This window comes from Solanum verrucosum, unplaced genomic scaffold (genome assembly GCF_900185275.1).
Source record: "Solanum verrucosum unplaced genomic scaffold, falcon-dt-bn FXZP01000170.1, whole genome shotgun sequence".
Classification (NCBI taxonomy): Eukaryota; Viridiplantae; Streptophyta; class Magnoliopsida; order Solanales; family Solanaceae; genus Solanum; species Solanum verrucosum.
This window is the reverse complement of record NW_026020395.1, coordinates 872,511-1,015,303: the sequence shown is the minus strand read 5'-3', so window position 1 is coordinate 1,015,303 and position 142,793 is coordinate 872,511. Positions and strand designations below refer to the sequence as shown.

At 32.2% G+C, this 142,793-nt stretch overlaps 14 protein-coding genes, 2 long non-coding RNA genes and 2 pseudogenes across 25 annotated transcripts; 8 read left to right on the top strand and 10 right to left on the bottom strand.

Moving 5' to 3' along the window:
- The first annotated feature begins 16,030 nt into the window (after nt 1-16,030).
- Nucleotides 16,031-18,284, top strand: LOC125839306 (9-cis-epoxycarotenoid dioxygenase NCED1, chloroplastic). The gene has a single exon (XM_049518296.1). It carries the CDS (start codon nt 16,177-16,179, stop codon nt 17,989-17,991), a length of 1,815 nt encoding a protein of 604 aa, XP_049374253.1. The 5' UTR covers nt 16,031-16,176; the 3' UTR covers nt 17,992-18,284.
- Nucleotides 18,285-34,309: 16,025 nt separating this feature from the next.
- On the bottom strand, nt 34,310-37,335 carry LOC125839340 (uncharacterized). The gene is made up of 2 exons (XR_007443673.1): nt 37,141-37,335; nt 34,310-34,594 (listed from the first exon to the last, which is right to left on the bottom strand). It is a non-coding gene; the product is annotated as an uncharacterized LOC125839340 (long non-coding RNA).
- Nucleotides 37,336-38,232: 897 nt separating this feature from the next.
- On the bottom strand, nt 38,233-44,142 carry LOC125839311 (bystin). Its single transcript, XM_049518301.1, has 12 exons — nt 43,958-44,142; nt 43,654-43,863; nt 43,064-43,199; nt 42,822-42,870; nt 42,411-42,738; nt 41,561-41,640; nt 40,586-40,633; nt 40,018-40,164; nt 39,344-39,416; nt 39,178-39,253; nt 38,616-38,720; nt 38,233-38,514 (listed from the first exon to the last, which is right to left on the bottom strand). The coding sequence occupies exons 1-11, from the start codon at nt 44,075-44,077 to the stop codon at nt 38,641-38,643; spliced, it is 1,347 nt and encodes a 448-aa protein (XP_049374258.1). The 5' UTR covers nt 44,078-44,142; the 3' UTR covers nt 38,233-38,514; nt 38,616-38,640.
- A 1,457-nt stretch (nt 44,143-45,599) lies between these two features.
- Nucleotides 45,600-50,794, bottom strand: LOC125839314 (glycolate oxidase 1). Of its 2 annotated transcripts, none has more exons than XM_049518306.1 (12): nt 50,417-50,794; nt 49,325-49,506; nt 49,106-49,230; nt 48,675-48,721; nt 47,849-47,926; nt 47,637-47,761; nt 47,458-47,524; nt 47,300-47,362; nt 46,880-46,949; nt 46,678-46,778; nt 46,455-46,559; nt 45,600-45,971 (listed from the first exon to the last, which is right to left on the bottom strand). In XM_049518306.1, exons 2-12 carry the CDS (start codon nt 49,462-49,464, stop codon nt 45,777-45,779), a joined length of 1,116 nt encoding a protein of 371 aa, XP_049374263.1. In that variant the 5' UTR covers nt 49,465-49,506; nt 50,417-50,794; the 3' UTR covers nt 45,600-45,776. The 2 variants fall into 2 exon arrangements, with proteins under 2 accessions (XP_049374263.1, XP_049374262.1); XM_049518305.1 differs by having other exon boundaries at nt 49,325-49,500; nt 50,417-50,704.
- Nucleotides 50,795-55,148: 4,354 nt separating this feature from the next.
- On the top strand, nt 55,149-60,653 carry LOC125839315 (probable sugar phosphate/phosphate translocator At3g14410). The gene is made up of 7 exons (XM_049518307.1): nt 55,149-55,376; nt 57,363-57,470; nt 57,549-57,583; nt 58,311-58,423; nt 58,640-58,901; nt 59,007-59,275; nt 60,115-60,653. The coding sequence occupies exons 1-7, from the start codon at nt 55,275-55,277 to the stop codon at nt 60,231-60,233; spliced, it is 1,008 nt and encodes a 335-aa protein (XP_049374264.1). The 5' UTR covers nt 55,149-55,274; the 3' UTR covers nt 60,234-60,653.
- Nucleotides 60,654-62,574: 1,921 nt separating this feature from the next.
- LOC125839304 (ubiquitin carboxyl-terminal hydrolase 25) lies at nt 62,575-74,547 on the top strand. 2 transcript variants are annotated; one of them, XM_049518294.1, is made up of 9 exons: nt 62,575-62,986; nt 63,491-63,977; nt 64,085-64,160; nt 64,240-64,332; nt 66,794-66,880; nt 67,213-68,105; nt 68,736-68,861; nt 73,890-74,025; nt 74,103-74,547. In XM_049518294.1, the coding sequence occupies exons 1-8, from the start codon at nt 62,809-62,811 to the stop codon at nt 74,008-74,010; spliced, it is 2,061 nt and encodes a 686-aa protein (XP_049374251.1). In that variant the 5' UTR covers nt 62,575-62,808; the 3' UTR covers nt 74,011-74,025; nt 74,103-74,547. The 2 variants fall into 2 exon arrangements, with proteins under 2 accessions (XP_049374251.1, XP_049374250.1); XM_049518293.1 differs by having other exon boundaries at nt 73,890-74,547.
- Nucleotides 74,548-75,009: 462 nt separating this feature from the next.
- Nucleotides 75,010-76,172, top strand: LOC125839329 (probable glutathione S-transferase parA; annotated as a pseudogene).
- An 892-nt stretch (nt 76,173-77,064) lies between these two features.
- Nucleotides 77,065-78,890, top strand: LOC125839325 (probable glutathione S-transferase). The gene is made up of 2 exons (XM_049518323.1): nt 77,065-77,402; nt 78,335-78,890. The coding sequence occupies exons 1-2, from the start codon at nt 77,085-77,087 to the stop codon at nt 78,677-78,679; spliced, it is 663 nt and encodes a 220-aa protein (XP_049374280.1). The 5' UTR covers nt 77,065-77,084; the 3' UTR covers nt 78,680-78,890.
- A 9,356-nt stretch (nt 78,891-88,246) lies between these two features.
- Nucleotides 88,247-89,788, top strand: LOC125839328 (probable glutathione S-transferase). Its single transcript, XM_049518327.1, has 2 exons — nt 88,247-88,619; nt 89,121-89,788. Exons 1-2 carry the CDS (start codon nt 88,305-88,307, stop codon nt 89,463-89,465), a joined length of 660 nt encoding a protein of 219 aa, XP_049374284.1. The 5' UTR covers nt 88,247-88,304; the 3' UTR covers nt 89,466-89,788.
- A 127-nt stretch (nt 89,789-89,915) lies between these two features.
- On the bottom strand, nt 89,916-97,746 carry LOC125839324 (probable glutathione S-transferase). Of its 2 annotated transcripts, XM_049518322.1 has the most exons (3): nt 97,663-97,746; nt 90,566-90,799; nt 89,916-90,448 (listed from the first exon to the last, which is right to left on the bottom strand). In XM_049518322.1, exons 1-3 carry the CDS (start codon nt 97,744-97,746, stop codon nt 90,104-90,106), a joined length of 663 nt encoding a protein of 220 aa, XP_049374279.1. In that variant the 3' UTR covers nt 89,916-90,103. The 2 variants fall into 2 exon arrangements, with proteins under 2 accessions (XP_049374279.1, XP_049374277.1); XM_049518320.1 differs by lacking the exon at nt 97,663-97,746 and having other exon boundaries at nt 90,566-90,928.
- Nucleotides 92,566-94,176, bottom strand: LOC125839327 (probable glutathione S-transferase). Its single transcript, XM_049518326.1, has 2 exons — nt 93,846-94,176; nt 92,566-92,985 (listed from the first exon to the last, which is right to left on the bottom strand). Exons 1-2 carry the CDS (start codon nt 94,161-94,163, stop codon nt 92,641-92,643), a joined length of 663 nt encoding a protein of 220 aa, XP_049374283.1. The 5' UTR covers nt 94,164-94,176; the 3' UTR covers nt 92,566-92,640.
- Nucleotides 93,891-107,876, top strand: LOC125839337 (uncharacterized). Of its 2 annotated transcripts, none has more exons than XR_007443670.1 (2): nt 93,891-94,036; nt 103,613-103,687. It is a non-coding gene; the product is annotated as an uncharacterized LOC125839337 (long non-coding RNA). The 2 variants fall into 2 exon arrangements; XR_007443669.1 differs by lacking the exon at nt 103,613-103,687 and adding an exon at nt 107,728-107,876 and having other exon boundaries at nt 93,925-94,036.
- On the bottom strand, nt 99,942-111,010 carry LOC125839323 (probable glutathione S-transferase). Of its 3 annotated transcripts, XM_049518318.1 has the most exons (3): nt 110,695-111,007; nt 101,241-101,268; nt 99,942-100,367 (listed from the first exon to the last, which is right to left on the bottom strand). In XM_049518318.1, the coding sequence occupies exons 1-3, from the start codon at nt 110,982-110,984 to the stop codon at nt 100,023-100,025; spliced, it is 663 nt and encodes a 220-aa protein (XP_049374275.1). In that variant the 5' UTR covers nt 110,985-111,007; the 3' UTR covers nt 99,942-100,022. The 3 variants fall into 3 exon arrangements, with proteins under 3 accessions (XP_049374275.1, XP_049374274.1, XP_049374276.1); XM_049518317.1 differs by lacking the exon at nt 110,695-111,007 and having other exon boundaries at nt 101,241-101,564; XM_049518319.1 differs by lacking the exons at nt 99,942-100,367; nt 101,241-101,268 and adding an exon at nt 109,307-109,819 and having other exon boundaries at nt 110,667-111,010.
- Nucleotides 102,970-127,222, bottom strand: LOC125839326 (probable glutathione S-transferase). 2 transcript variants are annotated; one of them, XM_049518325.1, is made up of 4 exons: nt 127,212-127,222; nt 107,840-107,873; nt 103,422-103,724; nt 102,970-103,332 (listed from the first exon to the last, which is right to left on the bottom strand). In XM_049518325.1, exons 2-4 carry the CDS (start codon nt 107,852-107,854, stop codon nt 102,988-102,990), a joined length of 663 nt encoding a protein of 220 aa, XP_049374282.1. In that variant the 5' UTR covers nt 107,855-107,873; nt 127,212-127,222; the 3' UTR covers nt 102,970-102,987. The 2 variants fall into 2 exon arrangements, with proteins under 2 accessions (XP_049374282.1, XP_049374281.1); XM_049518324.1 differs by lacking the exon at nt 127,212-127,222 and having other exon boundaries at nt 103,422-103,449; nt 107,565-107,854.
- Nucleotides 118,985-121,957, bottom strand: LOC125839335 (probable glutathione S-transferase; annotated as a pseudogene). The gene is made up of 2 exons (XR_007443668.1): nt 121,572-121,957; nt 118,985-119,327 (listed from the first exon to the last, which is right to left on the bottom strand). The product of XR_007443668.1 is annotated as a probable glutathione S-transferase (transcript).
- On the bottom strand, nt 122,934-123,811 carry LOC125839331 (uncharacterized). The gene has a single exon (XM_049518328.1). It carries the CDS (start codon nt 123,718-123,720, stop codon nt 123,079-123,081), a length of 642 nt encoding a protein of 213 aa, XP_049374285.1. The 5' UTR covers nt 123,721-123,811; the 3' UTR covers nt 122,934-123,078.
- Nucleotides 127,223-133,229: 6,007 nt separating the features above from the next.
- Nucleotides 133,230-137,901, top strand: LOC125839299 (leucine-rich repeat receptor-like serine/threonine-protein kinase At1g17230). 2 transcript variants are annotated; one of them, XM_049518287.1, is made up of 4 exons: nt 133,230-135,894; nt 135,988-136,634; nt 136,729-137,112; nt 137,736-137,901. In XM_049518287.1, the coding sequence occupies exons 1-4, from the start codon at nt 133,688-133,690 to the stop codon at nt 137,744-137,746; spliced, it is 3,249 nt and encodes a 1,082-aa protein (XP_049374244.1). In that variant the 5' UTR covers nt 133,230-133,687; the 3' UTR covers nt 137,747-137,901. The 2 variants fall into 2 exon arrangements, with proteins under 2 accessions (XP_049374244.1, XP_049374243.1); XM_049518286.1 differs by having other exon boundaries at nt 133,230-136,634.
- Nucleotides 137,902-140,239: 2,338 nt separating this feature from the next.
- LOC125839309 (serine/threonine-protein kinase WAG1) lies at nt 140,240-141,729 on the bottom strand. The gene has a single exon (XM_049518298.1). The coding sequence runs from the start codon at nt 141,722-141,724 to the stop codon at nt 140,279-140,281; it is 1,446 nt and encodes a 481-aa protein (XP_049374255.1). The 5' UTR covers nt 141,725-141,729; the 3' UTR covers nt 140,240-140,278.
- Nucleotides 141,730-142,793: the final 1,064 nt, after the last annotated feature.

Here is a 142,793-nt window from a genome sequence, read left to right as displayed (position 1 = left end):
TTTTTACTAAGAGATTCAAAGTGTTTGAGATTAGAACTTGAAACGCCAAGATTATTTTTTACGTGACATGATAACATGTCACATCAGAAATAGTATATAGTAAATATTTTTATTGTCAAAGATAAACTTCACTTTAAAAGCATTGCTATAATAATGTGCACAACAATATGGAGTCTTTTCTGAAAAAGGAAAAAAAATAATCTTATCTTTCGTGCCCCAATTCATCATATAATTGTTGTGCAAGTTATCTCAATTCCCATGGTACACACTTGTCCCTAAAACCTAGCAAGTTGATATATCAAGAACCTATAAATTGTGTGCATTACATATATGATATAAGGTCCTTTTATTCTCCCACTACTTAAAGTAACATTTGACTTCTATGGATAAATAATACTCCCTCCGTTTCACAAAGAATGACCTCATTTCCTTTTTAGTCAGTTTCAAAAAGAATGACCTCTTTCCTTTTTTGGTAACATTTTACTTTTTGTTTTCCACATGGCATGTTTAAGACCACAAGATTAAGGGCAATTTTGTACATTTGACATAACTTTAATTTAGGACCACAAGATTCAAAAATCTTCTTTATTTACTTAAACTCCATGCCAAGTCAAACCAGGTCATTCTTTGTGAAACGGAGGGAATATGATTTTTCGATAAAGAATATTCAACTAATCACTCTTCAGATGCGGTAATTTTGCCTCCGAAGATATAGCTCACTTTTAATGTTTCAAATTTGAACGACAAACTCTTGAATAGGGGCAGAGCTAATGAATTAGTTACGGATTTTGCTCAATTCAATAACTTTAGTTAAAACTCTGAATTTATAGTAAGAAATTTATTAAATGTATAAATTATTAATTTAAAATTTAATAACTTAAAAGAATTAGAATTATAACTCTTAAACTTTAAATTTTGGCTCCGTGTTTGGTATTGAAAAGGTTATAAGTGCTCAACCCTTTGTATGTTACTCCCTTAGATTCCTTTTAAGTGTCTTTCTAACCTTTTAAAAATAAACTAAAATAAGTGACATTTAAAAAAATAATCAAGAATACACTATTAAACTCTTCTTTTTCCAACTTACCTTGTTGTGTGAACAACTTTCTAAAAGGTCTTTCAACTACTCTTTACATATTCAAGGAGTAGGAGATTATATATTTTCTCAAGACAAAGAGAAATGGTATAATGTAGTACTCAAATGACCCCTTTAATTAATATGATTAACTAAACTTTTTAATGGTGTGTCACACCCTAAAAAGGCACTTGAATACTCCCAACATGATAGCACAAATAATAATAAACATTTTTATTTGTATACAAGATAGAATCTTTTTAGTGTTTAGTCCCATCAATATTGAAGAGGGGAAGCAATTGCATGTTCAAATTTGTTGCAATTTGTGGCTGAGGGCATAAAACATAAAGTATTTTTCTTGTGGACAAGTGTAATTTAGAGGTTCAACCAAGTGTTCCCAATATGACTAGAAAAGCATAAATTGGATATTCTCTTCTTGCAATTTTTTTTTTTTGATAATGTTAACTTAATCCTAATTAATTAACACTTTAATTCACTCCACCAAAAAGTCCAATTAATAATTTAGCATATACATAGAAGTGGAAAAGGGTTGAAAAGTTTATTATTATTTTAATATAGACCCAACATATCATGATATCTCATGCCTTTTCCTACTTTTTAATGCATCATTCATTATGCAAACAAAAAAAAAAGTGTATATGCCGTCGTTATAATGTTCATTTACATTTGTTTTTGATAAAATAAAGTATATATACTTTCATCACTTTTGCAATTATTTTATAATTTCCCCATTTGCTTCTCCTATTTTTCTTTTAGGAAGTCTCAAAATAGTAAATCTATAAAGTGTTGAAATATTTGCTTTTAATTATTTACTATTAAACTTTAAATTGTGTAGGCCAAGGACTTTAAGTTCATTGAATTGTTGAGCATGAGCAAACATATTACACTCCAATTCAATTATATCGCTTACTTTCACTTTTTAGTTGGTTCAAAAGGAAAAGATCCTTAATTTATCCTTCATGACGCTCCTGTGTGTTTAAAACTATAAAAAAAAAAATTAAAAAAAATTACATGTTCCAATTCAAGGAAAAGATCCTCACTCTTAACAAAAGGAACATAAGGAACAACGAGTTCTCTCTTACCTCGTCAGGTGAGTATGTCTTCCCTTAATTAGTCTTGACCACATCTTCCCCTAGTGGAGTTCAGTGTGTGATTCATATTCTAATCCAACTCAATACGATAATACAATGAGATTCAAAAATTCTCTTTATATTCCTAAATTTCATGTCTACCCTATCCAATTATAGAGTGGTGGTGGGGGTGTGAGTCCTTAGATATTTTAGAATTAAAAAAATTATGACAATATATTGATTTTATAAAATAATGTCAATTAATATTCCTATGTTTGTTTGAATTAGAAAAAATGTTGGGAAAGACTCATTCAAAGTCAGCTAGTACACTGGGTAAAACCCAACATGTGTGGGTCAAATACCTACCAATAAATTATGGGGCCCAAGACACTTAACCGACAAACAGAAGACCTGTCTATAAAAGCCCACTTAGGCCCACCAAAAGATGGTAAGTTTCATTTTCATGCTATTTATAACTCTAAACTTTGTATATTCATCGTCAATTTAATTAAAGAGCCATCATTTTGTCACCATGCATTTATTTGTTTGTATTTTTATTTTTATTTTTTTGAATGAGTTATATTCCATTATAGTCCAACCCTCTTGGCATTTGGCAAATGGCAATACCAACAACTTGCACAAAATTGTTTTGAAATTTGCAACCTTCAACTTACTTTCCACTCCAAAAAAATCAATTCTATATAAGAATTTTGTCTATTATAAGTCAACTTCAAAATGAATCTGTTAGGTAAAAAGAATGGTGTGACATGTGGCGCGCTAATGCGATTCGATGTATTTAGTGCCTCCTCAAATAATTTAAAAATAAATGTGCGATACGACAGAAAACCTTATTTACTAATAAAAAATTAGCTCAAGCCGCGAAACAATACCCTTTAAATGAGTTGGGGAAGGGGTGGTGGTTTTGTATAGTAACAACTAAGGTTGTGAATCGGTCGTCTATATATGTCTTAATAGTGTTTGGCTCCCTATCTAATTTTTGGGCAAATTCTACCAACATACCATCAATTTTTATTTTTTTTGAAGATTCTTGTTGAACCTTTCCACCTAAGTTATATCGATTTGCAAGTGATTATACAAGAGAAAATCAAAATCTTAATGAGATCATTAGTCGCTACAAGGCTCACATGGTAGCTAAAGAGTAAAGACAATAACCAACAATAGGATATAAACTATGTTGAAACATTTAGCATCAAGAATGATTAGGTGTGTTTTGTTTGATAAGGAAAAAAAACTTACCATTGACTCTCAAAAGCTTGAGGAACAACTAAAAAAATTAGGTTAAAACTAGATTAATGCAAACTCGTCTATTAGAACATAACGTGAAGCTGACTACAACAAATCAAAAGGTTATTAAAGATAATTGATCACACTCAAAGGCTCGAGGAACAATTCAAAAAATTAGGTTAACACTAGATAACATGCAAATTCACCAATCAAAACATAACGTGAGACTTACTACAACATATCGAGAGGTTATAAATTTTAGAATTTTAAGTGAGTGGACTAAGGTACGTATGAAATAGGAATAAGTAGGAAATCCAAATGTCAAGTTGTGATAATATGGGGGTGTCCACGTAAGACACTCTCTATTCTAGACATGTCATGACGTGGCCAACTTGATATGTTCCTTTCTTTTTGGGAATTGCCGTCTGTTAGTTTTCTTTTTCTTTATATAATATTCTACCATAACAATCATTTTGCTTCCAATTATTTTCATTTCATTTCACACTTTATTTTAGTCTTTTCACCAAAATAATAATTAATAATAATAAAGAAGAAAAAAAGCAAAAAAAAAGTGTCTAATTTATTACTCGTGGCTTGCATGTAGAGGACCAGCAATGTGTTTCTCTACAATAAGAGTATTCATTTAACCTAATTAGTAATTATTGTTTTTAGTCTTTAAAAATTAAAACTACGTGCTTTTAAGATACTTCTTTCGACCATTGTACACAATTTGCCTTTCCACTATTAGACTCTTATGACCAAATCCTAATTCTAGAAAAATTAGGAGTTGACATAAGATATTTTATGCGTTTTATATTTTACTAGTGATGGATCAAAAGATTCAACACTCAAACAAAGGTTTTTTCCATCACAAATTAATTGAAAGTTTGTGTTATGAAACATGTCACTTATTTCGTAGTGAATCAACTCAGTGAGAAAATGTATGATGAAAAATAAATTCTCACTGAAATACGTACTGCGAAGTTTACTGATTTGTTCGTGTGAAAATGCTACTATTACTTCTTTTTTCTCATATTCAATCAAAATTTTGTGGAAATAGCTACTGACCATTTTCCAGTGAAAAAATTCAATGGGAAAATAGTGACTTTTTTTTTTGTGTTGAGACCATTGAGTTTCATCTAGATAAGATAAATACAAGATTTAAATCTAACAAAAAGAATTTATTAAATATTTGACGAAAATCAAAACTATTAATTTTTGACTAGTTTAAAGGATTAAATTTGTTCAAAGCAAACTTTACAAATTATTTTAAACTTACCTCCAAACATAAGGGACCATTTTTTGTCATTTTAAACTAGTGGAAGAGTGCCACCAGATAGGGATATAACGTCGATGCTAGTATGGGGAAGGGGTTATGTATTCCGACTTAATCAATAGCCCATTTCATGCATTTCTTTCCCTTTTTTAATTGATCATAACATATTTTTCATCATTTCTTGAACTTTACTATACCCATTTAAAATATTCGTGACAATTTTATATTGGTTTGTCATGATAAATGAACGTTAAGTCTAAGTCAATCACAAAAAATAGTAAGTATTGTTAAGACCATATAGAAAGAATCCAAATGACTTAGCTCTCAGCCCCACGTACGTCTAGAACTGCCAATTGGAGGTTGAACAATAAAACATGAGGATCTAATGTTACAGTAACGGACAAAGTACGAAAATATCTATTTTGATACTTCTATTTATAAAATAGCCAAGGTTTACAAGTTCTAAGCCATCTAGAGTTAACCTCATAAGATATATGAGTCTGAAGTTGAAATTTTTTAAAGTGTCATGTTTGAAGTTGAGCTCCGCCGTGCCAAAGCTTATCACATCTAAAGTTTGGAGAAAGATCAAATGTAGATCCGAAGAAGAAGAAGAAGATGAAATGGCAATAATAGTCGGAAATTTAGTCTGAAGTATGTTAAAATTGGCTAAATTTTAAATTACTTTTTTAATGTACGATATCTTTTAAATCATGGTGTCATAGGCAGCTACATAGTGTCATTTCTATTACAATTACATTAACATACCTGACTTTACTAGCATATAAAAAAAATGGACTCGTACCAAACTCAACTACCTAACGAGGTAAATAATCCAATGTGAAATACTTAACACCATCTGATTCATTGATAATGAAATGATATTGTTTTGGATTAACATTACCTAATATGTTTTAACAAGAAAGAATCCAATGAAAATTACTTAAGTTAATTTATGGTGATTTGGTTAAATAATTGATCATCAATCAATATCACATGAGAGTAATTGTTATAAAGTTGTGAACAAATTTTCTTTTGACTTATCTATAAGACAAAAGGGCTATTTTTATGAATTTGTCCTTAGCCTTGTCATTATTTAGCTATACCAACAAATGCTTGAATTAAGAAAAGACCCCACATTCTTGGCTCAAATATCCAATTGCCTTTCACTAGCACCCTTGATTATTTATGCCTCCATGTGCCCTTCCTATATAATCCTCTTTAAAATGGGTCCACTTTTAAGGTGTGGGGAAATGGATTGAAGGCACTATCTCTTATGAGTTTACTATATTTTTTTTTTGCGTGTAGATAAAGTTATGTAGGGAAAAAGAATTGTCATAATTCTTTGGAGTATGGCTTTATACTGCTTTCACATTGGTTTACCATAAAAGCATTATCATGTCAACTCTGGCTAAAAAAGTAATGGCTTTGACCCTCTTTAATACATGAACAATGTGAATAATCAATGTGCATCTATTGTCTTAGGGTGTGTTAGGTATCGGAGAGATTTTTCAGAAAAATATTTTTTATTTTTTTTCACATTTATTTATAGAAAAACTACTTTGTTATCTTCACTGAATAGAGGTAAGACCGTGTACGCATGTACCAACGTTTTCAGAATTCGTTTGTGAGATTATATAAGGTATGTTGTTGTTGATTTGTCAAATTATTTTGAAAAATATTTTCTTTAATTAAACAAATTGTTGAAAATTGAGGAATTTTTCAACCCCCGATCCTTAACCCTCCCATCTCTCGCAACCTCGAAACTCCCCACCCTATTCCACTCTCATAGTGTCACTACAGAAAAATCAGGTAAATGTGTACATTAACAAAGAGTGCTAAAATCTTTGCCGATATTAGTTATTGTCGTTGGATTTATGTCGCTATAGGTTTTAGAGACATTTACAAAGAGTGTTAATCGCTAAAATTACATATTTAGCGACAATAAAGCTATTGCAGTTAATTAATTGCTGCTAAAGATCATTTTTGATGTAGTATATTGTGCTTGATTACATATAAATATTTTTGAGATAATATTTTTTTACTTGCTCACCAAACATTGAAAAAAAAAAGAAAAAAATGGCATTTTCTTTCCTACCAGACACACCTAATTTAATTTTAATTCCTTGAAGCATGTAGCCTGCCTTTTTGCTTTTAAAACAGCTTCATTAATGCTCTATTCTAGTAATTTATTTATTATTTTAAATAAAAATATTTGTTGTTTTGGTTCAGGTTCTTTTCTTGCAGTTGGTAGTTTTTTCAGGTAAAGTCGGTTGCCTTAATTTGCACATGTATACTTTACTTATTGTCCAATATCACGGCAAATATAAAATTATTAGGAAATCACAAGTAGCACTATTATATTTTCAAAAATCACCAAATTAAAACTAAAATTTTACACATCCATTTATTTTATTAAGTTAAAGATTTGTTCTGTCGATTTGTGATTTGGAGGTATCACAACTTGTAATTAACAAAAGATTATGAAGTGATAATCGAGTTCATTCGAATCCCTTGGTAGTAGGAGCACTTTACAATATTCTTAAATTTTTGAAGTTGATTGGTGCAAGTTGAGCTTATTTTATTCTTCATTTTAAGGAAATGTAGTTTTTTTTTGGGGGGAGGGGTGGGCCGGATGGGTGTGGGGTTAACTAAATATATTCTCTCTGTCTCAATTTACGTGACATCGTTTGTCTTGACACGATGTTTAAGAAAAAGAAGGAAAGATTTTTGAAATTTGTGATCTAAAACAATCCTTAGATGTTTGTGTGGTTGAAAAAAATCATTTCATTAAGTGTAAACTGAGTATTTTAAAGTTAAATTATTTTCTAATTATAGTAAGGTGACATTCTTTTTGGGACAGATTAAAAAGAAAAGGGTGCCACATAAAATGAGCGAAGAGAGTATAATATTTGTAATCCACTAACTCAACTTGTTCAGAGTTGTCTCGCGTAAAGTGGTCCATACAAGTATATGTACAATATGTCGTACGAGTTGATTGAGCCTGATAATTTTATTTTAAACACGATATATATACATTTTAAAAGTCTACTGAACGTGTACAAATATCAAATACTGAAATGATTACTCAATCAATGAGTTTACTGACATCTGCAATCTATATAGTTCAAATCTTAAATCTGTCTGTATTTTTTATCATTTTCAAGATTCGAATCTGAGACGTGTGAAGATGAATTGAGATAATGTGAGCAGGTGGAGAGAGATGGTAATTGATAATGAGGATGCATGTGGAGAGCATGCCTCTGCAACATGTAAAGAGGATGGGAAGATCTACATTAAAAGAAGCACAACTTGCTCTTTGTCATATTGCCAATGATCATCTAATTAAATTTCCAAATTAAGAAAAGCCACTTTCTTTAATATCTTTATCACTTTGTTGTTTTCACCTTTAAGTCAAACACAAATATCTTGGCATCCTATATACTGGGATTTTTCACCTTTTTTTTCCTCTCATAAAACTTGCCCAATAGTCAAGTGGCATTTGAGCATCTCAACTCAAATACTTTTAGATATTTAATGGAGTACTTCTCGGTACATATATAAGATTTGAACAAAAGCTATTAGTTTTCGTGAATTCGTACTTCAGATTCTGTATCTGTCACAATAGTTCACGATCCAACTATTAGCTAATTCAACATAATTTACTATTTTTTTGCCTGAATTTCATATCTGCCTTAAGAAACTTATTTAAATTGTACAAATTATTAAGAATTCAATAACTCCAAAAGATTAAAATCTTGGATTCATATATTTCAAATTGTGAATTTACTTCGATTTTGAATTTTTATAAAATATTATAAACAATCTGTAGATGTAACTTAAACTCGTTACTACATTAGTACTTCAATTAGTAATCAATCTCATAGCAATTCTCTTAAGCATAGTGCAAATTCAAGATTTTAAATTTATGTGCTTCTACTTTGACATTAAATTAATATATAATAATATAAGGTCTACGCCTTTACGCAAAATTATTAGGTTCTTGTAAATCCATAAACTTTTGAAATATGTCTCTGGTAGCTGTGACTCCCTGTGCACTATTTTGATCTTCTGACTTCTGGCCCCTAATCATCAATTTAGTTAAACATTCATAGAAGCATGTTCACTTATTATAAATCATGAAAATTAAATATCAAGTGGTCCATATAGCAATATGTCGATGTCATATTTGCATTAATGTCGTGCCATATTTGCATCTTTCAAAAACATATAGGACCAGATAGCAAAATCATTAATAATAGTCCATGTCACAATTAATCCCTTAATTAAAGTACGGAAAATGTTGACGCCTATGTCACAATATATCACACGTACAAATATTTTGTTCTAATCTTGATATACAAAGTTAAGTAGGATTTATTATTAATTTTAGAGGTAATTGATATTTCGTAAAATTAATCAAAATATGTATAAAGTGATTTAAAATCCATGATTCGCAATTATTATTGAGTTTAGACTGACGGCCAAGATTGTTGTTATCATTATTGAACACGTATATAAGTTAAGAATGTTGAGTTTAATGTATTTATTGGTGCACAAGGATCATTATCTATCAAAAATCAGCCGTTTAATATGTCTTTTTAGTATATGGTCACTACATAATATATTTTTTAATATTATACGCCTACTCTTTTTTTTTGTGGGGTTTGGAGTCATTCATGACATGTAGGGGACTAATACCTGTCAATCAAATAAATCAATTATTAAATATGCAAAAAAAGGTATGACTGTTAACCTATTATTTGAAATCAATTAATTAAAATAATCATTTTAACGGTAAAATCAGTGATCTCTTCAACTCTATAAGTCCAAGCAAAAAGAATCTTCAACTGCAATCCAATTAAAATAATCAAAAGAAATTAGTTGCGGCCATAATATTTTTTTATAATATAAAGTTTCCCCCTAATACTTTTGTTTAAGAGTGCAAATCTTAATACAAAAGATAACGTATTGATAATTATAAATTTAGATGGACCTAACCATCACTTACTACATTCGAGAAGTTAATAGTAGTTTCTCTCTTTTTCTTTTTCTTTTTTATTTTTTTTATTTCTTAATGTCAACTTTTTTTTCTTTGTAAATTTTTCATAGGATATCATATATACCATCAAAATATTCTGTCCATTGTTCATTTTAGGTAGAGATTTTAGGTTGTGTTTGGTATGTATGAGAATGTTTTCTTAGTTAGTGAGTTTTTCACTTACTTTTTTTTTATTTTTGGCTGATACAAAAATTAAGTTAAAAGTATTCATATGTAATCTAGTAAATATCACGACTCATGAGGCCTGGTAGAGTGGATTAAGGAGGCGGGATTTGGTGGTGGCAAGCATGGGTTTTGAGTGAATAGAAAAAGACAATAAATTTGGAATATCACTTACGAAACTTATTTTTCCTACTTTAATTAGTAAAGTCAGTTTCCTCATTCTTAAAAACATTTAAAGAGAAAATATCATTCAAACACACACCCTAAGGCACGATTTTCGCAAGAGTGCATTGGTTTTATATGGTATGTAGATTCAATGTTTCGTGGGAGGATATTCTTTTTAGTAGCATAACGTTCATTGATCACTCTTCAATTTTGCCTATGGAAAATAATCATCTTCAGAGATAGATTCGGAATTTAATTACGAGTTCAACTTTTTAAGATTCTTAGTATTGAATTTCATATATTTTTGACGTTATAAATTCATCTTTACTTTTTATTACAATTTTAATAAATTTAATAAAAAATTATATTTCACGTCGAAGGTAATAAATTCAATTGGATATGTACCTATAACTTTTTATAGTCTTTAAAATTCATTGGTCAAACTCCATATGACCATTGTGAAAGTTTCACAATAATTTATTTTTTCAATTACAATAGTTAGAAAATGGCTATTTGTAAATTTTACTCAATATATTTTGTACTCATCTAAATTTGATTTTTTTTTTATATGCAGATGAGCCAAAAAGGTAGATGTGGGTGCAGTTTGACCTACTGTATGATTCTATTCTTCTCGTGGGCATTAATTAAATTTAATTAAATTTAATTATATGAACCACTTCTTGATATTCATTTCAGTCTTATTGGATAGGCAGCACTAATTAATTAACAAAATTTCTTGCTAATGGAACATTTTTCAGGTGTACTAAACTAGAAAATTCCTACACCAAAGGGGGTGACATTGTTTAATAGAAGAAGGGATAAGAGACTTAATTAAACAATTAAGAAGATAAACTTAAGACCACCATTAATTGCCATTAATCACCATGCACCTTCATCCATTTTCATTTCAACTTTTTCTCAAGATATTATTATTATTTTCATTTCCTAATTTGTCTTTTTGGTTGTATGTAGCAAGAACTTAATTTATTAAAATTGTGATCGAACTTCACTTCTTTTGGATCTTGCTTCTATTCTTTTTCATTTCTTTTTTTGGGAGAAAGGAAAAGAAAATCGCAAAACAGAATAACTTATCTCGAAGGTAAATCATGCATATAGAGGTAAAATGATAAATACTAATTATAGTATATCTTCACTTTTATTTGATATTCTGAGTCAGAAATGTTAATAATTTTAACTGTTTTTATCATAAGATATTCGATTTTCTGACCATTTATATCTCTCATATTTAAACTAAGTGCTCAATTATATATGATTGAGATGCATGAGCTTACCTCATATTCACTTTTCAATAACTTAAAAGCTTAATTTAACTTGCTAAACTTCCCACTTGACAATATACAAGTGAAAAAATATACTATATTTTTTTCAAGATGTCCATCTTCTACATGATGTCAAGTATTTACATGGACATAAATTATCCTCCAACACTATGAAGTGAAGTAAGTACATTTTTTTTAATAACTCACAAAAAGCTTACATCATTCATTTGGGACATAACAATAAAAATGAAATGATTTATCTTGCCTTTATTTCTATTAATAGTAAAATGTAGACATTTTTTAATCAAAAGGGTGAAGATTTGTAACATACATTGTACACACACCTTATTAAAAATTGTATGAAAAAAAAACATTGTTATTGGTGAATGTGAGAGTCCACCAAAAGTATTAAAAATGGATGAAAAAAGAAGAATAAAGAAATGATAGGGGGGCTAATTGGATAGAAGAGAAACGTGTGGGACATATATTGATAGGGACATAGATTTAGGTTAAGTGGAGAAATTAAACCCGACACGTGGTTAAGAAGTGACCCTTGTTAATTGGGTCGAACGCGGGTTTTAAGCCGAGTGGGAATGGACCAATTAGAACGCACCCAAATATAACACATTTCACTTTAACCGAAAGTTGCCTTCGCTTGGCCCATTTAGGGAAACTTGGTCTAACACTCTAAGTTTCACCCCCCCCCCCCCCCCCTTCTTCCCTCCCCCCACTCCCGAATTGAAAAAATTTATTCGCACTCAATATTAATATTAGATAAATATATATAATACATGATCAGATTTCTGAATAACAATCATATTTCATTATAACAATCAAGTTTTATTTGGACGAATATACATTACTGAAAAATTACTATTTTTTTCATTGAAAATTTTCAATGAGAGAGGTTCAGTGGCAATTTCTATAGAATTTTGATTGAATTAGTGAGAAAAGATTCAATAAAAAAAATAATGTTTTCATTTACCTTTTTTTTTTAAGCAAGAACTCTTAATCGTTCGTATCCCATACCTATGGGCTACTTCACTGAGATGATGGTCGGAGTTTACAAGCTGCTTTGATAGAAGCAGGTTAAGAAAGATAGCTGAAAGTGCTAGCATAAGGAAGAGATTCTATGGATGGAAAGAGGCCCTTCCTTGCTTTCAAGGTGCCTGGCCTGCTACTGCTTCGGATGGATATAGAAAAGTTAGAAAGTTTTTCAGTATTTTTCAATGAGCTGGTTGGGGAAATGGATGGGAAAGTCATGTTTTATGATATGAATTTCTCATTGATACGCGATAAGATTTTTTTTTTTTGTTTTTGGTAGTGCAAATTTTATGTTATGCCGTATTATATGTCTTTTGTAATAACATTTTACTAGAACAATCAAGTTTTTTTTTTGCACGACTTTCATGTTTATGTCATATTATGTGCTTCTATAATATCATTTTGCTAATATCAACAAAAAAAAACATTAAGATAAATGAGGTTGTTATGAAGAAGTTCGATTGTTATATATTTTCACACTAAATCTATCACTTATTTATAGATAAAGATAAGATATAGGTGGTATATATTTTTACTTTATTTGTGAGTTTTATAATTAAACGCAAATATCTCTATCTACTATATTATTTTTATCATAATTTGATGTAAATATTCAGTATAAATGATATTTCGTTAACCAACAAGAATAGGAAATTTTGCTTTATTTGTGATTTTTATAACTAAGTTATCTTGTTTAATGTAAATATTGATTACAAATGATATTTCGTCATTAAGTTCTAAAAGGAAGCAGAATAAACACAACGTAACTTTTGTCTAATTTATATCCAAACCAAACTTAACTACCTTAGTAGTGCTTTTTCCATTTTCTGAAACTCTTTTCTTTTTTCATTTGATATCTCGTAATTTTATTGGAATCTGATGAACTCTAGATTCATGCATTTCAGAATTCATTCTGTGGGATAACGCTCTCAACAATAATTTTTTATTTATTTTCAGAAACTTGAATCTCTAACCTCTAATTAATAAGTAAAAGAATCTCGAACATCTCACCGTAATAATCGATATTGGTCAACTTTTCTTTTCGCATCAAATGTTTATCTTTGACCACGAAGTTTGTTCAAGAAAATAATAATGTTAATGCCTTTTATCTTTTTCTTTTCCTTCTATTTGTTAATCTTTCGGTGTTAAATTTCTTTGATACTCCCTATTTTACCATAAACTTTTGACTTGTTTGAAAAGACTTGTAACTTTTTGCAGCTCTCTAGCATATAATTATGGATTAGATATACTTAGAGAAAATAATCAAAATGGTCCTTCATATATGCGGGTTGAATTATTTTGGTCCTTAATATATGCAAAATGGGTATTGTTTTGGTCCTCAACCCTAAAGTTAACTGTCCTCTGTTAAAAATTAACGACCCCTTCCTTTGCTCTGCCCCTTTCTTTTTATCTCTCAATTGCATCCTCTTCCTAAAATAGATTTAAATTCAACACTCACTGAAATACTTGGATGAGAATTTCAATGGTACTTGTTTGAGCAACTTGTTTCGTTTTATGATAATGAATTCCATTTTCTGATAATGGTATGAATGGCAATATTTTTAGAAACTTTAATTGAATTAAAAAAAAAAAGAGTTATCCATTTGAGGATGATTCATAGGATAAAATTAGTAAGATAATAAATTAGAGCAGTAGTAGATCCAAGCTTAAAGATGGATACGCCCACAAAAAAATTATCCATTATTCTAATACTATTAATTTACAATCTACTTATAGTCGCTTTTTAATGAATTAGATGATTTTTGGATTGAATGAGGCCAGTTAATTAATTCTACGAAACATGAAATCAGCATGTCTGTGCCCTTTCACTGAATTCGTGATTCAATTTGACCCACAAGGTAGAAGTTGCTTAAGAGAAGAAGAAAGGAATATTTTTTTTTTGGTTGCAAAAATTATGAATGTGTTTGAATAAGCTTCATATAGATAGGGTGGACTATGATCCTCTTATTGAGGAAGAACATACACTGAAGAAGAAGAACTAGAAAAGGGGCGGGCCAAGCAAACAGAAGAGAGATGACTTGGGAGGTGGGCCGTTAGTTTTTAACAGATAAATATTAAATTTAAGTGTTGGGATCAAAGTAATACCCATCTTGCATACATTGAGGACTATTTCTATCAAGTGAAGTATATTAAGGATAAAATTAATTCAATCTCCATACATGAAGGACCATTTTGATCATTTTCTCGATATACTTACATTAAACTAAATATTTAAACTATAAACTCTTATCATATTCAATATAATTTCTTCTTCTTTTAGTGTTGAAACTTGAGAGTTGAAGAACAAGAATATTCCTCTAGTCAACTTTTGATTTTTGAGGAAAATTATTATTATTATTATATATACAAAATAGATCTAAATAAAAACTAGAAAATTCACAAAAAGGGATCAAATATTTAAAAAATTCAAACAACAAATATGATGTAAGAGAAATATGTATGTGTCTCAAAGAAAATTAGTAATCAATAGGTTATATACTTCACACATCTACTATAGTACTATCGTTAATACAAATGAGCTTGACAAGTCCTTTCTATGTATTAGCGGTGGAGATACTCTTTTATAAACGAGTATAATTGAACATCGTTGATTGTTCTATTGATAAAATTCATATATATATGAAACTTCATTTTCTAAGGGAGAGTGGACTAAAGTTGTTGCTTTAAAAAAAATACAATGTAGACATTATTTTAGAATAAAAAGTTTTAAATTTTGCAACGTTTAATTAAACCCTGAACTCAAAAATATATACAAAATCTTGCTTACAGAATTAAATATAATTTTCAAATTTCTTACTATTGATTTGTAGGAAAGAAGAAAATAAAAGCAAACATTTACAACATAAGATCATACTCCCTCAATCCCTCTAGTTCATATTGAGTGGATTGTTCAAGACTTTTTTTTATAGTTCAAAATAATTCAATTTTTTAAGGTTCAGAGAATTATTGAAACTTTTTTCTATATTTATCCTTCTTCTTATTGGAGTTCTTAACTATTTTAAATTTACTATGAGAATAATTTGAAAATAATAAGAAGGATAACGATGAAAAATAACCTTTAATTTGTCCTTAGATACCTTTTTTTAAGGAATGCGTCATACCCCCAAATCCCCAACAATTCACTTAATTTGAATTAAAGGAAGTACTAATTAGGATAGAGCCTCTTTCACCTCATCAATTTTTCTACTCTTTTCAATATGAGTTGTGATGAAATGATTGAGACTTATCCAGCCTTAATTAAAGCTCTCAATTTAAGCTTTGAATATGAAAAAGAAAAATCTATTCAAAACGCCACCTTCAGAAATGAATCTTATAATGCGTGAATAATAGACGTTGGAGATCAACCATAAACATAGAGAGTTAGGTAGTATTGTCAAAAAAATTTCATAACAAAAAATGTAGGGACTCCCACCCCGTCTCCCCACACCCACATGGGTCATTTGTTGTATTAGTAGTAATGTAGTAGTACTAATAAAGAGTTTAATCCTCCAAATTTGCATTTTTCACATATCCAACACGTGGTCTTCTCTTACATGTTAGAAGTGGACCATAATTCCACACTCTCCCCCACTCTATATATAAAAATCTCCCCCTTTCTCTCTTCTATAAACCAAATCAACTCACCTCAAAAGGAAATCACAACATAACTCTTCTCATTTCCCACCTCTTTTCTCTCTACAAAATTTCTCAACATTTTCCCCTCTCTCACAACACCAAATTGTACTACTACTACTACACAAAAACATCAAAAATAGGTAGCTATGGCCACTACTACTTCACATGCTACAAATACATGGATTAAGCCTAAGTTGTCAATGCCATCATCAAAAGAGTTTGGTTTTGCATCAAACTCTATTTCTCTACTCAAAAATCAACATAATAGACAAAGTCTCAACATTAATTCCTCTCTTCAAGCTCCACCTATTCTTCATTTTCCTAAACAATCTTCAAATTATCAAACACCAAAAACTAGTACAATTTCACACCCAAAACAAGAAAACAACAACTCTTCTTCTTCTATTTCTAAGTGGAATTTAGTGCAGAAAGCAGCAGCAATGGCTTTAGATGCTGTAGAAGGTGCTTTAACAAAACACGAACTCGAGCACCCTTTGCCGAAAACAGCCGACCCACGAGTCCAGATTTCTGGGAATTTCGCTCCGGTACCGGAAAACCCAGTTTGTCAATCTCTTCCGGTCACCGGAAAAATACCCAAATGTGTTCAAGGCGTTTACGTTCGAAACGGAGCTAACCCTCTTTTCGAACCAACCGCCGGACACCATTTCTTCGACGGCGACGGTATGGTTCACGCCGTTCAATTCAAAAATGGGTCAGCTAGTTACGCTTGCCGGTTCACTGAAACAGAGAGGCTTGTTCAAGAAAAAGCTTTGGGTCGCCCTGTTTTCCCTAAAGCCATTGGTGAATTACATGGTCACTCTGGAATTGCAAGGCTTATGCTGTTTTACGCTCGTGGGCTCTTCGGACTTATTGATCACAGTAGAGGAACTGGAGTTGCAAACGCCGGTTTAGTCTATTTCAATAACCGATTACTTGCTATGTCTGAAGATGATTTGCCTTACCATGTAAAGGTAACACCCACCGGCGATCTTAAAACAGAGGGTCGATTCGATTTCGATGGCCAGCTAAAATCCACCATGATAGCTCACCCAAAGCTCGACCCAGTTTCCGGTGAGCTATTTGCTCTTAGCTACGATGTGATTCAGAAGCCATACCTCAAGTATTTCAGATTTTCAAAAAATGGGGAAAAATCAAATGATGTTGAAATCCCAGTTGAAGACCCTACAATGATGCATGATTTCGCAATTACTGAGAAATTCGTCATCATTCCTGATCAACAAGTCGTTTTCAAGATGTCTGAAATGATCCGTGGAGGTTCACCGGTGGTTTACGACAAGAACAAAGTGTCCCGATTTGGGATTCTGGATAAGTACGCGAAAGATGGGTCTGATTTGAAATGGGTTGAAGTTCCTGATTGTTTCTGTTTCCATCTCTGGAATGCTTGGGAAGAACCAGAAACAGATGAAATCGTTGTAATTGGTTCATGTATGACACCACCAGACTCCATTTTCAATGAATGTGATGAAGGACTAAAAAGCGTTTTATCCGAAATTCGTCTCAATTTGAAAACAGGGAAATCAACAAGAAAAGCCATAATCGAAAACCCGGATGAACAAGTGAATTTAGAAGCTGGAATGGTGAACAGAAACAAACTTGGAAGGAAAACACAGTATGCTTATTTGGCTATTGCTGAACCATGGCCAAAAGTTTCTGGTTTTGCAAAAGTAGACCTGTTTACAGGTGAAGTTGAGAAATTCATTTATGGTGACAACAAATATGGTGGGGAGCCTCTTTTTTTACCAAGAGACCCAAACAGCAAGGAGGAAGACGATGGTTATATTTTAGCTTTCGTTCATGATGAGAAAGAATGGAAATCAGAGCTTCAAATTGTTAATGCAATGACTTTAAAGTTAGAGGCAACAGTGAAACTTCCATCAAGAGTTCCTTATGGTTTTCATGGAACTTTCATAAATGCGAATGATTTGGCAAATCAGGCATGATTGTAGCTATTACTGAGGAGATTTACCAGAGGGATGGTTTAGAATATACGTCCCCGGAATATCCTCTTTAATGGAGTTCGTTTCTTTGATTATTTTTACTTTCTTTTTTTGTTTATAGTGTGAGAGATTTTCAGAGGACCAGTTAGTAGCTTGGATGTAGTTAGAAAATTGGAGCTCAGCTGGTTTTTCTGGTTATTCTTTCACATTTGATTGTGCATGAGAGAGTATATATACCTTATTATAGGAATACTATACAATGTTCCTGTAACTCTCTGTTTTCTTGTATATGAAAATCATGGCTTATACTATTTCCACCCTTTCTTTGAGTTTCTTTAGTTTTAAATTTGGTGTTCACCATTGATGTTTGACACTCAGACTAATCATTGTGTGTGTTTCTCTGATTTCTAATCTGGTGTTCGATACTCATGTTGGTAGTCAACTAATGATTGTTTGTGGTTTTTTTATTTCTAATATGGTGTTCAATACTGATATTGGCACGGCTGATCTTTATTTGTGTCTTCTTGGGTTCTAATATGGTATTTAATAATGGTGTTGGCTCTTGATTGATTTTTGTTTTTAATTTGGTGTTCAATATTAGTGTTGACGCTCAATTAATCTTTGTTTGTATCTTCTTGATTTCTAATTTAGTGTTGGAACTCTGACTAATTATTATTTGTGTTCTCTTGATTTTTTAGTTGATGGTCAATATTAATGTTGGCACTCGACTAATCTTTGTTTGTGTTTATTTGGTTTTTAATTTGGTATTGACGCTCGAATAATTTTTGTTTGTGTTTCTTTGGTTTTTAATTTAGTGCTCAATACTGGTATTGACACTCGACTAATATTTATTTGTGTTTTCTTGGTTTCAAATATGGTGTTCAATACTAGTGTTTGCACTCGACTAAATCTAATTTTTGTTTATATTTCTTCGATTTTTAATTTGGTGTTCAATATTAGTGTTGACACTCTACTATTTTTTTTTGTGTCTGATTGATTTTGATTTCTAATCTGGTATTCACGACTGGTGTGGTACTCGACTAATCTTTTGTATGCATTTTTTGGCTTTTAATTTAGTGTTTAGGCCTGGTGTTGGCACTCGACTAATCTTTATTTGTTCGGCACTTGACTAATCTGAATTGACATGGCAAAACTTTTCTTTCAAAAGTAAAGTATTATCTATAAATAAAATAAAATAACATTTCCGACTTATATTCAAAACTTTTAATTAAAAATAAAAAAATATTGATAGTTCTTACCACTCTAAAATTACATATACATTTTTTTCGGGGAATATAGGAAGGGAAAAAAACGAAACAATCTTTGTCCTTGACCAATATGTACAAATACCATGAATTTGACGTGTATATAGCGATAATTTAAATAATTTCTACTCTATTTGGACAGAATCAATAGTTTTGCTTGTATTTATTTGAAAATTGTATTGGATAGATATAAATAATTTATCAAAAATTAATAATTAATTTTTATTTTTTTTTGTAATTTAAAATATTAAATCTAGGTGATCTAATACTTGCACAAAAGTTTTCTTCTATACTAGATGAAAAGTGATACACTGTGAAAAAGGTGAGAGTTGGTCATTTTTTATTATTATATGCTGACATGAACGTATCTATTTTCAAACATCTAAAGATATGAGTTCATATTTGTATTTATATTAAAAAATTAAAAATATTTATAAGTTTTTATTTGTGAACCTAGTTATTATTTTACTTTAACTTGAAATTACTACAGAAAACAAAAATGCATATACTTCAAAATCTGATTTAGCCTCTCAAGATAGCCAGAATTAAAGTGAAAGAAGAAAGAGATATAAACATGTAACAGACACCTTAGATAAGAAGCTCCACGTCAACGAAACGCAATAGATGTTTGATGTAGAAGTAAGCAGACCTTACACACTAGTGTTTTAACGTTTTACAAGTCAAGAATCAGAACTGACAATATTACTAATGGGCTAAGTTATATAGATGATATCAGAGCTGTAATATAAGAGAGTTGTTGGGTATATAAATAAATAGACATTACATAATAATAACAACACATTTTAAGATTTTACGAGTTTTATACACAAAATAAATAATATCAGAAACGAACTTGATCTTACAAAACTATGTTCTATTGCATCAATCACTGAGATAAAAGGTCTGCAGATAATTGGAAGCTAATCAGTTATCCCTAATAGGCGAAAGACGTTTATGTCATTATCTTCCTAATTTTCATGCAAATTGTAATAAGTTAATTGTGGCACTCTCTTATTGGTAACTTTTGCAAATATTTTTTTAGAAACTTAGCCAATCAAAACGTGCAACATAGCAGTACACCTTTTGGGACTAGAAATTATATTAATTTTTTCATCTTCTATATTATCCATCTTATATTCAAAATTCACTGATACTGCTAATTTGAGCACGCATTGCATAAAACAAATTTCTGAAAAAAATCTAATATTATTTCACGATACAATTCGCAACGATGTAATGAAAGTAAAAGGATCCATATTGATAGTGATAAAATGTCCTCAGTAATTGGCTTATTTGCCAAGTAGAGTCTAATTAAAACGAAAAAGGCTTTGTATCAAGAAATTTTTTAATTTTGAAGCTTGAAATCAAAACCTTTAATTTGAATCGCCTTACGTAAAATTATGTTACTCTTGTTCCAAAGAAAATTCAGATAGTTTTGGAAATTCTTGTAAGCTTTAACATGTCCTACAAAAACACAAGATATTTTACCTTTTCCCTATTTTAATTAATATATACTCATAAAGCAATCTATTTGATTATAATGCACATGATCAAGGATTGACAAGTACTATTTTGAAGAAAAACAAAAGAAGATTATGACCTACTATATTTAGTGTGATTTTATAAATGAAATCTGAAAAGAATAAGATATACAAATATCTTACAATCTCTACATTTGTAGGAGTACAGTTAAGATACAAATAGAAAAGTACTAACATCAAACAGTAAAGATAATCAACGTACACGAAATAACAGTAATCATAAGATTGGAAGATAAAAGATAATCTATAGTTTATTATATAAAATTCTCAATCATGTTGGAGTAGGATAGATATTTTAGATTTAGACCGCAGCAATTGTGATTTGGTATACGTGAGCTCTTTTCATTGGTTGAGGGGAATTTTTATGAACTTTTTGTCCAATAAAGGTTTTTAATTGGTTTGTGAGTCAAATCATTTTTAGTTTTAAAAAATTCTATCTTAGCTCCAATTATTTAGTGGTCAATGTTTCCCATTTTTGTATATCATCCATGTGGTTATATAAGTAACTATCTGCTATATTTAATATTGAAGTGATCTTGTTTATGAATCTTTAAAGAAACTCAAGAGCAGATTTGCTTTATAGGAGTTTTATATATAATAACAATAGCAATAATGTAGCCACGACAAATAAAGTCTAAAAAGGATAAGGAAACTATATGTAAAGTTACAGATATTACCTCTATTTTCATGTTGTAGAAAGTATATAGTAGTGAAGCCACCCTTAGCTAATTTGTCGGAAAATTATATTACGCCTTTCGTTACGTCAAAATTTTAGTCTTTTATTTATATACTATGTTGACTCTCCTTATTTTTGTTGTGTATCTATTTTTTTCTATTTTGATACTCCTCAGTAAAAAATTAACTTACCGACAGATAAAAAGGTTGTTTTCGATAAGTTTGCTTCTCATTAATGATAAAAATTGAAGAAAAAAAGTGTTGACAGTAGAAATAATAGTGATAACAAAGTAAATTTGTTTTAATAAGAAAAATAAATTAAAATTAAAAACAAAAAAAAAAAAACAAAAAGGACCACTCATGAGATTATTATTGTTGAAGTCTCGAAGATGAAAGGTGCGGTATACAATTAAAGAAGTTAGGTACTAATCCTTGACCATTATCATCCAAATAGGATTGAATTTGAATTAATTAGATTTATTTGTTCATGTCAGTCATTGATTGAGTAAATTACGGCATAAAGATATAAAATAATACAATAAATAATCATTTCTTTGGTCCTCGTAGATCATCAACACTACCAATAAATAATTTAAATTAAAGTTTTCATGTATGTGTGCGGATCGTGAAGTATAAAAATGTGAATGCGTACTTGAAAAGGACGGTATATATAAATAATCGTGCATATTTTTTGGACATTAAAAAAAAAAAAAGAGTAAGAAACTTATAAAGATATTTCAAATTCAAGTTCTTGATAATGAAAAGGCTTTATAAAGATGTCGTTTTAAAAAATGAATCTGCAATATGTGAATTTAATTTAGTCATATCGTAATGTAAGTACTGAACACAAGTGGGAAAAAATAAAAAATAAATAGTATACTTTGAAGATGGCAAATGAACTCTACCCAACTTTTAGCTTCATTATAATACTTATTTTTTCTTTTAGTAAGATTAAAGTTATGTACGATCATATTATGTGTATATCATCGAAGGTTGTAACATGATGTATATGAACTTTTCACACTTAATCATATGTCTTAAATTTAATTTTGAGAAAGAAAAGTATTGACATATAATACTTTTTTATTTAATAAAATTCATTTAAAATCGAACCTAAATCGATCAATCGAATCGAGAAAAGGCTATTGGGTTATCGGTAATGGGTTTGATTATTATTTCTTTTTTACTATTGGATTATCGGTTCTTAACAGTTTGAGTTTTTTTAAAACGGGTTATTCGGTAACCCGATAGTAAATTAATAAATTATATTTATACCATTTGGTATATGAAGTCTTTGACTTAGGGTTTAGTTTCATACTTTTATTTCTGATTCTCTTAAATGCTCGCTTATTCTAACAATTTGTCAGTGTTTGCTTTTGAGCAAGATGTAATCTGTTAGTTCACATGCATGGTTCATTTGATTGGTCACATTGTTTCTAAGAGATTTTCAATGTTTTTTTTTTTTGTTTGTCAGTTCTTAACGGTTAAATCAATAATCGATAACCGAACTAATAACAATAGTAACCGATAAGTCAATAGCTTAATGATTTTATAACAATTTAGCATAACTGATAACCTATAAGTTAAACCAATAAACTTCAAAATCGAACTGAATTGATCAATAGATAACCCTAGTTGAGATAGATTATCATTTTGATGATCAACTTATCAATTAGTGGCTCCTATAGATATTTATCGTACTTGTATTATAAGTAATTCGATTGGACAAATATATTTACGCCATCAATTTTTATTTGTCCACAAATATATTATAGCAGCTTTAATTTGTTTTGAAAGTCTTCATGCAACTTGGTCAAATAGTTATTTGTATATTTTCTATACTCCTTTAATTATTTTTCTCCACATAATAACACCACTATTGAAAATGAAATGCTTTCTTTTGATAACCACAAAACATATCTTCTTGAATATTCTCAAATGTTAAAAACATTTTCTTTTAAATTCACACCATCTTTTTTAATTTTCAAATCAAGAAAATTTAATGAGTTATTTTTTGTGAAAACGAAAGATATATAGTAATTATGTAAAATTTAAATATACGTCGCTTTGTCGTTAGTCAAAGGCTGAACTCAACAGTTTTAATTCAGATTTTCTATTTATTTTAAATTATTAATTGAATATGTATAAATTATGACGTAATTTAAAACTTAAAAGAATTAGAATCTCAAACCATGCAATATTTGTATTATAATTTTATACCATAATTTTGATATGATTTTACACGAAATTCAACTAGGATTCTAACACATGGATTATCAATCCTCGGATAGAATGCCTAAGAGAAAAACTATAATCCTTGATTTCTTTTTCACTATTTGATTATAAAATAAGGATATATAAAGTCAAATAAAATTTTGATCGACGTACAAACAGAAATTCCATTTTCAATGCAATAAAACAAACATTCCTCAAAAATATCTTTGTACTAAATAATGTATTGACAATTAATTATAATATTATAATTCTTGAATTATAATCCTAATTTTATTTTATTTACGAATATTCAAATGATCACTCGATATTCACTAAACTTTGAGTTAGAGAAAAGTTGTTAGAAAAGACAAAGTCACATGTGTGTCTCTTTCCATTTTCAACTTGATTATGGGCAATTGCAAGTCCCTCTCATCAATAAAGATCGTGATAGAATGATAAAGCTTCTTCTAACATTTAATCAATCTCGAATATAAAATTTAAGAATAAATATTTTTATTAGAATTTTTTTTTCTTAAATAAGTTTTACACGGTATAAATTCAAATTTAAATTAATTAAAATTTCAATGCGACATTATACCGAAGACAGAATCGAAATTCTATGAAAAGTAAAACAAAAACAAAAACAAAATTGAAGTCCATTTCTTCTATGGGGAATTTACGATTATTCCATAACTCAAAAAAGCAGCCATTATTTATCTGCCACATATACTATGTTTGAATAAATAAAATAAAACAAAACATTAATTGAAACTTGAAAGTAACGAAAACTTGCAAAATGGCGGCGCCTAATATAAATTATTATAATGTGAATAATGTTCTTTAAAAAGAAGCAACTATTTGGTGGAAATATTTTCCTAAATTAACCAATTTTTCTTTTTCTCCATCGGCGTATTTTAATTTGTAACCATATAAACTCATGGAAATTCTTGTAAACTGAGTTAACATATTACGTATAAAACACTAATTACAAAAAGTTAGGTTTTAGTCAGCAGAGTTGTTTTATTCTTATCATAATCTTGATTCCAATCTAGATGATTAGTGGATTATGTGAAAATCGTGAATTAATTAAACCTTTTTCCGAAGTAGATATGAACTTAACTTTTAAGAATTTGTTCGGAAGATTTTTGAAAGACCATTTTAATCAAAAATATGACAAGTCATACGATAGGAAATTTAAGAAGAAGAAAAGACTAATTAACACATTCTTTACTGTCCCACAAAGATCTCAACGTACTTGTGCAAGACGTGAAGATCTTTGTATTGTATGATCGATGTTTAGTCTTAATTTGAGTAGTACTGTTATTATAAAAAAAAACGAAAATTTTGTAATTTTCAAATTTGTCTCTTAAAAAAGCAAAGTACGATGAAAGTTATAAGCTATGTTTGAGGGGGGTGTGGGGGTGGGGTGGGGTGGAAGGGAGTTATATATTGTCTATCGTTGGTCTCTATGGTAGAATCAGTTGGGAGACTGAGAGCCGTTGATTTATCCTGTGGCTCCTTTTCATTTTGTGAAACATGAAATTTTAATAATTCATTTTGCGAGGACTATATCCACCATGCACTAATTTTTTTTCACATTCTTATTAAATAGTTAGGTTACATTAACATAAATGTTGATATAATGATAATTAAACTTGTATACGTACACAAAAATTGAACCTTTATAAATATAATAGCACTAATTTTTTTCACACTTTTATTACATAGTTAGGTTACATTTATATAAATGTTGATATAATGATAATTAAACTTGTATACGTACACAAAAATTGAACCTTTATAAATATAATATCATTATTCTAAAATGCATGCTCAAAATTACTCTTTCTAAAAAAAAATTAAAAATGTTTTAGTGGAAAATGATGATATAGTTTCAATTGTTTGTTGGGATTTGATTTAAGAAATTCTCATTGGGTTATTAAACTAGAGAAAGATTATTCTTCTACATAGGAGACAAAAAGACAAAATTATTTATTTTATAATAAAAAGAAGACATCATTTTGCACTCTCAATAATATTGTCACCTTCGACAAGGGATTAATTTATTTGTTTATAATATTGCATTGTTATTACTTATAATTAGTACCTTATAAATAGGCATTCCAATAAGTTAAGTGTTTAGGTTTGCCTCCCATTATGAGTAATTACTAATTAGTCTATAATGATATATCAACTAATGTTGCTTTCAGATTCACACTCACGCCCTCTTTAATTTAATTTTAAAACTTGATTAAATTTATTATATTGGACCACTTTGGGAAATAAATGTTAATAACAATAGTGTTTCCATTGTTGAAGAAATAATAATTCAAGTTCAACATAGTATTAATTAAGTATTTGGCCTTGTCATTATGTTGGATCATTAATTCTAACCAAGGATTTTAATTAATCACCCCCCTCTTGAAGAAGAAAAAACTTGGTCAAACTTAATATTTACATCATTCTAATCAATACGTGTCATATATTTCACTTCAATCCAATAACATAAATTAGTGTAAATTAGAGCCAATTTCATAGTTTGAATTTATGAATTAGAGTTTAAAATGCTATCACAAAATTCATTTATTTTACTAGGTTTGAAGATCTATTAATTTATAATTCTATTTAGTGAATTTTCAAATTAACATTCTAATAAAGAAAGATACTAAATTCAAATAAATTCTGTGAGACATTTTATTTTTAGAAAATTTTCAAATCAACGATCTAAGTCAAATTAAGTTATTGAACTTAGATGAACTCATAATTCGAATATTAAATCTGCTCATGGTGTTGACATTGAGTATATATAAAATTTTCACCAAACCCCCCACCCCCACCCCCTGGGCCAAAAAACGCAACAAATTAAAAAAGGGGTAAGATAAAGAAGATGGAGAAAGAAACAGCATGAATTATTAGGTGGGTCCTAAAAATAATAAGCAGAGTTTTGTGGCCAAAGAGGAAGGCAGGTGTCTATTGATCCATAGTAGATGCCCAAAATGTCTGGAGTATTAAGCTCATGATTGGTCAATACACACCTATTATTTACCCACTGGATATACAACATTACATACATATGATGTGCTATATATAATTTTGCTATTATAAAATAAAAAAGGGACATCCCGCAGGTATGCACAAAACATCTCATGTTAGTAAAGTCAAGAGAAAGGTACGTCGTGTTTCATATAGTGTGATGTAGATAGCCTACTCTAATGCAAGAATCAATTACTGCTTTCACAACTTGAATTCATGACTTATAAGTTAGACAAAGACAATTTTATCGTTGCTCTAATTAACTTCCCTTCAATTTTGGCATTAAAATATGTGGAGAGACTCTTTATAATATAACAAAAATGTCATTAGCTTTGGCTTCTAAAAGTACTATACTAAATGGAGCATGACGGATATCATGATGTGTTTTTCACATATAAACAAATTAACAAAAGTTTTTGGTCTTAGCTCAACTAATATATATATATATATATATATATCATGTGAATGTCTAATATGAGAGCTGCACGATATAAAGTAGACAAGAACGTTCATATATACCAATCAGAATGGCAAAGTCGAAAATTTCGTTACAGTTTTTCAAAATTTAATATATATGTATATATAGTAATATAGTTTTTCATATACATATCATAATGTTTCGACATAAGATATCTAACGATTACTTACTATAATTTGTAGCATATACTATTAAGTATTAACTTTTTCATATGCTTAAAATAGAGTACGTAGGATTAGGATTATATTAAGCAATTTAAAGATATATATATTTTTTGTAAAGTGCATGGTTAGTTGATGGGGAGTTAACTTTCTAATGATGTAAGATGTATAATTATTACTATAATATAGTCCTACTCCTACGTACTCTCCTAGTCTCAGTCGTGGATGTAACTCTTTGGTTACGAGTTCATCCGAATCTAATTTTTTTGATGTAGAACATAAATATATTTATAAAAATCCGTCTAAATTTCACAAATTATACTCCCTCCATCCCAAATTACATGCCACATTTTTTTCCCCGGAAGACTAACTATGTAAACTTTGACAAAGGTTTTAAGATATATTTTTACATCATATTAATATGGAAAGAATCACATCTTATAATATTATTCATGTAGTTGTCAGATACCTAAAGTTTAGTTTTAAAATATTAAATTAATTTTTAGTCAAATTTATAAGCTCCAATCCAAAGATCAATTAAGTTGACTTTCGAGAAGTGAAGAATGACAAGTATTTTGAAACGTCGAAAGTATTAGATATGAATCAAAGACCTCTAATATTGTACAGTAAGGTTTCTGCGCAAAAAAATTGAAATATCAAATTGACCAAGTTTAAATCTCAAATCCGCTTCTATCGATCATAATATGCTTACTTTTCATCCTTTTGACCGGACTAATATAGGATTATATTCATCCTTAATTTTATCCGGACTAACTTTAATGATGATATGAATATAATAAGTATAATAATACCTTCCTATTCACAAATGCTAATTCCAATTTCCACCAATGTTTAGGTTTACCATCACATTAGACAATTAATATACTAGGGGTGGCAATTTCAGCCCATATAAGTGAAATGAAACCATTTTGCCCATATATTAAATGGATCACTCATATTTTCTTTCTTTTTATACCTTCTTAAATGGGTTAATATGATCTTCAACCTATTTAAGCTCATACAAATATGGACAAAATGGATTAACATGAGAATCCATATCCAGCCCATATAAGTGAAATGAAATTAAAAAAAAAAATTGTTTTTGGAAAACAAAAATTTAGGGATCGGTTGGTGGAAGGTGGGGTGTGGGGGAGGGGTAAAATTCTTTTTTGTTTTTGGAAAACAAAAATATTTAGGGGCCAGTTGGTGGAAGGTGGGGGTTCCCCCGAATGGGGGCAAATATTTATTTTTTTTGAAAAAATAGAATTTTTTTTTGTTTTTGGAAAACAAAAAAAAATTAGGAGTAGGTTGGTGGAAGGTGTGTGGGGGGGGGGGGGGAGGCGGGAGAGGGGGTAATTTTTTTTTGTTTTTGGAAAACAAAAAATTTAGGGGTCGGTTGGTGGAAGGTGGAGGGGGTAAATTTTTTTATTTTTTTTTGAAAAAACATAATTTTTTTTTATTTTTGAAAAACAAAAAAAATTAGGGGTAGATTGGTGGAAGGTGTGGGGGGGGGGGGGGGAGGGGAGGGGGTAAATTTTTTTTTTTTAAAAAAAAAAACTGATTTTTTTTGTTTTTGGAAAACAAAAAAATTTAGGGGTCGGTTGATGGAAGGTGGGGAGTGTCCGGGGGAGGGGGCAAATTTTTATTTTTTATTTTTGGAAAACAAAAGAAAATTAGGGGTAGGTTGGTGGAAGGTGGGGGGGGACCTCGGGGGCTAGGGGTGCCCGGGGGAGGGGGTAATTTTTTTTTTTTGAAAAACAGATTTTTTTAAATGGGTTAGAACCATTTTATCCGAATCATATTTGACCAAATCCATATTTGCCCATATTCTATTTGGGTGGATTGTAATCCAAACCATTTTTGCTCAATTCATATTTGATCCATCCAAATCCGATTCAATCCAATCATTTGTCACCCCTATAATATACTAGTACAGTAGTACATAGCTGATTAAGTTGAATTAGTTTTTCTTCTTAATACTTACTGGTATTTAAATTGGTTCTCTGGGGCTGTGGCATTATCTAACATTTTAAATAAAAAGGGGTAGCATTTTTATTTATTTTTGCTTTATAACTAGATTTCCACCTTGTTATTACGCAGATAATAAAATTTATTCAGTCTATGCTTGTGCCCATTGTCCACTAACAAATTAATAAAATGCACATTTTTAGAAGTAGTACACATGTCGACATTCTAAGGTTTAATCAAAACAAATTCATTGGATTAAGACAATTTGATAGGAGTACAACATGATTAATGAATCCTAAAAGGCTAAAACTGAATGAAATATGTATATAGTCACTATCATTTTATTGGTAGTGTAACCTATGGTCTGGTAGAAGCCTTAGTGTGTGGATATGACGAGGGAGGTCCACACGCAAAATGAATTGTTACAAGTGAGGCTGGCTTGAGCGGTCAAACATCTTCGTTATCAATCGATGTTATCAATCGATAAGTTAAAGGTTCGAGCCACACTGAAAGTTAAGTGAGAACATTATTAATATACTAGGTGATTCCTTTTCATTTGCTTAAGTTTAAGTGAGCAGAATTATTTGATACTTGTGCTAGTGACAAGTTGGACTCAATAAAGGGTAGCTTAATGCACAAAATAATCTGAGTTCATTAAAGTGCAATCAAGGACAGCACAATCGCACACCGAAGGACGTGATACATAGAGTTAGGAGCCTATACCCTGATGCAAGTATTAATACCTGATTTTACAGCTCAAACTTGTGACCTCGATTACATGAAGACGACTTTACAGTTGCTTCTAAGCTCTCCTTCGCAAGTTGACTCAATTATTTTTCAATAAAAAAAAAGTTGGTAGCTAAAAAGGTTCTCATTTCCCCTTAACATGCTAAGTTTTGGTGTCTATTTCATCATCTCTCATTGCTTCTATACCAAAAATAGAAATGCTCATGTTATTTTATTTTATTCTAATATCTTAAAGTATGCAAAAGCAAGCATCATCATTGCTTCTTCAATTCTAGAATTGTCTAAAAGTGCATCATCATAGCCAAATTTCAGGGATTTTGTCTGTAAATTCCCAGCCAACAGATTCTTGCAATGCACAAATCCTGCATTTGCTACTGAACTGAAGTCACCAAAAGCAAGTTTTTCTTTTTCTCCAGTTTTTACAGCTCACATATCCAGTTTTTTTACAGCTCACAAAGTTTGAAACAACTGCAATCTATACAAAAACCTAGAATCTTCAAACATGTGCTTGTGTCATACTTCCAACAAGAAATTCCTGATTTTGCACATATCCTTTGACTCGGAAACTTCGCGACGCTTCTAGAAGTTCCAGAACTTTCCCAGGGTTTCTTATGAATAATACTAGTAACTGACTTCATTAAGCTAGATAAATCACTACTGACATCATATTGGCTTCTCAAGTTCCAAAAGGACCAAGTCTTCTAGTCAATTAAAGGAAACAAACAATGTTAAAACTAAGTTTGCCTGTTGGGGATACCTAGTACAACACATGGAAAAATCAAGGAGAGAGTTATAGAGCAAAACTAGTAATCAGATAAAAAAGCACCTTTTCATGAAGATACTATCAGATTGCTCTCTGTATCATAATTCTCTAACACCCACATAATACAGATTCTAATATGGCCCACAAGAAGCCATTTCCACTTTTTACTAACAAAGTTCCAAGAACATCAAAATGCTAAAAGTAAAAGATAGCACAACTTGGATTTTGTGGGGAAAAAAAAGGAGTTTATTAAAGGCATATTCAGCTGAAAACAATTGAACAAACAAACCAATATCTCCTCAAAAAGCTGCAGAAGATTAAGTCAAGGGACCAATTTTCAATAACATGTCAACACCAATGAGAAAGGGTCCCCAAAGGAACCAATGGTGACATAGATTTTGATACAAATCTTGAAGAAAAAACTTTTGAGTGTCCTTTTCAGTAAAGAGGCTATTGATTTGTGTCATCTTGTTACTGGTCCAACCCACATAACATCAACTTTTGGGGATACCCTCTTTGCAATAATGCTTGACATCATTGCATGCCTCACCCACATGACTGCCAACACTCAAAATCCTGAACAAAAATTCAATTATAGGAAGGGGAAAAATGATCTGTTTGAACCACCTACCTTACACAGCTTAAATAACAGATATAATATGTTGCAAGGAAGCAAAACTAAGTCTTTGGTGCTGTCTATGTTTTATATGAGATGACATGTGCATTGCACATGTGTAAATCTGGATAGCCCACATTTAGAAGATAATGTTAAATAGGGAAATAAAAGCTTGGACGTGGCATCTAACAAACCAGAGATATGCCTGTTTCATTTGATAAATGAAGCCAAAAATGGAAAAAGAATATCACAAACCATGACCCATAAGATATAATAAACAATATAGATAGGATTTCAGATAAGAGACCTCATAATTGCTGGATGCTTCTTTATAGTTTGTTAAGACTACTTAGTGTATACTCTTAATAACTTGAAGACAAAATGACTGTCATATTTGTTTCCACCTAAATAAAATTATTTTAGGCTCAAAAGGCATGGTTTTGATGTCTTTTTGCTTATGATAGACTAAAACCAAGGCAACTGCTTTGACTCAACTCGAATGGAGATTCTCAATTTCCAAACAACATAATTTTTATTTTCTTATGGGAAAAGGTAGAAGTACCTCCCTAGACTATGATCCAAATCCCAGAGACACACCTTAACTAAACTAAGGTCCTATTACCCCCTGAACTCATTTTTTTGTAATTTTGTACACCTTTTTGGCTTACGTGGCATCCAAATATATCCCACGCGCCTCAACTGCGTGGAGTCACGGGGTGTGTCACATAAGCCAAAAGGTGTACAATACTATATATAAAATGAGTTAGGGGGTAATAGAATCTTAGTTTAGTTAAGGTGTGTCTCTGGAATTTCGGTCATAGTCTAGGGGTTACTTGTGCCTTCTCCCTTTTCTTATTACTATCGTATTTATCTTCATGAATGTCTTGATGAAATTGTATTAATCTGCACAATAGTACCTAGTCCCCCAAAACTTACTTTCCAACTTTCTTCTTTAAAACTATCTAGAACTAACGACGAAAACGTTGGTAAGAATTTTCAAGATTCTGCTAATTAAATTACTAAACACAAGCAATTTAACAAATCAAATATTTATAAACCTTAGGCTAATGCAAATGCAGAATTTCTGTTGAACTCCTCGATTCAACTATCATTCTGATGCCCAACACAATGAGGAGTCTTTCTGAATTCTTAGAAGTCTAGCACCTTCCTTAAAAGATAAAGCAAACAAATCAAAACTTTCACCATTCTTTTATTATCCTGTAATGAGATATCCACTAGACCTAACACCTAACACGTGCAGTTTGTGACTTGGATAACATCAATAGACCATTTTTATTCCTCACTAGAAGAAAGCTACAAAGACAGCAATAAGCAACATCACAAAACTCAATAATCAGAAATAGAAAGAGACACAATAACTATTCAGCCACTCCAAGATTGTGTATCTTTAATGTTGTATTTCCTTTTCCATAACTACTTTGATTTGTTGTTCTAGCGCCGAGGGTCTTTCGGAAATAGCCTCTCTACCTCCACAAGGTAGGGGTAACGTTTGCATACACTCTACGCACCCCAGCCTCCACTTGTGCGATTACATTTGGTATGTTATTGTTGTTGTTACTCCAAGATTGTATATTAAAACATTTGAGAGAACCACATCATTAAAATTTGGCGGGAAGCATGCTACTTACAGAGGTTTTAAATTCACAAACTTAAAATTGTTAGATGAGATGGTAAAACATCAAATATAAAATTGTTAGAATGAGATTTTCAATATTAGCCTACGAAACAATCCCGGTAAACATATGGTATTTGGGCCTTACTCACAACCCAAACGCCAGCGCATGAGGAGGATTGTCCAAGTCCATATAAGCAGGCTATCATACAAACTCCAACCACATCTTCCCACCCAAGCCCAATGCCCTGGGCCAACTCTTCCAACTGGAGAGTGGACAATATAACATTGGGCCCCAAACATGGAACGACCTAGCTCTTATACCATGTAAACATACGACACTTGGGTCTAACTCAACCTCAAAAGCTAGCTAATTAGGGAAAAATTATCTAAATTCATAAAAGCAGATCACTAGTTCATTACCCAACCAATTTGGCGTGAAAGAAATTTAAAATTTGGCTTATTATAGCAAAAATAGTGACCAAAGAACTACTACGGTTACTTACTCTGAGAAAGAAAACAAAGATCACTGCATGGCTGATGCCAGAAGCAAGGAGACTGCTGAAATAAACAGAATGCAGAATCAGGTCATCTGCGTTTTTCTTTCTTACTCTTTTTATTTAAATCTTTGGATGCATCAAAAAACAGAGAGAAGGGGTGTGAGAGGGAGAGTGAAAGGGGTCTGGCTGGAAACATAAATTGAAAAAAGAAAAAAAAAGTTCAAAGGAATTGAATGCATGATATAAGCAACAGATTAACCCCTTTACAAGCATACTGGAATCCATCTGTGTTAAGTGGTTAGCTTTCTATAATTATGTATTATATCTTTGTATAGAGTAATTCTTTTCCACAAAACTGATTAGATTAACCCCCTTTGGTACAAGGTGGGTTAACCTTGATGGCTATATTATATGATATAAGCCAAACATATCATCTCCGACATCACAAATGTTCTAGTATCACTTTTTCATCAGAAAATAGAAGAACCCACAGCAGAAACAAATCCAAAAACTTTAAAGCACCAGTGGAGCATGTCGAAATGAATAAAAAAGAAATACTTTTTGAGAATGTATGAAACATATTCAATATAACACCCCACCATACTGCCAACCCGAAGCGAAGCAGCTATGAAAATAAGTCCTAGTTGTACAACTATAGATATAAGTTGTACTACTAGACCTGTTTTCATGTATATCTAAACTATTTGTGAAAAAATAAGCAATGATGTGCATATAATTTGATGTATAACACCTATTATATCTGTCAAACAAAATACAACATATAGTTTGTTAAATATAGGAGCTAGGACAAATCAAATTTAAGAACATTACACTTTGAGCATTTCATGCCTCTAATGAAAACAAAGGCAATATTCAGGTCCTGAGGCAATGCAAAGAACAGAATGGCGCCTACCACACTTCAGGCAAGGTGCGGCACACAAGCGATCAATAAGTGCACACTTCAAGTAAGGAATAAAACAAGAATTTAGAATCCAAGAGAAAAAGAAATATCCTGCAAGAGTAAAAGAGATGTACTCTTGAGACTACAACCAAAAAACACAACAACAGAGAATAAATGACATGAGAAGATCATCAACTATCAGGGTTGGACGAAGCACAAGAAACAGTGGTCTTCATGGTTACTCTATCTTCTTTTTTAAAAAACAAAAAATAAAAACGTTCGGCAAATAAGTTTGACTGCCCGTATCTTTTATTTCCTCTATTTCCTTTCAGTTCTCTTTTGGGAAAAAGCAAGAATGATATTTTTTCTGCTCAGGCTCTGAGTTTTGTCTATGGTCTGTCATTTTGTTTCTTCTTGGAGAAAGGAGAAGTCTTCTGTTTATATTTTAGAGAAAGGGTCATAATTGCCTCTCTACTATTGAAAAGGTTTAATATTGTCATATGTTATGCTATCAATCTATATATGCCCCTAACTCAATAGCTTGGTCACTGTTGTGATGCGATGGATGCTAAGCTGAAAAATGTTTAAGGGGAGAGTCAGTTTGCATTTTTGTTAGTTTGTTAGAGTCAGTAAGAGGAATATCCAGCAGGGACATCTCAATGGAAAGCATTGAAATCCATATCTGAACCCCATTTTAGCTCTTTTTTTGCTCCTCTAAACTTCTTCCTTATTTCTAATAACTTTTCATTCCTTCTAGATTTATTTTCCTTCTTCTAATAGCTGGTTAGTTGTGCAAACCATAACATTTTGAATCAGAGGTTTGTACAATTGAAATTATCTTTCAATTGCAATGGCAGGAAACCATAATTCCAGAGGGATCGTAAAACCCTTCATTTACATAAGTGAAATTCATATTTCATTAGAGATTAATTCCTAGGATATTATTCCTAGAACTTTTATGGATGTGCATTAAGTAGCCAAGTTGCATGAGGAATGTATCATTGCTATAAGCATCCTACAACTCTTACAAATGTGTATGAAGTAGCCAAGTAGTATGAAATCCATCAATCCGATAAGCACAATTCTACTCCATAATCTAGCTTCTTTCCAATAAATAGCCTGAAACCAAGCACCTAACACAGAACCCCACAGCCATCCCAAGCCATCTAGTCTTCCATCGACAAACCTTTCAACTCTCTGTTACCTCACATACAATCTAATATGTAAACAGAGGCTAAAAGTACTTTCCGGGACATTGATACATGCCCAAACACCTCGACATTATTTGTGGAAATGAAGGCGGATATAGAAGAGAATGTTGGGAAGGATGATGGCAAGTCAGTTAAAGAGGAGCAGGGTGAAGATCAAGAGGAAACGTCGTTGAATGAAGTCTATGACGTCAAATTTCCGTCTGACCATCAAAATTTAAATCCGCTAAGATGTACTATGGCAGATGATCATAGAACCAGCGGCGAAGACACATAGAGAGAGAGAATGAGTGTGTGTGTGTGAATAGAAACAATATGCTATTTCAGAATCCAACCACTTCAATAAACTTGGGACATGAGGTAAAGCTTTAGAATTCCCACAACCTGATATCCAGACAATAGGCCGACACTACTTATGCAAATCACAGGACTTTATGCCATCAGCTACAATCAAACTTATAAGGAATATGTCAAGTGGATCTCATTTTCAACTTCACAATGCTAAAGGTTAACATCATCTTACCCCTTCAGGGTGGCCCAGTGGTTTGGGCTTGGGACTTCCATGTTGGAGGTCTCAAGTTCGAAACCCCTTGACAGCGAAACCAAGGGGTGTGCCTTCTGGGTCGAGCTCATCGCACCGGGCTTGCCTAGTGCGGGTTACCTCTCCTATGTGGTTTGCGAGCTATTGCATAGGAGTGGGGGTTTTACCCTGTGCGCACCCAAAGGATAGCGGCTGCGGGTTTCCCTTGTCATAAAAAAAAATGGTTAACATCATCTTGGGTTGAATTCATGGATCGGGTTGACCTCTATTCCCCGTTCATTAGACACGTGACCAAACCAAGTGTCATTCTGGTGATGATAGGGAAGAATCAAGGGGAAGTACTGCTAAAGGAATTTCACCAATGTTTTACTCGAGTGTTCTCCATTACAATAAAGCTGCACAGTAGAGTCCCCTAAAGTGACCTTTCTCCTACAACATTTCATGATACCTAAAAAGTTTATCTACACTTCGAAAAAGAATTAGTCGGCTAATTTCTAAAGCTCCCGTTTGGCCATAAATTATTAAATTAAAACTTGAAACTTCAAAAATTGAGTTTTTGAAATTGTGCTTGGACATGCATTCTACTCCGAAAAAATTTGAAGTTTGTCTGTAGAAGTCCCAAATACTAGTCTTTGAACATCAAATTTTCCAAAATCTAATCAAATTTCGTGACCAAACATATATCTGAAAATGAATTTTAAAAACTACTCCCAAAATCTATGGTTAACTAGCTTAGAGATAGTTAAAGGAATTTCCAGCAGGAGCATATCAGCAATAATAAAATTCCCATTTTAGCTTCTTTTAATTGCTTCCTTAGTTCTTCTAGTAGTAATCACATCAATAACGAATCCAAATTGTTTCATAAATTCATCCATAACATTAAACTAATGAGATCAAAATAGAATTACCATGGAGGATTCCGTTTCTGCTGATTAAGAAGAACTACTACTCCGGAACAATAGCATCACTTATCCATCAATACTCCACCACTGTAAACACCTTAACTGGATCTCTTTCGCTACTTTCATTGCAGACACAGAAGGCGCGCTATTCAATTGGCTGTGTGAATTGTGATCGAACAAATCCCGGCGATTTCAACTTTTTTTGGGGCCAGGGCCAGAAATGATTTTCTTCGAGATTAATGCCATGAGGCCCAATAGTTGGCCGATTCATGCGATATATTCTCCATCAAAATAATAACGAATGAAAGAAGTGTTAAATGGTCAAAAAATTTGATTAGAATTTGACCAGAAAATTTAAAAAAAAACTATAATATATTTTTTAGATACTGATCTTTTTTCTATTTTTTAGTTAAAAGGTATTAAAATTAAAAGGGTAAAAATATTTTAAAAGGTAAAATAACATAGATAAAATATCATTCTGGTCAAAAAGATTTTTCCTAACGGATAATATATATGTTTTGTATATTAAAATAATGAGTATACAGAATTTTTGTATATACATTACCTTTACCTTTATTGCTTTTTAGATATCAAAACTCACTCTAATGTCTATGAATAATAAAAATTTGACCATCAAAATGCAACAAAAGAGTGTCTATACAAGAAGTTTATATTTCATAAATTATGCTACGTAAGTATTTATCAAATATGATTATAACTCCAATTTTTGTAGAAAGTATACTAATTATCAAAAAAAAAAGTGAATTTCATTATTATAGAAGGAATATTTTTTGTTTAATTAAATATCAGACAGAAATACTTGATTGTGCAAATCAATTGGACCAGACCTCCACAAGTGGGATTTGAGGAGTGGATTATACGCTAACATTAGCCTTACCTTTGTGGGAGATTAATACTAGGCATATTCTATTTATTTTTGTTTTTTCATTCATCTATACCTTGGTGGGTAAAAGTAAGTATCCATATTTGTGCAAAGATAATAGATAAACAATGTTGCACAAACTAAGAACAAAGAACATAATTAAAGAAAAAAACGAAAAATTCATTCACCACAGAAACGTAAAATTGACTATGGAGTCATAGTAAAATCTAACCCCATGTATCATTGATACACTAAACTTCGAAAAACCACGGCAGTTACAACTTTTAGGTTCGTCGTTGCATAAACCTGCTTAGGCATATGCCCATGAAGACGGAACCAAAAAATATAAATATCACGAAAGAATATATTGCAAAATCTCTAGTTCAACTCCAACGGCCCACACATGCACGCATGCTCATCGATCTCGTCACACAGCTCGATCTCTATTCCATATTGAAACCTAAATCTGCTAGTATACCATCCATCACATACTGCATCTGACGGGAAAAAAGAACTTTTTAGTCTGCAGAATTGGCTTGGAGCTTCGCGCGTATATAAATACACCTAGAAACTTCATTTACATAAGCGAATATCTTACCACGTATAGAGGTTGCTGAGAAAATCTAGTCCTCCTCCATAGGAACATCGGGGATATCAAACCTATCTTCTTCAATTGCTTTATTGATCACAGAAAGAGGACTTGGTAATACAGAGTTAAGAAAATATATTTTCCAATTATGCAGCAGAAAAAATATTAATAGGAACATCCAACAAGTAACTTTAGCAACATGAATAAATCATAGCTACATCTACTATTTTATTTCAGTCATTAGAGAACAACAGGAAATAAACAAGTTAAAAATTATCCATCTTGCAAAAAGCAACTAACTTCAACGATACACAAAACTTACAAACAGATGACTGTTATTGTGCATGACAACCTATCCCATCAATGCAGATATGCACACACACACAGGAATAGCAGAATTTAAGCATATGAACTGTCACGGAAGATTTAAAGATTTTTTGTTTCATCAGCAGTTTTTAAAACATTAAGAACCCCACTATATTATGGCAATAGCAGGAAACGGTATAAATAGACCAAATTAAGCTCAAGCAGATATGTAACAGAAAGATTTAAACCATCAATGAGAGGATATCAATTAACATTGCATCATCCTCCTTTTCCCCACGACTTCTGCTCTTTTCGATTTCCCTCAATATGTCTGGTGTAATCTGCATTTGAAAGCACAAACATAACTTGAATTTGCTTACATCAACAGAAAACAGAACAGCAGCAATGAAAAATAAAATACAAAAGCATACCAATCTATGTCTTTGCCTTTCAACAAGTGCTCTTATGTTAGCTTTATCCTCCTTCCTCATCTCAGTTTTGTACCTGTAACAATATTTGTCCACATAGTATAAGCAATATTCAGAACTCTGCAAAAGCTATCATGTTATTGGACAAATTGACAAGAATGTAAAAAGGAAAGACCCCATAATGCAAAGGCAATATCAAGGTTACCATTGAAGCGCTATTAAAAGAAAAGAACATAACATCACCTAACTAAGTAACAACACTTGTCTACCTAAAAATGTACTTAGAAAGGCAGTGTCAGTCATACAGCATAGTGAAGTAGACATTAGGAATTAACAAGAATCGTTACATCATGTTCCTTAATATAAAAGAAATTGTTGTTAATCATCATTTTGCATTCCCATTCTGTCAATAAATTTGTAATTATATATTCAAATAAGAATTTTAATCCACATGGACACTAAAAAGAATTTAAAGCATGTATGATTACTTGAGAGAAAAGATGATCAGTAGAAGGCGAGACGTCAATGAGGCTAATGTGTAGCTTATCAATTGGGTTAAGTATAAGAAGTAATCTTGAAGCTTTTATCATTCAAAATAAGAAAATAACATTCGAGCTTAATTACCATTTTGACATAAAGAGGAAGAAACACCACAAGAATGAAAGGGTGAAACTAACCTCTGCACAAATACAAGAAGTGACAGGTGCCAGATCACAGGCATGACTCTTGTTTCATCAAAGAAATTCATGAAGTGTGCTACCATGGCATCAAGTACACGATAGGGCAAAGCATATTTCTTCTCAATCAGTAACTTGATGAAATAACTGCAGCAAAAAGAAAGAAAAAAATGATCAGACTAGTTGTAGCGGAAAAAAATAATCTGCATAACGCAGCATGACTTGCATGATTGAACATATTCTGATGCTTAAAAATTCCAGCTGTATAGTTTAGCTCCCATTGATCTCAATAAAAGCAACTATTTCCTGTAGGTCCATTCCTAAAAACTAAATACAGAACTTTTCCCCCCAAGAATGCAGACTGATGTAAACTAATGCTACTTTACATTAACCAGGATAAATAATTAAATATCCTAGTATACAGTTCAAAAGAATGCAGACTGATGTAAACTAATGCTACTTCACATTAACCAGGATAAATATCCTAGTATACAGTTTTTTACTGGCACTTGAATCATGGGTAAACTAAAAGGAAAAAGTTCAAAAGAAAGCACAACATGTAGAATACCTTGTTGTGCCACAATACTCCATCTCTGCAAGTTTCAGCAGCGCTACACTGCATACCAGAACGATTAAAAGTTAAAGACTTCTCAAAGAATGAGATATTACAGTGACAGTAGAAATACCTTGATAATAACTGTCTTTATTTGCAAAAGATGAGGAAGTTGCAACAAGAATAAGTTATAGAAATAGAGTACTCTTCCTGTTTCTAATCTTGTCCTAAGCTAAAATTTCCAGTAAAAAATGTGAAGTTTGGTTATTGAGCTACTGACTACTCTTAGTGTATCTATCCTTTTGGAACTAAAACCCAACAATTTAATAGTATTTATATCCTACTTAACATGTGTTTGCTCTTATTTCCTTCTTTTGAAGACATGAAGTCAAATTACTACAAAATCCAGTCAAATTATACGCCCTAAAGTGGGATGAAGGCTGTACACAATTTGCAAATGGTTTTTTCATATTCACTGCAGGCTTGTTTTAAACCAAAGAGGCAGATTTTAACCATGATATAGCAAAGTATACATAGTTTACTAAGCTAGCAGTTCCCATATAAGCAATTTGTAGGTGTAGGTACTCCAATTATTAGAATGAAGGGATGACAGTATTAGGGACGTGCAGAAACTTGTAACAGATTTCAGTTCACTGCATAAATTTCTAGCATCTTGCTTGAGCTCTTTATTAGTATTTTAATTGAATTTCAGATTCTAGTACATTGAACCGAATGCATTTCTTCCAGAGCACTTGTGACACCAATGATCATAAAATAAACAGGTAAGAGAAGTTACCACATAACTTTGTCAACCATATAAATAGTGTAGGGTGAGAATCATTAGAGAAATTCTCATGGTTCTCACAAAAATATAGAAAGACCATCAGCAGAACTAAGAGAATCTCACGGTACAAATATGATGACATCTTCTTTTAAAGCCCTAAAAATGCATGTCACTGCTACCACTATAAATATTTCCAGCAACCATACCTAGCATGAAGATGCGGAATGGAGACCTTCTCAATAACACTCCCAAAGATCACAGCCTCCCTCAAGGTGCATGTCCTTGACTGGATCAGAAAATAGACATTTCAGAAAGCAGGATACGCATCATACACATATACAAAGAGATGATACAGAAGATAGAACTATATTAAATCTGTGTGTCCTGACAATGTGAAAGTACATAAGAGTATCCGAGAAAACTGATCTCAACACAGGATGGCCGTGTGTTGCTAATAGATTAGAAAGGCACATAACAACACTTTCTTTTCTTTTCTTTTTTCTCATTGAGAATTCATGCATAATGAAACTTTCCAACAACAAAAGAAAAAGAGTCAGATAGTACATAAATTGTTTGAAACCCAGACCCCCCAAAAAAGGAAAGGAAGAAAAAAAGAGGCAGCACACAATTGTAATATCTCATTGTAAGCAAGGCTTTGAAACACATAGGCAACTTTTGACTACATTTATCCACTTACTAGCTTTTGGTTAACTAAAATATACAAGAAGAATGTCAGATTCTCGAGTAACTCCTGCTTAACAACAAAATTCTCAGCATGCATGTAACACCAGATTTCACCAAGTTTTGTTGCACAGCTGTAACAAAATACCCGTAAAGTAGAGAAGCAGATAAACAGAAAACCCATAACCCACTTTTCAATATCCCTGAGTCACGGCCTATATTTTGCTGTAAAGCAAGTCATTTAAACAATCAGTAGGCAATCAAGACAATATAGCTAATCAAATCATTGTTAGTTTCTACGAAAGAAGTTGTAAACTTTGGACATAAATGCAATTCTCCAATCATATAAAGAATTTTTTCACCATGGTTTTATACCTCACACAAAGGAAACAAGATTCCCTTATTGAAGGCAGCAGGCTTATAAAGAGATTTCTTCAAGGATTGATACAGAGCAAAATGCAATCTCTTATTCTTGCGAATATCATCTCTAACTCGTGGGAGCAAGACCAACTTGTAGAAGCGTTCTGCCTTCTTGACACCCAAATTTGAAGCAAATATTCTTGTGGCTTGGTACATTGCATTTGGTGACCATTTCTCAGGTTCTGTTAAATATAGAACATCTTCCCAATATTGCAATGAAGGAATATGTTTGAACGCTTTTGGCATCTTGCCTGAATTGTATTTGCTAAGATGCTTGCCAACACTGCAAAACAACCACCGCCAGTCAGCCAAGCTAAGCTTGCAGATAAAGAACTGATAAAATAAGGACCAGGAGAGTAAACATACCCTTTGTATAACTCAATGATTGATTCATCCAATTTAGGCATTGGTTGCACTGCAACAAACAAACATAAATCAGTTCTCATAGTTAAATAGCTTTTATTATTATTATTTTGGATAAAGGACATTGTCAAATTGCTGAAAAGAAGTTTGATAACGAATGTAATTAAAGCTTGGGTTGCTCAAGAACAATCACAAGTCAAATATTGGTGATAGTTGTTTCCTGTTCTGAAATGACAGAATAAAACCTGAAGAAACTTGTGCATTTTGTTCTTTGCTCTTTTCGATAAGGATTTGGCCCAATGTGCGTTCAGGGCGATTTTGTGTAGAATAAAAAGCCTCCAATAGCTTCTCATCCTCCAATAGCAACTTGTCAACCTCATCCTGTGTTGAGGCGCAGAAAAAAATAAGTCACTAACTGTTGTGAACTGATACCATGAGAAACTGGGAAAAGAAGTGACCCGTTTCTACTTCTTGAAAATTGAATTTTTTTTTCTTGGTAGATATCAGTTAAGATCCAATTTTTATTGTATTAAACAGATAAAATGCTCCTGTTGTAGCTAGAAAAGGTCCAGTCATAACCAACGTCAATGAAAATCAACTAATCAAATAACTAGCCCTCAAACCAAAATCAGTTGAGGTAGGCTTTATAAATCATCTATATCCATCTGCTCTATATGGGAAGCCTCTATGTTTCAGTTATAGGAAGTTCGTGAAGCTCATACAGACTAAACAGTTCCATATCAATGAAACACAACAAAAAGTTCAAGCAATTGTATAGTTACTGCATCAATCAACCTTCCTAGCAGCCACTAAGCTAGTTTCACAAAGAGGTTACCTCCAAATCACCAAATTGACTTTGAGTCTCCTGAAACCCACTAAAATTATCAAGGTCATCGTCATCCTCCTCCTCAACAGCTCTAGTTGCAACATCCTCTGGAAAAACTATAGCATTGGGATTTCTCTCTCGTGTCTCCTCCTCATCTACTTCCTTCTGCTGAAGTAACGCCTCCTTCAATATCTTCGAGCTAATGCTAGACGATATAACCTGTAACAACAAACAAATCCACAATTAGTTCTTAAGTTTATTCAAAAAATTTCTTAACTACTGATTTCAGCCGAAATCGTTTAGTGTGATTTGCCTGTTGTTGCTGCTGGTGAGATTTAGGAGCTTTTGAGCGTTTCTTCAAAGAAGCTTTAGATTTGGAATCATCGTCAAGGAAGGGTTCTGGATTTGTGAGGCGTTCTCGTTTCTTCCCCATTTTTGCTTTTGCTTAAACCTCTGTAGCTCTCTGGGTTTTTAGGGCTACACTAATTTGCGCCAACGTCTAATAATCTATTATATATGATGTCTTTTTTCTTTTTTTTTTCTCCACAAAATAAGTTTTTTTTACTAACTTAAAAGGATTACTGAAACCAAAAATATTACTGTGGTTTTAAAATATAGAGCTTGTTTGAGTTAGTTGATTAAAAATAGAGGTAAGTTATATATTTAGTTGGTCGGTAAAAACAAATTTATACTAATTAAACATAATATATATATATATATATATATATATATATATTATATTTTGATGATTATTATTAAACATCAAATTAGTATTAAAAGTGAAAATAAACAGTCTTAGATGTTAAAATTGATAATACTCCTAACTAGTTAATGTGTTACAAAGATGTTAATTAACATTTTTTTTTTGTTAAAGCAAGGAAAATATTGTTATACACTTATACTCCCTTTATTCCAAAAAGTTTTAGCAAAAAAAGTGTCTAGCAACTGGAATATCGTTATACCCTATCATCTCAAATTAATGATTGATTTAGGCAATAATTAATATGTAATTATTTTTAACTTTACCTTTATACTCCCTTCGTCTCAAAATAAGTATTATTTTAGCTCTAACTTTAGTAAATGACACCTTGCATATTGTTTTCAACTATACCTTTGTACTCTCTTCATTCCAAAATAAGAGTCGTTTTAGCTATTTTCATGCCATTAAGAAAAACAATAAATATTGAGAAGAATAAGTTCTTTAATCCAAAGTTAGGCAGCTCTGTTATAATATGTTACTTGTTAGGAACAATTACTGGATAGATGTTATTATTCGTTAGACCATAGATTTTGAAGTTGAAACTTGAAAATTTGAGTTATGAATTGTGTTTGGACATGCATTTTATTTGGGAAAAAATTGGAGTTTTGTGAGTGAAAATGAATTTTCTCCTAAATACTGGTCTAAGGCAGTTAAATCATAAACTTTCAAAGTTAAACTGAGGATACTGCTTTGTAACAAGCAGACTGAGTTGGCTTCTTTGGTATGATTACCTACAACAACAAACAAACAAACAAAAAAAAGGAACTGTACAAGCCATGGCTTCTATAGTATCATCTTCAAAATGTTGTATTGTTTGTGTGCGCCACACATAATTAAATCAACCAACATGAACTCCAAACTAGTTATCATTATTGGAATTTGGCAACAACCTCTCTATCTCGGACTTCGAGATAGGGGTAAGGTATGTGTACACTCTATTCTCCCTAGACTCCACTTGTGGGATTACACTGAGTATGTTGTTGTAACGAGTAATTCACCATAATCCTGATCCTTTATCTGAATTAAGCATTGATTTTAAAGATGCAGATCTACTAGTTTGTTCCAACTAAGAACAACTCATGCCACAAACAAGAGAAGTTCTACCTCTGCTATGTATTGAACTATTGAATAATATTGAGCAGAGAACTTTATGGGCAAAGCTCGACGATATGATGATATATAGAAATAGAGGATGTACAATGGAGGCATCACTTGCCATTTATCAGAATATATCAGTTTTTCAATACCATGAAAAGCTTAACATAATCGCAAACTCATTAAACAGAAACGAGTATCCAAATCAAATTATAAGCTTCTGAGACAGTGAAGCAATATTGCTTTGATGAAATAATATGAAACTTCAGGTACATTTTCACAACCTTGGGGCTGGAAGAGCAGCACGTGGGGTGTCCCAGTCAGTGACGATGTGGTTCCGAGTGATCTCCTTTATTGAGCGACAGCCACTCAATGCCATAGTTAGCTCAAACTCATCGCGCAACATTTGCAGCACTTTTTTGACTCCAGCTTCTCCTTCAGCAGCCAATGAGAAAACTACTGGCCTTCCAATCTGTTAAGGACAATACAGAATGTCAATGTTTGAAGACGAAAAGGAAACATGGCATAATATGTAACTGTGTGCTTAGCCAACAATGAACTGGTTTTGGAATGTGTTAAGATTGTCCCATTTCCCATTTACCCATGGAACTTGTTCTCCAATATTTTACCAGCTGTTATTTATCATTCACTGATTATGTAGGTATAAATTATAATGCCTACTTTTCGTGGTTCTCGAAAGTGCAAGGGACTTCTATTAACTTTGAATTTCCCAATATAGCGGCCTAAAAGGGAAGATACTAAACTTGCTTTGGACTGAGGCGTAATTATTGTATTACTACGACTATTAGGGAGATTTAAAATCACTTTCAGATTGTTGACCATTCTCAAGGCAGATTTTGGAAAAAGGCGCTACTTGGTCTACTGGTGAGTAGATAAAGATAAAAGATTGAGCTATGTGCCACCAATCTAGGTCCAATCAGTATATGGTACTTACAAAAATGCCTGAAGCTCCAAGTGCCAAAGCTTTAAAGACATCTGTTCCACGGCGGACACCTCCATCCAAGAATACAGGGATCCTGCCTTGTGCACCTTTCACAACCTGGAACAACAGCATGAACGGAGAAAATAAGGATGTGTGTAGAAGCTCCCAACAGAAGGCAAAGAACAGGTAACAGGAACAACAAAAGAACAAGTACTGTTAGAAACAAGTCATGTACCTCTTCAAGAGCCGAGATTGTTGCAGGGACATAATCGAGCTGGCGAGCACCATGGTTTGACACAATGATACCAGCTGCTCCAGCCTGAACTGCAAGCCTAGCTGCAAATCCAAGATGGTAAATTGTTTCAGCATTAATGCATGAACATAATAGGACTGAATAATAAAAGAGGGTAGATTATTTAGAGTATTGAATCATATACCATCCTCAGCCGTAAGTACACCCTTCACCAAGATTGGCATTGAAGTGATAGTCTGGAGCCACTGAACATCCTGTTCAAGTCCAGAAAGAAATCCTTGACATAAGATTTTTTTTTCTCGAGATTCATTTTTAAGCACAGAATGTCCATCACAGTTTCAAATGCAATGCAAGTACATCAAATCTTTTTTTGTCATGTCAAATTGAGTTTCAAGTTTCAATCCTAACCTCAGTGCACTTGAACACTGACAAACTGAAGTTCTTTTCCTCATTGGCCAAAAAATATATGTGTATTTCATATCTTTAGTGTTTCTACCAATTTGAGATTAAAGAATAGTTCTTGGCCTACTGAATTCTTAAGAAATGATGGAAAGGGGGAATAAAACATGGAATATGTAGGATGACCCGAGGAAAGGTAATATACCTTCCAGCTCAAAGTGCGATCAATTTGACCAGCAACATACGAAGCTAATCCAGAGTCATTAGCCTGCAACAAGAAGACAATTTAAGATTATACATAAATAGATTCTTACAAGAACTTGATGCAGCACAGATCAGAGAAATATCTATTCGTCTACTCACTTGGTCCATCTTGCCAAGGTCCAATCCTTCAAAGTTCTTCAATGTCAAAAATGGTGGCAACACGAATCTGCAAGGCGATGAAGATAAAATTAACTTGTACAGCTTCATATATTAAGCTCCTTATCTGGTTGAAAAGGCAACACAACCTAATAGAGTGACAGTAATATTAGGATATCTACCTGTTCTTAATATCAGCTTCTCTACGTCCGAGCCTTGGGGTATCAACAGTGAGGGCTATAGCCTTGAAACCTGCCCTTTCAGCTCTCCTCACAAGTTGAGCAACAACATTTCTGTCCTTGTAGACCTGAATATATGAGAAGATAGATACAGTTTAGGCATAATATGGTGTGTGTACATTTCTCATAAATTTTAAGAGTAAGTTCATGCTCACATAAAGCTGGAAGAAACGGATTCCAGGTCCTGTTGAAGCAACCTCCTCAACGCTGGAAGTGGCCCAAGATGACAATGTCTGAAAGACAAATTTGTGTTGCGTTAGCAAAGTGAAAAACACCGCGCTCTAAGTCAAATACAAGTACTTTAGATCCTAACAGCTGGCTTCAAGTGTCTTCTGAGGAACCAGTAAATAGTTGTCCTAATACGTAATCCTTCTCCCTCCCGGTATAGTAATTACAGTAACAAACAACAACTAAAGCTTGAATTAGCTGCACTGAAGAGGCAGAAATCATACATGAAATCTAAGGGTGCAAAGATATACTCCCTTTTCATTGAAATGTCTTTTCTGTTCATGAATACTCTAAATACCAAGAAGTCTAACCCCGTTTAAATTTATTAATAATGAACAACAAATTCCAAGGTTTCTAATCACAAGAAGAGAACCAAATGAAAATATAAAAGAACTTGTTTTCTGAGGATTGACCGCACACATTAAATAAATAAATGCAGGGGAAGCAAAATGATGTTGCCTGATTATGTGATCACTTCCAGAAACTTAAAGCTTCATTTATTGCAATTATAACATAATTATATGCAAGGTATGAAGTGCAAAGCCAAAGTTGACTCAACTGCATCAATTGTACTATGCATTTCAAAAGAAGATTTAAAGTCACTAACCATTGGCTGAAATGATATTCGTATTATCGAGACTCCTAAATTACTTTATCGACATTATGTAACATCAGGTATGAGTCCATCATATTTGCAATCCATAGGCATTATTATAAAATTAGAGTTACTATTGACAACCAAGTGAGACTAACCATGATTGTGCCTGCTGCTGATGCTGCTCTTGCTGTAGCATACTCCCCTGCATAAAGCAACCAAGTAATCAGACTTCCGAAACACCTTAGAGTTTTTCCACATAAATAATACTCGAGCCTTCAAAAAAGATGTTTTGTACTACACGTAAAACTATTGCCATCTGAACTCTAGAATCACTTCTAATAATCAATAGTTAAACTGTTAAACCAAATGTGACCAACAACTTTCTCAAGTAGACAGAGCTCAAAGCCTCTCAAATATGCATGGATGAAAATTCACAAATCTTCAGTTTAATTGCAACAGTCCATTAACATATTACTTATGTCCTTTGAGGTTAGTTGCGATAACATGACATAAATTCATAGTTACACCCAACGAGTCCAGATAGTAAGATTATACATTTTAAAACTTGTATGAGTGCAAGGTATACCTTCAGGATGTGCCATTTTCTGAAAGGCTGTTGGTGCAATCATGATAGGCATTGAAATCTTGAATCCTAGCACTGTGGTGGTCATGTCAATTTTGCTCACATCAATGAGAATACGGGGCCTAAACCTGTATCGGTTGCAAAAGAACAGAATATACATGTGAATATAACCCCAAGAGTCATATTTTATGTAGTTCAGGTCTCAGAGCTAGAGCTACTTACAGAATTCTTGAGAAGGCGTTTCTGTTCTCAGCCAGAGTCCACTGGTCCTCAGCTCCCGAGGCATAGTAGTCATAAGCCATCTTTGGCAACTTTTTCTTGGCGATCTCCTGATACTCCGTAACATTGGTTACTTCCTCCATCTTTAGCAGTAATTTCACGCTCCCCCTCCAAAATTCCTGACGCTACACAAAATTAGCACTGTTGACAAGCCTTATTGAAGATACATATTACTGTTAAATCATATGACAGCAACCAAGGAAAATATTTTACTCAAAGAAACTTCATCTACATCATTTTCTAGTATTTGGTTGGGTATAAATTAAGTACCATATAGTTCTTCAAGAAAATGTTTTCGTCATACCATATACGCCTTAATTAGTGAAGATAAAGAAGTATGCATCAAACATGTGAAAAAAAACTTAGATAAACAACAGGTTCTCTATGAGACTGAATGACTTCTACCTATAATGTCTAAAAAGTTAGTTAAAGCAAGTGATATGAAGTAATTAGAGCTGGAATCGATACTTAAAAAGAAGATGACTTCCACCTATAAGTGAAGGAAGTCATCGAACCCCTTTGATGGAAAACAGTTTCCTCCGTCAATCAAACGACAAAAAATGACTTCATCATGTAAAATATTTTCCAGGATAAAGTTTTCATCATGATTAGTGAAGAAGCAGTATGCATCATAGATGTAAAAGCAACAATAGCTTCTCTATGAGACTGAATGATACAAGAAACTTAACATGTTTGATAAAAACAAAAAAAGACAGCTCGGTGCACAAAGCATCCCAAGTTAACCTAACCTAATACAAGCATAGTAGCTACTTTCACAACTCGAACCTGTGACCTATAGGTCACATGGAGATAACATGTTTGATCAAGAAACAATAAACAAGAAGGCAAATGAAGAAACTAAGCTTGGCAGAAACAGAACAAACCCCATGGCAGATGAATCAAAAAAGTAGAAAAACATCAGACATGCATGCAGTAAACAGAGAACTAACATCTAATAAGACTCCATCAAACAAGATTCTTGAAAGTAAATTAAAACTAAAAAAAAAAAAAGAGTAAGGGAAGTTTAGAACAGACCTTGGACTCCCAAGCTGTGTTGAGAACACTTTGTGCTTAGTGAAAACCAGTGAACAACTTGCTACTAAAATAGTAGAAAAAAGAAAACAATAATAATACTGACAAAAATGGGGCAAGAAATTAATTAAATAGGAATTAAGAAAAAGACAAAAAATGTATGGGGTGGATGAATAGAGAAGCACAAATTTGAGGATCAGTTTTTGGAGGTGAATATTTTAAACCACATCCGATTAGGGGTATGCAAATGTGTGGCTCTCTATCACATAACCTTCTTCTGTGTTACACAATTTCCCTTCACTATCATCCCCACAATAATATCCAAAAGATCATTCATATAAGCTCAATTAAGGTAAAGTTATCTTCGTATGACCTATATATGTCCATAAATCTTTTAATTTTATTATAAAATCATCCGAATAACACCCTGCCACTTGTCAATACAAAAAAAAAAACAGAGGGTTATATGAAGATAAGGGAAGATGAGAACTGAGAGTCACTGTCTTCTACCGAAATAGATACTGCTAAAAGTCGAAATATTCGATCAATATAAATGATTTCAAGTGTTAATAATTAAATTTAATATATTTAATATCAAAATAATTAGCAAAAGTTATAAGTTCGACCGAACTTAAAATTTTTATATGGGCAACTTCATGTGAGAATACATTGAGATGCGTGCAGAAAGAATACACGTGAACTTGAGTACCTTTAAAGGCTCTATTTTTTTGTTAAATTGCCACAACTATAAAAAGTCATGTTGGTTAGGCAGTTGAGTAGTAGAGTAATATGTCATGTTGCGTTTGTCAAATGGGAAAGAGTTTTAACTTTTGTGATGTACAGTTTTTTAACAATTAAAATGGCCTGTAAAATTAAATAACAATCTAATTGTACAGTAAAACAGGTCAACGGGTCGATGATTGGTGCTGTTTATCGAGGCGTGTACTTAATTTTTACAAAAAGTATAAATTTATGTATAAAATTTACTAAAATCGTATATATCATATATATAAAAGAGAACTCTAGGCCCGTTTACATGGCGCCACTGCAAACAAGAATTCCCTTTGAATTTATTTATTTCCTAAACTAGCCTTTCCTTTCATGAATAGTTATGACTTTTACGAAAAATTGTAACTTTTATGAAAAGTTGTAACTTTTACGAAAAGTTGTGACTTTTATGAAGAGTTATAACTTTTATGAAAAGTTGTGACATTTCTGAAGGGTTGTATTCCAAAGAGTTGTGACATTTCCGATAAGACACAATAAACATTTGTTCACAGTACCCTTTATTGTTTATAAATAGAGGGATTTCCTGCCACTATTATTTGTAAGTTTTTTCCGCTATAGGGTAGTCGAATTCAAATACATGAATTAAGCTTCTTATGAAGTTTGTTTCATTCCTCAAAGTTTTCTTCCTTCTATTTCATGAAGCTTAATATTTACTATAAGTCATAGTGATTCATGTAACTATGACAATTTCTTTTTGCTATTTTGGTGACTTTTTTTAAACTATGTTAAAAATTTCAACAAGGATGATTAAAAATTGATTTTCTCTTTGTCCTTTTCTACATGTTTCTTCATATAAACAAAGAAAATTGATTTTAATTGCAACGCGACATTACTACTCTTGCACCTCTCAGTCCAAAACTCATAACGCTACTGAAATTGTTGAATTCATTACATTTGATTCTTTAATAAACAAAATTTTTATTTTTGCCACTATTATTTGTAGGTTTTTTTCGCTATTGGGGAGTCGAATTCAAATACATTATTCAAGCTTCTTATGAAGTGTGTTTCATTCCTCAAAGTTTTCTTCCTCATATTTCATGAAACTTAATCTTTTACTGTAAGTCGTAGTGATTCATGTATATTGCAATTTCTTTTTGCTATTTTGATGACTTTTTTTTAACTCTGTTAAAAATGATTGAAAATTTATCTTCGCTTTTGTCCCTTTCTAAAGGTTTCTTCATATACTTTTTGGGAAAATTGCTTGTGGGTTGTGCTATATTTGATAGCACACAACAACAAATATGTGATAACTAATACGGAACCAATGATGAAGTTTGTTAAAAGAACCAAACAGATCGTCTCTTGCTTGCCAGAGTTAGTATATTATTTTAATTATTTTTTCTTAGGTACAAACATTTTGTACGTCATTGCACTCTTCCTAGAATATTAGCATAGAGACAATTAGTCCACTACTTTTATCGCAAGTTAACTAATTTGTCATATTTCTTCGTCTCTTCTTTTTGGGCATAATAAGAGATCAAGATTTCTTGAAACTAACAAATGTCCAAAATACACTATAACAAAAAAAATAATTATTGGCAATAAATATGCACATTAACGAAGAGTGCTAGAGCCTTTACCGACATTAATCAATTGTCATTACATTCAATGTTGCTATAGACTTTAGGGACATATATATAGAGTGCCAATTGCCTATGAAATTCATATTTAGTGACAATTAAGCTATTAATTGCCGTAAAAGCTAACTTTTTGTTGTAGTGATAACTCTTTCTTTTGATTAAGTTTTTTATATATATATATATATAATGAAGTAATAACTCTTTCTTTTTAGCTTCTTTCAAATTAATTTGTCAAATGTAAACTTGGATACGGCTCAACAGACTATCTTTTTGAAATATATGTCGAGCAACATACCTTTTTCTTCTTGATTGTTAGGAAAGTAAGGTCGTCTTTATTATTATTTGTGGATATTTGTGAGTTCAAGTGCTCACAAAATTATGCTGTAAGATTTTAATTTGTTATGTGTCAAAATTTTGATTTAGAATATCCAGTTGTTAATAGTTCCATTCAGATGTCACATATTGTTTGGTTATAATTGCATTAATTCTTTGTAACTGCATACTATAATCATAACAATAACTATGGTTCAATTCCAAATAAGTTGGGGCCGGTGATATGAAACTTAAGCAATAGTAATGACTATTTGAGATAATGAGGAAAAACATTTATGATACTAACAATTTTAGTGTCATTTTTAATATACATGATACAATATACTATAATAAAAAAGTGAATGATGGAGGTTCATAAGAAAGGAGCCGAATTTTTTTCATTTGAATTTAGTTATTATGTTCTTGACAGTATAGTGTATGTATCGAAAATACGAATGTTACCGAATGATCATATGTAAACTTAATAAAATAGTTCAATCCCGTGCAAAGCACGAGTAATTTACCTAGTTATAATAAATAGTAGGTCTATTATATCCATAATCTTACTTAGAGTTTAATCATAAATTTTGAAAATTTATCTTTAAATGTCCAAACTCAACTTCAGATTTCAAAACTCAAATTTTTAAGTTTTTACTTCAAAATCTATGGTCAAACAGAAGCTTAAAACATTATTTGGCTCAATTCTAGAAACCGTAAAAGTTCTTATTCATAGAATTTGAATTCAAAATTCACATTTATGACTTTTCTCAATTAAGAATAAGATCAAACAACTAATAGGTATGAAACACCCACCTTAGCATATACTAGTACTTAAGAGTCTTGAAAATCGAGTAAGTTATTCAAGGGCTTAAGTGTGGTTTAAGAACACGCAAATTGAGATTATTAAAATATGTGATTTGTATAATATAATAACTTGCTCAATTTATCTGAATAAGACAAGAGGATAACAAATTATTGAATTGAAATAAAATAATAAATTAAGTAAATAAAAAGAGTCTATGGTCTGATATTATATTATTGATATTAATCAGGATAATGAGTAACAAAGCTTAAGAAGTAATATATATGTTGTTGGTGAAACAATAATGATTCCACGGTTTACACTGAATGAAAGATAATTTATAGCCAAATTCTAGGAAACACTGTCTACGAAATTTGCCTCCACAATGACTCTTGTTTGCTCACATCTATATCAGTTACATAACAGATGGGGAAGATTGTGAATCTTCCAAAAATGATTGAGCTTCGCTCTTATCTTATTCAGTTGCAGCCTAAAAGTTTTTCTTGTGATTCCGAAGCTAGGTGGGCTTACAATGCGATTTTTGGCTCAAATGTCCAAGACCCAAAGAGTTTCTCTTTAAATGTGATCGCCTTCTCCGTAATAAGAGAGATACTTGGTACCTATTCTTGTTGAATTAGATCTGACATACATAGTAAATACAATAACCCAAATAATTTCAATATTGTTTACTGTTAAACAAACAAATATCTTGGTATATTTTGGGAAAAATTCAGAAATTAGGATAATTTAAAGCCGGGTCATCCAACATAGTAATAGTTTAGATAATAACTAAATATAACGAAAATTTCTGAAATTTACTCTATATTAGTAATACAGTCATTTCTGAAATTTCGTAATACATCATTGTTTCAATAATTCACTTTATATCAGTGATATAACAAATACAAAATAAATGGTTATATCATAGCGAATTGTTCTATTATCGATACAAAATAAATTACAAAACTTATTATATCAATGATACAAAATGAATTTCAATAACTCTTATTATGTTTGAAAATTTCTTTAAATTCTCACTATGTTTGGTAAATATAATGTACTCTTAAATTTAGCTCCTTAGGTACTTACGCTTATTTTTTAATCTAATTTGTAAAAAAGAAAAATGCAACTAGAAGGAAAGTAACCGAGAATGGCGCAGTCGGTAATAGGATCATCAAAAAGAGAACTGGGAAAAGAAGCAACCAAAACCAAATCCATCAAGTCAGGCGCGCTAAAAGTCTGAACACTACACTCCTCCCCTATTCTCCTCTGACTTTCTCGTCACACTTTTTAACCATTCCACTCCACCAATCTATCAGTTCTTAAACTTTTCTTCAAATAATCTAACATTCCCATTGCAGTGTGTGAGGTTTCAGAAATGGCGGATCCGCAGAGAAAATGGGTGACCGACGATGTGTTAACATACTCATATCTTCTCCTCTACATTGCACTCTCTAGTGGCCAGATCTTCTTCAACAAGGTCGCTTCTTATTCCTTATAATTCACCACGTAAATTTGCCTATAATTTAATGTGCTTATTGTATGTGTGTGTGTTTTTTTTTTTTTTTTGATTCACTGTCTATATTGCATTGATCTTCTGACTTTTTGGATCCTGGAGTAATGTTTTCTACCTTGGATCTATGGCGACTTTAGCTACTGCTGTCAAAAGTTTCATAAGATATGTGTTTATAGTACTAATTTTGCATTCATAATAACATGAGAGTATTGGCAGTCACTCAGCGGAGCCATGATTTGAAACTTATGAGTTCATGATTTTAGTCCTTTTGAGTTACTGTCTTCTAGATAGATAATTTGTACACAGGCAAATGCAAGGTTTGAACCAAAATGCTGTATGTCAGTTGAATCCGCTTTCTACACTCTAGCTCCTCCCCTGTGCAGTGGTACTTTGCGTCCATTTAGTTAAAATCGCGGATCTGTTTTTGACAGTTGGAAGAAATGTCTCTTGCTATGAGTGATATACACGTAGTATACATTGTTGCAAGGTTGTGAAATTACGCCCTAAGGGTAGTGTCGACGTTTATAGGCCAATTGCACTTCAACCGGTCCTTAACTCTGGTTTCATTTCTGTATTTTTTTTTATTGTTATAGAGGATAAGCAGGGAAATCAAGTAATCAAGTAAATGAACTAGTTCTTAGACATTTGAAGTCACAAAGGTGGAGTTTAATGATATAGAACTTCATATTCCTTTCATGGGAAGCAGTAGTACCATATGTCTTATCAATTCATCAATTTGTTTGTTCCAAGTGTATTGTTTTTGAAAACATTTTATTCCTTTAACCGGAAACTTAAGGTTGCATTCTGTTTCTAATCAGTCTAAAGTCTCTTTTACCAGTTTAAACTTTAAAGAAGTTACTGAAGTTTAAACACTGGAAATATTCTTATCTTCTAGCATTGCTTTTATGCGCTGCTGACATCTATATTTTGTTCATTTTACAACTTAGTTGAGAATTCATTCTAGAAATTGTTAAGTGAACATATAGAAGTGTCACTCAATATACATAAGGACCGATGTATTAGATAGATTACGGAAACTCTAAAGTAAGTATTATTGCCATAGATGACTTTCAGTTTCTTTTAGCCAGTATTGAGGTGTACTAGTGCCTCGAAACAGGTTTGTGGTCAATGGATGTAAATGAGTTTCTTTTTCTGGTATAAAGTCTCGACTGAGCTTATATGGAATTGTTATGCTGGTTGAACAAGTTTTTGATGCTCTCTTCACATATATGAGACCCAAATCAAACTGATAAAAAGGTTGTAAAAAAGAGCAGATACAAATGTGTAAGCTACTTCACAGTACTGAACCTTTTGTGCATATTAAAATTCATTTTGTTTTTGGTTGCTGTATCGATAGTTTTCCTTTTTTCCGTATATCCATGTCCTGTCCCTTACTGTTTTCCTTTGCAAATGTTCCCTTCCACGTCAGTGTATGATGGGGACACTGGAATGAACTAGGGTTGCATGTTATAATGGCCTATCGATCATGATCGTATAAGTTCCTTAATTGTGATCTATCATGTATTCAGTTAGATTTGATCTGTAAGTTTTTATTCTAATAGTCCTGGAACTTAGATCATTGTCCTTTTTTCTTTTATATCCGTGTCTATCATTAGATAATTTCACCATAGCTCCGATACTTGAATTTTGAGAACCTGCAACATCTTAGTCAATTAACTGCCTATAAAATAATTTTCTGTTAGTGTGAGAGAGAGAGGTTGGGATTTTCTTTGGAACTGCGGCCAGTGACCACAATACTTTATTTGATCATGGCTTTCTGCATCTTTGCTTTTTCATGGAGAGAAGACAAGATAAAGATGTGTCATCCTTTATCTAGCCCTATTATAAGTCAACTTTAGTTAACAATTGCAGCCTTTAAGACTAGTTCACATCTCTGACATATTGTAGCTCCTTTACGGTTTATCTGACTTATAGTGATGTGTGTTGCAGTGGGTTTTGTCTTCAAAAGAAATAAACTTTCCCTATCCCCTTGGATTGACTCTGCTTCACATGGTCTTCTCCTCAATTCTATGTTTTATGCTTACCAAGGTTCTCAAGGTAAGGAATATTCCCTTTTGTTTTTTAATGGTTTCATGAATGCCACCTTATAGTGCTAATTTAGAGGATTTCATGCAGATAATGAAAGTTGAGGAAGGGATGACTCTAGATATGTGAGTATTCAAGCGAAAGAGTTTCATGTCAAATATATGTCTTATTATGGATATTGGTTGGCTTCTATCAGAGGAATTATTTTCTTTCCTGACATTGTACTTAAGCTCATTTGGTCCTTTGTTCCCAAGTTATATGTCCACGTTTCTTTTTCTTTTTTCGATGTGATAACGGTTTTCACTTTTGTATGAAAAGAATTATACCATGTATCTTACCTCACGAGAAATTACACATCAATCTGCCTTTTTTATCCTAAAAAAAAAACTATTCCTTTTCATCAACTCTTAATAAAAATGAAATTCAATTTGTCGCCTCCACGTGTTCTTATAGAGTTGTTACATATTTAAATTCTGATCTTATAAATGTGCCAACTGAATTGTAACTAAAATGGAGTAATCAAATAAGCTAAAAAAGGAGTTCAGTATGCTGATGTAATTACCAAAAGTTTTTACCAAATAATGAGAGAAACAAAAGTTAATGTTGAACTTTCTACTTACCTATTTGTGTGAACTTGACCACGAAGTTGAAGAAACTTTCAGTTTGGGCTTCTCATTATCTTTTTTGCCTGCATTCTAATTCATCCATGTAAGACAACTATTTGCTCTTGTTATTGTTTTTCTTCTCCTTCTTGTTGTTCTTTTTTTTTTGTGGTTATCTTTTGTCAGTTTTTCTCTTCCAATTGTTTTTAAAATTGTCATTCATTCAACATATTGTGGTGTTAATATGCAGATACATTAGTTCAGTCATACCAATTGGTGCAATGTTTGCAATGACACTTTGGCTTGGAAACACTGCCTACCTCTATATTTCTGTTTCGTTTGCTCAGATGTTGAAAGCAATCAGTAAGTAGTACTTTTTGAGCTGTCTTACAAATTGTAGACTGTAGAAGGTAAAAGTAAATACAGCTTTAGGATAGAAATATATTCACAGGGGAACTGTCATGCAGCACTTCATGCTTGATAGACAGCTTTAGAGGCTCGGCTGGTGACCACCTGCTCAAGTACTTTTTTAATTTGTGCCAAGGGCATCATCTCTCTCTCTTTTGGTTTCTTCTGCAGTGCCAGTAGCAGTTTTCATTCTGGGTGTTGCAGCCGGACTCGAAATGATGAGCTGCAGAATGCTTCTCATAATGTCAATAATCAGTTTGGGTGTACTTGTGGCTTCTTATGGGGAAATAGATATTAACTGGGTAGGTGTTGTCTATCAAATGGGAGGTGTTGTTGGAGAAGCTTTGAGGCTTATATTTATGGAGATTCTGGTGAAACGAAAAGGCCTGAAGCTCAATCCCATATCTGTGATGTACTATGTTAGCCCATGCAGGTATGTATTTTTATAGTCTAAAAGCTTGACGTGTTGATAATTTTATTTTGTCTGTTTCAACACTATAAATTCTCTATTTGATTGGAATCTTCTTGACAAATGCAGTGCTCTTTGTCTTTTAATTCCATGGATCTTTTTGGAGAAACCTAAGATGGATGAACAGAGGACATGGAACTTTCAACCTCTTATTCTAACCCTAAATTCTCTGTGTACCTTTGCCTTGAATCTGTCAGTTTTTCTGGTGATTCAACATACAAGTGCCCTGACAATTCGTGTTGCTGGAGTTGTCAAAGATTGGGTGGTTGTGCTGTTATCTGCACTACTTTTTGCTGATACGAAATTGACACTGATTAACCTTTTTGGTTATGCTATTGGTAGCTTTTCTAACCTCCTTCTCGAAATTCTTCTCCTAACCCTCTTGTGTCGCTGCAGAGATATTACTCTTTTTTTTTTTTTACCACCGAGACATTATTTTAACTATTTGAAGTGCATTACAGTCATGTTCAATGTTCTCCTGTGCTGAGTTCCACTATTCTCATGCAGTCAAATTTATAGGATCAATCTATAAAAAGATTAGATCAGTGAATGCATTTTTGTTTAGGTTCCCGGGATTATCTGCCTTTTTATTGTGATGAGAAATAGTGTGTCAAAGGTGGTCCCCAGACGATGGATCAATCCCTTATATTGAAAAGCCTGCTTTAAATCTTCATCTCTTCTTGCTTTGGTTCAATTTAACTTCTGGCAGCTGCATAATCCTTCTGATGTATATCTGTGGGTTTATGCAAGCTTAAGAGCTTTTGAGAATGGACTCTACCAACTACCATAACTGCAAATATCAACGCTGCTGCTAGTCCATAGAGAATATCTAAGATTTCTTTTGATCTTGTGCAATTGTTTTTTTTTTCTTTTCAGAATTTGTATTAGATTGGACTGACATAATCATCACTTCTAGTTAGTGATTCTTTGAAGACAGATGCCAACTAAGGGTTATGGATCTTAGTTGTACATCATTTTGTAACTTGGAGGGTGATAAGTGTAATGCTGAACTAAACTTCATGTTGATTGGGACGGTTTTTTTGATTATTTCTCATGCTAGTGAGCCTAAACATAAGTTTCTGCCTATTGTGTTTATATGTGTGGTAAGAAGTATGAAGATTCATGGTACTACTTCATGAGCTCTTAATAACATATGAAGTTGTGGTGCTCTGTGCAGCTATTGCAGGTGTAGCAGCATATAACAATCACAAGCTAAAAAAGGGTACTTCCCAAGCAAGTTCAGACGAGTCTGAACCCACTGTACCTTTAATACAATCTTCAAATTCCAACAAGTAGATGTATGTGAAGAACAACCTCTCAATTTATCCTGAGGTCCTGTATGTAAATGATGGGAATTGTTCAAGTTCTTGTATGCTCTTATTTGGGGATGGGATTCCACACCCTGGCTCAAGATTTTGCTTATGAGAAGCCATAGTGAAACACAGTGATATTTGACTCGAAAGCTTGCTTGTAGATGCAACCTTTTCTGATTGCTGCTGCTTTTGAATTTGGAGGATTTTTGTGATACATGTGATGATAGAAACAAAAAAAGTTATACTTGTATGATGTAGAGAGTTCGGACCTTGTTCTGGACGAAAATAGGCTGGACTGACATCAAAACATGCTGACAGTTAACATACTACAATGTATTGCGAGACATTTTGAATTTCAGCAGTTTTTGGCTGAAATTCTTTTATATACAAGGCTGTTGTGCAATTGAGTTCTATTCTTCTTCTGTATTATGTTGTGCTCTGTAAATCAGAGTATGCGACAATGTTTTCAATGCCTAAGTAGGATATTTCAGAATGATATAACTTATATATAGAAATTGTGAGTTCATGTTGGTAAAATGAGATTTGCAGGATTGCATTGCTCGGCTACTGCCTACTGATAAGTGGAAGATCCCATGGGCCTGGCTGTATCCACCAGTAGTTTGATGGAACTTCTCGACACATAGGACTCTGAAGGGTTGACAGGTGATGAATAATTGAAAATATGTAGCTCAGATTGTGCATTAACATGGGATTTGCTTGATATTTTCTATTGAATTTATGTTGATATCAAATCATTCACTCTTCTGACAGATCTCTTCCGTCGAAATTTTGTTTCAAATTTCCTTCACTAATTTTTCTGTATTTTCTTTTCTCATAAGTTGTTGGTTTGTCTGATTTCCAGATCATCTTGTACTAGATCTAGTTGTTTCTTATGCAGATACTTTTAACTTCAATTAATTTTTGTTTGGTACTCATATGTGAGCGGTGCAATAGGTAGATCTTAGTCACTGATGTAAACTCATTAAGGTGAAATCATTTGTCCATGAAAGATAAGATATAATGTTTATACTGATCTGATACTCATGTGGACAAATAAATCTTATAGCTTTCTTAATCAAAGATCTTAATTATGGTTATAGAAAAATCTTCTTGTAAGCGCTGCAGTGTGTGAATTTAGATTAGTTGAGTTTCAATACGAGTTAAAAAAATTTCTGACAGCTTATTGATTTAAGTGGTGCTCACTTCTTCTTTGTATAGGACAAGGGCCAATTAAAGGTCGAGATAGTACACTTGACACGAGATCAATCATCAAATGAGATTATTTTTAGTGTTGACCTTGACTTTGGTTCAAAGTGCCACTCCTGGCATAGAAAAACTTTTTGTTAAGTAACAAAGAGGATAAGGCTTGGTTTGCCTAGTTGTCTCCTCCCGAATATATTCGTCATATATTTGGAATTTCTTTATTTTCTCTTCTTTTTTAAAAGAGCATATAACAAAGTATTACCCATGGTTAGTGGTGGATCAAAATTTTGAGAAAATATTTTTTTGGAACAAGTTCAATGAATATACTTGAAATGCCATTTAACTTGGAAATAAGTAAATTTTTTTTATGTTCAAACGCTCCCAAGTTTGGTGAACAAATATGAAAAATGGCCATATATAATGGGGTTATTTGCATGAATCTCCTTATTTTAGGGTAGTGTTTAATTTTTGTCCCTTAAATATGTGGACATTGATTTTTTTCATTCAACACTTTAAATAACAAAAAAATGATTAAAATAACCCTAACATCAAAGAAGAGAAAATCTCTCAACATTAATATAATACAAACTATGTCTTACAAGGCATAATAAGTTATGACCTGACTTATGCCGTTAGAGATATAAGTTCAGTTTAGAACCCACAAGTTATGAGTTATGCCGTAAGAGAGACAACTTAATTTCTACAAAATTTATGTCAAATAAGATAAAAATTCGCTAAACTTATTCCAAACGAATTATATATTATATATACAATTTATATGAAATTAAGTAAAAAATCTCTAAACTTAGGCTGAACAAAATTAAATCATTCATATAAATACTTTAGCCATTAAATTTCAATTAAACGAAAAACATGAGTGAAAAATAAAAAATCACAAATTTAAAGACCATCCAAAATATCAACAACTCAAGTATAATGAAAAATGGGTAGAAAGGACAAAAGACGGATGCCAGATGGGATACGCCTCATGGGGGTGGGCAGGGGAACTTGTTCGCTTCCACACTCTCCAACTCTTCTCCTCTTTTTATTTTTTTATTTTTTTCCTTTTGGCGCAAACATAATCACACACAGCGAGCACCACACTATCATATCATTTTTACCCCAAATTTAATACTAAAACACATTTGCCATTTTTCAAACCACAATTAAACCTCCGTTCTTCTCCAAATCTCCCTCCTCCCTGAGCCCGAATTTACAAAACCTAAGAGAAAGAGATATAGAGAAGGAGGAACTCAAGTGGGAGAGGCGATGCGATCGTGGTGGCTGCAGCTTCGGGGCAGCCCATACTCGGCGGTTCTGACGGTGGTGGAGGAGGAAGACGAATCAGGTCGTTAATGGCCTATTTGCAAATGAATTGGCAGCCCAACCTGCTTAGCCACAAACGCAAGACTGGTCCTCCTTTAGGGCTTAAAAACCTCGGCAATACCTGTTATATCAACTCCGTTCTTCAGTGCCTTACTTATACCCCTCCTCTTGCTTATTTCTGCCTCAAATCTCAACATTCCGCTTCTTGTAATTCCTCCACTTTTTATTATAATTTTACTCATGTTACTTATGTAATCCTTTTTTTACTTCGTACATGGGCTAACCCCCCTCCCCCCCTTTTTTTTTAATACTGAAATCCTTCGATGCCCAATTGGAGATGAATGATTATTGGGGATACATATAGCTGACTCTAGTTAATTTGGTATTGAGGCATGATAGTTGTTATGGCTATTGCTGATTGGTGTATTGAACCTAATAGTTTAGGATTGAGGTGTTAGTTGTTATGCACTTATTGTTAATTCACATAGTATAGGCCTGACTAGTTTGGGACTGAGGTATTTGTTGTGGTTATTGAGGATTCATATATCTGTCTCAAGTCACTCAACTAGTTTTGAATTGAAGTATGGTATTTGCAGTGTTTTTATAGTATATGTCAGCTAATTATTTTTGATAGTTGAGGTGTAGTTAGTAGATTATTTGATTGATGCCCTGGTGTTTTAGCTTTTTTTTGAATCCCATTCTATTGCGCAGGTGATTCTGAAGCTGCAGCTGCTTCAGGGAAGAAAAGTGAATGTCCTTTTTGTATATTAGAGAAGAGAATAGCTAGGTCTTTGAGTCTTGAATCAGCACTAGATACTCCGGCCAAGATTAATAGTTGCTTAAAGATTTTTGCCCAGCATTTTAGGTTTGGGAGGCAGGAGGATGCTCATGAATTCTTGCGATATGTCATTGACGCCTGTCACAATACGTGTTTGCGGTTGAAGAAGTTGCAGCAGCAGACAAAGAAGGGTGGTGGAGGTGGTGTTGATGGGAATGGGAATACCATTGTTAAGGAGATCTTTGGGGGTGCTCTGCAGAGCCAGGTCAAGTGTTTGTCATGTGGTGCTGAGTCAAATAAGGTGGATGAGATTATGGATATAAGTCTTGATGTGTTGCACAGTAGCTCACTCAAAGATGCTTTGCAGAGATTTTTTCAGCCTGAGGTTTTGGATGGAAACAACAAGTACAAGTGTGAGAAGTAAGTATTATCCTCTTTCCTTTTCCTTTAATTCATATTGTATGATAATCTGCTGTTTTAAGTTTGTGTTTTCACACCTGTTGGAGTAAGGACTTATACTTGTTTAGCTGTAAGAAATTGGTGACAGCAAGGAAGCAAATGTCAATTCTTCAAGCACCAAATGTTCTTGTCATTCAGCTCAAGGTACAAACCAGTTGGAATATTCTGGCTTTTCTGTTTTACTGTCAACTGCCAATGGTAACTTATTTTTGATTGTGAATAGAGGTTTGAAGGAATATATGGTGGGAAGATTGATAAGCCCATTGCATTTGAGGAGGTTCTAGTGCTTTCAAGCTACATGTGCAAAGCGAGCCAGGTGTGTGCAGTAGTGATTAAGTTCAATATATGCTGTTTTGCTCCCCACCACTGGATTTATTCTTTCCCAATTAAATTCAGACAATCTTCTAATGAAGCTATTTTACAGTGGTTCCAACTATAAAATTTGTAGTTTTTTCACCATACTATTTGGAGAAAATCATGATGTGGTATTGACCCTATTTGTTCAGCACTAGTGCACTTCATCAGAGCCTGCCATGGTAGCTGGTTTTCAAAGGATTAACCTTTTATTTGACAATGAGTTTTGCATCTTTGATTTTTTACCATTCAACTTGATTAATGTTTCACATGTAACTGAAAAGTTATTGTCATCACCGGATAGGCTGACCTGTAGGCACCAATGCATGATGGTTTCTCAAATTCAAACGGTAGATATTATTTCTATGGGTTTCTATCTGTCGTCTGTAATGTTTCCTCTTCATTTTGGCAATTCATCTTTTTCATCCAAGGAGACCTATAGAAGTTTTATATAACGCAGTTATTAAAAAAAGTTTTAAAGGGAATCGAAGGCTTATCTGGGTAACTAGGGGTTGTTTGGTGGCCAAGATGAACAACATTAAAGTATTACTATCCTTTTCTTTTCCTGATTGTAATTGAAGAGATGGTCTTACTATTCTTTTTCCTTGGGTTTGGTAAGTTGAAGTAATACTGGATATCCACTCCAGTAAATATTTCATCATGTTTTATCCAAAGAACTTCATTTTTAATTGCAAAGGCTAGTGTAGAGTTCTAAAGCCTTTGTGATGCGGGGTAGTGAACAGAGAAAATATCAAGGGAGGGTACTCAAAAGGGCAGACATGCCAGCACCAACAATTACACTGGGGTTTTGGAAGGGTAAGGGATAATGATCCTAGGTTATGTGAGGGGGAAGCTGCAATGCTAATAGTTTGAATAAGGGGATCACAAATGGGAGAATGAAGATGCTAGAATGGATGTGAGCTATCTGTGGGAGGATGGGAGGGTCCAATCTTGCTGCATACTGGTGTAACTGGGAGAGGGGAAGAAGGTGGAAGGAAGGGAAAAAGAACTGGGTTTTGATCTGTCCCATCTAATTGTTGATTTCTTTTTTTTTTTGATAGAGAATATTGCTAACCATCTTATTGTTGATCAAAATACATTTTTGACTAATTCCTTGTCTTACTAAAGCCTGAAATGTTGTCACCAACTCTTGGATGGATCAATGTAGGGAGGCCCGCTCTGTAATAATACATAGAGAACGAGGGAATGCATGCAATTAATTCACTTGCATTTGGAATCTACACATGTAGTTATGGGTTCCAATTGAAATTTCATGTAGTAATTTCCCTGCATATCTGTTGTATTCTCTTTTTCAAACTGCTTTGTTATGTGTTACTTGAGTCGAGGACTGAGGGTCTTTCGAAAATAGCCTCTCTATCTCCACGAGGTAGGGGTAAGGTTTACGTACACGTTACTCTTCGCCGACCTCACTTGCGGGAATACACTGGGTATGTTGTTATAATTTCCGTGCATTGCTTGGTCATACTCTCCATACCTTGTCAGTAAAATCTGCATAGAAGAAAGGACCGAACCCTGCACTGTTGATATAAAATAGTAATTATCCTAGTGGTATTTTTAAAAGGGCTTGGAATATGGTTCCGCCTGTGTTAATGTGGGTAGTTGGAGAGAGAAAGAGAGAAATATGAGAGCTTTTGAAGGAGTAGAGTCGAGTTTCTCTCATTTGAAGAGTATTCTTTGATCCCTTATTTTCTTTTGGTGTAAACAAAAAGTTCCCTGGTGTATAGATGATTGAGTGGAGTTTGTAAAGTATCATATTCTGTAGATCCTTTATTTTTTGGTATACCTCTTGTATACGGCCAGTTTCGCGTGTTTATGAATGAAAATACACTTGATAAAAAAAAGATTACACTAGTATTTTGCTTTACATTAAAAATAAGATAGTAATTCTACTAGTGAACTCCCTTCTTCCTCACTAACTTATGCATGTTCTCCGATCTTTGATTTGCGAAATTTGTGGTCTCATATGTACACAACTTAAGGTTCAGGCAATCTCATCATATTAACAGTGATGGAATATGATTTTTTATTGGAGAAGGTAAACTGGCTGAGGCTGTGCTTCTGAGAGAGTTCATTTTGTATATGTTTTTTTTTTTGGAGACGCTGTTTTTGGCATTCTTGATACATGGTACAATGGATTTAAGATTTATAATGGGTTGCATCAATTCGGGCATAATAGTATAAGGTGCATGTAGATGTATTTGAACCGTCTTCTTTCAGAATTGTACTAGTAATTCCTGCTGACTGAACATCAGTGTGCCTGTTCACATATATAAATTTAATGATGTGGAGTTGTAGTGTAGGGTTCATCCTAGCTGATTGAACAATAAACTTCTAGTAAATAATTTGGGAAATAAGCTACATCTGTCTCATAGTCAAGTTACTTCATGTTCTTTAATTTGCAGGATCTGCATCCAGAGTACAATCTTTTTGGAACTATTGTCCACTCAGGCTTTTCACCAGATTCAGGGCACTATTATGCATATATTAAGGTGACAGCTTCATTTTGTATTAATTGCCCCTCACATTTTTTTCCTGAGAAGTATTAGAAAGCTATTAAAAATATATAAGTCAAATCATTTCCCTTGTAATTTCACAAGCAAAAGTTGCCTTATAATTTCAATTGCAAAAGTTGCCATGTTGTCAACAGCATTACTGGGGAAGAACTGTCTGTCTAGCCAAACCTTCAAGAGTCTCAACTTTTTCTTCATTCTTTATTCCTTACTTGGTATTGTAAAAGATGATAGTAGTTAGATGATACAGGCAATCATAGTTTTATGTTACCCAATTGTTAGTGTTTTGATTTTGGTTGGCTGTTTAACAGGATGCTGTGGGTCGTTGGTACTGCTGTAATGATTCTCACGTTTCTCCTAAAATCTTGCAAGAAGTGTTGTCGGAGAAGGTGTACATCCTTTTCTTCTCTCGTACCAAACAGAGGTCACCACCCACCAAGACATGTTTATCAATTAATGGGTCAAAATCCAATCACTCCAATGGCTTGGCTAAATCCAAAATCATGACCAGTGACTTAGCAAAAGCAGAAAACGAAAAGCAAGTTTTAGGCCACCCCTCCGAGAAAGAAAATGTAATGACGTCTAAGGTCAGTAAAGTGCATTCGAGCCCAGTGAGAGAGTTGGGCATATTTGAAAGATCTTCCTTCAAGAGACCTACCTCTGGTAATATCAAAATGGTTTTTCATTCAAAAGAGTCTGGCAATAGAACTGGTGATGTGAGAGCATCAGTTCTTACAGAGAAAGAGATTACATCATTACCAGACAGGAATGGTGTTAGCAAAAGTTGTGGTAATGGCCAAGTGACAAGATCACATGCCTTAACAAATGGAAATGGAAATGGAAAACTTCCAATTGTAGCAACCAGCCCTGTAGCAGACGGTCCCCTTAAAGATTATAGTGGAAGTAATGGAAAGGCTGCAGGAAAGGATTCATACCACAAAGAGGTGACTAGATCATCATCTTTAGCAAATGGAAATGGCAAAATCCAAAGTGTTGCAACGGATACCTCGAGGGGAAGTCTGCATAGAAATAATGGGGAGAATAGTGAAAGCCTGGCAGCAATAACTTCTGCATACAGGGATACATCCAATGGCCATGTTGAATCGTCTTCTATCTCAGGTTCAAAGAGAAAATTATCAGATCAATGCATCCTGCTCGAGTATGATGCTCAGTCTCGTGCAAAGGTGGAAGAATTGAAAAAAGAGTATGCTACTCTATCTTTGATTACCTGTATTCCTTTGCCTTAGTATTATTATAACACAATGACAGAAGTTTTGAATTCATTATACTTGTCCTTGCATCTGCTAAAACTTGAGATTATGTGGTTTGAAAATGCTAGGGGTTTCTTTTAGGTGTTTTGTTCTGCTTAGTAGCTTTAGCTGAATTTTGATGTTGCCTTTTGTTGGGGTTTTCCTGATAGCATAGGATGCCAATGCATTTTGCTTTGTATTGTCGTCTCTCTTAATTAGGCCATATATTATATATCCTTAAGAATTAATAAACTGGAACTGCTCATCTCTATGATGTTGGTTAATCTTATGTTGGCCTCACTAACAATGTACTGGGAAGAGTTCTGGGAAAGGAGGTTGACTAGGACTTTGACCCTAGCTGTTGAGTTCAGATTCTTACTGTTCTCAAGCTATACAATTGGGAAGCTCCCTTTTGGTGTCTTCTCCTCTACTGGTTAGAGATCGTGAAGTACTTTCTGCTTCCTGTGTCCTGCTAAATAAACTTTTTTTTTAAAAAAACTAGCAACTAGCTAAATCAACATTTAACAACTTTATCTTATATCCGCAACGTGATTATTTAACCCTATCTTTCTAATGAGTTTCAGGCTCCATCAGGAAGCTTCATCATTTCTAAGAACATGTGGTTGGTCAGAAGAAGTCTATGCTTTTATGCGTTCCAAGAAGTCGGGGGCACAATCAACCTTTCAAGCATCAGATGTTAATGCGATGAAGTACGTTCCTCTAGCTTTGCAGTTTGAAATAGTTTAATTAAGAGTACTTATTTGTCCTTGAGGTCGGAAGTTGCTTCTCTCTTCTTTGTTTGCTTTAGTACAAATTTCGATAAATTAGATACTTTGGAAAACTCAAATATGTCTGGGGTACTATTACCTTGTTTCTTATCATTGCTTGTTCCGAACTTGTGTGACCTGCTATCTTTTTGTCTTTTTCATTAGATGTTGCAGTATTTTACTACCATCATAAAAGTAAAGTAACATTTCCGTGTACATGTTTAGGTATTGGAGCGTAGTTGCATATATTTTCTACTATCTTTGTATTCCGACCAAACTGAAAGGCAATAGCACATCCGAACTTTCTTCTTCATCTTTGTGTTAGTTAAACTACGTTGCTCAAGCTGGACGTGGACAGTCTTGCATAGGGTGATATTGGGAAAGATTAAGAGGTTCCTTTGACGTGAATTTGTATGTTAAACATGATAAAGTTAACTGCCAAAGGGTATGTTTAAGTTCCAAGATAATTGCTTTTTTACTTCTTCCCAATGAGAAATTTCTCAGTGAAACTAGCTCCCGTATTTTTTTTTTGAAATCAGTAACTTTGTATCATTTCAAGGATCAAAACAGTACTTGGGTAGTACTGAAACCATATTTACAATAGAGCTCTAGTGTCTTTCCTTTCTAGCTATAGAGAATCTAGAACATCTATGATAGACACAGTATCATTAAAAAAAAGAATATTTGGATCTAATGATGAGGAATACGAGTGACCAACTTCCAAAAAGAATATTTGGATCTAATGCCATTGGGGTTTCATTTTTTTGGGTGGGGGAAATATCGAAGCTGGTTAAGCTGGGTTTTTTTTAAGATTTTAATGTATACGTCGAGTTAATTCTATTTGGGTTTGGAATAGTACAAATTTCATTTCTGTCATTGGTTAAGTTTGATATTTACTCGATGAAGGTGGTGTTGTCCCTTCTCATTTTGATGCAATTATCAAGGAAAAATTGAACTACTATTCTACTAAAATGTAAGTGGTCCAAAATGAGTGTGTGTGGGTGGGGGTGACACAATTGTTTGGTCACCAATATTAAAGCTGGTTAAGCTGGGTTTTTAAGATTTTAATATATATGTCGAGTTGATTCTATTTGGGTTTGGAATAGTACAAATTTCATTTCTGTCATTGGTTAAGTTTGATATTTACTTGATGGTGGTGTAGTGTCGTCCCTTTTTGTTTTGGTGCAATTATCAAGAAAAAATTGAACTATTATTCTACTAAAATGTAAATGGTCCAAAATGAGCATAACGTTGATTGTCCAGAAAATTTTAACATCTTTAACATTGAAGTAGGTCCTGAAATATCTCTCTATAATAGAATTATGGGGAAATCATGGAGAAGCATGCAGAAAAAGTATCTTGCAAACTGCACAAGAGGTTTTTAATTTGAGAAAGTGGATTTAGTTTAGAGATTGTGGTAACTGAAGGTGTTAAAAGGGGACGAGGTAGACCTAAATCACTTGGATGACAGTTTTCTTGAAAGATTTGATCTGTTGAATCCACACAGACCTAGTGAAAGTAGGACAGACTGGAAGAAAAAGATCTGAATATCAGTTGAGACCGTATTTTTGCTACAGTAGTATATTTACTTTAGGTCTTACGTCTTCTAGGAGTCTTTTTTTTTTTTTTGAAACTGGTAACCTTTTGTATCCCTCAGGCATTAAGGGCTATGCTGGCCACCTCCAAAAGCTGTTACAAGAAAGGAAAAAACTAAAAGGAATACTTGCAGAGAATCTATGAGGTCCACAAATTGGATACTCTTCTATATCCTGTTCTTTACACCAAAAGCCTAGAGTAGTAATTACTTTCCATTTGATCTTCTGTATTGTACACTCCTTTCCTTCAAAAATTCTCTGCTTCCTTTCTTTCCATATAATCCATCAGATACATGTTGGAACTGTTCTCCACCATCTTTTCTGACTCTTGTTTTCTAGGAGTCTTTTGGTCTTAGCTGAGATTAATATGCCAACAATTATTATTATTGTTTTTACTATTTTTGTTGTTATTGTACAATATGGGGTCAAAGATTGAGCTTAAATAGAGCAGTATTGCCAGTGAGGATTCGTATGGTCGATCCCAACTTGCTCGGGATTGAGGCGTAGTGGTTGTTGGACTTAGCTTAGGGACAATCTATAATAAAAAGAAGGAAAGATAAAATTTCCCTCATCTTTTTCTGTGAAAAAGGGAAAAGACACCTGTTTTCCTCCCTCCATTTGCCTACTTGAGTATTATTTAATCAGCCAAGCATCGCTGCACATTCAAATTGGCCCAGTAGTGCTTCATGGTCTACCCAACAGTGCTGCATATCTAAACCACTCTGTCTAAGATTGGTAAACGTAACAATAACAAAGCAGACATCGTTTTTGGTTCTTTTTACTCTGTGGCTAAAAGTTCTCCAGCGATACATAATTTAACTTGGGACGAGAAAGTACTGTTCGATAACAATATGTTGAGTGGATTGACTACAGAGGATTCATATAGTTTCAACTCGAATTAATAGCACTGAGCCATACTTAATTGAGTTTTATTGATTGTGAATGGAAATTTGGTTTTATCAAAAGTGATTGACAAGTGTTTCCTTCCTTATTTAGATAAGGTAAGTGACCTGCAAGCTCTTTTTTTTCTGTTATTTATTCTTGCTTTTAGTGTGTTGTGTGAAGATTATATGTTTTTGCCTCTTCGAATCCAGATCAAATTGTCAAATTCTCTGAATCCTTTGACTGCATCCACCACTCACAACATGTGCTGTTTGTTGTTACCTTGGTTCATATTCTATATGTCCTCGCCACTACACAATTCTATCTTCCTACTTTTGTCCTGTTCCTTTTTTCTTTTTCCCAATTTGCAGTATGTGAACTGAGAGAGAAGTGTGTCCCTAATTAGTTGTGCCCGGTGCTGTTTGCTTGCCATGCATAATTACAGAAGTAGGAAGAGTCAGCTCCAATAATGGACCAAAAAACCTATCAAAGGACTAGTGAGCTGACTAAATCCAAGAAAATATCAGGGCTAAAAGCAGGTGTAAGATTAACCCAACAAAAGAGTAGAACTAAGCATCTGGCCTTGAGCTTGGAGTTGGCAGTTGACTCCTCTCTGTCCATAAGCACCACAAAATAGTAGCTGGAACCATAGACCAGATTTTTTTGATGGATTTCTCACTAACTTTAGTTCCAGTTAACAAAAATGAAAAATCTCTCTGATACTAAAGGGCATAAGCCCACTGTAAGCCAAGGAAGGATAGGTACATAGATGATAGACCAGATGTCTGAAGCAACACGGCAATGTAAGAATATATGATTGACAGATTCTCGATTGTTAATGCACATGTAATATCTGTTAGATGGGTGAAATTTCCTTCTTTTAAGATTAGCTTGAGTCAGAACTCAGAAGGCATTCCGTAAGGCTAACCAACCGAAGTCACTGATCTTGGGAGGCATTTTCTCCTGTCATACAAGCTTCCAAGGCCACTGATCAATTAGAGCTTTATTGGAGCTCATGAGTTGATAGTTGGCTTTGACCGAGTATAACCATCTAAGTTGTTGCCCCATCTGAACATGTCCTCCTGAGGATTGATGGCAATATGCTGTAAAATGCCAAGGAGGCCTGATAATTCTTCAAACTCCCAGTCATACAGATTTCTTCTCAAGCTTGGATACCGAGTATTTCCCTCTCAATTCTCGAAAACAGTAGTCACGATTGGAAGCAATGGAGAAAATCGTAGGGTAAGCTTAAGCTTCCTTCAGAGTCAATTGGCCTAATCATAGATCTTTCCAGAAAAGAATATGATTCCCATCACCCACCTGCAAAGGTGAGTTCATTGAGAATTCAGGCTACAGGTTCCTAATTCCTTTCCAAAGTCCACAACCATGAGGGAGCCTGCTGGTGTTGGAGACCCGATGACTATCACTGTCATATTTGGCTTGAATCACCTCCTTCCAAAGGCTCATTCCTTGTTGATTGTATCTCTGATGCCATTTCAGGAGAATGCTTTTGCTGTGCAGGGCCAGGTCTTTCACCCCTAACCCCCCAAGAGATTTGGGAAGATTACTCTTGTCCCATTTCACCAAGTGGATTTTATGGTCCTTGTTGTTGCCCCCCATAGGAAAGAACACCTAAGTGCTTTTTCTTACACCTATTTAGCTAATGGGGCATTGGTCACAGCCGAAATTCTGTCAAGCTGCAGAAGAACTTCTGATGGGATGAGGATTAGGGACATAAAGTAAGTAGGGATGCTGCCACCAAAAGAAAGTTATTGTTGTAGCCAGGAAGCTAATCTCTTTTCCAGTTTCTGCACAATCTTAGATAGGTGGTTGGAAAATAATCTGTATTGCAACACATAATTTCACTCAGCTAAACCAATTCAGGAACCAAATTAACAGGATACATGACACTTTAAATATGTGATGTGAAGATTATCCAAGTAATGTTAGTTCAAGTGTTGGACCTCGGACCTCTCAGGACAACAGAAGATGTGAGAGTGTCATCAGCAAACAACCAATGAGAAACAGAGGCTGAGGTATTAGTCCCATTGCCAATACCAAAACCCTCCAGCCAGTTGAGTTGTTAAGCCTTGTCTATCATCCTGCTAAGACCCTCCATGGCTAGTATGAAACAAAAGGGGGACGTGGGGTCCCCTTGCTGTATTCCTCTCTTGGGAGAGAAAAATCCAACTGGACTCCTGGTAACCAACACAGAATATTTAACTGTAGAGAATGATAATTTAATCCATTTGTCTCCAAATCTCATCTGCCTCAAGATAGATAATAAGTACTTCCTGTTTAATTTGTCAAAGGCCTTTTCTATGTCCAGTTCAAATAGTAGCCCAGAAACACCACTCTTAAGTCTCCAGTCAAGGTTGGGCAGCAATGAGAGCAGTGTGACAATGCTTACACATACCTATATACTCTCTTATCTTCTTTTTATCTTACAAGTTACAACTGAGAATGTTTGTGCTAAATATTGTTTGTCTTGCAGGGAGTTGTTGATTGCAGATGCCAAATCAATGTTTATCTCACAAATTCCTCAATCATTGAAGGGCAGTCTTATTGAACGTCTAACATCATTTAGTCAAGGAACACCACCCTCCAGTACCTAAGCACACTTGGACATGGTATGTGCAGAAGCAGAGTGGTCTTTTCAGGTTTTAAGGTGCACAAATCATGTGAATTACCCTTGAAAATTTTGCAGTCCATTGACGAAGGTGCTGATTTTCTTGGCCTGTATTCTTTGTCACTTGGAGATGGGATGTCTGTTTGCGCAGACGAGTAAAAGTTGTCCTTGATTTTCTCCACTCAGCTGTACTGTATCACCAAATGTGTTCAATCAGGTAAAAGAGGAAATCAAAGTGGCAACATCTTATTCTGGTAGACATTTTGTTGAGAGTCAGGAGAGCCTATAGAAGAAGCGTAAATTCCTTTTGTGATGTATGATATATGTCCTTTTTGGCTGTAGTTTAGCATGTAATCCTCATTTTATGGATGCTTACCAATTTTTTTCCATAAAATTGTGGTCGGGGTTGTATTGTTGAATCTAGAGTTGAGGTTTTACTTTTGAACATACATACATACATTATAGTACCATCCATCATCAGATAATTGTTGAAGGAATTCCATATTCATAGATTTGTATCTCAGATTTCTATAAGATACTGCTTTGATATGTGTCTCGTCTCTATTACGAAAATTATCGGTATGCGAATTTTCGATAGTAATAAATCACGAAGAAAGTGAGAACAGTCACTTCCATTGTTTAACTCATGAGTTTGTTAACTGTTTACAATTTTCTAGAGTACTCTGTGATGTCATTGACTACACAAGACAGTCGTATGAGGGAATGAAAAGTCATACAGATCTAGAAGTCCCTAGTAAATGCTGTCGTGCTGGAAAATTCTACAATATTTTTCTTTTGTTTTTCATCTGGTGTTCGGCATCAATATTGTTGGGGCTGACTCGATTAATCTGAAGGAAAGCACTACCTAGAAAATTCTACAATATGATAGAGCTTCCCCAACAATCTTAAGACCTCTATATATATGACATATTTGTCTCATCAATTTCAGTATCATCAACTACTCTAAAATAAACACACTCAAAAAATGGGAGATGATGTAGTATTGCTTGACTTCTGGGATGAGGGTGAGAATTGCCCTGAAAGAAAAGGGCATAGACTATGAATCTAAGGAAGAAAATTTGAGCAACAAGAGCTCATTGCTCCTCAAAATGAACCCTGTCTATAAGCAAATCCCAGTTTTGATTCACAATGGAAAGCCTGTTTGTGAATCCCTCATCATTGTTCAGTACATTGATGAAGTTTGGAAGGACAAAACTCCTCTCTTACCTTCTGACCCTTATGAAAGATCCCATGCTAGATTTTGGGCTGACTATGTTGACAAAAAGGTAACATATCGTATCATTTTCGCTGTATCGTTTCAATTTTATTAGATCTCCATAAAGATACACATTTCATTTTTATTTTTAATCTGACAAAATCCTAACTTAAATGAAAATACTTTATAGCATGACGATACATTTATACAAAACTTCTATGCCTAATACACACAATGAAATCGTTGACAGTCAAGTACTGAAATTCAATAACAAAATAATTTGATCTATGAGCAACTTCTATGAGGGGGACTCATGAATTTGAAGTATATGAGTTATTGTTGTGATCTAAAGTTAATATACAATAAAAACTGTTCTTAGTTATATATAGTTTGTGGGTTTCTTGATGCATATATATAGAATTTGAATAAAAGTTACTGAGTTCACGTAAATCTAATAATTGTGTAATAGATTCACTTCTGAATTGAGTCATGACATGTTTATTGATTTAACTAGTCCATCTTGATTCAAACCTGTCTATTTACCACCTTTAGAAGTGACATTCTTGTTATTGGAATGTGATATGCAGATATATAGTACAGGGAGATTGGCATGGGCAACAAAAGGTGAAGTTCAAGAGGCAGCAAAAAAAGAAGTAATAGATCACTTTAAACAATTGGAAACAGAGTTAGGTGACAAGACTTTCTTTGGAGGAGATCAATTTGGTTTAGTTGACATTGCTCTTATACCTTTTTATAGTTGGTTTTATGCATTAGAAACTTGTGGAAACTTTAGCATGATTCATGAATGTCCTAAACTTGTTGGATGGGCTAAAAGATGCATGGAAAGGGAAAGTGTTTCAACTTCTTTACCTGATCAGTACAAAGTTTATGACTTCATTTTGGAGTTGAAAAAGAAACTTGATCTTGATTAAAGTCAATAGGGGCGGAGTTACAATTCTGCTTACAGATTTGACAGAAGTCAGAATCTGTGATCTTGGCCCTAAGTTTGTATTTGTATTAAAAAGTGAATAATTTATTCATAATTCAATAAGTAGTATCTTTTCTAGAATTTTCTAGAATCTTACTGAAGTTAGCTCAAGTTTTTCTTAATTTTATGTAACAAGCTTCGAATTTTCAATCACATCAAATCATAAACATTAAGAAACAAAACAAGTGGTATGATATAAGTTGAGTAATTTTATTGATATAAAATGAGATAAATCACTGCTATATACTAATCATTCGAGAAATTAACCTTAATGCATCAATTTGAAATTATAAATTCATACATTGACTTTAAGTTTATCTTGTAATAACAAATAGTTTCACAACATTTTAAAAAAATATATATACGAAGTCGGAAAAGAAATATTATTGGATATTTGGATTCATGTCAATTCGTAACTAATCCTATAATCCACCCTTTTTTCTGGTTAAGGATGAAGGAATGAACAGAGCTAGAGAAAGCAAGAGGTTCATTTTTAAAAAAAAAACATATATATAAGTTAAAATTAATTTTTAGGCATGCATAGTGAATATTGAATTTCCTCGACTTATTTTTGTATTTAGTTTTCCTCATATTTTTAATCTTTTAAGTGAAACTTTTAATTTTGCTACTCGATGAAAGTGTACTAATCGTCCTACCATAACATTTTGTGTGGTTGGTCAAAAAGTGGGGGCTCCATTGCTTGACGAAAGCGATGACATATTTACTAAGGACCACACAATATTTGTACTCACAAAAATAAAAAATTGAAGGCATCCAAGTGCTATATATATGTACAAAACTAGCAAATAAATATTACACAAATAATCTTTTTTTTTATTTTTAAATAAAATAAAATATGGGTGATGAAGTTGTTCTTTTGGATACTTTTGTGAGTGTTTTTGGGATGAGGGTGAGGATTGCCCTAGCTGAAAAAGGGATCCAATATGAATACAAAGAGGAGGATTTGATGAACAAAAGTCATTTACTCTTACAAATGAATCCAATTCACAAGAAAATCCCAGTGTTGATCCATAATGGAAAACCAATTTGTGAGTCACTCATAATTGTTGAGTACATAGATGAAGTTTGGAAGGACAAATCACCACCTTTGATGCCTAGTGATCCTTACAAGAGAGCTCATGCTAGGTTTTGGGCTGATTATATTGGAAAAAAGGTATGTAGTAGCTATCACAAAGAAAAGCATTTTGGTCGAGGAATCTTAGAAACTCAGTTAATTGAGTACTTACTTAAACTTTTACTTTTTTGAGAAAGTTTGTTTAAATTTACTTCTTTGACTTTGATTGTATGGTTAAAATAACCTCTAGTTGTAGCTTTATTAAAGTTCGAGGTCAAAAGTGAAATCCAAAGTTAAATAAGTCGAATTAATAAATGTGCAAGGTCATAGTAGACAAAGGAATTATTCGAACGTAAGTTAGTCATCTCCAATTTTGAAATTATGGATTTGAGTCGAGAAAAAAAAAGAAGGTGAAAGCTCGGGAGGGGGTTAAAAAAAAGTGCAAGGTCATAATCCATCCAAAATTTGATTGGTCAAGATGGATAGATGAATTTGCGCTAAAAAAAAAGTCATAATCAACCCATTCAATTCAAAATCATTTTTTATTTGTTTATTTGCTCATTTGTAATTTGTTTAATTATCAAATTTAGCTACTAAAACCAAACAAATTTGTTTTTATATGATTTAATAAGTTTATTTATAAGTAATTTGGTTATATAGGCTGCCTATACTGTCCCAAGCTTTTAGATGTGCTGACTTTGGTCATACCTAATTTGACCCCCAATTAAAATACACATAACAAGAGTTTGAGTTTTATTTGTTTATAGCTCTGTGAGTTGTATCAATTAGCTTTGTATCTGTTCGTTTTGATATAGAGCGAATCGATACAGAGCTAACATATATAACGATACATCGTATGACAAGTTTTTTAAAAGTAAAATATTGATACATTTGATAATTAGTCAAACCATTACAATGATCAATAATTAGGGCTCAAATTACACACCTCTATATCTGAAATTTTCTAATTATATTTATGAGCTAAATTTGATTGAAAAAGATATATAATTTTTTATTTTGTGAGAATGTAGATTTATGATGGTGGAATGAAAATTTGGAGCTCAAAAGTGGAAGAGCACAAAACAGCCAATAAAGAATTCATAGAGTGTTTGAAGGTGTTGGAAGGTGAATTGGGAGACAAGCCATACTTTGAAGGGGAGAATTTTGGACTTGTGGATATGGCTTTTATTCCTTATTATAGTTGGTTTCCTGTTTATAAAAAACTTAGCAACTTAAATATTGAAGCAGAGTGTCCTAAGTTTGTGGCATGGGCCCAAAGGTGTATGCAAAAGGAGAGTGTCTCTAAGTCTCTTGTTGATCCTGACAAAGTATATGAGTTTATTGTCTTGTTTAGACAGAAGATTGGTGTTGCCTAAAAGACGGATCTAGAGCGGGTTCTGCGAGACATGTTATGTGTGTATGCATGAAATGAGATTACGCTCATTCTGAATTCAGTTAATTCACTATATCTATTGTATAATGAATAATGAAGTAATAATAATGGAGGTTTTGTTTTCCATACTAAATGATTTCTCCTTTATGGCTCTTTTTTTCTTCATTTATTAGAACATGACATTATTTTGAGTATATATATATATATGCTGGTAATAACATACATAAGTTAACATAGTTGCCCTGCTGAAGATATCCCAACATATAAAATAACTCAATGTCTTTTGACAAGAATTTATGTGTTTTAGCAATTGTATTCTATAAGATGGGAGTTTGAAGCGATGGTTAAGTTGTCTACGTGTAACGTGTGACCTACAAGTCATGAGTTTAAGTCGTAGAATTATTTCGTATGCAAATAATAACATGTGATTTATTCCAAAGCTAATATATGCACTTCTAGCATTCCTTTTGTTGTAAAGCATTCTCAAATATGCAGAAATTACATTTTTCACAATGTATTTTTCTCATTTCATTAATCCCCAATATTTTGAGAATTTTAACAAAAATAAAAGTTCAGAAAAGTAGTATTACTTGAGTTGAACAAGTAGAAAAATATTAGATAAAAATATTTACCTTTTTTCCTCTGGAGTTGAGCAAGTAAAAAAATACTTTAGTTGTAACTATCAGAATGTCCTTACTATCGGAAGCTCCCCTCTTTAGTTGCATAGTAATAAATATTACTAAGTGGTTTCATGAAGTGTGCTATCGTAAGCCAAAAAATGTATAAAATTATATAACAAAAAAGTTCGGAGTAATAACCTTAGTTTAGTTAACGTGTATCTCTATAATTTCGATCATACTGTTGGGCTACTTATGCCTTATCCCAATAAAAGAACCACTAAGTTCGGCCAAATAAAAAATTCAATCTAAAATCAAATCATTCCTAAAAAGTAATTGGTATTTAGATAAAGATATTATTTTTGCCACAAACACCCTTGTTAAATTTATAAAATTATTGATAAGATAAATTTTAAAAATGATAATAGTTTTATTTAATATTTTAAAGCTTTGAATTAAACTATTTAAAATTTATTATCTTCCAATAAGATTTTTAAGGATAAAAATCAAAGCATTATATTACAACAATTGGTCTTGCAATTCTGTTCCAAGCACTTATTCTTCTATCACCATATATATATATATATATATATATATATATATATATATATATATATATATAGTCTTAGTGATTAATAAAGGAATAAAAATATAAAAGATATTTAAATCAATTAGAGTCGATTATATATCTTATTATCTTTAAAAATATAATATTACTATATTTGATAGACTAAAATAAAGGCATGATATTTTTTTGAGATAAACAATTCACTCTACCGAATATATACATGGAAAATCCTTTTGAAATCGAAACTTCTTCAAAATGCTGAATTGAAATAATAATTGGTTCAGCAACGGCAAATCATCCTTCCTTCAACAAGTTGGTATGGGATTTTATTCATGAAGTGGTGGTGGGAGAACATGTTTTATTTCAATTGGTTGATCAAACGTTTTTTTTTATTATCAAATCTTGCTTAATGTTGATTTTATAGATCACTATTTTCTAGATGGCTAAACCTGAGGAGGAAACACCAAGGGAAAGAACAATAATCCAATAAAAAATAAACATGGATGCAACGAGACATCTAAAAGCTCATGGAAATGCCAAGTGTGCCAGGGTTATTTCGACAAGAATATGGTTGAAACAACAGATCAAACACAATGCTTTCTATTTGAAGCTGTTTTTTTGTTCAAAAATAGTTTTTTAATGTGGTATATATTTAAAGATTTTTACCCCATAAAATAATTAATAGAAAATCATATTCTCAAAAAAAAACTACATCTATTTTGAATAAAATATTTAATTAATTTTATGTGTCGAGATTAGATATGAAAGTTCGCTCTAATAGATTTAACAAAAATATTAAATTGAATATTAATATGTATTCATTCTTAATCTGATTGTTGTCTGATGTGAAAGAAGAGGTATATATATATATATTTTCTGTTTGTTATAAAAACACCTGCATAGAAAAAATTTAAGCAAATAATCAAATTGTATTTATTTTGGTTTGTGGATCGAATTTAATCGTGTGGGGCAGATTAAAATGATTTAAATAGTAATTAGATTTAATTAGAGAAAAATAAAATTCATGTAGACGCTATGTAGGTAATTTTGTGGAATATGGAGATTTAACATATAAAGGATAAATATAACCTTAAAATTGAATAATAAAGATAAATATATCAAAAAATATAACGAACAACAAATATAATCTTTATTCAGAAAGTACAAATAAATATGACCATTTTCATTAATAATAATAATATTTTTTGTTAAAAGAAAGCAGTACGCATTTACCTTTTTTTGTGTGGTCAACAATCAAATGGTAAAGGCCTAACGGGGAAGATGAGACTTTTCTAGCATGGTACCCACTCAACATTACCAACTTTAGACCAAACTTGGCCCCTTCTATAGATAAAATAATGTAAAAATTAGGCAAATGACATAGTATAAGAAAGAAATTACTTCTTTTCCTTACTCTTTTATTAATTACCAAAAATCCTTTTTTTTAGTGTTTTTCGGATACATAATATAGTATTGTGGATACTTAATATAGCAGCACGGATACTTTAATTAATAATGGACGGATACTTAAATTATTAAGTTGTTAGTAGCACGGATACTTAATTAATGGGCGGATGCATAATATAGCAGCACAGATACTTTAATTAATAACGGGCGGATACTTAAATTATTAAGTTGTTAGCAGCACGGATACTTAATTAACGGGCGGATGCATAATATAGCAGCGCGGATACTTTAATTAATAACGGGCGGATACTTAAACTAATAAAGTATCCGGTTAAGTTGAATTGGGGGAAAATAAGGGATTTTTGTATTTTAATAAAAGAGTAGGGAAGTATTGAGAATAGGTAAAGAAGTGTTGTGTATTTAAGTAAATTTTCCTAAAATAATATTCTTCTTACTCTTAATAATAAAGTGTCTAGCATTAGTTTTGAAATTTAATTTATTCAAGTGTCGAGAACTCTCAATTTAGGAATAAAATAATTCTTATTAAATATAATTTCATTTTTAAGACTCACACTTGAAAGCAAATTTATGAATTTATACATCGATTTCAAATTATTATTACAACAACAATAATAATAATAATAATAATAATGAGTTAAAATTATAAATGTTCAATATATTTATTTATATAGATAGATAGATAGAAAAAAGAAAAACATTCAAATTCACGTGAATTCGTAACTAATTCTCTAAATCTACCATCGTCTCTTGTAAAATATGAAGGCATGGGTGAAGCTAGGAGGAGCAAAAGAGATTCATCCGAACATCCTTTTTTTGAAACCATACTTTATATTTGAGGTAATTTTATTTTTTTATATATATATATACTAGTTTCTGGGAACGCACTTTGCGCGTGTAACCCGTATTAATAAGTATATTATTTTAAAAAAAAGAAAATACTATTAAGAAATATGATTTGAGTTCTTTTTTTTTATAAAATATGTCTAATTGAGGTTTCTTACTTTGTCTTACTACTAATTGTGACACGCCAATTTCATGACCTCCAAGTGAATGCACTGAGATAATAATATAAGAAGTTAATAAAATAAACTCTATTTATAAGTAAAAAAAACAAGCTTGTAAAGCAAAAAGGAAAAGATAACAACTATCTAAATTAAATTTGTCGATAATGTTAAAAGTTCCTTTTTGTTCGTAGAATAATGTCAGAAGATCAAAAGATTGTATCAGATTAATCCTCTGCAAATCGTGGTGCAATATTAATGTTTCTTCAATTAAAAGCTTGAGAGAAGACTATTTACTTTTTGTACCAAAAATGATGATTAACTTTGAGTGAAAGGAAAACAAAACCTTTCTACTTTTTTATTTTGAATCTCCTGATAATTATAATGAATGTGTTCAAAATATTATATAAAAATTTTATCCACAAGCACCTTAAACTAATTAGTTAATTATAAATATTTAAAACTAAGGTGTAAAAAGTCTTATTATTTATATTTTGAAAATCAAGATATTTATGAATATAACTACTATTTTTTATATAGAATTTAATTTTCTCTTCATACATAACTTATCCATCATTATCTAATGTTATATGTTTCACCTTCTTCTTTTGTATACATTTTATCACATTCATTCTTAAAGATGAAAGTTAATGTATATGTAAAACTACAAGTACAAAGAACAAAAAAAAAGATACACATGAGTAAGACAATTAGACATTTTTTTTTTTGTGTTTGTCTCTATAATGAAAACTGAATATTTGAGCATACAAAATGAAAATCTAAAATTAAAACAAGTTGCTAACAAAACAATAATTCAACTATAAGAAGAGAGATAGAAAAGTCTTATTATAATTCTAATTACTACAAATAAGTATAAAACTAACACCAAGCTCCGATGCTTCAGTAGTTAAATTCTTGTCTATTCTCAAATGACTGTATATGGGGATCACAACTTTCACCACAAATTGCGACATTATTTTACCACAAATTGTGACTCACACAACAATTGTATGAGTAGTAAATAAAAGTCTTTCTTGGAAAAGTTAAATTTATAAGACAAATTACGGAAACATGAAAAGTCACATGGGAAATTGAAAGGTCAAATACTATTAAAATAAATATAATGACTTACATTGTCTTTATAATAAATAACTAACAATTCAAATAATAATTTAAATATTATTATTTAATACTTAATTAATTAGATGTTTAATTTAGCCTAGACGTAAAATGGTAATCTAACTTTTCATCTTTGGAGCTTCCCAAAAATTACGGAAACATGAAAAGTCACATTGAAAATTGAAAGGTCAAATACTATTAAAATAAATATAATGATTCTTTCATTGCCTTTATAATAAATAACTAATAATTCAAATAATAATTAAAATATTATTATTTAATAATTTATTAATTAGATGTTTAATTTAACCTAGGGGTAAAATGGTAATCTAACTTTTCATCTATAGAGCTTCCCACTTATTCTTTCATTGTCTTTATAATAAATAACTAACAATTCAAATAATAATTAAAATATTATTATTTAATAATTTATTAATTAGATGTTTAATTTAGCCTAGGGGTAAAATGGTAATCTAACTTTTCATCTTTAGAGTTTCTCACATTTAATAATACTAGTTTCTGGCAATGTGTGTTGCACGTTTATCCCTTACTATTGTTATATAATTTAAAAATGTGTTATCAAATAGAAAATGCTTAAATCGACAATATTAATTTTACCAATTACATTTCATGTATTAAATAAAATGCATAAAAAGGGATTGAGCATTTGACATCAAACAAGAAGTATGTGAAATTAATTAAGATAATATAGTATCTTAACTCTGTGTCACTGTGTGTGCGTCTTTTTTATGATCTAAATATCATTGATAACCTTTTATAGCCATGAATGGAGTAAAAAAAATCATGCACGCATATTGACAGATTGCCTATTTTATTTTAATGAGAAACAGAGAGTGAAATATTTATATTATTTAAGTAAATTTCTAGAATTAAAAGGCTAATAAAAAAATACATGAAGATACACTTTCAAAATTTTATAAGATTTAAAAAGCAATAATTACATCCAAAATATAAAAGTGACAGATAAAGAATTAACAAACTGAACTTCATACATACAACTATTCCAAAAGCTCATAATAATAGCTAAAAGATCACACAACACCACAATGAGTTCATTAGAAATGCCAAAGAAATTATAAAAAACAATAATCTTCCTGTCTTTTTGCCTATCATATATAGATGCGATAGTTTTTTTTGATTATCCTCTTCTCAAGTTGAATGACATGAGTTTCTTTCATTTTTCAATGGTTATCATCCAGTTCTTAAATAGTAGTGAAAATATATGTTCAAATTTTATTTTTAGTTCTAAATAATAGTCTTTTAATATATAGATGGGAAGATGAAAAATACAAATCATAATTAGACTAAGTAAGAGAATTAACATTGCCACTAATTACTGCTCTGAACGTGGAATCTAGTTTAGTTTGAATGGATAACAAGATGAAAAATATAAATCATTGTAATTAGTACTCCCTCTGTCCCTAGTTACTTGTCCACTTTTAAATTGACACACCTATTAAGAAATCAATTAATGTCATAGTGAGTTTACCATTTTACCCCTATTCATTATGAAGTAGATGAAAAGTTCTGCATTTTTCAAAGTAATTAATCATCTAATTGAAGGTATAATAGGTAAAAAAAAATTGTCCTTTCTTGATTTGTCAAAATGGATAAGTAATTAGTGACAACTATAAAAGGAAAAGTGGACAAGTAATTAAGGAGAGGGAGTAATAAATAAGGCAATTACAAACCACCTCATTAATTATTAATTTGATATTAATTCACTCATATATAATAATACACTTTTAATACCTTAGTAATAAATCAAATAAATAAAGTCAGTAGCTTTAATCGGGTAAATGGGGGCTCTTTCCATATACCTGTAATTATTCTAGGCTATACATACATGTACTATTGATATTATCTAAAAATATATCTTTTCACATTCCAAACATTTAATTATTTGCTTAGTACTTTGAGTTTCTTCTGCTAATATCATTTATGAATAATGTTTAATCTATACTTCATATAAGTAGAGAAAAGTGTCAAATCACTTGATAATTTTTCTCTTTCTTTGTCAGAAATTTCCTTTAATTCTTACTCCTAGAATTCAGCCTTTTAGAACGTTGGGATAGAAAATTTACTTTAGAAATAATTTTAACAGATAGATGATTAAAAAAAAAAACTGCACACCTTTAGAAAATGTGGAGCATTAATATAGAAACGCAAGTATACCTAGAAATAGGGCTGTTAAACTTCTTATAATCTCCCTAAAATGTGTAATTAAGTCTTCAAACTTTTAAAATTTTACTATAAACCCTTGTGGTAATTTTAATTTTACTATTTACTATTAAATTAATTAGATGTTTGATTATTAACTCACCCTAGAATGTGTATTTAGTCTTAGTTAATTTATATTTTACTATTTATTATTTAATTAATTAAATATTTGATTTCGTGTAGGGGTAAAATGGTAATCTAACTTTTCACTTTTGAAACTTTCCACTTATAATAATACTAGACGCTCTATCAAGTGATATAAATTTGTTTTTTTTTTTTAAAAAAAGAATACCAATAACATATGGAGATAGTGGTCTTCATATATCATCCAATGAATGTTGAATGTTGCATGTAAATTGATATGACAATTATTCAATTCCAACGTGTATCAACTTTTCATGTTTCTCCATCTCCCATTTTCTTTAGTTCGTGCAAAAGGGAAAATTTAAGGAAAAGAAAGAAAATTAGAAGGAAGGCCAGGTGCTCAACTAAAGAAACAAAACTTGAAGGAAATGAAAATCATTTGTTACCTTTATATAGTGTTTTTATATGTTCTTTGAAATTCCTTTTAACATAATACTATGTATTTATTAACCTACACTTAAATACTTAATGAACTATTCAAATTCTACTGATTGTTATATTAACAAAGATTGGTTACTAAATTAAAAGTGTTAGAATTTGATAAGTCAAGTTAAGAAAATGAAAAGACAAATTATAGGAATTGTAAAAGTTAGGTAAAGTAATACATGATGTGTTAATTTAAAGCAATTAATCATGTATTATGTGAATTCCTTGGATACGTTTGTTTGTCTGAGGCTCTGAGAATTAAAGTACCACATTAAAGTACCACTTTTTCACTTCTAAATCCCGTTCAATTTATGTAATTGAAAAGTTAATTAATTGAATTTTATTCAACTTTTACTTAAGGTGCGCAAAATAATATTTTTTTAATCAAATATTTAATTAAATGTTTGATTTAATTAGATAATATATATATATATATATATTAATTAATAATTCAATTGTGAGGGGTTAATGCATATTAAGTATTGTAATTATAGGTTACATAAAAATTCGGTTATGAATACAAATATTTATTAGAGAAAACTTATTGAGAATTCTAATATTTGACTAATTAAATATTTTATAACATTTTAACTTATAGTAGGGGTAATATGGTAATCCAACTTTGAAGTTAAAAGCTTCCTACTTTTAATAATATATGATATGATATGATGTGATATATATATATCCTCTTGATTTATTGGTGGTTTACTTTAGATTTTAACTTTTTTTAATTAGTGAAAATTTTGACTTTGGTCACTAGACGGAGGTTACTTATTACCCTACCATAAGTAGTGGTTAGTCCCCTTTTTATCATCTAGATATGTTAATATACTTTATTGTGAATCATTTGATTTCTTTTTGTGTTTACTTGTTTACTCCATATTTTTACCTTTTTTTAATAAAAATTTTGACTCAACTATTAAACGGAGTAGTAAAGAAAGCCCGGGCAGCATAAAGTTATATTGTTACTCTCTCCGTCCCATATTAGATGAGAATCTTACTAAAAAATTTTTTCATATTATTTGAGCACTTATTAAATTAGGATATAATTAATTAATTCTTTTCCATTTTACCCCTACAATTAATATGACCATTCCTATATTGTATTTGTATTTTTTGTAACTCATTTCAATGTGCATTGATATAAACAAAGGGCAAAATGGTGAAGTCTTCCAATGTATTAATGATTTCTTAATCACCGTGTAAAGTTGGAAGTGCTCATCTAATATGGGACGGAGGGAGTATAGTTTATGAATTGTTATAAAATTAGTAAAGATTGTTATAGTATATTTTGCTCATAAGTGAGCTAATATAGAAACTTATTTGTCATTTGTCTTTTTAATTTCAATTTTAAATAGCAAATAAATGTAGCGATAAGATTGAGGGTAGAAATGAAGCATATCTTTGTAAATTTAAGTAAAAATAAACAGAGTAGAAGTAACATTAGGGTTATCGATAGGACGATTCATTCGATTATTTTTAAAAAAATTATATCATTCAATTTTTCGGCTATTTTATAATGACCAAACTTAAAATTTTAAAATCATCCCAATCCTAATTTATGTGACACAAGCAGTACAAAAATTAGTCTTTTTTTTGTTGTCTTGTAGATATTTTAAGTTATTATTTATTGTAAATTATAGTACTTTTATTAAAGTTTTTAATAACATATGTTACTTTTTATGTTTGAGAGTTAAACCAACTTTTTTTTATATGTCTTTTAATTCTATATGTGTTTTGTCCTTTTCCATTTTCAAAAACCAATACTCTCTCCATTTTATTTTATATGTCATTTCTTTTTATAAATATTATTTTCTCTTCTTATTGAAACACATGTTGACTTGTGGTGAATAGTTATTCCCTCTTCTTATATAATAAAATACATTGATATTTGTTAGTTGTTACTCTAAAGTTTACCCTAACATTTGGTGGTAGGGCCCCTTCTTTATGTATATTACATGGTAAGTATCATCCCTATGGCTTATCTTCAACAAACACACAGCAAATATTCTAGTCTACATTATTTCTTGCAATTCCACTAACAACAATTTTTCAGCAAAAAAAATGGCTGATGAAGTTGTCCTTTTGGGTACATATGTGAGCATGTTCGCTGTGAGAGTAAAGATTGCCCTGGCTGACAAAGGGATCCAATATGAGTACAAAGAAGAGAACTTGGTGAACAAAAGTCCTTTACTCTTACAAATGAATCCAATTCACAAGAAAATCCCAGTGTTGATCCATAATGGAAAACCAATATGTGAGTCCCTCATAATTGTTGAGTACATAGATGAAGTTTGGAAGGACAAATCACCTTTGTTGCCTAGTGATCCTTATAAGAAAGCTCAAGCTAGGTTTTGGGCTGATTATGTTGACAAAAAGGTATGTAACTATCACAAAATATGTTTGTCATCGTAGTATATCTAGTTTAGATCCTATAATTTGTAAGAGCCTGTTTTAGTCATAGGTGTGACTTTTATGCTAACATAAATTTAGGTTGAGATGCACCAAGGGTGTAGCCTAGTGGTTGAGAATTTTGAGGTCTCAGGTTCAAAATTCAGCGGCGACAAAAAAACACTAGGTGATTATTTCCATTTGTCCTAGCCTTGGTAGACAAGGTTATCTGGTAACTCTTGTTGGTGGGAGGTGAAAGGTATCCCGTGGAATTAGTCGAGGTGTGCGAAAGCTGACCATAAAAAAATAAAAAACAATATTAGGTTGAGATAGATTTAGGTAGAGAGCTATAGTCCGCGAGGATTCATATAGCTGATTCCAACTTGTTTGAAATTGAGGCGTAGTGTAAGATTTATTTATTTATGAGCTAAATTTGATTTCAAAAGATGTAATCTTTTTCTTGTTTTTTGTTTTTGTGGGAGATCACAGATTTATGATGGTGGAAAGAAAATTTGGACAACAAAAGTGGAGGACCAAGAAGCAGCTAATAAAGAATTCATAGAGTGTTTGAAGGTGTTGGAAGAAGAATTGGGAGACAAACCATACTTTGATGGAGAAAGTTTTGGTTTTGTGGATTTGGCACTTATTCCTTACTATAGTTGGTTCCCTGCTTATGAAAAATTTGGCAAATTTAGTATTGAACCAGAGTGTCCTAAGTTTGTGGCATGGGCCAAGAGGTGTATGCAAAAGGAGAATGTCTCTAAGTATCTTTCTGATCCTGACAAAATCTATGATTTTGTTGTCATGTTGAGACAGAGGATGGGCATTGCCTAAAAAAGCCGGATCTAGAGCATGTTCAACTGAAGTTGTTGTTTCTAGTTCATACTATGTTTGCGAATAAATTCTCTTGCCCTATGCTCCTTTTTTGTTCTTTTGAACTCAGGGAGGAAGCCTGAAAAAGTTGTGTTTGTGTTGATGACTCTGTATGCTTTATGTAATAAGTTAAGTAATGAAAGGTGATATTACTATATGTATACTTATGTTGCATATGTACAACGTTCGAGTCAGAAGGGAAGTCTTGGATCAACGGTAAATTATCTCTGTGTAACCTATTGGTAACAGGTTTGAGCGATGGAATCAACTATTGATGCTTGCTTTAGACTGCTTACACAAAATTCGGCTGAACACACAAAATTCAAATAGAATCGACCCCAGACTGCTAGACATATTGAAAACTTTAGACGATGCCAATGGGAAAAACTGATTACTTCTCATTTCAAAGAGGAAAATCCCCAGAATCATACCATACATAGATGACAGAAAGTCAAGACTCAACCAAACAGATCTAAGAGTCTTTCATTACAATAAAAAGTAGAACTGACTTACATTATGACCAAACAAATATTTCAAATCTGAAACAACAACACAATAAGGGCGAGGCGCCTTTATTAGCACAATTATGGTCCATATGTTTATTCAATTCCAAACTTGTGCCTAAGAGTCTTTACAAACTCAAGGACCTTATGTTGGTCAGGCAAAGACTTAGCCACACTGTCCCTCAGCATGCACCTCTTGGCCCAAGCCACAAACTTTGGACACTCAGCTTCTGTGCTGATGTTACCATAAGTCTCATAAGAATGAAACCAGCTGTAGAACCCAATGAGAGCAATATCAACAAAACCAAAGTTATCTCCTCCAAAGTAAGGCTTCTCTCCAAGTGCTCCCTCCAGCACTTTAAGGCATTCTATGAAATCTTTCTTAGCTGCCTCTTGCTCTTCTCCCTTTGTTGTCCATAGCTTCCTCCCAGAATCAAACAGCTGAAATTTTCAACAAACAAAAAGAGAATAGTTAGTAACAATTTTACTTTACCGTCTTAATTATGTGTCAAGTCCAACTAACGCACATCAATTGGAACGAAGGGACTATGAATTTACCTTCTTGTCAATGTAGTCAGCCCAAAACCTAGCTTGTGCTCTGTCATATGGATCTGAAGGGAGAAAAGGGGCTTTATCCTTCCAAACTTCGTCAATGTACTCAACTCCAATAATAGACTCACAGATTGGTTTTCCATTGTGAATCAAAACAGGGATTTTCTTGTGGATAGGATTCATCTGCAAAAGCAGAGGACTTTTGTTCCTCAAATCCTCGTCTTTGTACTCATATTTAATCTCTTTTTCAGCAAGTGCAACCCTTAGCCTCATACCAAACATGCTAGGCCAAAAATCCAACAGAATGACTTCATCATTAGCCATTTTTGTTGTATGAATGAAGAAAGAAGAAAAAGAATTTTGCAGAATTGGTAATACTGATATGTTAATGGTACGGTACAATATATATAGTGTTGTGGCGGTCCATTCACACAGTTTTTATGGCTATGCACGACCTAAAAATACCACTTATTTTAAAACACGGAGTATTCGAGATTCGTTTCTAACCTATATGTCAGTGCTCTCGTCACATCATGTGACTTTGAGTCACATGGACTATTATAGAGTTGAAGCAATAGAGGGCCTTCAACGTTCTTCTGTTCCTTTTTTTTTTTTCTTTCTTCGAAATCTATGCATTTTGTCACTACATTCGTCAGATGCATTTTTTTACTACGAAACAAATTTTAGGACTCGTGTTTTATGTTTGGTCACGGGATTTTTTTTTTTATAAGCGCTCCAAATCTTGTTTTCCAACTCTATCTTTGTATATTTCAAATAAAGTGTTCCATTTTCTTCTTTGCAAAAAGTATAATCAAACACGACATAATTTTCAATTTCATAAATTTAAATTAAACAAAATATTTGAATTTTTATGGTCAATATAAAGAGTATTAGGAATTGTTATCCTTATCTCATCAACCAAATGAGCCCAACTTACTTACTTATGAAGCTTATCATGTGCAGAATATAGCTGACCTACAACTTGTTTGAAAATATGATGCTCATGAAAAGAGTGATTACTTCTCAATACAAGGAATACAACAATAGAAGCACCAGATTACAAAAAAGACAAACACTCTCTACATAACAAAGCTAATTAAGAGTCCTTTGTTACAATTAAAAGTAGTACTGACTTACACTGACCAAACAAACAATGCATTATGAAAAGAATAAATATAGCTTATGGAGCAAGGATGAACAAAGACTAAACATCGACTACTGAATACGATAATTTCTTTACACTATCAGTGTGTATAAATTATTCGAGTAAGTATCGCGTACAAAAGGTACAATGCCCCCAACTTCACAACAACTTATTTATATAGCATCTGTCAAATTTAATTCACATACCAACACTGTAAACAGCTTGATAAAAATTCGGTAATGGGGTGCTGCTCCTTTAACTAATTCACAGGTTCTTTGGGTGATGGGTCAGGTAATTTAGCTCATGTCCTGTAAAATACAAATCTTGATGTGTGAGTGAATGTTATTTATTTATACAACCAAAACCCAACAAAGCATTAAATCACTCGGGTCAGCCATCGCGCCAAAAGTAATGAGTTCAACTGAAGACACAAAATCCAAGTACATATGCCTCCAGACTGCTGAAAGATATGCATTGCACTCATCATAAAAATGAGCCTGGTTTACTGGAAAATGGGATGCAGAATTGAAACAAGATAGATGGTGAGATGAGCCCTGCTCTTCGAAACACTTGGAAAACAGAGCTAACAAGAATCAAGAACAAGTGAAATAATGGAACTGTCATCAGTTTATTATATGTTCCTCATAGTACAGAGTAGAATATAGAGTAGAATCATATAGCCAATCTCAACTTGTTTAGAACTGAAGCGTAATTATTTTGATAGTAGATGATGCCAATGAAAAAGTAATTACTTCTCATTACAAAGAGGAGAAGCCCCAGAATTACATACAAGGACTACAAAAGCCAACACTCAACAAGACACTAAAGTAAAGTAGAAGAAAACTAACATTTCAAATCTTGAAACAACAACTCAAGAAAGGCACAATGAAGTGCCTTTTTTCAATACATTATGATGCATAATTGCATAAGCATATTTTTATTCAATTCCAAGCCTCTGCCTAACAGGTTTCACATACTCGAGAACCTTATGTTGGTCTGGCAAAGACTTAGCCACACTGTCCCTCTGCATACACCTCTTGGCCCAAGCAAAAAACTTTGGGAACTCAGCTTCTGTGCTGAAGTTACCATAAGTCTCATAGGCACTAAACCAGCAGTAGAACCCAATCAGAGCAATATCCACAAAACCAAAGTTATCCCCTCCAAAATAAGGCTTCTCTCCTAGTTCTCCCTCCAGCACTTTAAGGCATTCTATGAAATCTTTCTTCGCTGTCTCTTGCTCTTCTCCCTTTGTTGTCCACAGCTTCCTTGCAGGCCAATAAAACTGAAAAATTTCAACAAACGCAGAAAAAGAAACGGGTCATCACTTGTTGACACAAAACTAAAATAAAAGTCCTACTCAGTTCATGGAAAATGGACCTTAGACACTAGCGAAACGTAGCATACGAAGTGAGGATTAACCAATGTTGACACAAAACTAAAATAAAAGTCCTAGTCAGTTCATGGAAAATGGACCTTAGACTAAGTGAGGATTAACCAATGCTACATAACAAGACATAATTCCAATTCTTCAATTAAAGTGAAACTCTAACAACCCCGCACGTAGGACTGAACATCTAAAGCATGGAACGTAGCTTATGAAGTAAGGATTAACCAAGACTATATAATGAGATAAATTTCCATTTCATCAACCAAACGCAAAACTCTAACACACCACACGCCTAGAATTAAGCATCTGAAACAGGGGGAGTCCTAGCTTATGAAGTGAGGATAACAAGGCGTTTAGTCAAACACCACTCCAATTTTCAAATATCATTTTTCACCTTGGAAACAAATTTACTTTTTTCAAATTTCACAATAAAACATAACCAAACGACAACGAGACTATTTCATTTCTACAACTAATGCGAAACTCTAATACACCACACGCCCAAGACTGAACATTCGGAGCACGAATAGTATAGTAAAAGGGCCCACATTGGGTGTACCACAAAAAAAAAGTCAATCTCATTAGGTCACCATTGACAAAGACAATTAAGAAAACAACATTTCACTCTCAACCAATCAATGTGAAACTACTCAAATAATACAACACATAACAACACTGCTTCAATCCCAAATTAGTACCGAATCGACTAAATAAACCTAATTCGTGAATCGAAAAGGCGGAAAAAATGAATTTACCTTCTTGTCAATGTAGTCAGCCCAAAACCTAGCTTGTGCCCTCTCATAAGGATCAGAAGGGAGCAAAGGGGCTTTGTCCTTCCAAACTTCGTCAATGTACTCGACTCCAATAATAGACTCACAGATGGGTTTTCCATTATGAATCAAAACTGGGATTTTCTTGTGAATAGGATTCATCTGCAAAAGCAGAGGTCTTTTGTTCTTCAAATCCTCTTCTCTGTACTCATATTTAACCTCTTTTTCAGCAAGTGCAATCCTCACCCTCAAGCCAAACATGCTAGGCCAGAAATCCAACACAATCACCTCATCGTTAGCCATTTTTGATGTAAGAAAATTTCAATTTTCCCCAAAATTGCAACTACTGATTTGATAAATGTACATACACAACCCTATATGTATAGCACTTGGAGATTCGTTTGTAGCTCTCCAAATGTTTTTTTTTTTTTACTAAAAACAAATTTACTCCCTCCATTCCATATTAAGTTAATTTTAGAGGCAGTTTTCATTTTTTAAATTAATTTAATTATTTAGTTTTCAAGATTATTTTTAGAGTGTTCTTCCAATTTTACCTTTCATTAGTTAGTATTGGAATTAGTGATTAATTAATATTTAGTTATTTTAATCATAAATTTGACAATAATTAATAAGGATAAAAATAAAAAACTAGGTTCAATTTATCTATTAATCTATTTTTCTTAAAGGGTGTGAAACACCTCCACAATTAACTTAATATGGAATGAAGGGAGTACTATTAGAGTCAAACATAGTAACTTTGATTGACTAACATTTTATGATGTATTTTTCATTATATTGATATGTAAAAAATTGAAATGTATAGTATTTTTCATATAATTTTTGAATATCTAATTTTTTTTATTTAAAATATCAAATTAATGTAATCTAACTTAACTTTGAAAATTAGTCAAATTGACTTTCGAAAAACGCAACATGACAATTTAAAAAAGGCAAAGAAAATAATATAATATGAAAAGGATTTTTGAAACACAAATCACGTTTTTCGCTCCATTTTATATTACTTGACACGTGTTATTAGTGATGTTATGAAATTCTAAATTTGACTAATATTTTATGTAGATATTTAATACAAAGAATAATATGAAAAAAATAATACAACACTCTTAATTTGTTGAAATTAATAAGTAAAATGAAATATTTATTATTGATATACTAGTCAAGTAAAATAAAACAGATCAAGTGATAAATAAAATCTAGTGATATTTTTTAATACACTTGTTTGTTATATGGGATCCCTTGTTATATTGTAGTAGTAATATTTAAGGCTTGTTAAGTCATGAGCATTATTCCCAATTTTTTTTTTGGGGGGAAGGGGTGGGGAGGGATAATTTTCACTTTATTTTTGGTCGAAATTGGATTAGAAAGTTTAAAAAGTGCTTCAAATCTTGGCTTCCAATCATTTTCATAAATTCCAAGGAAAAGGGTCAAAAATACCCCTCAACTTTGGTTTATTGTTTGACTAGGCTCTCGCCGTTAAAATGAAGTTATTTTTACCCCTCCCGTTACTAATTTCACCAAATTTACCCCTCAATTGGATGGAAATCCCCAAATTGACTCAGTTTAACCCAAATTTTAAAAAAAGACCCATTCCCCATTTTAAACCCAATGCCCGACCCGTCCAAAGTTGAGGGGTATTTTTGACCCTTTGCCCTCAATTGGATGAAAAATCCAAATCAACTAAAATTACCCAATTTCAAGTAAATGACCCGATTTTCTCTTTTAATCCACACCCGACCCATTTATATCAAATTAGAACCCTAAACCCATCTCTCTAATCTTCTCCATCTCCTTCTTCCATTGAAACACATACTACTAAAATTGACAACAAATATTCTGTAGTTAAATTCATGCATATTTGTCCTTCCTACTAAAATTGCACCACTATTTAAGTGTGGTCGGAGCTTGGAGCTCGTTCAATCATCGGATTTTGCTTTTCTGCGGGCAGATTTGAAACTATGATATTGCTTGCTTGTTGAGCCTAGCCAGATATGAAGTTGTGGCTGTTGTTTTTGAGCCTTGATTCTCGCCTGATTGTGTTGTTGGTTTGATCTGTTAGCGGTGCTTCAGTTGTTTTCTGATGGGGTTTTGGTCGGGGTTTTGTTGGTTGGTTGTTTGGAGGTCGGAGAACTGGTGGTCTGGTGGTCATTTGCTGGTTGTTTTAGCTTGGGTGATGGAGGTCTGGGTTCTGGTGGGCTGAAGTGTGGTTTTACCACTGGATTTTGGCGTGGAGAGGGTGGTGTTTGAGAGCTGTTTCAGGTCGGTTTTCACGGCTGTTTGAATGATTCCGACGGTGGGTGGTTTGCTTAATGTTGTTCTAGCTTGGAACTGGCCGAAAATGGAGAAGAAAGATCTTGTTGTCGTCACTGGAAAGTAGAGGAAAATGGGATTGTTGTTAATGTTTTCTGCTTGATGTCGTTTATGGTTTTTGGGGGTTTTGAGTGGTGGTTTCAGGTGGTCGTTTGGAGGTTGTTTTAGTGGTGTTTCGCCGGAAAACGGAGAAAATGAATGGGGATTGCTGGAGCTTGATTTGGGGTTTTAATTTGGTATAAATGGGTCGGGTTCGGATTAAAAAGAGAAAAAATTGGGTTATTTAATTGAAATTGGGTAATTTTAATTGATTTGGGTTTTCCATCCAATTGAGGGGTAAATTTGGTGAAATTAGTAACGGGAGGGGTAAAAATAACTTCATTTTAACGGCGAGGGCATAGTCAAACAATAAACCAAAGTTGAGGGGTATTTTTGACCCTTTTCCCTAAATTCCAAAGGTCCCAATTCCAAATAAAGGGTTTTTTTTTTCTTTCAAAAAGTATAATCAAATATAACTTCTTTAATTTAACTTTATAAATTTTTAATAAAGTGAAAAGTACTATTTGAATTTTCTTTGATATCAACAATTCCGAATGACACTTTTATCATAGTTAACATTAATTGAAATAAGGTATTCAAATATTCATAGGTTGAGTTTACGTGTTCAAGTGAATATGTGGACTAGTTTAGAGGGCATTTATGTATTACAACTTTAAAATATACATAATGGATTATTTTGATATTTTCACAAAAAGCACTGCTAAGTTAACTTAGTGAAGATGGCTAGGTTGAAGCTATAATCCTTGATTCTCAACTATATATCCACAACACTACACAAAAGACAATATATTGGATATTGTGGTAACGTAGATGGTTTATATAAGTTTAGATCTCTAATCTAGAAAAAATATAAATCTTTCTCAAAGTTTTAAAATTTGAAAAGATATATTTGAATTGAAGTCCAAAATAAACAAATCGATCTATTTACTCTAGTGTAGCTCCGAAATCTTTAAATTTTAGATATTTTATGTAGATATTTAATACAAAGAATAGTATGAACTGTTGGTCTAATTTAACCTCAAAAGTTAACTCATCAAGTCATCATAATTGACCAAGTCTATAAGTAAACAACATTTCACTCCAATAATACAACACAAAACAACAATGATTCCTTGTTCAAATTGGCTAAAGAATCCTAGCTAGTTAATGAACAAAAAAGGAGGAAAGGTTATAAATTTACCTTCTTGTTAATGTAATCAGCCCAAAACCTAGCTTGTGCTCTCTCATAAGGATCAGAAGGGAGCAAAGGGATTTTGTCCTTCCAAACTTCCTCAATATACTCAACTCCAATAATAGACTCACATATTGGTTTTCCATTGTGAATCAATACTGGAACTTTCTTGTGTATAGGATTCATCTCTAAAAGCAAATGACTTTTTTTCCACAAATCTCCTTCTTTGAACTCATATTTAACCTCTTTTTCAGCAAGTGCAATCCTTAGCCTCATACCAAACATGCTAGGACAAAAATCCAACAAAACCACCTCATCATTAACCATTTTTGTGCTGCATGAAGGGCAAGTGAGAAGAAGAAACAGCAAGTTTAATATTTTTTCACAATTGCAACTGATTTGTTAGTTATACATACACATCCTACATATATAGTGTTGTGGAGTTTTTGTGTATTATTAATAGCATTGTGTCATCCATTGGGGTGTTTAACTATTAATTTTGTAACTAAGTAAATTTAATTTAAATATTCAAATTACGATTTGTTTCGATTATGACTCTACTTAAATAAGTTAATTACTTAAAATATGTACGCATTAGGCTTAACAAGTCAGAAAAATCTCATGTCTTTACAAATGAGGTTGATATGCATAATTAAAGGAGATTAAGATAATATATTTTATGTGGTTATTAACTTAATTATCTAAGTAGACGTTCACAAAAGAATTCATGAATTTGAGTTGAAAGTGTCTAATAAGAATTCTTTATCATACGTTCAAGTGCTCAATTGGAACATATTGTAATTCTATTGTTTAAATGAAATGTACTAACAAGTTTTTTAAGAAATAGTGGATGTATTAAACCTTTTTTACTTTGTCCTCATTTATTTGACATTATTTTATTCTTAGTCGTCGATCTCATTTTATCTTTAATGAAATTATTCATAGTCATACAAATATCTGAGTGATTTACGAGATTGATTTTGGAGGCATATAGTCATAAACTTTGACCTAACTTATTTTGCGATAAAATTTCAGATTCAATAAGTTTCGACTTTTAATCTTGAATGCTTGTTCATATGACAAATAGAGAACTACTTAATTTCAAGATCATTAGATATATTTTTCTATAAAGTATCTATAACTTATTTTAAATAACAAAATTTGATATTTTTAAACGTCATTTTACACAGATAGATAGGTCATTACTTTCGTCACGAGGTCCATATTATTTTATTTCCTAGAAAACTACTTCATCGTATTATTTTATAATATGTTTTAGATATACATAACACATCATTGAAGTCTATAATATTTTGAGATTTTTCCTTTGTGGCCTAATTATATACTCTGTATGTCATCGCTTCCATCACGTGGTCTATTTTATATTATATATATTAGAGTTCAAGCAATAAGGCTATAGTTCTTGATTTCCTTTTTGTTATTATATTTTTATTAATTCATTTAAAATATTTAATTAATATATCATATTTAAAAATAAATAAATAAATAAATAAATAAATATATATATTCTTAAACTCCAATTCAAGTTAATTATGACAAACAAATTGATTTAGAGATTTTGATAAAAATGGTAGTTTATTAATTCCATTCATTTATCGCCCATTATTATCGATTACTATTATTGCCATCCACAATTAACAATTACGTGCCTTCACCTATCATTCTCAACCACAATCATCATTATTGATAAATTATATCTCATAATTTAACAGTGAAGAGTCATGATTTTCATAAAAGAAAATTCAAAATATAAATAAGTAGACATGCAAAGAATTCAAGGAAACTCAATACATATACATAAATTCGAAAGAATCCCTTGCAGAATAACTAATAAGTACAAGAATTTTAATTATTAATCTAATTCGTCTTTTGGACACAATTTGAAAGCACATTGATTTGAAGTTGAAGTTTTGTTTGGGCATCTAATTTGAATTTCTTAAGATGAAAATCCACAAGTCGTAAAAACTATCAAAATTTCTCAATTCTTATATAATTTACCAAATAAGAAAATCATAATTCATAGTCAAAATATTGTAATATCCTAAAACGTCCGCATGTCGCAATTAAGATTTGGAATCTTATAATGGGCTGGACTCTTTTCTTAAAGAAGTGGGCTTTTATTTGTCTACAAGTTGGTGTTTTACAAGTCTTGATCTTAGAGTAGAGTTATCTCATGGACAAAACTTCAAATTTACAACTTGTTGACTTTTGATGATCATTGGCTCTTGAGTCCTCTTCCTTGTCTCCCCTTTTCAGGAGAAGTGCATGGTCCATGGATAGCCATTTTAGGATTTCTATTTAGATTTCAATCAAAGGTTTAACCATATTTAGAGTTTAGAACTGACTTACACTATATGGCCAAACAAATATTTAAAATCTAGCTACTACAACTCAAAAAGGAACGTCAAATTAAGTGCATTTTTTATAGAGTAATACATTATACATGATGCATAATTCCCATAATCAATGACCAGTCGAACAAAACATCAAATCACTCAAATAACAATTTCAAATCTTGAAACAACAACTCAACAAGGCACAATGAAGTGCTTTATTCAATACATACATTATGATGCATATGTTTATTCCATTCCAAACTTCTGCCTTAGCATTTGTATAAACTCAAGGACCTTATGTTGGTCAGGCAAAGACTTAGCTACACTGCCCCTCTGCATGCACCTCTTCGCCCAAGCCACAAACTTTGGACACTCAGCCTCTGTGCTGAAGTTACCATAAGTCTCATAAGCATAAAACCAACTATAGAACCCAATGAGAGCAATATCCACAAAACCAAAATTATCTCCTCCAAAGTAAGGCTTCTCTCCTAGTTCTCCCTCCAACACTTTAAGGACTTCAATGAAATCTTTATTACCTGCCTCCTGCTCTTCTCCCTTTGTTCCCCATATCTTCCTTGAAGAAACATATAACTAAAAATTTCAACAAACACAGAAAAAGAAAAGAGGTTATCACTTGTTGCCACAAAACTGAAATAAAAGTCCTAGTCAAGTTCATGTTAAGAAAATGGACCTTAGACGACACTAGCAAAACCTAGAATATGAAGTGAGGATTAACCAAGACTACATTACAAGACAATATTCCTCTTCTTCAACTAATGTGAAACTCTAACACCCCTACGACTAGGATTGAGCATCTGGAGCGGGGAACCTAGCTTATGAAGTGTTCTTCAACCAATGTGAAACTCTAACATACATCAGGCCAAGGATTGAGCATCTGGAGTAGGGAGAACCCTAGTTTATGAAGTGTGGATTAACAGTTTCATTTTTACAACTCATGTGAAACTCTAATACCCTATAGGCCTAGGACTAAACATGTTGAAGTATGTGATCATCTCATCTAAATTTATTACTTAATTGTATTTTCAAAATGACCCCAATTTTTTTTTCATGTGCCAAGCACGTGAAATTCTTTTCGATATGGATGGAATTGAGATTTGATCTCAGAATCTCTTATACTGTGTTTAAGTGTGTGAATATTTCATCTAAAAGTTTAAATTATTAAAGAGAGATTACACTTTATTATTTAATTGTATTTTCAACAAGACATTTGGAGTACGAATAGTAAAATAAAAGGGCCAAAAGAAAAGCAGAGTTTACCTAATTTAACTCCAAAAAAAGCTAATTTCATTAGGTCACCATTAACCAAGCTATTAAGAAAACACATTTCACCTTCAACCAACCAATGTGAAACTCTACCGACACAACACAAAAAAATAGAAAGATTCAATTTCAAATTAATTCAGATTTGGCTAAAATAAATCCTAATTAGTGCTATGGATTTACCTTCTTGTCAATGTAATCAGCCCAGAACCTAGCTTGTGCTCTGTCATAAGGATCAGAAGGGAGCAAAGGGGTTTTTTCCTTCCAAACTTCCTCAATATACTCAACTCCAATAATAGACTCACAAATTGGTTTTCCATTATGAATCAAAACTGGAACTTTCTTGTGTATAGGATTCATCTCTAAAAGCAGAGAACTTTTGTTAGTAATCAGCCCCTCTTCTTCTTTGTACTCATATTTTATCTCTTTTTCAGCAAGTGCAATCCTTAACCTCATACCAAACATGCTAGCCCAGAAATCCACCAGAATCACCTCATCATTAGCCATGTACTAGTTTCTGAGAACGTGCGTTGCAGATAAATTAACAAAGGCAAATGAAGAAGAAAAAATATTTTTTTTTCCAAAATTGGTAGTACTGATATGATTGTTGTACATATACATATATAGCTCTTGGAGATTCGTGTAACCTGTATGTCAGCGCTTTCGTCGCCTGGTAGATCTACACCAATAGAGGCTCACCAAATATTTCTTTATTTGATTAAAATAAAATTTAATATTATAAAACAAGAAAAGGATCATGAAATTTGTTAGTAAGGACAAATAGAAAAAAAAATTAAAGTGGTTAGGATGGTAAGAAAAAAAATCTTGTCATCTATGTCAAACAAATTGATTTAGAAATTGCAATCATTATTGTTGTCCATTGTTATCAACTATGAGTAAGTGAAGAGTCATGATTTTCATTAAGAAATTTCAAAAAATAAATAAGTAGACACAGAAGGCAACTAAGCAAATTCAATATCTACTATGCATACATAAAAGTTAATTTTAATCTTATATATATTGTATAATCATTTCAGGAAATAAGGTTCAAAAGAACACCTTACTTAATTCATCATCTTATGTGCCATTTGGACATGACTTGAAATCATAATGATTTGATAGTGAATTTTTGTGTAAAATTTGTACATACAATTTGAATTTCCTACGTTGATCAAAAGTAATTATCAGAACCTAGCTTGTGCTCTTTCACAAGGATCAGAAGGGATATTTCATAAGAAGTCCTCAAACTTTGAATAGTAAATATTTTTTGTTTCCGATGATTGGGTGCACAAAACAAAATTAAGATCAAACTACTCCAATCCCCACCATATCTTAGGCTTCGTTTGGACATGATTTGAAATTAGATTGATTAAAGTTGAAGTTCTGTTAAAAGTTTGAACATGGAATTTGAATTTCTTAGATTGATCAAAAGTTATCAAAATCATTAGGCGTAATTTCTAGGTCAACCATTGAGCCAAAAGTAATGGGTTAAGTTGAAAGGCACAAAATCCGAGTAAAAACTAGATGAGCCCCTGCTCTTCAAAACAATTAAAAACAGAAATAAAAAGGAATCGAGAAAATGTAAAATAACAGAGTTGTTATTGTTTATTATGTTCTGGATGGCATAAAGTAAAATCATATAGTCGATCCCAACTTATTTAGATCTGAGTTGTTGTTACTATTGGTGATAGACGATGCTCATGAAAAAAGTGATTACTTGTAAATACAAAGAGGAAAAGTCCCAGAATTACGTACAAGGACAAAGAAAAGCCAACCCTCAACAAGACAAGCTAATATTCCTTTATTACGAGTAAAGTAAAAGTAGAACTCACTTGCACTATGACCAAACAAACATTTCAAATCTTAAAACAACAACACAAGAAGGCACAATGGAGTGCCTTTTTTTCAATACATTATGATATGCATATGTTTATTCAAGTCCAAACTTGTGCCTAAGAGTCTTTACAAACTCAAGGACCTTATGTTGGTCAGGCAAAGACTTAGCCACACTGTCCCTCTGCATGCACCTCTTGGCCCAAGCCACAAACTTTGGGCACTCAGCTTCTGTGCTGAAGTTACCATAAGTCTCATAAGAATGAAACCAGCTGTAGAACCCAATCAGTGCAATATCAACAAAACCAAAGTTATCTCCTCCAAAGAAAGGCTTCTCTCCAAGTGCTCCCTCCAGCACTTTAAGGCATTCTATGAAATCTTTCTTAGCTGCCTCTTGCTCTTCTCCCTTTGTTGTCCATAGCTTCCTCCCAGAATCATAAAACTGAAAATTTCAACAAACACAGAAAAAGAAAATGGTTATCAATTGTTAATAAATCCTAAAAAGAAAAGGGGAAAGGACTATGAATTTACCTTCTTGTCAATGTAATCAGCCCAGAACCTAGCTTGTGCTCTGTCATAAGGATCAGAAGGGAGCAAAGGGGCTTTATCCTTCCAAACTTCTTCAATATACTCAACTCCAATAATAGACTCACAAATGGGTTTTCCATTATGAATCAAAACAGGGATTTTCTTGTGGATAGGATTCATCTGCAAAAGCAGAGGACTTTTGTTCCTCAAATCCTCTTCTTTGTACTCATATTTTATCTCTTTTTCAGCAAGTGCAATCCTTAGCCTCATACCAAACATGCTAGGCCAAGAATCCAACAGAATCAACTCATCATTAACCATTTTTGTTGTATGAACAAGTAATCAAAGTGTAGAAAAAAGAAAGAAGAATTTCTCAAAATTGGTTACCTATGGAGCACATACATATACGTAGTATATATAGTGGTCCATTGGATTTTTGCAAGTTATTTTTTTTCATTTATATGTTGAAGTCTATAATATTCGAGACTTTTCTGGGCGGCCTAAGATTTATAGGTCATCACTTTCGTCACGTGGTCTCTTACCAAAATTATATTTATTTGGTATAGCATTAATTATGATAGGTTTTATTTCTGAAGAAAATGCGATTAATAATAGTTTTTTCTTAAATTTAAACTCATATTTAAAATATTTAATTAAAAGTGGATAATAATATTTTTTATATGAAAATTCAAATTTGAAATATCTGATTACAAATGGATAGATAGTAAGTTCAAAAAATAGAGGCTCCTATACGTTCTTGTGTTCCTTTTTTTTCTATTCGAAATCGCCAATTTAATATTCCATTTATTCTCTGTTCCTCTTTTATCTTGGAAATACTCTCCAAATTTAATGCTTTATTTATTCCAATTTATTTGTTACTATAAATTTTTAAGAGCAACTAGCAAACATAAAAATCATATTTGTATATTATAACTATAGTTTGCATTGTTGCGCTTCATATCAAATTTTATGTTTGTTATGGAACTTTTGATTTGTATAATTCGCTACAAACATTCAATTTCATATAAATTGTTCACTTTTGTATAAATTCATTTATACATTGTAATTTGTATAAAAAGATCTGTATTTGTATAATTATAAGTGTATAAGACGAAAATATATGTATTTGTATTTATATATACATTTTTTCCCCGCTTTGTACAAACACAAACACATTTTATATCGAAATGTATAAAATGACTAATTGTATACCGAATCAAATGGCAAAAAAAGGGATGTTTGCTGCGAATTACAATTAAAATAAACTATGGCTATAATATTTAATTTGAATTAATAGTTTGCTATTTTATACAATTTTCCCAATTTTTAATACCGTTAGAAAAACATTTTTTTAGCATTTTATAATAATATAATATGCTTACTATTAAATATTTTTTATCTCAATTTATATAATATCATTTATATTTTAAGAATCAAATAAAAAATTGTCTGATTTTAATCGTATGTCCTTAAAATATTTTAAATTGTTAAAAAAAAAAAAAGGGGAAAGAAGAATTAGTACTATATAGTATGGCCAAATGCCATCTATTTTCAAGCGTTTCAACAATTCGAAATATCAAGATTCTTCTCAACATGAGACAGACCTCCATAAATATACAAAACTTGCAATGACGTCCACACGATTTCTCACTATGGAGACTATTAACCATACTTTTGAATTTCCAAATTTATCGAGTACGTGGAAAGGAGATGTAACTGAATTCCCATAGTAGAAAAAATATATTATACTCCATCCGTCCACTTCTAATTGTCATAGTTTTCTTTTTTAGAGTTAAACTATAAGAACTTTGACTAACATTTTACGATATATATATTTCATCATATTGATATGCAAGAAATTGCAATTTAAAGTACTTTTCGTATAGTTTTTGAATATTTAATTTTTTATTTAAAATGTCGAATTAATGTAATTTAATTTAATTTTAAAAATTAGTCAAATTGACTTTTGAAAAACGCAACATGACAAATAAAAATGGTCGGAGGTAGTACCACAACATTTGATAGCGATGGGGTCATGTTTTATTGTTTGTTTTTTAAAAGAAAATAATCAAAATATCAATAAATAAATATACTAAGAGTTCAAGAAGATTCAATATTTGATTTTAGATATATATAAAATATAATTTTGGATCATATATAATGTAATTTTTAACAAACAAGATTCAAATTATCTCCTTACATCTTCTAGCTCGGCTCATACACGAAAATAGAACAAAAATAATTTTTTGAGTTATATATAAATTGTAAAAAAGTTACTACTAGTTTCACCTGTACAAATAATGAAAATCTTAACTACTAAAAAACCACATAAAACGAAGAATAAAACTTATAACATATAATATAGCAATACAAATATTTACAAATTACTTTAGATTACACGTTCATATCAATATCTTTGAGTTGTACAAAGAAACAATGTGTATATTCCTTAAGGTTTATTATTTTACTTAAAAAAAATATCAAAGTCCCTTTCACAAGCTTTTAATTAAAACGGAAAAATGGTAGGGGTTTGAAATGTATGCCAACTACACTGTCAAGCTAGACTTTTTATTTATTTTTAAACCGATAACCATTAAGACAATTGTAATTTACTACTATACTCTTCATAAATATTAAATATTAATCATTTAACATTACTAGACACTATATAAGTATTCTACACTACGGTCTACACACTTCACACGTCATAGTACTTCTACTACATCTGCTCCCTATTTACTTGTCCAATTTTTACATGACACGCCTATTAACAAAATAATAAATGACATAGTGAATTTACCATTTTACCCCTATTAATTGATATAATTCCAAAATCAATTTACTTATTGAAGAGATTCTAACTTTTTTTAAAAACATTAACTCTCCAAATAAATTGAGGTTAAAATAGGTAAAAAAAAAATATTATTTTTTCTTATTTATAAAAATAACAAGCAAAAAGATAAAAATCAAAAAATCAAAATTGAACAAGTAAAAAGGGACAGATGATGCTCATGAAAAATATAATTACTTCTCATCACAAAAGCCAACATTCAACAAGACACAAGCTTGTCCTTTACAAGTTACAAGTACAATATAACTAACACTATGATCAAACAAACATTTCAAATCTTGAAACAACAACTTAAGAAAAGGCACAATGAAGTGCTTTTTTTCAATACATTATGATATGCATATGTTTATTCAACTCCAAGCTTCTGCCTTAGCATTTTTATAAACTCAAGGATCTTATGTTGGTCAGGCAAAGTTTTAGCCACACTGTCCCTCTGCATGCACCTCTTGCCCCAAGCCACAAGCTTTGGGAACTCAGCCTCTATGCTGAAGTTACCATAAATCTCATAAGCATGAAACCGGCAGTAGAACCCAATCAAAGCAATATCCCCAAAACCAAAGTTATCTCCTCCATAATAAGGCTTCTCTCCAAGTGCTCCCTCCAACACTCTAAGGATTTCTATGAAATCCTTCTTACCTGCCTCCTGTTCGTCTCCCGTTGTTGTATAAATCTTCCTTGATGTATCATACAACTAAAATTTCAACAAACACAAAAAAAGAAAACGGTTAACACTTATATTTCAACAAACACAGACAGCATTCTATTTCTTCAACTAATGTGAAACTCTAAAGGGTCATTTCTTCAGCTAATTTAACCTCTAACACCCCAGGCCTACGACTTAGCATCTAAAGCGCGGAGAGGGTGGGGGGGGGGGGTCTAGTTTGTGAAGTGATGATTAACTAAAACTATATAATGAGACAATTTGGCTCTCTAACACCCTCTTCGTGTCAAGGCCCAACTGGAGTTTGGGACAGAAATACAAGTAGGGATGGATCCAAAAGCTAGCTCATAAGGAAAGAATTGTCCAAATTCATATAAATAGACTGCCAGCTCATTCTCCAATTAATGTGCGGCTCGATCAACTTCAAAAGTTAGCTCATAAGAAGAGAATTATCTATGTCCATATAAGTAAACAACTAATCTATTCCAACCGATGTGGGACTCTAACCCAGTCTAACAACACAACACAAACAATGCTTCAATCCCAAATTAGTTTAGATTGGATAATAAATACCAAAAAAAAGGGGGGAAAGGGCTATGAATTTACCTTCTTATCAATGTAGTCACCCCAGAACCTAGCTTGTGCCCTCTCATAAGGATCAGAAGGGAGCAAAGGAGCTTTATCCTTCCACACTTCCTCAATATACTCAACTCCAATAAGTGACTCACAGATTGGTTTCCCATTGTGAATCAAAACAGGGATTTTCTTGTGGATAGGGTTCATCTGCAAAAGCAGAGGACTTTTGTTCCACAAATCCTCTTCTTTGTACTCATATTTAATCTCTTTTTCAGCAAGTGCAATCCTTAGCCTCATACCAAACATGCTAGGCCAAGAATCCAACAGAATAACCTCATCATTAGCCATTTTATTTTGTATGAATTAACAAGTTCAGAAGAATTAAGAAAAAAAAAATCTCAAAATTGCTAAAGTATTGATTTGTTTGTTGTACATACATACACGCAGTATATAGTGGTGTAGATGCCTTAATTTTTTCGATTTTTTTGTGTTCTAAATAGTCACGTGATCAATTGGTCTATAGCCTATAAGGTCATTGCTTTCGTCACATAGAGTTCAATTTATTTATCTTTTTGTGGTTCATTATTAATTCTTTAATCTTTATCTAGTGCCTCTTAATTTTAGAATAATTAATATTAAGGACAAAGTTAGAAAAAGATAATTAATTTTTTAAATTGGCAACTATTTTGAAAAAAAAATACGTTTACTATACCTGGTAATACGTATAATAATACAAGAATTCAGAAATTGGTTAAGATCACACGTTTAAATCAATTATCTTTGGAATGTACAGAGGTACAGTGTAGTATAGGGTGGACGGTGTCTGGAGTAATGGTGCAATAGCCAATATGCTGTCAAAGATTTTAGTTAAATATAAATTAAATAAAAAAGAGAGAGGAAAGATTAAAGATGACTGATATGGACTTCTTATGTTAGGGCTTACCTATTATCTTGGACTTTTTGGGCATTTTTCACTTTGAAATCATATTATAAAATACCCCTAGTTGTATGATTGATCCTTTTTATTCATATTCATGCATGGGAAACAATATTATTTTAAATTTATAGCTATTAAAATATAATTTTTTTTTTTAAAAAAATGATCTTGAATTTTGAATATGAGAGTAAGTTTTAAATTAAAGGTATGTTACTGGAAAAGTTTTAAAATGTTGGTAAATTAACATTATTGTAAAACAAGTTTGTTATATTTTTATTTTTGGGAGGTAAAATTAATTGAACATCTACAATTGAGACACACACATTTTACGTGCATGCGAAAAATCGAATGCACTTCAGTCATGTGCATCTTAAGTACATTACTATTGTAAAATGAGCTGGATATAAGTACTTATATTTCAAATTATAATGATTTGAAGTATATTTGTGCATTAAATCATGTGTTAAATTATTGAAATTCAACAAAAATAAGTTGTTGTTTCTAGTCGAAAGAAATAATCAATTAACCAACATTTACACTTGTGACATACATGCCTTAAGTACATGAATAAAAATTAATTGCACTTCAGTCATATATTGTGACTTTCCAACACCAGCCAAAATTTGTAAATTGATACACAGATTTTATTATTTCAATCACGTATGTCATAAGTTGTGTCCGAAGTGAATAAATTTATTTTAAAAATCAAGTATTTATGCAACATTTCCCTCAACAACTTGAATAAATAATGGCTCAGAAATGGCCTCATTCCATCTAATGGCTCAAAAATATCCTTTTTTCTATATTTGTCAAATATAATAAGTAAAAAATGATAAGTAAAAAGAGATTGTGTTAGATGATGCTAATGAAAAAAGTAATTACTTCTCATCACAAAAGCCAACACTCAACAAGACACAAGCTTGTCCTTTATTACAAGTAGAATAGAACCTACACTATGACCAAACAACATTTCAAATCAAGAAAAGGCACAATGAAGTGCCTTTTTTCAATACATTATGATATGCACATGTTTATTCAAGTCCAAGCTTTTCCCTAAGAATTTTTACAAACTCAAGGACCTTATGTTGGTCAGGCAAAGTTTTAGCCACACTGTCCCTCTTCATGCACCTCTTGGCCCAAGCCACAAGCTTTGGGCACTCAGCCTCAATGCTGAAGTTACCATAAACCTCATAAGCATGAAACCAGCAGTAGAACCCAATCAGAGCAATATCCCCAAAACCAAAGTTATCTCCTCCATAATAAGGCTTCTCTCCAAGTGCTCCCTCCAACACTTTAAGGATTTCTATGAAATCTTTCTTACCTGCCTCCTGTTCGTCTCCCGTTGTTGTATATATCTTCCTTGCTGTATCATACAACTGGAATTTCAACAAACACAGAAAAAGAAAACGGTTAACACTTGTTGCCACAAAACATGAATTTATACCGAGATAGTATTCTATTTCTTCAACTAATGTTAAACTCTAATATATACCCCTCGCGCCTAGGACTGAGCATCTGGAGTAGGGGGTCTTAGTTTACAAAGTGAGGAATAGGATTAACCAAGACTATATAACGAGACAATAATTCATTTCTTCAACCAATTTAACCTCTTACACCCCAGGCCTCCGAGTTAGCATCTTGAGTGCGGAAAGGAGTCTAGCCTGTGAAGTGATGATTAACTAAAACTATATAACGAGACAATTTGGGGCTCTAACACCCTCTTCACGTCAACGCCCAACTGGAGCTTGAGACAGAAGTGCAAATAGGGATGAATCTTACTCTAACACCATATAAATATATGACACTTGGACCTAAGTCAATCTTAAAAGCTAGCTCATAAGGAAAGCAATGTCTTGAATTCATATAAGACTACCAGCTCATTCTCCAACAAATGTATGACTCTAACCCACTTTTACATCCCTTCACGTACGGGTTCAACATGAGTTTAAATTAGAAGCACAAAAGGCAATGAATCTGACTCTGATATCATGTAAAGATATAACACATATGTCTAACTCAATCAACTTCAAAAGTTAGCTGAAGAGAATAATCTATATCTATATAAAAGTAAACAACTAATCTATTCCAATTAAGGTGGGACTCTACCCCACTCTAACATGAACTCTAACAACACAGCACAACACAACAATGCTTCAATCCCAAATTAGTTTAGATAGGCTAATAAATACCAAACAGAAAAAAGGGAAAGGGCTATGAATTTGCCTTCTTATCAATGTAATCAGCCCAAAACCTAGCTTGTGCCCTCTCATAAGGATCAGAAGGGAGCAAAGGGGCTTTATCCTTCCACACTTCCTCAATATACTCAACTCCAATAATAGACTCACAAATTGGTTTCCCATTATGAATCAAAACAGGGATTTTCTTGTGGATAGGATTCATCTGCAAAAGCAGAGGACTTTTGTTCCTCAAATCCTCTTCTTTGTACTCATATTTTATCTCTTTTTCAGCAAGTGCAATCCTTAGCCTCATACCAAATATACTAGGCCAAAAATCCAACAGAATCACCTCATCATTAGCCATTTTTGTTGTATGAACAAGTAAACAAGTGAAAAAAAAAGGAAGAATTTCTCAAAAATTGGTTATGATTTGTTTGTTGTACATACTTACACGTTGTATATATAGTGGTGTAAATTAGATGCCTTAATTTTTCGATTTTTTTGTGTTCTAAGTACTGACGTGATCCATTAGTCAATAGGTCATCGCATTCGTCACATAGAGTTCAATTTATTTATCTTTTGGTGGATCATTATTAATTCTTTAATTTTTATCCGGTGCCTCTTAATTTTAAAATAATTAATGTTAAGAATAACGTTAGAAAAATATAATTAATTTTCTCTGTTGATTATTTAAATTGACAACTATTTTTAAAAATATACTTTTACTATACATGATAATAGAATAATACAAAGATTCACAAATTGCTTAAGATCACACGTTTAGATCAATTTCTTTGGGATGTACAAAGTAGTATGTGGTGGACGTTGTCTGGACTAATGGTGCAATAGCCCATATGTGTATCTGCTTTAAAGGTTTATTATTTTTGGGGAATTTTTGCATAAAAAATAATTTAATTATACCTAATAATACGTATAATAATACAAGAATTCACAAATTGCTTAAGATCAGACGTTTAAATCAATTGTCTTTGGAATGTACAAAGGTACAGTGTAGTATGGGGTGGACGGTGTCTGGACTAATGGTGCAATAGCCAATATGTGTTATCTTATTTTAATATACACTTTAATCTATTTCGAATATATTAAAAAAAATTAGTCAAGATTATTGCTAAGTCACCTTTTATTTTTCTTCTAAAAGATTATCTGAAACATAAAAAAAAATTGTAATTTCAAAATTGAACAAAAACTTCACCTGCATTTTCATATTAAATAAAAAAGTAAAATAAACAAAAATAACTATAAGGATACAACAATAAAAGGCCTAAATCAAAATTTGCTAAATATATTATGTGTTCGACGAAATCATGATTTTACTATTATCATTGATCATGTTGGTTGCAGATATAGCTTATAAATTATCAATTTTCATATTATATTTTTTAGAGAGGATTAGTACTGTTCATTAATATTTTTTCTAAGGAAGAAATATGAATTCACATGATTTTTTTTTATCAGGCCTTGAGCCATTGGTAGAAAATTACGAATAGAAACATCATTTTGTTTTATGCTTCTTATTAGTAAATATTTCATTTATAAGAATTAGTCATCTTAATATTAGAAATTAAATATAAAAGTTGTGTTGAAAGAGAAATAATTTTGTTGCCGGAATAACTTCCTTAATCATAATTGAGCCAAAGCTATTCAGACATTCTTATTTGAAACACTACAAATACTCATAAAATTGACCAAAAATAAATTAACAGTTATGAAATTAGAATTTTTATCTTTCTTAATTAAGGTATTAATAGAAAATGATAATTTATTATTTTATACTTATTGCATTTTTTGTTATGATATTAACTCATTATAATATGGGAAAATGCAATGTTTTGAATTTTAAAGGACAATAAGTTATACATCCGCCCAACTACTTGCTCTAAAATCTCAAAAGAAAATCTAAAATTGTGAAACTCAATCACAAAATGTTTTGATGGTATCAAATGATACCAAATACATATGTAATAGACTAAAATCAAATCGATATAGATAAAAAAAATATTTTTTCTATCATATAGAGTATCAAATACTATGAATTTGTGACCAATTAAAACCATTTTATTATCCCCGTGTCCTAATAGAAAATTTTTATTTGTGACGTCCGGCTATATAAATCCCAAAAAAAAAAAGAAATTATTAGTTAAATTACGTATATGATGAATAAGTAAATTTTAATTAGAATGAAACTTTTAGAATAAGACCATACAATTTAGGAGAAATTAATAATAAGATAATATTGATTCAAACATAATCCTGAATGTTTTATTAATTGAGAGAGATCAAACTTACAATTTAATTAAAATTAGAAGCTAATACTTTTCAAGCTATAGCAAAATTTGCAGTGTAATAATTTGGCATGCAACTCAATAGTTCCATCACCACGATGTATTTGCATAAAGCTATAGCCGATTTTATTCGACACCTATGAAGTTGATCCTTTTTCTCATAGTCTTGGCTATAATGCCCGTTGTTGCAAATGTCAAATAGTAATGGGTGAGAAGCTGTGGAAATTTAAGTTTAGGAGAACTATAAGTTAATTTAAACGTTTTATTTTAGTGGGGAATATCAATAGATTATAAGTTTTTTTTATAACTGATGAAATGATGATATAATTAAATAATCAAAAAGACAATAGTAATGAGCCACCACCAGTACCTGTAATACCTTCATACTTGAACTCCTTAACCCCAAAAACTGTCAAACCTAAACACTCTATTCCCATAAAGGACAAAACTTACGTACATGGTGAACCAATAGTCTTGTGGGATGAAGAAGAAGTGGATAATATGATTATACAAGAAGATTTGGAATTTGTTATCATCGGAAAATTTTCTTACGGATGGCCCGAGTTAGAGGAAATACGAAAAATTGTGCCTCTTCAGTGCGAGATCAAGGCAAATGCAAAATAGTCTTTTTAAGAGATAGATATGTTTTAATTCGACTCACCACCATGGAGGATTACATACATGTAATGTCAAAACCTACATACTTTCTTCGCGCCAAGGATGGTTTCTATCAGATGAGGCCCCTTAAGTGGGAACCATGGTTTAGTCCAGAGGCAGAAACAACCACGGCACTGGCTTGGATCTCGTTTCCTGGTTTGTCCCCTAATTTCTTTGTTCAAGAGTCCTTATTTACTATGGCTAAGGCAGTTGGAAAGCCTCTACATGTGGATATGGCTACTAAAAAAAATCCAGACCAAGTTGTGCCAAGATCAAGGTGGAAGTTGATCTTTTGAGAGATTTTCCCAAACGAATTAATGTTGGAGTTAAGAAGGCTAGTTCGGGGGAAATCATATCAAAATGGATTAACATAAAATATGATTATATGCCAAAGTATTGCAAAACTTGCAAGCTTCAAGGGCATACATAGATGGAGTGTTTTGTTCTTCATCCAGAGTTGAAAGTATTGAATGATGAAGGAGAAAACAATGGGGATAGTGAACATCAGAATAAGGGATCGAAAATTCTAGCAAGTAGTAAGGGTGTAGGGACCCAAACTCAGAAGCAGAAAGTTAGGATTAATGAAGAAACAAAGATGATGGACTTTCAAAATAGAGGGACAGGAAGACAACAAAGAAATCCTAATCTACAAGTCTGGAACGTAACAAAGGATATGCGAGTTTTTAACTCAAACAAAGGGAAAAGACCTCAGCCAGAGAAGATAGCAGAGTAGATCCCAATGGTAAATTCTTTTGCTGCACTAGATAACAAAGAGAAGGAACAAGTGGAGAAGGATCCTAAGAAAGCACATGATAGTTCTTGTTAATCTTGGGTTGAATCATCATTTGGAAAACAAAAATTCCCAGCTCCAAAGGACACAATAACATATGATGTTGAAGATGCTGAAAATTCTGGGCAGCATGTTTTGTAAGTGGAAAACGAGAATCCAACTAAGAACTGGACACTGGTTGCACACAAAAAATTAACTAGTAGTCGAAGTCTTTTCCCTACTAGTCAAAATAATTCACCATGTAGTGAAAAGGGTCCAACTGAGAATTTTCATGACAGTAAGAAGAGGCAAGATACTAGTAATGCCTCAAGAGACCTATTATGTTCGAATAGCTTTGATGATTTATTGAAGACTACTGGAAAGCAAGTAAGGTTAACAGAGAATAACCACGATTTGATCCAAGAAAAACAAGTCTCACCACCTGCTTTAAATAGCAAATTAAGTCCAGAAGCTCCTGTATTTGTGCCTAAATGTGTGCTTGCAAGGAAGAATGAGTCAAATGCCTTATTGTCAAATACAATTGATTTGGGTGAGTATTCTCTTGATGAAGATGGAGTGGATTTGGGTGAGGATTCTCTTGATGAAGATGAGGAAGATAATATGTTGGACATTTGCTTTGATAGAGTGGCTAGGGAAGGGGATATATCACCTAGGCAACAAAGAAGTGGAAGTAACAAAAGCAAAAAGAAGACATATGGAAGGCAACATAGTTGGGACGGTAAAATGACTGAGAAGTTTGTTCCAAGGCACCTACCGATGCGACAGGCAAAGCAAAACCATTTGACAGTATCAATAGGTTCAACTAGATCCAATAAATCAATAAAGAAGGTATGAATCATCAAGTGTTGTTGGACAGGTTTGAAGAAAACAAGAAAAAAAATATTTCAAGTTACTTTTGATGGACAATCAATCTTTTTTAATTCATACTTTAGTAATAGAAAGTGCTGGTAACTCAACTTTCTTCTTGATTGACATATTTTTACATTATTTAAGCATTCTCATTTGTAATATCATCATGGAGTGTATTACAAAACTCTGTGATGATTAAAAAAATATTTAGTTCTCTCTACCTCTTATTTTCTTCATGCTTGTTAGGTAGCAGAAGTTAGGTACTTCATTAGGATTAGTAAGGTAAGGCCTAGCCCTCCTTGCTTGTACTTATCCCTATTGATATTTTTTATGTTTAATAAAAGACCGCTAGACACTGTCTAGTGATAAATTTGCTCAAAAAAATATGAGATTATTACTCACTGTGTCTATTTTACTCGTTCATTATACTAAAAATAATTGCCCAATAATGCTTGTCCAATTTGAAAAACTAAAAGATAATTACTTTGTCCGAAAAATGAGGAAAAAATAGATGGTGTTCTAGGTTCTCTCTCTCTCTCTATATATATATATATATATATCAGAATTGATTGCAAAATCAATTGTATTTCATGAAATTTTATAACACATATATGTAAAAAGTAAAATATCATGCTCAAATAAATTTGTGACATACCGTATTAAAATATCTTCACTCGGAGGCACCAAAGTCGAAAGTTATTAAAGTTTATGTAGGCCCATTCTGATTTCTCAAGAAAATTGAATTGTAGTCATATTCGGCTCAAACAAATGAGAAGAAAAATATACTAAAAACAATAGCAAGTCATCATCAAAATATGTAAAAAGAAAATTAAAATGAATTGTTACATACATTTCTTGACTTCTTCTGCTTGCTCAGAGGTGTATCACGGACATTTTTATCACCATTGTTTTTGATAAAAATGATGGTCTAAAATATCACCCCAATGCTTGTGCAAATTTCATGAACTTGAAACTGGAGGAATTTATACATTCTCTAATACTCTTTAGTATTTACACAAAAACTATAAAGTTGGGGAAATTGAAAAGCCAAAGGTCTGATTATTAATTAGCATTATTTGGTAGTGCAGTACGTGGGATGAAGCAATTATTTAGGCTTTTTTAGAAACTGCTATTACGTGGGCTTTATTAGAAGTTGCTATTAGGTGGAGTTATCGTTAGCATTAATGTTAGTTATTGGCATTACAGCTAGTTATCATGTTAGGCATTGAAAATCTATTTAATTAATAAATTATGAATTAAAAATGCAAAAAAAAAAGAGAAAAAAAAATGATGGCCATAGAAAAGTGTCACTTCACCTTCTCTATATTCAGCTTTATATATAGAGAGATATATATAGATTATTTGATATTTATGCTGTCAAAGATTTTAGTTAAATATAAATTAAATAAAAAAGAGAGAGGAAAGATTAAAAATGACTGATATGGACTTCTTATGTTAGGGCTTACCTATTATCTTGGACTTTTTGGGCATTTTTCACTTTGAAATCATACTATAAAATACCCTTAGTTGTATGATTGAATTTTTTATTCATATTCATGCATGGGAAACAATATTATTTTCAAATTTATAGGTATTAAAATAGAGATAATATCTCATATGGTCACTCAACTATGAATTATTTGCTCAGAAAGTCACTCAACTTTGGTTATTAACTGAAAAGTCACCCAACTATGATTTTTTCCTCAGAAAGTCATTCAACTTTTTTTTCTTAGAAAGTCACTAAACTTTGATTTTTAACTCAAAAGTCACCTAACAATGATTGTTTTACTTACAAAATCACTCAACTATGAATGTTTTATTTACAAAGTCAATTAACCAATTTAATAAATATTAATGAAAAAATAAATTAAATTGATTTAATGACTTTGTAAGTAAAATATCATAGTTGAGTGACTTTGTAAGTAAAACACTCATAGTTAAGTGACTTTTGAGTTAAAAATCAAAGTTTAGTGACTTTCTGAGAAAAGAACTCATACTTAAGTTACTTTCTGAGGAAAAAACTCATAGTTGAGTGACTTTTGAGTTAAAAATCAAAGTTGAATGACTTTTTGAGAAAAGAACTCATAGTTGAGTGACCATCTGAGATATTATCTCTATTAAAATATAATTTTTTTAAAAAAAATGATCTTAAATTTCGAATATGAGAGTAAGTTTTAAATTAAAGGGATGTTACTAGAAAAGTTTTAAAATGTTGGTAGATTAACATTATTGTAAAACAAGTTTTTTATATTTTTATTTTTGGGGGTAAAATTAATTGAACATCTACAGTTGAGACACACATTTTAGGTGCATGCGGAAAATTGAATGCACTTCAGTCACGTGCATCTTAGGTACATTACTATTGTAAAATGAGCTGACAAGTTTTGCTGTTGTTTTGATCAATTTATGATGGAGATTTGTTCTTTATAATTTTGAAACTTATATTTCAAATCACAATCATTTGAAGTATATTTGTGCATTAAATCATGTGTTAAATTGTTAAAATTCAACAAAAATAAGTTTTTGTTTCTAGTCGAAAGAAATAATCAATTAACCAACATTTACACTTGTGACATACATGTCTTAAGTATATGAATAAAAATTGATTGTACTTAGTCATATATTGTGACTTTCCAACACCAGCCAAAATTTGTAAATTGATACACAAATTTTATTATTTCCATCATGTATGTCATAAGTTGTGTCTAAAGTTATATAAATTTATAAAAAAAATCAAGTATTTATGCTACATTTCCCTCAACAACTTGAATCGAATTATCAATTTACAATATCTTAGAATTGTAGAATGTAGACTCACAAAGTGGACTCTTATAACAAAGATGTGGGTTTTCATTAGTCATCAAGTGGTGGTATGCAAAAATTGAACTGATCATTAAATCGAACTGAAAAAAAAATATTATTAAGTTAACGGGTTTTTAATGATTTTATAAAAGAAATTAATTGGATCGATTTTTAGTATTGGGTAAACCGATAACCTTACCCAATAACCCATTAAGACGATAATAATTTACTATTATACTCTTCATAAATATTAAATATTAATAATTTAACATAACTAGACACTATATCAATACTATACACTACGGTCTACACACTTCACACGTCGCAGTACTTCTACTTCACATCAGAAATTTTATATTATGTTTTGGTTGTAACATGTAATTGTAGACTTCATACTACATCTACTCCCTATTTATTTGTCCATTTTTTACATGACACACCTATTAAGAAAATAATAAATGACATAGTAAATTTACCATTTTATCCATATTAATTGATAGAATTTCAAAATCAATTTACTTATTAAAGTGGTTCTAACTTTTTCAAAAACATTAACCCACTAAATAAATTGAGGTTATAATAGGTAATAAAAAAATATTATCTTTTTTTGATTTGTCAAAAATAATAAATAAAAAAGTACAAATAATAAGTCAAAATTGGACAAGTAAAAAGGGGATAGAGAGAGTACTGTGTTAGATGATGCTCATGAAAAAAGTAATTACTTCTCATCACAAAAGCCAACATTCAACAAAGACACAAGCTTGTCCTTTATTACAAGTAGAATAGAACTTACACCATGACCAAACAAACATTTCAAATCTTGAACAACAACACAAGAAAAGGCACAATGAAGTGCCTTTTTACAAGTAGAATAGAACTTACACTATGACCAAACAAACATTTCAAATCTTGAAACAACAACTCACGAAAAGGCACAATAGTGCCTTTTTTCAATACATTATGATATGCATATGTTTATTCAAGTCCAAGCTTTTCCCTAAGAATTTTTGCAAACTCAAGGATCTTATGTTGGTCAGGCAAAGTTTTAGCCACACTGTCCCTCTGCATGCACCTCTTGCCCCAAGCCACAAGCTTTGGGCACTCAGCCTCAATGTTGAAGTTACCATAAATCTCATAAGCATGAAACCAGCAGTAGAACCCAATCAGAGCAATATCCCCAAAACCAAAGTTATCTCCTCCATAATAAGGCTTCCTCCAACACTTTAAGGATTTCTATGAAATCTTTCTTCCCTGCCTCCTGTTCGTCTCCCGTTGCTGAATAAATCTTCTTTGCTGTATCAAACAACTGAAATTTCAACAAACACAGAAAAACAAAACGGTTAACACTTGTTGCCACAAAACATGAATTTATACCGAGACAATATTCTATATCTTCAACTAATGTGAAACTCTAAGACCCCCAGCCAGAGGCGGATCTAGGATTTAGAGTCACTGGGTGCCAAGCAGAGGCGGACTGATCACATGATTTGATAGGGGTGCACGTGCATCCGTTAACTTCAAAAAAAAATTCATGTGTATATATGTATATCTATCGTGAGAAACTGGCATAAAGTAGAATATAATCAATAGTGCACCCATAAAAAGCGTAGGGGTGCCCTTGTTTTGTTGGTACAAGCCAGAGAAATCACTCGCGAGAATACAGTTCAAATCTAGCTAGAGTCTTATTTCATTATTTTTATTTCAAGTGTAGCTTAGAAAATCATATTTGAGCCATTAGTTACCAACAAATACTACATTATTCGTTAATTGTAGTAAAAGTTTTGTTAACTACCTAAATTAAGATAGTATATATTGGTGCATCGAAATCTTCAAATTTTGGATTCGTCTCTAATGCCCAATAGACTCGATTAAATCAATTTTAGATTCAAATAGAATTATTTGTCTTGTGGCTGGATGGGAGAGCGGGATTGGGCGACGGACGGAAGGCTGAAGCTTTAATTAATGACATATTTTTGTAGTTCAATAGTTTAAAGGAAGAGCCAAGGTTTCAATGTTGAAGAGAATTTTTTTTTTCTTTATGTTTAATCAAATAAAAAAAAGTCAAAGAGTTAAATTAAATATGTTAAAAAATAATTATTGATTACAACTTAATAATAAGTTAACAAGTTAAAAAAAAAAAATCAAAAAACAAAAGGGAATGTGCCTTGTAGTTTAAAAAAGAAACGCTGCCGGCAGTTAAAACGAAAAATTAAAACAAAAAAGGGCTGCCCGCAGTTGAAAAAAATTAAAACAAAAAAAAACTGATAGCTGGGTTCGATCCCGCGAACCATGACCCATTAAGTAGATGGTCTACCACTGCGCCAAAGAATACTTTTGTTCTCTGGGTGGCACGTTTATTATTTATACAGACGTTGTATATAAATACTTATATATAAATAGAGTTTCCGTCGAAGCTTGTGGGTGGCGTGGCACCCCCACCGGCCTTAATAGATCCGCCTCTGCCCCCAGCCCCTGGGCCTATGACTTAGCATCTAGAGCATGGAAAGGGGGGATGGGGGATCTAGCTTGTGAAGTGATGATTAACTAAAACTATATAACGAGACAATGTGGGGCTCTAACACCCTCTTCACGTCAAGGCCCAAATGGAGCTTGGGACAAAAGTGTAAATAGGGATGGATCTGACTCTAATATCATATAAAGATATGATATATGAACCTAACTCAACCTCAAAAGTTAACTCATAAGGAGATGATTGCCCAAATTCATATAGTAGACCGACAGCTCATTCTCCAACCAATGTGTGACTCTAATCCACTTTTACATCCCTTCATTTCTGGGTTCAGCATGAGTTTAAATTAGAAGCACAAACAACAATGAATCTGACTCTGATATCACGTAAAGATATAAAACACATGTCTAACTCAATCAACTTCAAAAGTTAACTCACAAGGAGAGAATTATCTATGTCCATATATAAGTAAACAACTATTCTATTCCATATAAATACTAAAATGAAAAGGGGGAAAGCAGAGGCGTATCTAGAGGGGGTGCCGTGGGTTCAGTGAACCCATGCTTCCCTCTCTAGATCATATATAGTAGTGTTATATTTTTTTTAAAAATATTTAAATATAGATGTGTGAACCCATGTTCAAAGTATCATATAATAATACGATGATGATTAGGTGCACCCCTCTAACTGAGGATATAAATTTAAATCTTATATCTATCTTGTCTTTTTGAGTATAACACCACTCCAAGTGATTATCGGTGACACTTTTGACGTTTCAACTAATTTTTCTTTTGTATTTTTGCCTTTAATCTTTCAAAATTTTCAAGTGTCTTACATTGAAAATTCCTAAAAAATTAAGCACTGTAATTTTTTTATATAATTAAATCAATTGTGTATATTAAAATTTAAAACTAATAGTATTATATATTTTGAATCTATAGTTTTTAAAATTTAATGGTTCATATTTAGAACCTAAAAATCAAATGATCAAATTTATATTTAAGATACATTTCTTCGTATCATGCACCCATTTAATCGAAATCATGGATATGCCTCTGGGGGAATGGGCTATGAATTTACCTTCTTGTCAATGTAGTCACCCCAGAACCTAGCTTGTGCCCTCTCATAAGGGTCAGAAGGGAGCAAAGGGGATTTATCCTTCCAAACTTCGTCAATGTACTCAACTCCAATAAGAGACTCACAGATTGGTTTTCCATTATGAATCAAAACAGGGATTTTCTTGTGGATAGGATTCATTTGCAAAAGCAGAGGACTTTTATTCCTCAAATCTTCTTCTTTGTACTCATATTTAACCTCTTTTTCAGCAAGTGCAATCCTTACCCTCATACCTAACATGCTAGGCCAAAAATCCAACAGAATCACCTCATCATTAGCCTTTTTTTTTGTATGAATTAACAAATTAAGAAGAATTAAGAAAAAAAAATTCTCAAACTTGCCAAAGTATTGATTTGTTTGTTGTACATACATACAAGAAGTATATATAGTGGTGTAGATGCCTTAACTTTTTCGATTTTGTGGTGTTCCAAGTAGTCACGTGATCCATTGGTCTATAGCCTATAGGTCATTTTCGATTTTTTGGAGTTCCAAGTAGTTACGTGATCCATTGGTCTATAGCCTATAGGTCATTGCTTTCGTCACATGATGATATAATCATACAAGAAGTCACAAGTTACTTAAGATATCAAGTTACAATGTAGTATGTGGTGGATGTTATCTGGACTAATGGTGCAATAGCCAATATGTGTATCTTATTTTATTACTAGAAAAAAAAAATATCAAAGTCCCTTTCACAAGCTTTTAATTAAAACGGAAAAGTATTTGGGGTTCGAAATATATTCCAAAACAATATTGTCAAGCTAGACTTTTTATTTATTTTTATTTTATATTATAATTATATGATTTTCACACTGTCAAAGTTTTTTAGTCAAATATAAATTATATTTGAAAAAGAGAGAGAGGGGAAAGATTAAAGATGATTGAGAAGTATTTTGGATTTTATACATTACAGCTTATCTATTATCTTGTACTTTTGGGGCATTTTTCACTTTGGGATTTGTGAATGTTACCATAAAATACTCCAATTTGCATGATTGAATTTTTTTAACGGAAAAGGGTCAAAATTGCCCCTGAACTATATGAAATAGATCACTTATACCCTCCGTTACATTTGGGATCAAAAATACCTCCGCCGTTATCCCAAGAGACCACAAATACCCTTCAAAAGTTAACATTCTAAATTTTTAATGACGTGGCAAGCCACATGGACTGATTCCTCCACCTAAGCTACCAACTAGGATTTCCACTAACCCATCAATTCATCCTCCCAAAAATTAACCTCTATAAGTTCCATAGCTCAAGCAATGTATTCAAAGTTATGTATTCTGTTACTAATTCTACATTTTTATTTTATTTTTAAGCAACTTGGTAACGTGTGTGTTTTTATTCTTACTTGGTGTCAAGTTACATTTTAACACAATACACAAGCCATTAGAGCAATGGTAAAAACTAGAAAGTAGCAGACAGACTAATACAATTTATAGAGCAATTTAGAATATCTCTAAACAATCTAGAGATCCAATTTTCCTGCCAGGTACCAGGAATGCATTGCGAGGCAACCGAAGGAGAAGATGTTAGCAAGGGAAGATAGGCCATGAATCATCCCAAATTTCTTTTTCATTGCTGAAAGCTTTGGATTAACCTTTGCGACTTCTTGGTTCTTTGTCCATCCAACTTCTTCCCCGATGTTCGCCTCCCTCTCTATCTTATGCCTTTCCTTCATCATCTGAATTGTCATAGGAGTAAAGACAAAGAGATTGCTGAGGTTGAAAGCAAATGCAGCAAGAATGAACCCAAGTTGGTACTTCTCAGAAGCAGAGGCAGTCTTCCATGGATGCAAGTACCCAAAAGAACCCACAGACACAGCACAACATACCCCCACCATGGAAAAGTAAGCAGGAAACATTTTACTCTGCAGATTCCCAAACTGATGCCTTGGCAAATTCTTGAACATGATGATACCACCGATGAAAGTGACCCATAGAGCAGCACCAAAAGCAGTTGAAAAGCAGAGGAGATGAGCTAATTTCAGAAAAGTTGCGAGCTTTGGAGGATGTTGACCATCTGATTTTGAACCGAAAGTTTCTGGAGAAAAAAGTACTCCAATTGCCAAGAAAGCTACAGCAGATAAGAATCGTGTCATCCAACCCATGATTGTTGTTCTTTGATCGAAATTGTTTTTGCTATTTGATAAGACGAAGAAGAAAGTGGGTTTCTGGTCAGAAATGGATCTTGGCTTTGGTTTTACCTACGCCTACCACATTTCAATACCATGTGGCACGAAAAATGTTGAACATATTATTTATTTTGATAAACAACCAGTTACTAAGTGTGGAGTTTTATCCAAAGTTGTTGTAGGAAAGCTACCAGCTCATCCGCATAATCAAGAACCATTTGTCGAGCAAAACAATATTCAAAATAATTTCAGTACTCAGTTTAGTTATCTAAATTACTATCGATATAAAAAATTAACTTGATCTTGAAAGTTAAATCACTTCCTCAATTGAATTGATGGAGCCTCTGACATTGCTTCAATGATAAAGAAGATTCGATTTTTTTCTCTCAAAATTAGGTTTGATTTGGGAAGATGAATTGATTGGTCAGCAGGAATGAATTAGTGGGAATCCTAGTTGGTATCTTAGGTGGAGGAATTAGTCCCAAGTGGCTTGTCACGTCATTAAAAAATTGAAAGTTAACTTTGAGGGGTATTTGTGGTCTCTTGGGATAACGGCGGGGGTATTTTTGATCCCAAAATGTAACGGAGGGTATAAGTGATCTATTTCATATAGTTCAGGGGCAATTTTGACCCTTTTCCGTTTTTTTTAATTGATTCATGCATGAGAAACAATAGTATTTGAAAATTTATAGCTATTAAAATATATAATGTTTTTTAAAAATATAACCTTGAATTTCGAATATGAAAAGTAAGTTTTAAATTAAGAGGGTGTTATTGGAAAAACTTAAAAACGTTGGTAAATTACCATTGTTGTCAAATAGGTTTGTTATGTTTGTTTTAATTTTGATAAATTGATAATTACGATTTGTGATTGTTATTTTGATAAATTGATAATTACAATTTGTGATTGTTGTTAAATATGTTTCAAATTTAAGCTCATTTGAAGTATATTTACGCTTGAATATGTGATGGATTATTGAAATTTGAACAATAAATTTCTATCTTTTGGGGGGGAGGGGGATAAATGGGAAAATTACGCAGCTAAGCAAACTTATACTACTTAATTACTCATCATAGTTATAGTTTACTATAATTACCACTCGCGACTAACATTATACATTAATTACGTGGGTTGACTTCGAGTTTGTATAATTTGTCACGTTTGTATATGTATAATTCACCAGAATATTCAAATACATATATATTATATACAATTATCTAACCGATATACATTTACAATTCACCTCTCTCCCACTATCTGCCCTCTCTCGCTCGCCTCTCTCCTCCCTCCCCCAATCTCGCTTGCCTCTCTCCTCCCTCTCCCAATGTCGCTTGCCATATATACAAATACATATGTATAATATACAATTATCTAACCAATATACATATACAATTCACCTCTCTCCCACTCTCTGCCCTCTCTTGCTCGCCTCTCTCCTCCCTCTCACAATCTCGCTTGCCTCTCTCCTCCCTCTCCCAATGTCGCTTGCCAGATATACAAATACATATGTATAATATACAATTATCTAACCGATATACATATACAATTCACCTCTCTCCCACTCTCTGCCCTCTCTTGCTCGCCTCTCTCCTCCCTCTCACAATCTCGCTTGCCTCTCTCCTCCCTCTCCCAATCTCGCTTGCCATATATACAAATACATATAATGTGGTGGACGTTGTCAAGATTAATGGTGCAACATAAATCATGTGTTAAATTGTTGAATTTTGAAGAGAAAAAACAAATTTTTGCTTATGGCCAAAAGAAATAATCAATTAATCTACATTTACACTTATGACACACACATCTTAAGTGCATGCACATAATTGATTGCACTTCAGTCATATATCATGACTTTTTAACTCGAGACAAAATCTGTAATTTCATATGCAAATTTTATTATTTCAATCACATATATCATAAATTGTGTCCAAAGTGAATAAATTTATTCAAAATCAAGTATTTACACTTCCACCTCAATAACTTGAATCGAACTATCAATCTCGAAATTGTGAAATGTGGACTCACAAACTGATAATAAGATATATTAAATATGTCATTTATTCAATTTTCTGTTTCAAAATTGAAATCTTTATGATGGGCCGGAGACTATCCTCTTCTCTAAATGAAGTGGGCTTTTACTAGTCATCAAGTCCCTCTTCCTTTGTACTCCAAACATGTTGGCCCAAAAGTTCACTTGTGACTTTATTTGTGTTGGTCTTTAACTTATGTCTTCGTAATTTTTTTAAAAAAAAATCCATGGAACATAAGTATATATTTGTGTATTTAATATCCTCAAGTTGTCTTACATTTCGCAATTTGTAAAGAACTTTTGTTATACTAGGCATAAGTTCAGTTGTTAAGGAACATAAATCAAAAATCAACTCATTTTAAGAGCTATTTATGTAATTTTATGCCACATAATTATGGTGATACATAACATGTTATACTCATGTAACAACTAAATATTTTTGATCGAACAGCTAAGGTATAGCTTCCCTTTATTTAATTAATGCTCTCGTCCAATTATGTGAAGAAACTTTCACATCTTTTTATTTTTATTTTATAGAGGACATTAATAAATCAGAGATATTCTCTTGTTCTTTGTTCTTTTTTTATTAGCTTATGATCATAAAATAAATACAAGAGATTGCATTTCTTGACTATAGAATACGATAATTTCTTTACACTGTCAATATATATAAGTTATTCGCATAAATATCGCGTACAAAAGGTCCAATGCCCCAAACTTCACAACAACTTATTTATAAAACATCTGTAAAATTTAATTCACACAGCAATATTGTAAACAGCTTGCTAAAAATTTGGTAATGGGCTACTGCTCCATAAACTAATTCACAGGTTCTTCATGTTTGAGTGATGGGTCAGACACTTTAACCCATGTCCTGTAAAATACAAATCTTCAATAACGCATATAAGAATAAAAATGTATAGTGTCTGATTTTATTATTATTTTTAATCACTCGGTGTCCAGTATCAGCATTCAAGCGCAATTAAATTTGGATCACGCATTGCAGACCCATTTTTGGGTGTGATATTCCCAACATAGTTCTTCCCATTCTTAGGGTTTCAAACCTATCACCCCGAGCAGTGGTTAAGCCACATATAGCTCAAGTCGTCCAGTCGGACACCCTTCATCGAAAAATTATATTATGTATATAAAAAATATATGAATTAATATATATATTAAATCTTGAAAATTCTTAACTAAATTTTTTAGGGTAAATCACATAAATATGCTATATTAAAGAAATATTTACCATCTATGTCAATATAATTTTTCTAACTAAATATAACAATTTTTTGGAATTAAGAAAATTGTACATTCGCTTGCCTCTTTCTCTGCCCTTTATTCCTCTTCCTCCGCTCCTTTTTTTTTATTCTTCTTCTTCTTCATCTCTTTCTCTATCATTATTCTCTTCCTCCTCTTCTTTCTTTGTTTTTTTTAGAAAAAAAATCCTCTTCTCCCTCTTTGAAATTCTCATTTAAATAACCATTTTGAAATCAAATTTTGCCCACATTTCATTATTTTACCCAAAAATACGACGAGAAAAGGAATGGAAAGATGAAAATTTGTACAAAATCGTGTTTTCAAGCAGAAATTTCAAATCTCTAAAATTACAGCAACAAGAGTTCACCATTGATGGTCATTATAAAGCTTCAAATTTTGAATTAATTATTTGAATTTTACGAATTTGTGATTAGTTTGGATAGGTTGTTCCTACAAATAATTGAAAATGTCATTTGAAATTTATATCTCAATTTTAAGAGGGTTTGGTTAAGTTCAAATTGATTTTAGGAGAAATATTACATTAAAACTCGAAAAAGGTGAAGTTTATGGAACTGTATGGCAATTGTATTAAAGTTGTATTAGATATGTTTCATAATTGTATTAAAATTGTATTAAAATCATGAACAATACATTTATAATACATATTACAAACTTCACTCTTTTTTAGTGATATCAACCAAAATAATTTAAGTAACACACCCGTAATACATTTATAATATAGGATGCAATACATTTGTAATACATATTGCAAATGCCGCTCTTTTTCTTAGTGATACAAATCAAAATAATATATAAGATATATATAATACATGTTTTATTCATGAATAGTACATTTATAATACATATTGCACACTTCACTCCTTTCTTAGTGATACCAACAAGAATAATTTAGGTAACACATTAATAATACCTTTATAAGACACCTACATTACATTTTAGTACATATTGCAACCGTCACTCATTTTCTTAGTGATAAATTAAAATAATTTATAAGACACATATAATATAAGTTTTATTCATAAGCAATCCATTTATAATGCATATTGCAACCATCACACATTTTCTTAGTGATACAAATCAAATAATTCATAAGACACATATAATATAAGTTTTATTCATGAACAATACATTTCTATTACATATTGCAAACTTTACTCTCTTCTTAGTGATACCAACCAAATGATTTACGTAACACACTTATAATACATGCACACTACATTTTTAATACATATTGCAAACATCACTCGTGTTTTTAGTGATACAAACCAAAACAATTTATAAGATACATATAATACAAGTTTAATTCAGTCTATAGATTATTGTCTTGTCTTGCGTTAGTAACGTTTTTTATTCATTCTTAATTTTCTCTTCTAATTCTAATACACTTTTAATGTAAATTTAATTCATTTTGTAGTTTATTATTTGTTACTATTTGATTACTTGTTTATTCATTATTGATATAAGTTTAATTCACTCTATAGGTCATTGTCTCGTGTTTCATTAGTTACATTTTTTATCCATGCTTAATTCTCTCTTCTAATTCAACTTTAATATTTGTGTAATACACTTTTAATACAAGTTAATTCATTTTACATTTTATTGATTGATTTGTTATGATTGAATTACTTGTTTAATTCATTATTGATACAAGTTTTATTCAGTTTACAAATCACAGAATGCTCTTTCATTTGCTACATTTTGCATGCGTGTTTAATTCACTTCTAATTCATCTTTAATATGTGTGTAATACATTTTTAATTCAAGTTTAATTCATTTGGCAGTTTATTATGTTTCTTCATTTGTTATGATTAGATTACTTTCTGTTCTTTCGTTTGCGATTAGTTTGGATAGGTTGTTCCTACGAATAATTGAAAATATCGTTTGAAGTTTATATCTCAATTTCAAGATGGCTTGGTTAAGTTTAGAATTGATTTTAGGAGAAATATTAGATTGAAGCTCGAAAAGGATGAAGTTTACGAAACTATATCGTGTTTGTATTAAAGTTGTATTAGATATGTTTCATAATTGTATTAAAATTGTATTAAAATCATGAATAATACATCCTACATTTATAATACATATTGCAAATTTCACTCCCTTTTTAATGATATCAACTAAAGTAATTTAGGTAACACACTTATAATACATGCACAATACATTTTTAATACATATTGCAAACATCACTCACGTTCTTAGTGATACAAACCAAAAATAATATACAAGACACATATAATACATGTTTCATTCATGAATAATATAAGTTTAATTCAGTTTATAGATCATTATCTTGTCTTTCATTAGTTACGTTTTTCATTCATTCTTGATTCTCTCTTCTAATTCAACTTTAATATTGTGTAATACAATTTTCATGCAAATTTAATTTACTTTGCAGTTTTTTGGTTGATTTGTTACTATTAGATTACTTGTTTAATTCATTATTGATACAAGTTTAATTCACTCTATAGACCATTGTCCGGTCTTTCATTAGTTACTTTTTTTATTCATGCTTAATTCTCTTTTCTAATTCAATTTTAATATTAGTGTAATACAATTTTAATACAAGTTTAATTCATTTTGCAATTTGTTGGTTGATTTGTTACGATTTGATTACTTGTTTAATTCATTATTGATACAAGTTTTATTCAGTTTACAGATCATAGAATACTCTTTCGTTTGGTATATTTTGCATTCATGTTTAATTCTCATCTAATTCAACTTTAATATGTGTGTAATACATTTTAATTCAAGTTTAGTTCATTTTGCAGTTTATTATATCTCTTCATTTGTTACGATTAGATTACTTGTCTAATTAATTATTGATACGAATTATTGACTATTATACGAAAGAAAGTAGAGAGAGAAAGAAAGGGAGAAAGAACAATAGAAAGAGATGGAGAAAGAGCAGCATAAAGAAAGAAAGAAAGAAAGGAGAAACAACAATGTACAGAAAGAAAGAAATGGAGAAAGAACAACGTACAGAAAGAATAAAGAAATGGAGAAAGAATAACAGAAAGAAAGAAAGAAAGGGATACAGAGCGAGAAAGAGAGACAAATTTAAAAAGGCAGGAGAGAAAAGAAGAAAGAGGCAAGAGAGAAAGATAAATATAATAAAATACATAATATTGTTAGATGTTGCTATAAATGGTAATAATTAAAGAGTATATTTAAAATAAGTAATTATTTTTTAAAAGGAATTTACTCAAGTAATTAATCCAATTTTTTACTTGCGGAGTAAATTCAAGCCCAACAATAATATCTACCATAGGTGGTGATGTTATTTCTGTCTGCTAAGTTTAGTCAACCATATGAAGTGGGTCCAAAAAATAAACCTACTATTTTGAAATAATTATTTTGTTTATTGAATTTTTGATAATTATTTATGTACATTAAATAAAAAATTTAATATAATATAAAGTTTGAGGTAAAACTATTGAATTTTATCAAATTAACTGGTTACCATCTTTAACTCCATCCTGCTTTGAAGTTTGTTGGACGAAAAACAAGGTACGTTGATGAATATATTAGTATATTGTTACATGCTCCCTCGAGAAAATTATGCAAAAGAAGTTGTTTTCCTAATCGCAAAATACTTTAGTTTAAAGTAACTAATAAAATGCTACACCAAATGTGTTTTACTTATCAATATTCAATCATTTTTATCTGTCACTTTGATATAAAATTTTGGTCCAAAAAATGTTTACTCTTTCACAATCTCAATTAACTTCTTTTTCTTTTTCTATTCAAAACCAACTTTACTACTCTAAGAAGTAAGAACCATTATATTAACCCTTTGGGATGACTCATATTTTCATAATGAAGGTCTTAAACTCGAAGTTTCTGATTTGCAATAGTAAGAAGATTAGCCTTCTGAATCGAGATTCTTATATAGAATTTGCTTAGTATAGTTTACCTTTCCTACTTGATTTAAATTTACCTCATCCATCCTTAATTATGGATTTCTTATCAGTAAAAAATAAAAGCATATATTCATTTGTTACTCATTTAAGGAAGAGAAACGAGTAATTTAGTTAAATACCCTTTATTATTAAAGGAGTAAATATTTCGCTAAAAAAGTTTAAACGACGAATCTAATTGATTAAAAAATCATCCAAGTCATCAATCACGAGTGATTTAAAATGAAAAAAATAATAAAATTATCTGTCGTCATTTGGATGAGACTGAGTTTTATTAGAGAACTTTTGATGTGTGCATACCATGAGCTACCTATTTTTTATTAAAGGTGTGTAATTCATTATTCAAAAAAATTTAAAAATTTTCTGTTCGATTGGTCGAAATTTTTAGAATGTATTTTTTTTAGGAAATGAGGAAAATGACTTTGAAAAACAAGTTTCACGATCCTCCAACACATAATCTCATATTCACTCCTACACAAGGAAAGGTTGAATAACACTGTACGTTTCAGACCTGATTGAGAAGCCCCCATCTCCACTAAGCCACACTCCTATCTCTCGTCTCTTTTATAGTATTCGTCTAGATTATATACAAACACTTACATAGTAAACACACAAAAAAATTCATTATTTTCTTGAAAAATATTTTCTTTTCGTATCCACCTAATGAAAAAATTATTTGAGATGAGACAATATTATTATATGAACTTTAATTTTAATGTAACTATTATTTGCTGATTACCTGACAAAATTATTTTTTTATGATAGAGACAAGATTGTTTGAACTTTTATTAATGTGCCTACCAAATAACCTATTCTTTTTCTGCCAAACCCATTACTGAAAGTTTGGCTCGTGGTAGGATACAATGTAACATTACATTTTTTATCCAATTCATCCACCCACTACTAAATGGACTATATCCCTAACATGACTATTTTCTTTAAAGATATCATGACGTTTGTAGACTAGTTCCAATTTTGTAACAGGAAAAAGATAAAACGACAAAGATAAATTAGTGAAAAATTAAAGAGGCAATCAATCATCCGTGATAGAGTGGTAAGTATCTCCTGATTATTTAATTAGAGGTTTCGATTTGCATTTTGAAAATAAAATCAGTTTTGATAGGAAGTGTCTTACTTTCAAAAGTGGACTTTTTTTTGCATGAATCTAAATTAATCTGATTAGAAAGTGAATAATACCGATCATTGGATGAAAAATGAAAAATAAATAAATAAAATGAGAGTTTGAGCTCAGAAAATAAAGTCGTCTTCGATAGGAAGTGTTAAAGTGGATTTCTTGGCATGACTTTTGAATTAAACGAACCAGGAAGCAAATATCGGACATGAGGGAAAAAAAGAAGTAAAACTCGATTTGAGTCCAGAAAATAAAATCATATTTAGTAAAGAGCGTTTTACTCTCCAAAGTATACTTGTTCACCCCAATCTAAATTAGTCAAATTAGAAAATGAATACCACATTCAGGTGAAAAGTGAAAAATAAGAAAATTAAAGGACAATTTGAGCTATTGAAAAATAAAGTCGTCTTCGATAGGGAGTGTCAAAGTGGACTTCTTAGCCCAACTCTGAATTAGACATACCAAAATCAAATATCAAACGTCGGGTAAAAATTTAAAAAAAAAAAAAAGAACAAGTAAAAGTCGTCTTTGATAGAGAAAGTTTTTACCATAAAATGTGGATACTAAATACCGAAAAGTTGGAAAAAAGTTAAAAGAGGTAAGTAGAGAAGTTGGAAATTCCAGGAGTCCTAGTGGGAAAGAATTCCATAGCAAACAATCCCATATTGTTAGGCTTAAAAATAGTTGGCTAAAAGATAACTTCAAAGAAAAAATACTTCATATGACCAATCTCTATCTCTCTTTATCTCAACAACACTTAACATACATAGTGTAAAAAGCAACAGAATAATACTATTTGTGACCAACTAAGAGAATAAAATCATGATTTTTAGAATTACAACAAGAAAAAGATGGGAAATTAAGAGGAAGAAGAAGCAAAAAACAACAAGTGGTTAACAATTTTATCATCACCATATAGTTGTATTCATTCACATATCACACTCACATGTTCTAGTACTCCTTCCATTCTGTAAAGTTCTAGTTGACTCTCTCCCTTTGTGGTCCTTTTCCATTTTCTTGCCTTATCAATCAATCAACTTTTTTAGCCAATTTTTTTCTCTGTTTTCACATCCCTTTTTTATCCTCTTATTTAATTTTTAGTTAAACCCCATTTCTTGATTTTTAGTCTTTTGCATGTCCTGAGTGGCATTATTTTTCAAGATTTCATATTATAGCTAAACCCCATTTCTTGATTTGTAGTATCTTGTCTTTTGCATGTCTTGAGTAGCATACTATCCAAGATTTCATATTATAGCTAAACCCCATTTCTTGATTTTGTAAAACCTTTGGTGATTTGCATGTCTTGAGTGGCATGTTTTTGTGGTCAATAAGGTTAAAAACAATTCAAGATTTCATTTTTTCCTTTGCTTCTTGAAATTGGGTTGAGTTGTATACTGAGAGTTATGGGCCCTGGAATCTCAAAACTTGCTTAATGGTATCTGTTTCTTGGTCTGCCATTAGCTCTGTTACAACTTTTAGGCATTGCCATACTCATAAGTTTCCTAATTTTCATCCATAAAAAAAATATTGACATGACTTTAGTGTAAACTAAACAGCATGTCATTCATGCTCTTTTATCCTTGGAAATGGCAAGTTATAGTAACTCTGCAATCCAACAGCATTTGCTTTTTGTGCTGTTGATTCTTCTTTTCCTTACTGGTTTTGCTGAATCTTTAAATGAAGAGGGACTTATTCTTTTGGAGTTCAAAGAATCCCTTAATGATCCTGATAACAATCTTGAAAGTTGGAATTCTTCAAACTTGAATCCTTGCAAATGGGATGGTGTTAAGTGTAGCAAAAATGATCAGGTGATTTCTCTCAATATCGATAATCGTAACTTGTCTGGTAGTTTTTCTTCAAGAATTTGTGAACTTCCTTACTTGACAGTATTGAATGTGTCATCAAATTTCATTTCTGGTCAAATTCCTTATGATTTCGCGTCGTGTCATAGTTTGGAGAAATTGAACCTTTGTACCAATAGGTTCCATGGGGAGTTTCCTGTCCAATTATGCAATATTACCTCACTTAGACAGCTTTACTTATGTGAGAATTACATTTCTGGTGAAATCCCTCAGGATATCGGAAACTTGTCACTTCTTGAGGAGCTTGTTGTTTATAGTAACAATCTTACTGGAAGAATACCTGTTTCAATAGGTAAATTGAAAAAACTTAGGATCATCAGGGCCGGGCGAAACTATCTGTCTGGCCCTATTCCTGCTGAAGTTAGTGAATGTGATAGTTTACAAGTGCTTGGTGTAGCGGAAAATAGGCTAGAAGGGTCTTTTCCAGTAGAGCTACAAAGGCTTAAGAACCTCATCAACTTAATTCTTTGGGATAACTCATTCTCTGGTGCAATTCCTCCTGAGGTTGGGAACTTCAGTAAGTTGGAATTACTCGCGTTGCATGAGAATTCATTCAGTGGACAAATTCCTAAAGAGATTGGGAAGTTAACTAATTTGAGAAGGTTGTACATTTACACTAATCAGTTGAATGGAACAATTCCATGGCAAATGGGGAATTGTTTGAGTGCAGTTGAGATTGATTTATCCGAAAATCAGTTGAGAGGAAGCATTCCGAAAAGTTTGGGGCAACTTTCTAATCTGCGGTTGCTTCACCTTTTCGAGAACAGATTACATGGGAAGATTCCAAAGGAGCTTGGAGAGTTGAGGCTGCTTAAGAATTTTGATTTGTCAATAAACAATTTGACAGGTAGAATTCCATCAGTGTTTCAGCATCTTGCATTCTTGGAGAATTTACAACTTTTTGACAATCACCTTGAAGGTCCTATTCCTCGATTTATTGGCCTCAAAAGCAACCTCACTGTAGTGGACCTGTCCAAGAATAATCTTGAAGGAAGAATACCTTCAAATCTTTGTCAGTTTCAGAAGTTAACATTCCTGAGCCTCGGGTCTAACAAGTTGTCTGGCAATATCCCTTATGGCCTAAAGACTTGCAAGTCCCTCGAGCAGCTAATGCTAGGAGATAACCTGCTCACTGGGAGTTTTTCTTTTGATCTTAGCAAGCTGGAGAACCTTTCAGCTCTTGAGCTTTTTCACAATAGATTTTCTGGATTGCTACCACCAGAGGTGGGCAACCTTAGAAGATTAGAGAGGTTGCTCTTGTCAAATAACAACTTTTTTGGGCAAATTCCTCCTGATATTGGAAAACTTGTGAAGCTTGTTGCTTTTAATGTTTCCTCCAACCGGCTCTCGGGTGATATTCCTCATGAATTAGGGAATTGTTTAAGTCTCCAAAGGCTTGATCTTAGCAAGAACTCGTTCGCTGGAAATCTCCCGGATGAACTTGGCAGGCTAGTCAACTTGGAACTGCTTAAGCTATCTGATAATAAGTTTAATGGACAGATACCTGGTGGCTTAGGTGGACTAGCAAGACTAACGGATTTGGAAATGGGAGGCAATTTCTTCTCTGGTAGTATTCCTATTGAGCTTGGCTACCTTGGAACTCTTCAGATTTCTCTGAATCTGAGTCACAATGCTCTCAATGGATCGATTCCTAGCGCCCTCGGGAACTTGCAGATGCTTGAAACATTGTACTTAAATGACAACCAGCTTATTGGTGAGATTCCAACTTCAATAGGGCAGTTGATGAGTCTGATAGTATGCAATCTTTCTAACAATAACCTTGTGGGATCAGTACCAAACACGCCTGCCTTTAAGAGGATGGACTCGAGCAACTTTGCTGGAAATGTTGGGTTATCTGTTGGGTTATGCACGTCCGATTCCATCCACTGTGATCCTCCTCCGGCCCCTTGGATTGCTCCAAAGTCAAACTGGTTGAAACACGGTTCTTCTAGGCAAAAAATAATTACTGCTGTTTCTGCGACTGTTGGGATGATCTCTTTGGTATTGATTTTAGTTATATGTAGGATCATTAGAGGCCACAAAGCAGCTTTTGTGTCCGTGGAAAATCAAGTAAAGCCGGATGACTTGAATGATCATTACTTTCCACGAAAAGGGTTCACGTATCAGGACCTTGTCGATGCTACTGGAAATTTCTCAGACAGCGCGATCATAGGAAGGGGAGCTTGTGGTACTGTCTACAGAGCTCATATGGCTGATGGTGAGTTTGTTGCAGTTAAAAAGTTGAAGCCACAAGGAGAAACCGCGAGTGTTGACAGCAGCTTCCAAGCTGAATTATCTACACTTGGTAAGATAAATCATAGAAATATTGTCAAGCTATATGGTTTCTGCTACCATCAAGATTGCAATCTTCTCTTGTATGAGTACATGGGAAACGGAAGCCTCGGGGAAGTACTTCATGGGAATAAGACAACTAGTTTACTAAATTGGAATAGCAGGTACAAAATTGCCTTAGGAGCTGCGGAGGGACTATGCTATTTGCACCATGACTGTAAGCCACATATCATTCACAGGGATATAAAATCGAACAACATTTTGTTGGACGAAATGCTTGAGGCACATGTAGGAGACTTTGGCTTGGCAAAGCTAATTGACTTCCCTTACTCAAAATCCATGTCCGCGGTTGCTGGTTCATACGGCTACATTGCCCCTGGTAAGACCGGTGTTTAGGCACTTAAAACGATACTCTTTATTAGCATTACTTACATACAGAAGCTAACTAAGTTCTAGTTTTTTCTTTTTTTCAGAATATGCATACACAATGAAAGTGACAGAGAAATGCGACGTCTATAGTTATGGCGTTGTTTTGTTGGAATTGATTACTGGTAGGTCTCCAGTTCAACCCCTTGATCAGGGAGGCGATTTGGTGACTTGGGTAAGGAGATCAATTCATGAAGGAGTGGCACTAACTGAGCTTTTTGACAAAAGACTGGATGTTAGTGTTGCAAGAACAAGAGAGGAGATGTCTCTAGTTCTCAAGATTGCTATGTTCTGCACCAATACATCCCCTGCCAATAGGCCTACAATGCGAGAAGTCATCGCCATGCTGATTGAAGCCCGGGAATTTGTGTGCACTTCACCACCATCACCATCCTCCGAAACTCCTCTGAGTGAAGCTGATGCTAATAAAGGTGCATAAAAACAACTTCCTCTTTATCTTTCAATTTTTTCACTACAGTCAAACATCTCTATAACAGTCATCCTCTATAACAACATTTCACTATAACAAACGGGTTTTCTATGGAACCAATTTTCATGTTATGTTACATTACATGTTCTCTATAACAACATTTCGCTATAGGAGCCAAATATTGGAACAAGTAAAACTGTTATAGAGATGTTTGATTGTATATCATTTAAACACATATCGAATCAATACCTGTGTTTATAGCAGCCCCAAAAGAAAGGAATTCTCATTTTTCATGTCCATAATTCTAAGTTTAGTTAATAATAAAAGGAATTATTCAATACTGAATGGAGGTTCACAAAGAAAAATCAGCTAAATCACATACATGTCTGTTTACTAACAGCAACCAGTTTCTACATTTTTTTAGTAGCATTTGTGTATTCATGCTATACATGTCTGATAATTTCGATTCAGAATGTTGCACGGACTCTCCAAAAATATCATCAGACACTACTTTTGGAGGATCCTACATTCATCCAAGGATATTTTTTTGGAGAGTCCGAGCAACATATATTCAGATTATCATCCATAAAAAACTAAAATGCATCCACTTTATGTTTCTTGCAGGTTCTAATTAAGCAACCATAGACCAAAAAACAGAAAATTGAAGTTGTGGCTCATCTCAAGCTCTGCCAAATTTCTAATAGAGTTAGAAGGATCTTATTATTCATGTACACACAACTACCTTTGATACCATACTTCCCCTCTAATAATTATTAGTTGGCATTTCTTATCTATTTATCTTCTAAATTATATCTACTTCTATGATCTGTCTCCACATTAACTGCCTAATTGGTATTCAGTTACTAATCATTTGGTTATTTCTGAAATAATCTTATAATATATAGTCATAGTTGGCATTCTTGGTTTCCATAAAGAACATATTTTGTGCTTGGATTTGTATATACGGTCAGACCTCTTTATAATTGCGTGTTTGTCCGGACTATTGTTAGCTATTATAGTAAATGGTTCTTATATATCTATAATAACATTTGACATTTAGATGATCTTATCAGCTAATTGTTATAAGAAAAAAATATCTTTTATGTGAAAATAAAATTTCTAATTTTATATCTCAAACGGAAGTGAGAAATTTCGTATCAAAATTAACACCATTCAATACAAAAGGCAAAATAAATTAATATTTGTGTAATACTATTTTAAAAAGGTAATTTTATAAAGAATGTATTATTGATATAATGGCATAAGAAATTACTTGAATCCATTTATTGCTTAAGGCTATACTTAAAAGAATTCAATCCTTAACTTGTTAGTTGGACTCTACACGCTTTATTTTTCATCAATATAGATGATAACAAGGTATTTTTCCTGGTAAAGAAAGAATACATACCTAACTTTCGTCTATCTTTTAATAAAAAAATAATTATTATTATAAAGATATAGTTAAGTAACATTAATGATAAATGTTACTTTCTAGTAAAGGGACCATTGTTATTAGTCTTGCAACTTGTAACTTAATTTTTTGCAAAAATTCTTGTGGTCGGTCGATGTTGAGCTGTACTGGCAACTTTTATTTAATATGCAAGTAGGCTTTATAATTTATTTGAAACCTTCTGGAATAATTAGGTTTCTATCCATTCTTAAATTATTTTACAACTAAATACTATATTATTGTACTAGTATTAATTTGGTCCCTTCTCCCAGTTACCATCCACCAAAGTTAGGTTTCTTATTATATTAATTAATACGAATAATTAACAATAATAATAAATATTGCTGACTAATTATAAGTCAAAACCTTGGAAACCCATATGCAATTTGCATGAATTGTGGTACCATACCATATTGCTCCCACATGCCATCATATGTTCATGTTTAGTTTGATGTCCCACGTTTAACAGTGAATTATCACTCATTTTCTTTTTGTTACTCGTTAATGTCACTATCGATGATCTATAGCCTTTTATCATAAAAACTTCATGATAACTAGAAGACTACAAAATAAAATATGAATGAATGTCTGGCTATTTCTGCTTGGAGAAGAATCAATAGAATAGCTAATAGCATAACAAAAAACACATTCAAATAAAGTATAAAGAAAAAAATAATCGATATAATGTCTCGATCTTTCTTTTGTCATTTAATATTAGGTAAATTGTACATTTTTTTATACATGATATAAATATAGACTAAGAATCTGTTCAATGTCAATGTGTCATAATAATGTTTTCCAGCAAAAGTAAAGTTCCAACAACATAAAGATTGATCAATAATATCAAGACATTATTATGATGAGCATATTCACTTCTAACAGGAGTTTACAATTTTAAGAAATGGGACAAAATCATTCATTTAATTATTAAAATATCATATTACAAACTCATCATTAGCATATGTGAGGAACATCATATAAAGTAGCCTTTTTTTCTTTTCAATGCCAAACAAGAACATTTTTGGTCCAGCAACAACAAATGACAACATGGAAAGCAATTAGGAGTTTTTTTTTAAAAAAAAAAAAAAAAGAGAAAAAGAACTACTAATGTATTGTGGTTAAGGGGAATAAAAGGAAAGGAGACAATCATAATTAATCAAAAATATTTTTGTCAAAATCATGTAAATTTATTATTTTATATATATATATATAAAAGATGTGTTTAATGAAGTGAAAAGATGTGTTTTACTCGAGCAGATAGCTTTTCAGAAATAACTTTTATATTTTCTCACGATAGTAATAAAATTTACATACATTTTACCTTCTCTAGATTTTGCTTTCGAACTATAATGAAATGCTATTCTATGCATCATGCATCTATTAGCTTGATGTTAGTGCCCAATACAAATAAATTTTTATCCTTATTTTGGGAAAGATGCTTATAGAGAGATTATAGGGTTGGATTGAATGAGAAAGCATGTAAAAAAAAATTGATACATAATTAATGAAATACTTTTTCTTCCATAACTTTCTTTTTCATTTACAAATATGTATGAAATTTCCTTAAAAAAGGAAACAAACCAAAGAAGGAAAAAATTTGAACATCTCCCCCCCCCAAAATTGATGTTCTCTACCTCCTTTACAAACTTATACCAAAAAAAAAAAATTAAGGGGAAAAAAGACAATATAAATGGTTTTACAAAAGGTTGAAATGGATTTAAGCACATTTTCTAACCTTGTGATTAGTATGACAATAATAATTATGATTAGAGTTTAAATTGTACTTAGATCCCTTAATCCTCATTAGATAACCCAATTTTTTCCATAAACAACGCCTTCTTATTCTTGGTGATGATAATCCAGTCACGTGACTCACGTGCGCCTTACTCTTCGTCCTTTTTATCGTTAATCCCCGAACTTCCGGTGGCCGGTAAGTTCTGATCAACGGCCATTTTATTCCGGCGAAGAATGGGTGACGTTTAATATCTGTTGCACCCCTGGTGCATCCTAGCCTCCTCCTTGGATCCTTAACTAACAATTTCTCTATTAAATCTCTCAATTCAGCTTCATTTCCTTGAGTTTCATCTACGTAAAACTTCACTCCTTTGCTTGATGCTATATTGCGCAGGGTGGACTCTTTACTGTTTCCTTTAAACGGCGTCGTACCGTACAACAACTCGTATAGTAACACCCCAAACGCCCACCAGTCTACACCATTGCCGTGGCCGGCGCCGCTGATGAGCTCCGGCGCTAAGTATTCATGAGTCCCAACGCATGATCTGGAAAATGCAGATGTTGGCTCTGAGACGAACTCGGTCACTGTTTCTTCCCGTTGCCGGTCACCGTAACAACTGTTTCTTCTTCTAGATCCTTCTCGAATACGGGTAGTGAAATCTAATTTTGGGGAAACTTCGGATTTGAAACATAAATCGAAATCGGAAAGCATAATGTGACCATCTTCACGAATAAGTATGTTTTCAGGTTTCAAATCACGGTAAACTATTCCGAGAGAATGTAAATACTCGAGAGCTATGAGTACCTCAGCTGCGTAGAATCTGACTGATTCAACCGGTAGCCGATTACGAGGTTGCTTTCGGAGCAAGGAATGGAGATCACCATTAGGGCAGAAATCGATTAACAAGCAAGTATAATGTGAAACTTCTAAATGTGCGTAAAGCGTAGGTAGAAAAGGGTGATCTAAAGAGGAGAGAATCTCCGCTTCTGTTTGAACATGAGAAAGCTTCTTCGCCGTAAGCGAATCCCGATCGATAACTTTAAGGGCAAAATTAGCATGGTCATAATCCCTGAGACGGCAGAGGAAAACTCGGCCGAGATTTCCAGACCCAACAAGGCGGTGGAGTTTAAGGTGGCGGAGATGAAGAGCACCGTCGGAGGAAAGGGTGGTCACCGCCTTAATAGCGGACCAATTCGGGTCATGCTGGCGGTGTGCACGGCGGTGAAAATTGGGGATTTCTGCAGATGGATTGTTTGTAGATGACGTACATGAAAGACGATCGTTGAAGCTCAGTGTAAGACTACTACGAGCCAAACTGCTTCTCGCACTGAGTGTACGATCAGTTGTTGTAGTGGTAATGGAAGCACAGCTCGTAAAACTGAGATCAAGATCAGAATCTGGTGGATAAAGGGCATCTAATTCTTCCATTTTTGTGTTCAGAGAGAAAACTTGTGCTTTTTGTTTGTTTAGCTTTTGGAAAAATGTTGGTGAGTTTATGAGGGGGAATGCCACTACATTTTATAAAGGAGAATCAAATGACTTGAAGTGGAGTATTGATAAGTATTTTTTTAATTGAGCTTTAATATAAATATCAAACACGGTACACAACAAAAAGAAAAGAAAAAAGGAGAATCAAATGAAGAGAGAGGGAGAGTTAGGGGGACATATAATTAATGTTAATAACGTGGTTGGTTGACCCAACAAGAAGCTAAGAGAGATAGAGACAAAGGAAAGAAAGAAAGTGGTAACAAAGTTAGGTTTTCTAGAAAAGTTGACTTATAAGGTACTAAGGAGATAATTTAATTAAGAGAGAATAAATTGGAAGGATGCTTCTTACCATGTTAGTGAAAAGGAGTTTAGAAAGGTAATGGAAGCCGCCTAATTGACATTGGGATCTCTGCAATAACAGTATATTATAAGGTTGAAGTTTAACTAGTCGTTATTCAGACTGCGATCAAAATTACACAGTAAAAACTCTTAAGAATATAAAATGTTTGAAGAAAAGCGTATAGATTATATTTTTAAAGCATCTTTAGATCAACTAAGTTCAACATTATCATTATTTGAGATTACTAAACGAGGAGATTGAAAAAATGTATGAATATACATCTTGTTATAAAAAATAAATCTCAAACGTCAAAAAAATAACTTAAATTTACTTAACATGAGTACCGTCTACATAAAGCAAAAGAAAGGCCATATATGTTGAGTTTCCTCATTGGCTATTTAAGGATGTGATGATTTTTTATATGGGTTCGAACAACTTTTACCTTATGAGCTAGTATATGAATTAATTAAATCCAACATAAATCGCTTCATCATAATATATGAATTAAATTCGTTTTAATTCTTGATTTACTCGATATTGATCATTCATGTTCACACTCTAGTTGGTAAGTTCGGATATGTGTAGGGGTATTGAGAACTAGCATTATTTGATGACATCCGATTAACTTGTTTGAAAATCGTCTCTTAACTCTTAAGTTAAGTAAAAACA

What these genes read in the sequence shown, in the direction of transcription:
- LOC125839306 (XM_049518296.1), top strand. Translation starts at nt 16,177, where the DNA reads ATGGCCACTACTACTTCACATGCTACAAATACATGGATTAAGCCTAAG.
- LOC125839311 (XM_049518301.1), bottom strand. Translation starts at nt 44,077, where the DNA reads ATGGGGAAGAAACGAGAACGCCTCACAAATCCAGAACCCTTCCTTGAC. An exon ending in AAATGCACAAGTTTCTTCAG is followed by an intron (nt 42,871 to 43,063) that starts GTTTTATTCTGT and finishes TGTTTGTTGCAG; the next exon opens with TGCAACCAATGCCTAAATTG. An exon ending in TCTTGTTTCCTTTGTGTGAG is followed by an intron (nt 41,641 to 42,410) that starts GTATAAAACCAT and finishes TTTCTGATCCAG; the next exon opens with TCAAGGACATGCACCTTGAG.
- LOC125839314 (XM_049518306.1), bottom strand. Translation starts at nt 49,464, where the DNA reads ATGGAGGAAGTAACCAATGTTACGGAGTATCAGGAGATCGCCAAGAAA. An exon ending in ATCGCACTTTGAGCTGGAAG is followed by an intron (nt 46,950 to 47,299) that starts GTATATTACCTT and finishes GGACTTGAACAG; the next exon opens with GATGTTCAGTGGCTCCAGAC. An exon ending in TTGGAGCTTCAGGCATTTTT is followed by an intron (nt 45,972 to 46,454) that starts GTAAGTACCATA and finishes TGTCCTTAACAG; the next exon opens with ATTGGAAGGCCAGTAGTTTT.
- LOC125839315 (XM_049518307.1), top strand. Translation starts at nt 55,275, where the DNA reads ATGGCGGATCCGCAGAGAAAATGGGTGACCGACGATGTGTTAACATAC. An exon ending in TCAGATGTTGAAAGCAATCA is followed by an intron (nt 58,424 to 58,639) that starts GTAAGTAGTACT and finishes TTTCTTCTGCAG; the next exon opens with TGCCAGTAGCAGTTTTCATT. An exon ending in CCTTTTTGGTTATGCTATTG is followed by an intron (nt 59,276 to 60,114) that starts GTAGCTTTTCTA and finishes TGCTCTGTGCAG; the next exon opens with CTATTGCAGGTGTAGCAGCA.
- LOC125839304 (XM_049518294.1), top strand. Translation starts at nt 62,809, where the DNA reads ATGGCCTATTTGCAAATGAATTGGCAGCCCAACCTGCTTAGCCACAAA. An exon ending in AACAAGTACAAGTGTGAGAA is followed by an intron (nt 63,978 to 64,084) that starts GTAAGTATTATC and finishes ATACTTGTTTAG; the next exon opens with CTGTAAGAAATTGGTGACAG. An exon ending in TCAGATGTTAATGCGATGAA is followed by an intron (nt 68,862 to 73,889) that starts GTACGTTCCTCT and finishes TTTGTCTTGCAG; the next exon opens with GGAGTTGTTGATTGCAGATG.
- LOC125839325 (XM_049518323.1), top strand. Translation starts at nt 77,085, where the DNA reads ATGGGTGATGAAGTTGTTCTTTTGGATACTTTTGTGAGTGTTTTTGGG. An exon ending in CTGATTATATTGGAAAAAAG is followed by an intron (nt 77,403 to 78,334) that starts GTATGTAGTAGC and finishes GTGAGAATGTAG; the next exon opens with ATTTATGATGGTGGAATGAA.
- LOC125839328 (XM_049518327.1), top strand. Translation starts at nt 88,305, where the DNA reads ATGGCTGATGAAGTTGTCCTTTTGGGTACATATGTGAGCATGTTCGCT. An exon ending in CTGATTATGTTGACAAAAAG is followed by an intron (nt 88,620 to 89,120) that starts GTATGTAACTAT and finishes GGGAGATCACAG; the next exon opens with ATTTATGATGGTGGAAAGAA.
- LOC125839327 (XM_049518326.1), bottom strand. Translation starts at nt 94,163, where the DNA reads ATGGCTAACGATGAGGTGATTGTGTTGGATTTCTGGCCTAGCATGTTT. An exon ending in CTGACTACATTGACAAGAAG is followed by an intron (nt 92,986 to 93,845) that starts GTAAATTCATTT and finishes GAAATTTTTCAG; the next exon opens with TTTTATTGGCCTGCAAGGAA.
- LOC125839324 (XM_049518322.1), bottom strand. Translation starts at nt 97,746, where the DNA reads ATGGTTAATGATGAGGTGGTTTTGTTGGATTTTTGTCCTAGCATGTTT. An exon ending in TTGCACTTGCTGAAAAAGAG is followed by an intron (nt 90,800 to 97,662) that starts GTTAAATATGAG and finishes GCTGAAAAAGAG; the next exon opens with ATTAAATATGAGTACAAAGA. An exon ending in CTGACTACATTGACAAGAAG is followed by an intron (nt 90,449 to 90,565) that starts GTAAATTCATAG and finishes TGAAAATTTCAG; the next exon opens with CTGTTTGATTCTGGGAGGAA.
- LOC125839323 (XM_049518317.1), bottom strand. Translation starts at nt 101,564, where the DNA reads ATGGCTAATGATGAGGTGATTCTGGTGGATTTCTGGGCTAGCATGTTT. An exon ending in CTGATTACATTGACAAGAAG is followed by an intron (nt 100,368 to 101,240) that starts GTAAATCCATAG and finishes TGAAATTTTTAG; the next exon opens with TTATATGTTTCTTCAAGGAA.
- LOC125839326 (XM_049518325.1), bottom strand. An exon ending in CTGATTACATTGACAAGAAG is followed by an intron (nt 103,333 to 103,421) that starts GTAAATTCATAG and finishes TGAAATTTTCAG; the next exon opens with TTTTATGATTCTGGGAGGAA.
- LOC125839331 (XM_049518328.1), bottom strand. Translation starts at nt 123,720, where the DNA reads ATGGGTTGGATGACACGATTCTTATCTGCTGTAGCTTTCTTGGCAATT.
- LOC125839299 (XM_049518286.1), top strand. Translation starts at nt 133,688, where the DNA reads ATGGCAAGTTATAGTAACTCTGCAATCCAACAGCATTTGCTTTTTGTG. An exon ending in ATACGGCTACATTGCCCCTG is followed by an intron (nt 136,635 to 136,728) that starts GTAAGACCGGTG and finishes TCTTTTTTTCAG; the next exon opens with AATATGCATACACAATGAAA.
- LOC125839309 (XM_049518298.1), bottom strand. Translation starts at nt 141,724, where the DNA reads ATGGAAGAATTAGATGCCCTTTATCCACCAGATTCTGATCTTGATCTC.